Source organism: Perca fluviatilis, chromosome 2, assembly GCF_010015445.1.
Source record: "Perca fluviatilis chromosome 2, GENO_Pfluv_1.0, whole genome shotgun sequence".
NCBI lineage: Eukaryota > Metazoa > Chordata > Actinopteri > Perciformes > Percidae > Perca > Perca fluviatilis.
The window spans coordinates 32,353,789-32,466,111 of record NC_053113.1 but is presented as its reverse complement, the minus strand read 5'-3'; the positions used below and the strand labels follow the sequence as shown (position 1 = coordinate 32,466,111).

The window sequence follows — 112,323 nt, the reverse complement described above, 5'->3', positions numbered from 1 at the left end:
TTGACATGCTATACTAAGACTTTTTATCACTTTTGTCCTCATACTGTACTATGACATTTTATCACTTTTGTCCTCATACTGTACTATGACTTTTTTATCACTTTTTTTCGACATACCTTTTTTAATCACTTTTTTTTTACATGCTATACTACTATGACTATGTTATCACTTTTTTCGACATGCTATACTATTACTTTTTCGTCATATTTTGCTATGACTTTTTTTATCACTTTTCGACATACTATACTATGACTTTATTGTCACTTTTTTCTACATATTATACTATGACTATTTAATCACTTCTTTTGACATACTATACTATGACTTTTCATCACCTTTTTCAACATACTTTACTATGACTTTTTTTCCGACATACTATACTGTGACTTATTTATCACTCTTTTCGACATGCTATACTAAGACTTTTTATCACTTTTTTCCTCATACTGTACAATGACTTTTTTCAACATAATATACTATGACTTTTTTCGACATACTCTACTATGACTTTTTAAAAACTTTTTCGACATACTTGTATTAGGACTGTTTTATCACTTTTCTTTGCATATTATGACTGTTTCATCACTTCTTTTTCCATCATACTATTCTATGATTATTTAATCACTCTTTTGACATACTGTACTATGACTTTTATCACCTTTTCAACATAACTTTACTATGCCTTTTTCCATACCTTACTATGATCTATCACTCTTTCGACACATACACTTTGACTCTTATACTATCACTTTTTCAAAATACTATACCTATGTCATTTCTCAACATACTCCATACCATGACTCTTTATCACCTTTTTTCAACATACTTTACTATGACTCTTTTCGCACATACTCATACTCATGACTTTTTATCACTCTCTTCAACAACTATACTCATCACTTTATCACTTTTTGACATGCTATACTTATTATTTTTGTTGACATGCTATACCATGACTTTTTTATCAATTTTCGACATTTCATACTGTGACTTTAATCGACATACATATACATGACTTTTTATCACTTTTTGACATGCTATACTATGACTTTTATCACTTTTTTCCTCATACTTGTACTCATGACTTTTTATCACTTTTTTTTCCAACACCATACTGACATTTTTATCACCTTTTCAACATACTTTACTATGACTTTTTTTTATCACTTTTTTCCTCATACTATACTATGACTTTATTGTTACTTTTTTCGACATATTATACTATGACTATTTAATCACTTCTTTTGACATACTCTACTATGACGTTTTTATCACTTTTTTCAACATGCTATACTATGACTTTTTATCACTTTTTTCCTCAAACTGTAGTATGGATTTTTTATCACTTTTTTCGACATACTTTACTATGACTTATTTATCACTTTTTTCGACATACTATACAATGACTTTTTATCACTTTTTTCGACATACTGTACTATGACTTTTTTATCACTTTTTTCCCCATAATTGTACTCATGACTTTTTATCACTTTTTCGACAATTATACTATGACATTTTTATCAAGCTTTCAACTTACTTTACTGACTTTTTTTATACTAACTATGATTTTTATCACTTTTTTCGACATAACTATACTATGACTTTTCAACATATTACTATGACTTTTTTATCACTTTCATCAATAACTATACTATCACTTTTATCAATTTTTTTGACATGCTATACTATTATTTTTGTTGACATGCTATACTATGACTTTTTTTATCAGTTTTCGACATTTTATACTGTGACTTTTTTCGACATGCTATAGGATGACTATTTAATCACTTCTTTTGACGTTTTTATCACTTTTCGACATACTATACTATGACTTTATTGTTACTTTTTTCGACATATACTATGACTATTTAATCACTTCTTTTCAACATATTATACTATGACTTTTTATCACTTTTTTCCTTATACTGTACTATGACTTTTTTATCCCTTTTTTCTACATACTATACTATGACTTTTTATCACTTTTTTCCTCATACTGTACTATGACTTTTTTATCACTTTTTTCTACATACTATACTATGACTTTTTATCACTTTTTTCCTCATACTGTACTATGACTTTTTTATCACTTTTTTCTACATACTATACTATGACTTTTTATCACTTTTTTCCTCATACTGTACTATGACTTTTTTATCACTTTTTTCGACATACTATACTATGACATTTTTATCACGTTTTTTAACTTACTTTACTATGACTTTTTTTCTTCATACTATACTATGATTTTTTGATTACTTTTTTCGACATACTATACTATGACTTTTTCGACATATTACTATGACTTTTTTATCACTTTCTTCAATAACTATACTATCACTTTTATCAATTTTTTTGACATGCTATACTATTATTTTTTTGACATGCTATACTATGACTTTTTTTATCAGTTTTCGACATTTTATACTGTGACTTTTTTCGACATGCTATAGTATGACCTTTTCCACTCTTTTTTTTCGCACATACTATACTATGACTTTTTATCACATTTTTGACATACTATACCATGAGTTTTTTATCACCTTTTTAGACATACCTGTATTAGGACTGTTTTATCACTTTTTGGCATGTTATGACTCTTTTATCACTCCTACATACTCATATACTCATGACTTTTCATCACCTTTTTCAACATAATTTAATTTATGACTTTTTCCGCACATACTCTACTATGACTTAATTATCACTTTTTTTCAACATACTATACTGTGACTTATTTATCACTCTTTTTCGACATGCTATACTAAGACTTTTATCACTTTTTCTTTGCATATTATGACTGTTTTATCACTTTTCCTACTATACTATGACTTCATTATCACTTTTTTCGACATACTATACTCATATGATTATTTAATCACTTTTGACATACTGTACAATGACTTATTATCACCTTTTCGACATACTCATACCATGACTTTTTATCACTTTCTTCAATAACTATACTCATCACTTTTATCACTTTTTGACATGCTATACTATTATTTTTTGACATGCTATACTATGACTTTTTATCAGTTTTCGAGATTTTATACTGTGGACTTTTTTCGCACATGCTATAGTATGACCTTTCTCACTTTTTTCGCACATACTATAATCATGACTTTTTATCACATTTTTGACATACTATACCATGAGTTTTTTATCACCTTTTTAGACATACTTGTATTAGGACTGTTTTATCACTTTTTGGTATGTATGCGACTTTTTATCACTTTCGACATATTCATATACTATGACTTTTTCATCACCTTTTTCAACATAATCTTTTACTACTGACTTTTTCCGACATACTCTACTATGACTTAATTATCACTTTTTTTCAACATACCATACTGTGACTTATTTATCACTTTTTTCGACATGCTATACTAAGACTTTTATCACTCTTTTTCTTTGGCATATTATGACTGTTTTATCACTTTTCCACATACTATTCTATGACTCTATTATCACTTCTTTTTTCGACATACCATACTCATGATTATTTAATCACTCTTTTGACACACTGTACAATGACTTTATTATCACCTTTTCGACATACTATACTATGACTTTTTATCACTTCTTCAATAACTATACTATCACTTTATCACTTTTTTTGACATGCTATACTATTATTTTTGTTGACATGCTGTACTATGACATTTTTTTATCAGTTTTCGACATTTTATATTGTGACTTTTTTCGACATGCTATAGTATGACTATTTAATCACTTCTTTTGACATATTATACTATGACTTTTTTATCACTTTTTTCCTCAAACTGTACTATGACTTTTTTTATCACTTTTTTCGATATACTATACTATGACTTTTTTTCGGCATACTTTACTATGACTTTTTCATCATACTATACTATCACTTTTTTCGACATACTATACTATGACTTTTTTATCACTTTTCGGACATAATACTATGACTTTTTATCACTTTTTCGACATGCTATACTACTATTACTATATTATCACTTTTTCGGACACATGCTATACATGACTATGTAATCACTTTTTCCATATTATACTTTGACTTTTATCACCTTTTTCAACATACTTTACGATGCCTTTTTTCCGACATACTCTACTATGGCTTATTTATCACTTTTTTCGACATACTATACTTTGACTTTTTCAACATATTATACTATGAGTTTTTTATCACTTTTCGACATGCTATACTAAGACTTTTTATCACTTTTATCCTCATACTGTACAATGACTTTTTTATCACTTTTTTTTGACATACTATACTATGACATTTTTCAACATACTATACTATGACTTTTTTTCGACATACTCTACTATGACTTTTTTATCACTTTTTTCGACATACTGTATTAGGACTGTTTTATCACTTTTTCCGTCATACTATTCTATGATTATTTAATCACTTCTTTTGACATACTGTACTATGACTTATTATCACCTTTTTCAACATACTTTACTATGACTTTTTTTGGACATACTATACTATGACTTTTTTATCACTTTCTTCAATAACTATACTATCACTTTTATCACTTTTTTTGACATGCTATACTATTATTTTTGTTGACATGCTATACTATGACTTTTTTTTATCAATTTTCGACATTTTATACTGTGACTTTTTTCGACATACTATACTATGACTTTTTTATCACTTTTTTTGACATGCTATACTATGACTTTTTATCACTTTTTTCCTCAAACTGTAGTATGAATTTTTTATCACTTTTTTCGACATACTATACTGACATTTTTATCACCTTTTTCAACATACTTTACTATGACTTTTTATTTTATCACTTTTCAACATACTATACTATGACTTTATTGTTACTTTTTTCGACATATTATACTATGACTATTTAATCACTTCTTTTGACATACTCTACTATGACTTTTTTATCACTTTTTTCAACATATTATACTATGACTTTTTTATCACTTTTTGACATGCTATACTATGACTTTTTATCACTTTTTTCCTCATACTGTACTATGACTTTTTTATCACTTTTTTCGACATACTATACTGACATTTTTATCACCTTTTTCAACATACTTTACTATGACTTTTTTTTATCACTTTTCAATATATTATACTACTATGACTTTTATTGTTACTTTTTCGACATATTATACGGACTATTTAATCACTCTTTTGACATACTATACTATGACTTTTTTATCACTTTTTGACATGCTATACTATGACTTTTTATCACTTTTTTCCTCAAACTGTACTATGAATTTTTTATCACTTTTTTCGACATACTATACTATGACTTTTTATCACCTTTTTCGACATACTTTACTATGACTTATTTATCACTTTTTTCGACATACTATACTATGACTTTTTATCACTTTTTTCGACATACTGTACTATGACTTATTTTATCACTTTTTTCGACATACTATACTTGCTACTACTTACTAACTTTAACATACTGTACTTCATGACTTTTACACTCTTCTAATAACTATACGATCACTTTTATCAATAAGTGACTGACATGTATACTATTACTCACGATGCTATGCTTTCATCACTATACCATGATTTTTGATTACTTTCCACATACTATACTTATGATCTTTGTCACATACTCTATGACTTTTTACACTTCTTCAACTAACTATACCACTTTATCAATTTTTGACATGCTATACCATATTTTGTTGACACATACCATGACTTTTTACTGCTTTACACTGTGACTTTTTCACAGGTATCTATACCACTTTTGACACTTTTTTCACAATTACCATACTATGACTTTATTGTTACTTTTTTACATACCATGACTTTTAATCACTTCTTCAACATATTATACTATGACTTTTATCACTCTTTGAACCAAACTATGACATTTCTTTTTCCTCATAATTGTACTATGACTTTTATCACTTTTCACATACCATACTACACGTTTTCTAACCTACTTTACTATGACTTTTCATACTATACTCATGATTTATCACTCTTCTACATACTATTACTTTTCAACATATACTATGACTTTTTACTTTCACTCATACCTATGACTTTTATTGTCACTTTTCTCCATTATACTCATGACTATTCTATCACTCTTTTGACATACACTATACCATGACTTCTTTTCCACCACATACTTTACTATGCCTTTCACTCCCATTCACCAAGACTTTTATCAATCTTTCACATACTATACTTTGACTCTTTCCATCATATATACTATCACTTTTTCAAAATACTATACTCATGTCATTTTCACATACTCATACCACATGACTTTTATCACCTTTTTCAACATAACTTTACTTACGACTCTTTTCATCATAATTATACTATAACCTTTTCACTTTTTTCCACATGCTACTCACACTTTTTGACATACTATAGTATGACTTTATTGTCACTTTTTGACATATTATACTATATTTATCACTTCTTTGACATACCTATACTATGACTTTTATCACTTTCAACACCTTTGCCACCTTTTTTAACCAATTCTTTTTCAATAACTATACTATCATTTTTTTTACATACTATACTATGATTTTCATTTTTCAACATACTTACTAGGACGTTTTATCACTTGTTCCAAACTATGACTTTTGACATACTATACTATAACTTTATCACTTTATCCCAACACTATGACTTTTATCCTTTTGACATACTATACTATGACTTTTATCACTTTTCATACTGTACTTATGACTTTTTATCACTCTTTTTCGACATACCATACTATGACATTTTATCACTTTTTGACATACTATACCATGACTTTTATCACTTTTTCCCCCATACTTTTACTATGACTTTTTCATCATAATATACTATGATTTTTATCACTTTTTCCACACATACTCATACTCTTTTTCAACATATTACTCATGACTTTTTATTATTTCACTCATACCTAATACCTTTATTGTCACTTTTTTGACATATATACTCATGACTATTTAATCACTTCTTTTGACATACCATACCATGACTTTTTATCACCTTTTTCAACATACTTTACTATGCCTTTCTGACTACCTACTATGACTTTATTTATCACTTTTTTCGACATACCTATACTTTTGACTTCTTCATCATATTATACTCATGACTTTTTCCAAAATACTATACTATGTCTTTTTCGACATACCATACCATGACTTTTACACTTCTTTTAACATAATCTTTCATGACTTTTTCATCATACTCATACTATAATCTTTAATCACTCTTTTACATGCTAACAATTCATTTTGACATACCTATAGTATGACTTTATTGTCACTTCTACATATTATACTCATGACTATTTAATCACTTCTTTGACATACCATACTATGACTTTTATCACCTTTTTAACATACTTTAATTATGCCTTTTTTCTGACATACTCTACTATGATTTTTTTGACACTTTTTTACACGCGCTATAATCTTTTACTCACTTTTTTAATAACTATATCATCACTCTTTTATCACTCTTTTTCAACATACTATACTCATGACTTTTATCACCTCTTCTCAACATACCGATATGAATGTTTTACAATTTGTTTCGATATTATGACTTTTATGACTTTTGACATACTATACTCATGACTTTATTGTCACTTTATCGACATACTATACTTATGACTCTTTTATCACTTTTTGACATACCATACTATGACTTTTTATCACTTTTTCCTCATACTGTACTCGACTTTTATCACTTTTTTCGGCATACCAACCATGACATTTTATCACTTTTGACATACTCATACTTATAACTTTTATCACTCTTTTTCCCTCATAATTTTTACTAATGACTTTTTCATCATACTATACTCATGATTTTTATCACTTTTTTCACATACCATACTATTACTTTTTCAACATATTACTATGACTTTTTATTACTTTTCACTATACTATGACTTTTATTGCACTTTTTTCGCACATATTATACTATGACTATTTAATCACTCTTTTGACATACCTATACCTATGACTTTTATCACCTTTTTTCAACATACTTTACGATGCCTTTTTCCCCATACCTACTATGGTTTATTTATCACTCTTTTTCTCACATACCATACTTTGACTTTTTCAACATATTATACTCATGAGTTTTTATCACTTTTCGACATGCTATACCTTAAGACTTTTTATCACTCTTTTATCCCTCATACCGTGTACAATGACTTTTATCACTCTTTTTTGACATACCATACTATGACATTTTTCAACATACTATACTATGACTTTTTTTCGACATACTCTACTATGACTTTTATCACTTTTTTCACACAATGTATTAGGACTGTTTTTTATTCACTTTTTCCGTCATACTATTCTATGATTATTTAATCACTTTTTTTGACATACTGTACTATGACTTATTATCACCTTTTTCAACATACTTTTACTCATGACTTTTTTGGACATACCTATACTATGACTTTTTTATCACTTCTTCAATAACTATACTATCACTTTTATCACTTTTTTGACATGCTATACTATTATTTTTGTTGACCCATGACTTTTATCAATTTCATTTTATACTGTGACTTTTTCGACATACTCATACCATGACCTTTATTCACTCTTTTGACATGCTATACTATGACTTTTATCACTTTTTCCTTCAACCAGTATTTAATTTTTCACTCTTTTCGACATACTCATACTGATTTTATCACCTTTTAACATAACTCTTTATGACTTTTATCACTTTCAACATACTATACTATGACTCTTTGTTACTTTTTCGACATATTATACTCATGACTATTTAACCACTTTTGACATAACTCTACTATGACTTTTATCACTTTCAACATATTATACTATGACTTTATCACTTTTGACATGCTATACTTTCATGACTTTTTACCTCATAATTGTACTCATGACTTTTATCACTCTTTTTCAACATACTATACTTGACATTTTTATCACCTTTTTCAACATACTTTACTTATGACTTTTTATCACTTTTCAATATACTATACCTATGACTTTATTGTTACTTCCTACATATATTATAATCATGACTATTTAATCACTTTTGATATACCTCTTATGACTTTTTATCACTTTTTTTCAACATATTATACTATGACTCTTTTATCACTTTTGACATGCTATACTATGGACTTTTATCACTCTTTTCCCTCAAACTGTATCTTTAAATTTTTATCACTTTTTTCGACATACTATACTTATGACTTTTATCAATCTTTTTCGCATACAATTTTACTATGACTTATTTAACACTTTTCGCACATACTATACTCATGACTTTTATCACTTTTCACATACTGTACTATGACTTTATTTACACTTTCGGAAACATACTATACTATGACTTTTTATCACTTTTTCAACATAATTGTACCTATGACTTTTTATCACTTCAATAACTATACTATCACTTTATCACTTTTTGAATGCTATAATTTATTATTTTTGTTGACATGCTATACTTATGACTTTTTAAGCTTTATCTTACTCTTTACTTTATGACTTTTTTCATCATACTATACTATGATTTTGACGATACCTTATAATTCATGACTATTACTATGACTTTATTACTTTCAATAATATTATACTTTATCAATTTTTGATATGCTATACTATTTTGTTGCGATACGTATACTATGACTTTTTATCGCTTGACATTTTATACCGTGACTTTTGGACATGCTTTACGTACTATTTAACCCCTTTTTGACGCTTTATCACTTTTTCGACATACTCATACTATGACTTTATTGTACTTTTCGACATACCCACTATTTATCACTCTTCAACATACTATACCATGACTTTTTATCACTTTTTACATACTATACTTATGACTTTTTATCACTTTTTCCCTCATACTAAATTTCATGACTTTTATCACTTTTTCAACATAACTATACTCATGACATTTTATCACTGCTTTTCACCTTACTTTTACTATGACTTTTTTCATCATACTATACCTATGATTTTTTTATCACTTTTCCCACATACTCATACTATTACTTTTTCAACATATTACTATGACTTTTTATTACTTTTCACTATACTCAGACTTTATTGTCACTTTTACATACATTATACCATGACTATTTCATCACTTTGACATACTATACCATGACTCTTTTATCACCTTTTTCACACATACTTTTTACGCTTTTGTCCGATAATTCTACTATGATCTTATTTATCACTTTTATACGATATACTTTTGACTTTTTCACATATTATACTATCACTTTTTCAAAATACTATACTATGTCATTTTTCGCACATAACATATACCATGACTTTTATCACCTTTTTTCAACATACTTTTTACTCATGACTTTTTCTTCATACTATACTATACCTATAATCTTTCACCTTTTTTCGGACATGCTATACAATTACTTTTTGACATACTATAGTATACCTTTATTGTCACTTTTTGACATATTATACTATGACTATTTAATCACTCTTTTGACATACTATACTATGACTTTTATCACCTTTTTCAACATACTCTTTATGATGCCTTTTTCAGACATACTCTACTATGACTTTTTATCACTTTTTCGACATCGCTATGCTATACCTTTTTTACCACTTTTTTCAATAACTATACTATCACTTTTTATCACTTTTTTCAACATACTATACTATGACTTTTTTTATCACTTTTTTCAACATACTGTATTAGGACTGTTTTATCACTTGTTTCGGTATATTATGACTTTTTATGACTTTTTGACATACTATACTATAACTTTATTGTTCACTTTTATCGACATACTATACTATGACTTTTTATCACTTTTTGACATACTATACTATGACTTTTTATCACTTTTTTCCTCATACTGTACTATGACTTTTTTATCACTTTTTTCGACATACTATACTATGACATTTTATCACTTTTTGACATACTATACTATAACTTTTTATCACTTTTTTCCTCATACTTTACTATGACTTTTTTTCATCATACTATACTATGATTTTTTTATCACTTTTTTCGACATACTATACTATTACTTTTTCAACATATTACTATGACTTTTTTTATTACTTTTCACTATACTATGACTTTATTGTCACTTTTTTCGACATATTATACTATGACTATTTAATCACTTCTTTTGACATACTATACTATGACTTTTTATCACCTTTTTCAACATACTTTACTATGCCTTTTTTTCCGATATACTCTACTATGACTTATTTATCACTTTTTTCGACATACTATACTTTGACTTTTTCATCATATTATACTATCACTTTTTTCAAAATACTATACTATGTCATTTTTCGACATACTATACCATGACTTTTTATCACCTTTTTCAACATACTTTACTATGACTTTTTTTCATCATACTATACTATACCTTTTTTAATCACTTTTTTCGACATGCTATACTATTACTTTTTTGACATACTATAGTATGACTTTATTGTCACTTTTTTCGACATATTATACTATGACTATTTAATCACTTCTTTTGACATACTATACAATGACTTTTTATCACCTTTTTCAACATACTTTACGATGCCTTTTTTTCAGACATACTCTACTATGACTTTTTTATCACTTTTTTCGACACGCTATGCTATACCTTTTTTACCACTTTTTTCAATAACTATACTATCACTTTTTATCACTTTTTTCAACATACTATACTATGACTTTTTTATCACTTTTTTCAACATACTGTATTAGGACTGTTTTATCACTTGTTTCGGTATATTATGACTTTTTATGACTTTTTCGACATACTATACTATAACTTTATCACTTTTATCGACATACTATACTATGACTTTTTTTCAGTTTTTTCAACATGCTATAGTGTTATTTTTGTCGACATGCTATACTATGACTTTTTTTAATCAGTTTTCAACATTTTATACTGTGACCTTTTTCGACATGCTATAGTATGACCTTTCTCACTTTTTTCGTCATACTATACTATGACTTTTTTATCACATTTTTGACATACTATACCATGAGTTTTTTATCACCTTTTTAGACATACTGTATTAGGACTGTTTTATCACTTTTTTTGGCATGTTATGACTTTTTATCACTTTCGACTTACTATACTATGACTTTTTCAACATACTATACTATGACTTTTTTATCACTTTTTTCAACATACTGTATTAGGACTGTTTTATCACTTGTTTCGGTATATTATGACTTTTTATGACTTTTTCGACATACTATACTATAACTTTATCACTTTTATCGACATACTATACTATGACTTTTTTTCAGTTTTTCCAACATGCTATAGTGTTATTTTTGTCGACATGCTATACTATGACTTTTTTAATCAGTTTTCAACATTTTATACTGTGACCTTTTTTCGGACATGCTATAGTATGACCTTTCTCACTTTTTTCCATCATACCATACTCATGACTTTTTATCACATTTTTGACATACTATACCATGAGTTTTTTCACCTTTTTAGACATACTGTATTAGGACTGTTTTATCACTTTTTTTGGCATGTTATGACTTTTTATCACTTTCGACTTACTATACTATGACTTTTTCAACATACTATACTATGACTTTTTTATCACTTTTTTCAACATACTATACTGTCACTTTTTTATCACGTTTTTCAACATACTATACTATCACTTTTTATCACTTTTTTCGACATACTATATTATAACTTTTTCTACATGCTATACTATGACTATGTTATTACTTTTTTCGACCTGCTACACTATGACTTATTAATCACTTTTTTCGACATGCTATACTATGAGTGATTTATCACTTTTTTCGTCATACTATTCCATGACTTTGTCACTTTTTTCGACATGCTATACTATTACTATTTAATCACTTCTTTTGACATACTGTTAGGACTTTTTTATCACTTTTTTCGACATACTATACTATTACTTTTTCTACATGCTATACTATGACTATGTTCTTACTTTTTTTCGACATGCTATACTATGACTCATTTATCACTTTTTTCGACATACCACACTGAGTTTTTATCACTTTTTTCGACATTCTATACTGACTTTATTATCACTTTTTTCGACATATTATACTATGACTATTTAATCACTTCTTTTGACATACTATACTATGACTTTTCATCACCTTTTTCAATATACTTTACTATGAATATTTATCACTTTTTTCGACATACTATAGTTTGACTTTTTTCAATATACTATTCTATGACTTTTTTTTATCACTTTTTTCGACATACTATACTATGACTTTATCACCTTTTTTGACATGCTATACTATGACTATGTTATCACTTTTTTGACATGCTATACTATGACTATTTTCGAAATTTAAACATGCAACATCAAAGTCAGTTATCACATTTGCTATTTTATTAAATATAATTTGTGACAGTTTAGTATGAATCACCACACTTGTTACATACAAATTATCACTTCTGTAGCATTTAAAAAAAATAAAACATTAATGCTGTCACATTTTTAAACATATCATGCCACATTTTGTACTAATTACACATCTGTAACATTTTTGAACAAATCATGGCCTCTGCCACATATTAGTACAAATTATCACTTCTGTAACATGAAGAAATCATCAACTCTGTTACATTTTTAAACAAATCATGTCACATGTACTTATTACACACCTGTAACACAAATCATCACATCTGTCAACTTTCTGAACAAATCATTTTTCACATTTTTGTTAAACAACAATATTAGAGTTTAGAGTCGTCATGATGTTTGAAAAGAAAATCTGTAAACCCCTTATTGGTTTGGAAAGGTCTGTTAGTGGAAAGTCACAAGCGTACTGTAATCTGGGGTATAACTTGACACTGCAACTCTGATTGAGTATTGTAATGCATCAATAAGGCGCGTTCTGTGTTTGTTCTTGATAATGTTCATGTCAGAAACGGTTGATTCACCGAGATAGGTTGAGCCACACAAGGCAAGATGATATATTATGACTTTTTAACGATTTTTTTTTTTTTTTTTTTACATACTACACAATTACCTTGTAATTAAAAAAAGGTATGGCATGCTATTATCTTTTTTATGATGTACTATACCATGAGGGTTTTTAATGACATTTTTATGACATACTGAACCATGACTCTTTTATGAATTTTTATGACATACTATATACTATGACTTTTTAATTAACTTTTTTTGTGACATACTATAGTATGACAATAACAATACAAAAAAAACCAACTGTATATATATTGTTATTGCGTACTATACTTTGGCCTTTGATTAACTTTTTTATGACATACCATACTATGATTTTCTATGGCGTAATATACTAGACTTTTTACAACATACTATGGCTTTTTTAGGATTTTTTATGACATATTATACTATGACTTTTTTATTATTCTTTATTTTTACTATAAGTTTTTATGTATGATTTTATGACATACTATAATTTTTTTATGATATATACTATTCTATGACTTTTTAATGACTATATTGTTTTTTCAGCACTCCCACACACCTGTTTTTACAGAGCAGTAAACAAACAATGGAATGGTTTAAATATTTAACATTCATCCATCTGTGAAACTGGCGACCTCGTGTGTTGCTGTTGGCAGGTGTGCTACATTTTCTGGCTTTGGCTGTCACTGTTGACCTGACCTGAACACACATGGTTCACAGGCGCTGGGAAACTCCACACTTGATGGGTTTCCAAGGCATCTGATCTTGTGAAAAGAGAGATACACATTACTTCCTGTAAAATGGTGCCACCATACCCTGCTGCTGTGACTTGTCAGGACATATCCACTCTATTAGTTGTAACATGAGGCCATCTGAAAAAGTGGTTGTTTAACAAAGACTTTAATTAAAACAGCACGGTTGTAATGGCTACAGGAAGTGTTAGCATACATACTCCATGATTTACTTTCAGGTTTATTTAGAAGAAGAAGGTATACTTTATTTATCCTTTAAGGGGAAAAAAGTGTTTAATTCTGTTGTTTATATACAGGATAGCACCATGAGCCGTGTGCCTTGCTCAAGGGCACATTGGCAGTAACCAGGAGGTGAACTGACACTTCTCCAGCTACCAGTCCACACTCCGTACTTGGTACTTGAACCGGGACCCTCTGGTTCCCGAGCCAATCTTATGAAGACACACATACAAAGATCCTTATAAAATATGATGTTTTCTTATAAATTAAACTACCCAACAGTAAATACAAGTACAGCTGAAACAATAAGTCGATTGGATGGATCAACAGAAAATTAATTGGCAACTATTTTGATGGTCAGCCAGAAAAAGTCCTTTTTCATGCAAAAACATGTCATGGTTCCATCTTCACGATAGCTACTTTACTTTATGAAGTTTGGATTAGCCTATTGGTTAGACAAAACAAGCATTGTGAAGATGTTACTGTGGGCTCGGGGTAATTGTGACAGCATTTCTCACCATTTGAAAGAGAAAATAATCACCAGACTAATCCTTAATAATAATAATAATAATAATAATAATAATAATTAGTTGCAGTTTTATACAAACAGTTAAAAATTAATTCAACCTCAACCAATATAACAGTAAAATCCAGCTTTTACATTAATGCATGAGTGATATAATATATAATAATGTATAATACTATAACAGTCACAGGGGACATTGTTCTTCCTTTTTACTTTTAATACTTTCAAGTACATTTTCCTGATATGCTTACATACTTTTAGTAATATTTTCATTGTGGTATTAGGACCTTTATTGTAGGATCTGAATATTTCCTCGACCACTGATACCCGTTACAAACTGCAGGCATTCACCTCAACTTTCAACTGTGTGATGAGCAGAGATGTCTGTTGGTTTGTGGAGACTCTGGGGAAAACTGAGCAGACAGGATGAGTCATGTGTGGTGGAAATGATCAAATATAGAAATAATGATGTAAAGAGATTTAATCAGGGAGCTTGTTTGATTTTTAAGCTCAAACGTATGAAGGTGGAGGCTTAATTTTCCGTTGCATCACTCAGATGAAGTCACTAAAAAAGAAGCTTTCACTGGAGTCCCACCCACTCTCTGTCAGGTGAGCACAACTGTTTATCAAGCACTTATTGCTTAGTCGCACACATTATGGTAAATAATCCGAGGTGGAAGCAGTATTCAGCTCTTGTACTTTAGTAAAAGTAGCATTACCATGGTGTAGAAATACTCCTTTTAAGTAAAAATACTGCACTCAAATTTTAACTTACGTAAAATTACAAAAGTATTAGCATCAAAATATACTTAAAGTATCAAAAAGTAAAAAAAGTATGCACAATGCTCCATTCCAGAATAATGTATATTATATTATTGGATCATAATAACTGATTAATTAATATGCACATCACTTTAATGTTGCAGTTGGTAAAGGCAGGGCTACTTTTATTTAATTTAGCCTATATACTGCTGGGTAGCTTTTGAATTCCCCGCAGGGATCAATAAAGTCTCATCATATCATAATCTATAATAATACATCCTAATATATCAAATATATGTAGTGGAGTAAAGTAGAGTATTTGCCTCTGTCATTTAGAGGCAAATACTTCCAATAGTTTAGACATTTCTCTCAAATGCACAAATGTCAACCTCATGGTGGCGCTAGAGGAAAATTCAGGGAATCATCAAAGTAATTTGGTCTCATCGTTTGGGAACAATGAATGCCTGCACCAAATAACATGACAATCAATCCAGTAGTTGTTGAGATATTTTAGTCTAGACCAAAGTGCTGGAATTACCTACATTGCTATCCCTAAAGTTAAACGATAACTTAGTTTGATACACCTATAAAAAAAGAAAAATCAATATCTGGCCAAAGGTGGACAGTACAGGGGATTGGTAAGAAGGCAACTACCATGATAAATATTTACACAAGTAAAGATAACATCAGAGAGAAATGATCTGCAACAGGAGACAGCAGATTGAAGTTATTGGCTAATGATTGTTACCATCAGGTAAATTTACCTGATGAAGGCCTGGGACCGAAACGTTGTATTTTTCTAAATAAATTATTGCTTGCATAATGGTCAGTGTGCGGGATTTTCTCTCAACAATTTTTGATCTGTTACCTTTGATCATATCCTACGCACCTGCCCGACTAAAGAGGTGTGCAAAAAAAGTTTTCTCGCATTGGCTAATGATTAAAAAAAATTTAAAAATGTGACACAGACAGCTCATACATGGGCCATAGTTCATGGATGGCACTTTCAGACAAACTAATCTTTGCGACCCGATTTAAAATGAAAAGAATTTGGTCAAACAAGCCTTATTTATCTCAGGGGTATAAGGACGAAGCAGCCAGATGTTCGTCTTAAATTTGTCTTCTGGCAGAGAAAAATTACCAGACGTGGCACTTGGTTTGTTTTGGATGATTTGCTAATTGTTTGCACTACGTATAGGAAGGGGGTAATTCCACAAAGAGGTTGTATCTATATATGGAGTAAATATTTCTGTTTACAGGTGCAAGGTATCATTTTTTTTCTTCTTGTTGCCAGGTTACAACACCCACGGGAGTCCCCACACCCATAGGGACTCCCCATCTTACCATAATAGCTGCAACCACAAAGCCACAACATCAATACAACTGTCCCAGATCGGACTACAAGTGTTGAAAGCGAAACCAGGCAAGAAACGGTTGTTTTTATGTTTTCGTAAACCTCTTCTCAGTCTTTTTTTTTTTCTTCTTTCCATTTTGCAACTCAAGCACCATATAAGGAGCTTAGCTGCATCAGTGTGTCTTCATGGACAGACGTGTGGTTTATTACAACACTTGTTATGCTGTTCTTGGCCAGGTCGCTGTTGCAAATGAGAACCTGTTCTCAACGGCCTACTGGTTAAATAACGGTGAACTAAAAAAAAATACAAAATAGTTTTGATGACAGTACTACTTATCATGTTTAACAAGGAAATGCTAAGAAAAGAAATAAAACATAGTATTTTCATAGTTGTAACATATTTAACTGCAGTTTTATGGGCTTGATTGATTTCTGGAGTTCTTAAGTTGTAACTTGATTTGAATAAAACAAAGTAGGCTTCATAAATCAAACAATGTCTCACTCTATTAAATGTTTCAACTTTACTCATTTAAAGCATTCTGGTTCCATCTACTGGTGACAAACAAGCATAACATGTCCTGGGTTTACAGTAGGAACTGTTTACATTCTTGCAGAGAGCGCATGAAAAGTACCAATACCACTTATTAAGAGTCCATAGAATATGGGTGTATCATTTTAAAATGTAAAGTATCACCTTAGCCACACACTTCCTGATTTGAAAGGTTTCTGGGTGGGTTATTTTACTATTATGTCCTCTGTTCTAGGGGTAAATCTCCAACCTTGCCCTCTGATTGCTATATTTGGGATTCCTGACCCCTCACTTGCACTTAACCCTACACAAAAGGACATTATAGCTTTCACATCCTTACTAGCAAGACGTCCCTTTTTGTTACATTGGAAGTCTGCTAAATATCCTTCTATCTCCCAGTGGCTCAAAGATATCATGTATTTTTTCCGTTTTTGAACGGATTAAACAGCTCCAGCTTCGTATTTACCGTACAAACGTAAGAAGATCAATCTTCTTATCTAACTCTCAGCTAACAAGCAAAATAAGCATATTACTCAAAATGTCAATATTACTAAAAAAGACCTAAAATGATGTAGTGAATTATATAATTATTTAATAATTACTGGAGAACAGATGAGCAGAAACAAGGTTTAGGAAAAAAGGGGAATCTTTTATTTTTTTTAGACATCCTGTACAAGGGCCTGATATCACAGCTGGTCGGGGAGTATTTACACCGACGGAGGCTTTTTTCCTTCATTCTTAAAATGCCGTCAATTTTTGGATCTTAAATGCAAGGGGGGAAATAAATAAGAATTACTCCAACATGACCTCGTCCCTTGTGGTCTTTTATCTTTGTTTCCCTCCCAGAAGGAAATACAAGTTGAAACTACAGGAAGTTCTCCCGGGTGAAATAGTTTAAGAAACTTTGTGATTTCCACCACAATCTGCAGAAGCTTGACAGTTCAACCTACGTCTGAAAAGCTGCCTCTGTTGTCACTTATTCTCTATGAGGTGTGGCTCCGAGAGCTTTTGGACGTGCAGCTCCTTCACCAGCTCCTCCACACAGGCCTTAAACAGAGGCTCCGGCTCCTGAGAGACAAGAGGAAGAACGAAACAGGGTCAGAACCAAGTGATAACCAAACCTAATGATTACTGATTTGTAATGAAAGTCTTTTAATTGAAAATTGAATATATTTGCACTCTGTCTTTCCCATTTCCTATAAACCTTGCGGCCTGCAATAGAGGTGCATTAGCTCTACTACTTTGTTTCTGTGAGGTAAAGTGGCTGAAACAAGGGCTGAATGAGGGGCGAGCTTCAGGCAGGTGTGTTTGAGGATTTTGTTACCTTGTGCTCCAGCTGCCTCTGTTTCTCCACGGCCTCCTCCAGACTCAGACCCAACCACTCTGCCTCCTCCTCTGGGATCTCAAACTGCTGCTTTGACAGAAGGAAGCATAAAATGTCATTTGTTATTAATGACAACTCTTTCTCTTGTACAGTAGCTGGTAAAAATCAGGGTTAGTTTTAATCACTCAGTGGACTTGAACACATCCCATCTACCTTGTATTTGTTGTAGACCTTCTCTCTCTTGACAGGGTCGGAGGGGTAAAGCTCTGTGTTTCTGTGTGCCAGGCGAAGCAACATGGCCCTCTTCAGGTCCATCCCCAGCTTGGAGTTCAGGTCTTCCTTTGATGTCTGATAGAGTTGGATAATTACAAATCATAAAAAAAGCCAGACGGAATTTTTTTTTTATTTTATCACACAGGAGGTAGCGCTCTCTTACGCTGAGAATATAGGAGTCGAAACCAAAGGCAGCATCGATGAGGTCCAGAGTGCGTGCTGTGACTGTGATGGTGAACTTGTGATCGAGGATCTCGCTATACAACTCTCTCTTGAACAGCTGTGGTTTCCATGTCTTCTTCAGACGAGTCGACATCTATGTAAAAAGACAATTTAGAAATGTACACAGCTAATGTATCCAGCTACGTCTCTAACATTTTGCAATTAATTAAAAAAAAACTTGAGCTACATATTTACATTCAGTACAGCTGGATTTTGTAAACACACAACTTATAATGTACTTTAAGTGATTTCTATGACAGGGCTGTTGAGTGTGTCCACTCGACAATCCCATTTAGTCCAATGAAAAATACAAAAGTGTAATAAACAGAGTGGAAACTTATTTAACCTTGTAATGTATTTTTTATGAATGAATTATAATGTTCTTAATGTGAAGAGAGGGGAGTTGACAGCAAGCAAAGGGTGACATGCTAACAAAGCCCAAGCTGGATATTAATCTACAGCAGCTGGAAGCTTATACTGTGTGTATTATGGTATAATCAAGTAATGTCAACACACTGTACTAGAACTAAAAAAAGACAATGATCTTCCTGGAGACTCACTTTGTCATTATTGGCGTATCGGAAGCCTGATATCCAGCCCTCTCCTCCCCAAAGGCCGTCCTGGGAGCTTGGAGGGTAGTAGATGGGTATCGGGACATCCTGCACTCGTTCCTTCTGCCTGGTCGTTGGGTTGGCTCGGTACTGGACTCCCAGAGGTCTCCAATGGACAGGTCTGGGATCTTTCTGCTCAAGGGATTTAATGTAGTGTTTGGGGAGACGAGCGTAGATGCCCTGCTTCAGTTTTAGAGCCTCCCAGATTTTGGGGGAGTATTTGTGTAAAGGCATAACGGACTATCTTTAAAAGTTAAATCTGAAAGATAGAATAAGGAAAATGTCAGGTTGAAACATGTTACTTAGTGAAACCAATAAGAAAACCAATAGTTCCCTGCACAGCATTATAAATGTTGAAGGCAAAGCAATCAAATAAAATAATAAGAGAAGACTTGCTGCAAGTGAATAACTGACTTAGTTGACAGAACATAATCAATTTCAAGGTACGGTTTATAGTCACAGATTTACAAATAATAATGGTTTTCTGATTTTCTCAGTTCCTACAGTTTGTCCTAGTAAGTAATGAGTTCTAGGTATGTAGGTAACAATTACATTCATCATTGATAATCTGTCTATTTCTTTTTTGACAACATAAGCGTTTGGTCTATAAAGTGTCAGGCAGTAAAAAAATACCCCACATGTGCCCAGTGACATCTTCAATGGCTTGTTTTGTCTTTCTTAAAAGGTGGAAGCACTGAGTGTTTTGGATTTTACTTGATAAACTTAAATGATTATTATTCAACATAAAATGTTACCCTATTGAACACCCCACAAACAAAAAATCCCCTGCCCATTTTGCCCAGATTCCCAGTAACCAACCAGTGTTTCTACACTGGAATACTGCTCTGCTGCAGAGACTGTTAAAGACCCAATGTAAGCGTCATATGATATCTGATGAAATACTAAAAGGGGTTTAAAACTAAATTTTGACACAGGTCCTCAAGGTGAAAATTAAGGAGCAACCTCAGGGATCTTACCATGTCAGGTTTTATTGTGAGGCATTTAAATTAATTCCTAATTAATCAAATCACCACAAAGTAATTGCCACACACATGACCTGGGGCACCTGATGGTCTTATGACAATAATACAGCCTAAAAAAATCACTCTGAACTTGTGTTTTGGTATTTGTCAATATATCTTAAAGTGAAGATATAAACAGACAAAGAAATTTAAAAAATTAATAATTAACGTTAATTGAAATAGAAACGTTAGTTAATTACAGCCATGCTACAGTTTGGGACAATTAAAAGCTACTCTGACATGATAAGTGACAAGTTACTTTTAGAACTAAATAAATAGCGTTGCTAACGTTAGTTAGCAGGACGCTAACTGGCACAGACCAACAACACAGTTATACATCGAAACAAGGCCTCTACTAGTCTAATATACCGTCGAGAGCTCGTTCATATGTCTGTCTTACCGGGTAAAAAGAAAACAATTAACTCCACCAAGTAGAATGTGAGTTTTTAATCTAGGTTAGCCCAAAACTAGGCAGGCAAGGACATCATGCACAATCTCCACCGCACAAGCAGATTTCCGCATTGGTTGGCCCGCCTACACCAAAAAGGAGAATGATTGGATAGCGGCCGGGAATTTTCGGAGATTATTGGCTTGCACAAGCTGTCAATCGGTGTTGTTTTCCGGGCAAAGCGGATGTAGAAAATAAATTCACAATAAATTCTCCTTGCACAGTAACCACCACAGTGGTTATAGATTGAACACATATGTATATGGATTGAACATGTATTATCAATATCATATATATACTTTATATACATTTTGCAAATTGTTCTATCATTCATTTTGTGTATTTATTTTCGTGACTACTATGTTTAATTTTATCACATTATATTATAATATATTAACTAGACACTAACTATTTTTTTCTCTTTTTGAAAAAAACCAAATTCCCTGCTCTATGTTCACAGTAAGAAATTATTTAAAATAAAGATATTAAGGAAAAATTTTGATTTATTTAATTTCCTATTAATATTCTTATTTCCTATTAATGTGTTCATCATATTCATCACTTATTCATTTCTCATTTTGGAGGATGCATTATGTGAGCAGCATTTTAAAGTTGTCGAGGTAAAGATGATTACACAACTTTAGTTAGTTTAACATGTAGCCTACTAATTATGCTTTTTTTTTTTATAAGAAAATCATGTTTGGATATACAATCTCAAATGAACCTATGAGCCTACTATAAATGAAAAAGAGCGAATACAAAATGTGATGCTGTTCCTTTTAACAATTTTGAACTTTTATTGTCAAACAAGGATAGAGCTTGAGAGGAAGTAGGTTCGTGAGGTAGTAAGGGAATTTTTACGGTTTGTAAATTGTGTAAAACGTAAAAATGGAAAACGACTGGTGTTCAGAATGTGACACTTCAGCCAAATGTTAACATATCACTCCTTAGGAAGTCTACAGCTCACGTCATGTACGCTTAAATCATGTGAGATAATAAGTCAATATTTGCTTCACCAAAGGGATTTCAAAGACGGGAACTCACGGTTCCTCGCCCGAAAGGTGGAATTGAACCACTCTGCAGTTATGCAGCTACAGGTTTGAAGCCTGCACCCCGGACCACCGAGGATCATCCGGGCACTTCAAATATGTCTGTCAGATGTATATAAAGCTCATACCAGCGAGAGTCTCCTGAGTCAGGGTGTCACCATAATAACTCTAACGTTGGTTTGTATTTCTTACAACGAGCTTGTGTACACAAAGTATAATCAGGTCCCGGATGCCCTAAAACATGTTTACGTCAAATAAACACACAAACAAGGGAAACATTTGTCTGTGCTGTGCTGTGTTATGCAAAGCAGGCGCATTGTGATTGGCTGTCTGAAAATAAAAAGGTGGAGCCACATGGTGTCGTCACAGGTAATAAATAGAGGAAATATACACAAACAGAAATCCATTTTTGACATTTCATAGCAGGAAAGATACAGATGTAACTGTGTCTATAATAATAATGAACATTATTAATGGCTGCAGTCCATTTAAGGTGTGCCAGTTGTTATGCTGAGCCTTCTGCCTTTGGTGCTTTTCCTGCCGTGCCATGAAAAAGCCCTCTGTGTGATCTCTCAGCCTCACATTGCCTATATATACTGCTATATGTAGACACAAGACACTTTTATGAACACTACACATTACACACTTGCATGTCAAATTTAAATATGCAAAGTAGGTAGGAACTATAGCTGTCAGATAAATGTAGTGGTGTAGAAAGTACAATATTAGTGGAGTAGAAGTAACATAGCAAAGTAGCATAAAACACAAACACTTCAGTAAAGCATAAGTACCTTTAACTTGCATTTAAGTACAGTACATGAATGTACCACCACTGGGTGTATTACTTTTTGTATATGCACATGCATACAGTATTAAATGACTCATCTATTTGCATTTGTTCTTGTAATTGTGTTGCTGTGACACAATAATCAATACATTTTATATATAATCTTGAAATGAAAATAGACACATTTTAGTATAATTATTTGTTTTATTTCAATACATACAAAAGGTTCAGGTACAAATGAAGCAACACAAAAAAATGCCTTTATTTTGACAGAATTTCACTTGATATTGCTTAAAATTCTTTGGTGCAGCACCATATTAATGTCACAAAACTAACAGAACATTTACATATAATGTGCAGGCAATGTTTTGGAGATTACACATTCAAATCTGTTCATTCACCTCTACCTTTACATTCATTAATTACTTTTTCTCCAGGGTTTTCAGTCAGAGGAAGGTGTTCTCAATGACCAGTGTCTGGGGCTCTTCCTTTGTTTCCTCAGCTGGTGGTGCCAGCATGCTCCTGGTCTCCTCCTCTAACCGAGAGCAGCACATATTCCTAGCGCAGGCCTTTCCACAAGCGAGGCTGCAGGTCAGAAAAGGAGGCAGGGAGGGGTCCACTCTGTGCACGACAGGTGAGGCGTCCCCCTCACTGCCTGCAGAGGACCCAGAACAGGAGGCAAACTCTGGCTGAACGGTGCAGCAGCTCACTCCTACACTCTGCAGCACCTTCGTGACCCCCGACATCAGATCAGCACACCTGGACATGTGTGAAATGATATAGAGTTTTTAATCTGGACAAAAACACATTTATGATAACCAGCCAGAAACAGCCCCTAGAATATATAAAATTAATTTGAGTATGATTGGATTGGACCCCCTATCGCCTGATGTGAGCTGGGACTGGCTCCAACCCCCTTGTGATAATGCTCAGGATGAGAGGCTATATATACATAAAGTAATGGATGAATTTGCTGTGTCTCATCCCAACTGTCATTTTTTTAAACCGATACTTATTACAGATAACCCTAGCTCCATGAGCTTTAGCTAACGTTGAGCTTTACCCACAGTAACAGTACACTAATTTAGAACGGCAAACAAATACGTTTCATAGGTGTCCAATTATACTGTTTGATTACAAAAATTAAATCCATACCTTCCAGCCAATCAGAATTGAGAATTCCTCAATGGCCATGGTATAAACAGTTAGAACCACCAGGTACAAAAATCTAACTTTTCCACTTCACCTGTGCACTGGAAACCCAGCATGGCAGTGTACATGTACAGAGGCCACCATGAATGATTCAGTTAACTGCCAGACGTGGAGGTCGTGCACAGCCTGCACCCCAGGGACACTCATAATCCTCCGCCCGAGGTCTGACACACAAATGTGTGGAGGTGTGGCCTGTAGCAGCAGCAAGCCGTACCTGTGCACCTGAAGAGATTTACCAGTAAAACGACATGTCAGTAAGGGGTTTGGATGTTTTTATGCTTCATGCCTGCTGTGACACAAATTGCCCTCTGGGACAAATAATAAATTGATTGATTGATCGATACAGCTGCAGCAAATTGTTGTTATGAGTGGGTTGAACTCTTAATGTGGTCTTCATTAGAACTTCAGCTAAATGCTCAAAAGCAAAATTGTAACTAAATGGTATGACATAAACACACAGAGCCTGACCTGTGGCGCAGCTGTGGAAATCAGCGTAATCACAGCCAGCAGGGAGAGGCCAGGATCCAGGTAAACCAGGAGGCCACAGGTTCCAGAGCTGTGCAGGCATTGCGGGCTGACCAGCAGCATCACCAGGCCGATGATCAGAGCCAGAAAGGAGGTACAAAGGCCCTGAATGACGAGGACGAACGACAGGAGACTGACTGGACACTTGCTGCTTGGTACCGTCCTCTCAATGTGATGTGATGACTTGCAGACTGGGGAGGCACTAGATGCATTTTGACTGTCTGAAGAGGGAGAAAACATGATCTTCAGGTATGTGATTAAATCAAAAATTTCAACTTTGTTAACGTTTTTAACGACAATCATTGAACGTTGATGAGCAAAACAATACAAACACCAACAATATATGTAAAAATTGTAATTTCCCCTGCAAAAAAACACCTCACCCATACCAAATAGGCAATTTCATTTAGTCACATATGGCAAAACAAAATATTTACATATGTTCGTTGAATTCAAATGTTTTTTTTCTTCATGTGACTCTTTCTTTTACGGGACACTAAAGTGAGAAAGGTGACAGTCCAAAAAGCTAAACTTTCTTACCAAGATGTCCCATGCAGGTGTTGTCTTTGGAACTCTCCGTGATGTCATGTGAACAACTCTCACACTTGCAAGCCTTCACAACTGCAACACCGCTGGCTACGTCACAGTCCCTGCTGTCCTGTGTAGCTGCTGCATGCAGGTGGACTCCTGGCTGCTGTCGTGGTGTTTGAGAGTCAGGGACGCTGGAGGTTCCTGGGTTACAGAGGACAAGCGCCCCATTGTGGAGTGAGTCATCCATGGCCGATTGGACATGGCTAACGTCATCCAGGACTCGCCCCGGCTCAGCCTGGCCTTTGGTTTTCTCTGCAGCCAAGACTGTGGGAGTCGAACAGAGGAATGAAAAACAAACATGGACACTGTTTGATGTTCCTTACTTGGCAGCTACTTCAAAGTAAAAATCTGTCAGAACAATATAATCACCTGGACAGGCACACTAATTCTTCTGTAGTAAAAGATTATGATTACATAATGCCAGTGTAAGTATGTGCTTTCAAATGACATGACTAACTTGGTGAGACAGAGAGTGGGGCTCTGCAGTTGTACTTTATGCTTCATGCATCATTGTGAGCTGCCACAAATTCCACATTCTCCTAAATGCAAACATTTTAGCCACCAGAATTGCAGTAACTAGTCTTACACGACATTAGACTTTAAGGTCCTTAAGTACAGTGGAAAGTGTGGTCAACAATTTATTATTGTATCTCAGATTAGATTGATCACATTTATATTGTTAACCAGTTGAAACTGGATGTCATGCGATCAGACTCCAGTTGTAAAAATCCCATTAGGATCTATACCACTCCCATGTAGCCTATATGGTAAATGTGAAACTACAGCTAGCATCCTGTTAGCTTCGCATCAAGAGTAGAAACTGGAGGGAGGATAAACACAAGCCACAACCTGGCAACCCAAATGTTCTCATGAATGGCTTATAACTAATCTAAAAAGCATTTGTAAGTGATTTATTGACTATTAATAAAACTATTAGTTACAGCATTTATAAAGAGCCCTTATTAGAAAATGACAACACACATATTGTTATACTTTATATGCATGCATCAGTTCTCAAAGTGAACATGTGATCTGTAAGTAGGCCTAATGTTACCTTTGTGGTTTTCTTCAAAGTGAGATTCAGGCTCTGTCTGCCCGCTTGCCCCAGCTCTCTCATCCTGCAGCTGAACCCAGTTCAGCCAGACCACCAGCATCTTATGGAGCACGCTGAAAGCTCCAACCACCACAAGCAGCAGGGGGCGCTGCACTGGCTGTGGTTCCAGGGAAAAATTGCTGATTTCCATGAAGTAGGAGAGACACAGAGAGGTCAGGAGGAGAGTGGAGATGAAAGCCCCCACAGGCTGTATCCTGCTGCGGGTGTAGGACACACCACAGTCTGAAGACCCACCAGTCTGGGTCCCAGGTTGAGATTTGATGGATGACACTGCAGGCAGGGTGGAGGGAAGTGCTGCTGAGGAGGAGGAGGAAGCATGTGGAGGAGATGCAGAGGAGTCCAAAGTAGAGATTGGAGGTTTTATGATGCTTGCTGCTTGAGGAGGACGAAGAGCCATGCGCAAGAGGATGAAGAGTGTGTGGAAACCATCCACCAGGGTGATAAGGGATTTGCACAGCTGACTGATGGTGACCTCGCACACCAGCAGCAAGATGGTCACTCCCAGCATGCACCCATGTAGCACCCTCATATCTGCAACTGAGAGCGCACACTAGAACTCTTCGTACATTCAAACACAAGCGCGCACGCACACACACGCGCACACACACACACACACAAACACACACACACACACACTCACTCACTCACTCACTCACTCACTCACTCACTCACTCACTCACTCACTCACTCACTCACTCACTCACTCACTCACTCACTCACTCACTTCTTCTAACAACCTCCATGCTCTACATTAAGCTCATTATTTATTTTATTTAAAAAAACATGGATGTAAATGAGATTTAAACACAAATTTCCATTTTCTCCCCTCTTGTCACTTTCTAGTTCTGTTATTAACCACACCAGCATGCCACAGCATGACTCATAATTCACTACTGTACAATTTTGAGGTACTTGTATTTTACTTAAGTATTTCCATTTCCTGCAACTTTATACATCAAGTCTGCATCAATTCAGAGGCAAATACTGTACTTTTTACTCTTACATTCATGTGATGACTTCAGCTAAAAGTTAGTTTGCAGATGACATGATGTATTATAGGTGAAGATAAAGCTTTATTGATCTTGGGGAAATTCACAAAGTACCCAGCAATTTAGAAAGTAATTCAAATTAGCCTCCTCTTATCAGCTGCAACATTAAACCGATGTACAAATTAATGCATCAATAATTATAATCCAGCAATGATATATATTATTCTGAAATGAACCATAATGAATACTTTTATTTAAATTTGAATGCATGGCTTTTACTTGTAAAAGACTATTTCTTCACCGTGGTATTACTACTTTTACTTAAACAAAAGATCTGAGTACTTCTTCCACCAGTGACTGTAAGTCATGAATAAACCAGCATGTACATGTAACACACAGCAATCTATTTGCACAAGCGACACTTAGAAATCAAAGTTAAAGACAAATGCAACAAATGTAGACAATCTACGCATTTTCTTTTCAGTCTAAAGTTGAATTACCCCGGAAAAGTGGACGACCCTCGGCCAGCAATCAAAGACAAGTTGAGTTCTTGGATGTGATCTGTGTGCCGCAATCAGAAAAATGTCATTCATCGTGCTCACCATCTCTCCCTGACTGTGTCCCACCACACTCCTCCTTTGCTGTAATCACAGTCATGTGAGCTGGGGAGGAGGGGGTGGTGGGATATCTTCCTTTCCTCAGTCATCCCTGTTTGCATTCCCTCCTCAGCTCGTTGGTGGGAGAATACCTTGAGTGGACGAATACACAGCCCACCCACCCTTCACACACTCTGAGCAGATCCAGTGAAGCTAATTTGCACTAATTCAGTGTGCCGCTGCACTGCATGCAGCATTGGCACAAATGTTTTTTGAGTTTTTTTTGTCAAGGAGGGCAGGCGATGCAGCACCCAGTATGTTACAGTGAGAATTATACACCCTCTGATTAAAAAAAAGGTAAAAAAAACAATTATTACAATTATTAAAAACAAAGCAAAAATGAAGTGTGTTATGAGTTATGAGCTCTTCTGTCTGTGGGAGGTTTCCAGTCACCTTCCATGTTAGAGATTATTTTCCTACAGTCTGTGTTATTTTCATAGCTACTGTGATGCCTGTTGTTGCATCCAGTCTTCCGAGAGCAAGAGAGAAGTAAAGGCTGCCTGTCTTTTTTGGATCTACTAAGGTAGTAGAAGGTAGAAGTTTAGTCAGTAAAATATCGACATAATTACCAATCTGCTGCTTTCATCTCAGTTTTTGGCATTTTATTTAGGATTTATTTTAGTCTGGTTTATTTGCAGCAGTTTCTAACTGCCCTCCAAACTAAGAAATGGTTACCAATGAGTTGTTATATTTTGGCATGCTGGTTTTGGTTGATTGTAAAATTGTTGCAAATATTAAGGGTAAAATTCACGATTACAATTCATGTATTCCTTGTCTATTATTGAGATAACATTCAATGAATTGCAAGATAATTGCGTTGGCATATTCCCTTGTCTTAGAAGCAGTGTGTAGTTTTACCTTTATCTAGTAAAGATATTTAAAAATCATTAAAATAAAACGTATAATAACCATAATAAATCAAACAAGAAAATATTATTTGATGGTGTATTAGCACAAACACTGGATACAAGAAGAACCAGATAGCCTGGCTCTGTCCAAAGGTAACAAGCACCTCTAAAGTGCGTTAATTAAAACTTATCACATCTAGTTTAGTTTAGTGAGCTTTAGAGGTGCTGGTAGGTGGATTTTGGAAGAAGCTGTTTCTCCCCGTCTCCATCTTTTATGCTAAGCTGTAGCTTTATATTTATCGTACAAACAAGATGGTGTCAATTTTCTCATCTAACTCTCGGCAAAAAAGCAAATAGGCATATTTCCCCATAAATTCCCAAAAATGGTTCATTTAAAAGCTATTGGGTTTTGTCTATTTTTGCATTTGTTAGCTCTTTCAAGCTCTGTCGAAGGTGGTGCACCCTCTTTGTCCCCCTCTTAGCACTCATGAACCCACAGATGATGCTGCAGTCCCATCAGCCCCTGCTCATGTGTGCCCATGTGCAGGGGTCTGTTGCAGTCCACTGGACTGCGAATCAACAGGCCAGATATGGGCTGACACCACGGATAAATCCCTACTGTTCTATCAGCATGCCAGCACATTCCTGAGGCACGGCTAAGCCCAAGGAGAGACCCAGCGAGGAAGCATTTGATCACTTGCCACTGTCCCCTAACAGAGAGAGAGAGGCCACAGCAGTTTGGCAAAACCTTTAAGCACCCTCAAAGCTGAAACAAAGTTTTTAGTTATGAAGCTCTGCCTGCTTCTTTATCTTTGGAGAATTTCTTTAAAGCTATCATGATTGTTTTTTTGTGGGCACTCGGAGGCAGCGGAACAATCTGAAAACACAACATTGACATATCATAACCTTATAAAGTTATGTCAAACATGTTAGCAAACACTTGCTTATTCACACATCCAACAGACATGGAGCCACTTCTGATGTTGCTTTGAGAGCGTTTTATGTATATTTACTATTATTGGATTATTATTCATGCATTATCATTTTATCAGTATGTTATCTTGCTTGAGCTTCTTAAAGTGCAGACACTTTGCTGCTTGCTCCTGCCTCTGCTTGCATATTTCTTTTTTTTATTGAACACTGACAGATTTACATTTCATGACAGTTTCAAATGAAGGTACAATAATCCATCATACAATACAAAGCAGGAATGCACATACATAGACATACAGTTAGACAATAAAGATCTATTCTCCCCAAGCCAACCCATAGAGCCCTACTGTTATTGTACTCAGACAATCAGACCCCAAGTCAGTTGTAAATGGACCCCAGACTTTATGAAACTGAAACGGTTCCTCTCTCAGATAGAAGCTAAGGGCTTCGAGGGGCATAAACTCCAGTACACTGCATATCCACTGGGCAACGCTAGGGGGTTCCTCTGACACCCATTTCAATAAAATACATCTTCTAGCACAGAAGAGCAGCATTTTAAGACGTTTTAGCTGATTAGAAGGAATATCTGGAGGATGGTCTATACCAAGAATAGAGAATAAGGGAGAGATGTTCAGTGCCTGTCCTATTATGTCATTAATTTCTTTACGAACAGCTTCCCAAAATTTGTGAATATGTACACAGTCCAATACACAGTGGACATATGAACTTTCCTCAATCTTACACTTAACGCAAAACTTTGATAAGTCCGGGTTCATTCTGTTCCTCTTGAGTGGAGTGATATGTAGTCTGTGATTAATCCGAAATTGCAGTTCCTTGGCCTTATGAGTGGTGAGACACTAGCTGCGGGCTGAGCGCAGCATATCAGTCATCTCATGAACAGCCCAGGCAATATAATGATGTAGGCTAGTTTCTACAGACACAGACTGCTGCGTGATAAACATACAAAGTATTTCCGCAGGCTATGGCAACACACATTGACATATATAAAATGGACCAACAGATCCCGTTGCCCTGGACGGAGACCAGTGAAGGATATTAGAAGCAATTTTCCGGTGAGCGCTGAGCGTTACTGCGCAGCCTCCAAATGAGCTTGAAAACGTAGATGTGAGGTGAGCAACCTGTCTGAAAGTTGTAAGTCTTCTGGTAGCTGTGCCAAGAGAAATCTCAATCATTCCCAATCTTGCAGAGACTGAGAGCGTAGGTATATGTAAGGAGATAACATAGGCACAGGCTAATTATTGCTAACTAAAATGCTAGTTAACATTACTAATTAAACTTAAACAGCTAAGTGAGTCGAAACTGCAAGCTTCTCCTGTACTATACGGTAATTTCTCTACTGTGCGACAGTAAGTCGCTTGGTTATGACACAATCGTTTCATATTTTTACAAAAACGCCTCCTACGGAGCCATAATGTGAAGTACAAGGTAATGGAGAATTTTATACAGTGTTGTTGTTGTGAACAATGGACAAATAGAGTCTTTAAACGCTTCAGATGTAAACTTATTCGCTGTCAAAGTGGCGCCAAAATGAATGGCAGTCAATGGAATGCTAACGGGAGGTGATGGCTTGTTAGCATCAAAATGGCGCCATAGAAGGTACGGGTTCCGAGGAGAAGCTTACCCCCTTGGCAACACACAGCAACACAGTATCCCAAGCAGGGCCTGAAGTTAACTTTTTTTGACCACCAGCCACGGTGGCCAATGACTTTTTACCAGCCAGTATTTTTTCTAGGAACCTTACCAAAAAAGCTCAGGATGCTGCAAATGTTGGTATAATATGAAAATGGCTGGTGGGTTTAAGACAAAAAATAATTTATTGAATGAATCGAATATGAGCATATCTGTCACTGTCAGTGGCTTGTTTATCTTGACATTGTTAGTTAATTTCCTATCCTGGCCTGACACACACACACACACACACACACACACACACACACACACACACACACACACACACACACACACACACACACACACACACATCTGAATCTGAATCACGTCTGAATCACTCAATTCTCATTGGCTACCTGCCAATCAGGTAGATTGACAGGGTTACCCGCCAATTGCAAAATTCACCCGCATTTGGCTGGTGGTCGGGTGTTAATTTCATGCCCTGATCCCAAGCCACTTCTACATCAATAAGCAACAATTAGAAACATATTGGGAATAGCATTATCAATAGCATTAATCACATCGAGTATCAATGTCACTGCCGTGCTCTCTCCTAGTTTCTGCATCGTTTGTCGTTGTGGCTTTCAGCAGCGGAGCGATTGTTTGGGCAAAGAAAGTCTCTACGTCTTCAGGCATGTCAAAACCTTCTCGCTTACCTTGAAAAGTCACCTGTAGCTTTGCAGTGGGTAGCAGGCCATACCGTACACCAGGGAGATCCTTCATCTTCGCTTTAAAGGAATACGCCACTGTTTGTTGAAATAGGGTTATTCACCGTCTCCTCTATATTTATATAGGTGGGCAAATGAATGGTTCTGCGGCCAGCGCAAAGTCAGTGTTCCTGGGTTGCTGGACAACCAAATGCTGCTGCCCTGACTGAGCTCCGCGGGGCTCGGCGGGCCGTGACTTTACGCCGGCCGCAGAGCCCCGCGGGCTGCCGATATCTCTGTGCCCGAGTAGCAGTGCTTCGGCTGTAGCCTACTTCCACCCAATATAGTCCCAAGTAAATATCTACCTAGGAAATCGTCTAGTCTTAATCTGTGTTGTATCTGCATTGCTATTTTTACTCGTTGTGAATACGCAGGCCACAAGAAGTAATTAGGTTTTGATTTTGTTGTTGTTGGGTCACTTTTACTCACGACATGCTAACGGCAACAAAGGATTCCATTCGTTACGCTAAGCTAAGCTAGTGGTGGCGGCGCCGGACTAAGACAATGCATGCACTGAGACAAAAATGCGTTTGCAAACCTACGGCGAATAATCCTATTTCAACAAACGGTGGCGTATTCCTTTAACATCCTTGAAAGCAGCCCTCTGACGAGCAACGTCTGGAGGTCAATCCTGAAAAATATGCACCCTGTGCTTGCGAAAATACAGCTTGCCCTTCTCCCGTGATAGTTGAAGTATTTCACGTCTGACCTGGTTGTGATGCACCCGCACGATGATCGGCCGGGGGGGTCACTTGGGGTTTAGGCACCAGGCTTCTACGAGCCTGATCACAGATGGGCAGTTGATTTGGCTGGATGGGCATTCCCAGGGTCTCGCTGAAAAAGTCCTCCATAAATGCTGTCACCTGTGGTCCCTCAGTATCCTCCGGGATGCCTATCACTCGTAGGTTTTGGCGGCGGCCCAGATCCTCTAGCCTCTCATATAGGGTAGCATTGTGCTTAGCCAGTTTGGCACAGAGGCTTTCCAAAATCAACATCTCTCTGCGAGGTTTCAACATCTTCCAGGCGGCCCCCAATTGATAGTACAGTTGATTGCAGAGTGTTAATAGAAGTGTGAGTTTCTTCTCTGAACTTTTCAATTAGGCTAATCACGTAGGTTCAGGATAGTCATCCTTGTTAGCGCTCCCTACATTGCCACCGTTGCTTTTACTCGGAGTTCCACGGTCAGGGGTGTTTCTCTTTGACTTAGGCATTTCACAAGAAATATGCAATGTTATAATAAGCCTATTATGACGAATCTGCAGTCACAAAATATAAAGTTTGCATAAAATTATTGTCGAAAGTTTGAGGCGCAGGTCTGGGACACGTCTACTCTCTATCCATGCTCAGCAGCGCCCCCTTGCTTGCATATTTCTGCTGATAATCTTGCTTTTCCTCTGTGAGAAACTATAAGCAGCGGCTCCTGGTGAAACGGAGCCCACACACAATAAGGGGCACACCCTGGACTTGATTATCTCCAAGGGTCTGAACATTTCCAAGGTTGTGGTGACTGATGTTGCTCTCTCTCTGCTTTTTTTGATAGCGCTGCAAACCCTTGGTGTTCTCTCAATGAGCTTCATGAGGTAGTCACCTGAAATGGTTTTCACTTCACAGGTGTGCTTTGTCAGGGTTAATTAGTGGAATTTTTTCCCTTATTAATAAAAAAGCAAAGGGTGGCTACTTTGAGGAATCTAAAATATAAGACATGTTTTCAGTTATTTCACACTTTTTTGTTAAGTACATCATTCCATATGTGTTCATTCATAGTTTTGATGCCTTCAGTGAGAATCTACAATGTAAATAGTCATGAAAATAAAAAAGGAAACGCATTGGAGGAGAAGGTGTGTCCAAACTTTTGGCCTGTACTGTACATGCTTCCACTCACTCAGATTATGGAAAACAACAAAATAAGTTACCATAGTTATGCGGACGACACACAAATTTACATAACCTTATCGCCAGGGGACTATAGTCCAAAACGAAAACTGACTAAGTGCATTGAACAAATTAACGACTGGATGTGCCAGAACTTTCTTGAATTAAATGAAGAAATACTGAGGTGGGTGTTTTTGGAGTAAAAGAGGAATGATTAAAAGTCAGCGCTCAGCTTCAAACGACAATGTTAAAAACAACAGACAAAGCCAGAAATCTTGGTGTAGTCATGGACTCAGACCTGAATTTCAACAGCCACACTAAGACAATTACAAAGTCAGCCTATTATCACCTTAAGAATATATCAAGGGTTAAAGGACTTATGTCTCAGCAGGATTTGGAAAAACTTGTCCATGCTTTTATCTTCAGTAGACTTGACTACTGTAACGGTGTCTTTACAGGTCTCCCTAAAAAAAATCAATCAGACAGCTGCAGCTGATTCAGAACGCTGCTGCTCGAGTCCTCACTAAGACCAAGAAAGTGGATCACTTCTTCATCAAATGTACATACAATACACATAACACAACATACAAATATATAGTATACAGTACAATTTACAATAGTGCAAAAGGGCAGGTAGCAGCGCATACGTTGTAGTTGTATTAACCTCTTTGAAACTACCATAAGCCGCTGAGAGGCTGGGAGCAATCAACACCTGTATGACGCACCGTTTGAATAATCCAGTTCAACTCTGGGATATGCGCTTAGTGTCCAGTCCAAAACAAGAATAAGCAAAAATGACAAAATCCAGTTACACATGAAAATGAACGTGTGAAAGTAAACGTGGATGCGGTGAAATTTGCGTTTGCGGTCAACAGAAATTGTAAGAACCCAAACTCACCTCCTCTCTATCTTCCGTCATGCAGGTGCACCGTTGTAGAGTATTTAGACAATGATTATTGTCAGACCAACCCCTGTTGTTTGTGCAATATTTGTATTCTTCTCTAAATGTTTTTATAGTAAGTGCTTTTTTGCACTTCGTCTTTTTTATTATTTGTATTTTGTTTTATATATTTGTATATAATTCCTTTCTCCCTGTTGTTTCTTGTGAGTAGTAACTGTTGTAGGCTTGTCCCAAGAGTTTCATTTGTCTAGTTCCTGTGCAGATTTAAAATAAATTACTTTGAACCTTTGAAACCAGGACACAATGTTGTGTATAACTAGTTAATGTTTATTGAAATACCTTATCCTGGTCCAGTTTGACTCCCTGCTGAGAACAAGCATGAATTATGAAATAAAGTCCAGTTTCTTCTTACCTTAGTCTGTTGATATAACAAAATAATTCACAGAAAAAAAACTTTACATTGACCGATTCTTCAACCAGTGAGGTGCTTAATCACGTTTTATATTAATGTTGACAGAGACAGTGCCTCAGGAGTTTCTCTGAAAGTTTGATGAGTCATGAAAAACAGAGAACAGGAGGCCAACAGAACATTATGAAATATTTAATTTCAACCAGAATTTTACAATAACTCCAACCAATACAACCCAAACCCTGTGGTGCTCCTGGTGGAGTTTAAGAACCCAGACGCTCAACAGTGTCACAAAGTTTCTGTGCACTGAACAGAAAAACTACAAAAAACACACAACAGCAAACTACAATCACTGTATGGCAGGTTTGTGTGTGTGTGTGTGTGTGTGTGTGTGTGTGTGTGTGTGTGTGTGTGTGTGTGTGTGTGAATAGACCTTGATTCAACTCACTGTGATACAAGACCCTTTTCTTTTGCAGTATGGATATTTTGAGAGTTTATAAATTTCTCCAGGATTGCACAACATTCTTGTACGGCTCACACTAACCAATAATGTCAAGAGGAAGGAAAAAAAAGAGTCAATTTTCACTTTAAAGAGAGGGGGTAAGACAATCTGAGTAGAAAATAAAGGTCCCTTTATAAATTACATTTTCTGTGGTGGTGATACTGTATGTTACAGATAGGTTTGGACTGGGGAACTTTAACACATATCTGTGATAAATGGGGTTGAAATGTATTAAAGAAAACTTAACAGTTACACAGCATGAATATATACAATGTTTAAAAATCTATTCAACAAAAGGGTTGCATGCATTTAGACCAGTGGTTCCCAACTACTGGTCTAAATGCATGCAAGTTGGATCCTTTAGCCATGAAATGATTAAAGGAATAGTTTAACATTTTGGGAGATACAAATTTGCTGTCTTATAGAGACTTGAGATGAGAAGATCAACACCGCTCTCATATCTGTACACTAAATATGAAGCTACCTTGGACAGTTAGCTCAACATGAAGACTGGAAACAGCTAGCCTGGCCTAGTTTTACCCGGTAGGCAATTTGTTAATGTTTAACCGGGGACCGGGTCCGGCTTTGGGATTTATCAGTGCACAGCACAGTTAGGCTACGGATATTACAGAGCCATGGTCGAGGTCATAGATTCTAATTTGCACCAACCTCAGTCAGATGAAGGATTAATGTGTCAGGCAGATTAGACTAACATATTCAACTAAACAACCCCTCCACTCTCTCTGCAACTAGGCGATGGCAGGTCAAAGGGGCTTGTTTTTTGGTCATTTTTGTAACAAGGGTGATGGCATCCCCCCTCACATCACGTACTTGTTTTACCATGTCTGGCCTCCGGGACTATGTTTTTTTATCAACATAATGACGAAACATTAATAAACGAATGGGATGCATTGGTTTTCCTCGGTTTATACATTTCTCTTCAAAAAGTAATTGGCAAAAGAAATTAGTAGTATAGTAATGTAGTTTCTAGGAGACAGGGTTGCCTGAGTAGACTGCTTCATTCTAAGGGGTCAAAACACAAAAAGGCTACTGGTAGAGATACAAGACAAAGGACGCTGTGTTAAGTTAGAGCCATTTGACTTACTGGGGCTGTGTGTAAGCGTTAAAGGGTAATTAAAACCATATTTATTAACTTCTGAATGTCTCACAATCTCCTGTATTATGGGGAGCATTACTGGCGAGAGTGGATTAGTGGAGTCTGGAATTCCTCACATACAGAGCAGAGCTCCCACCCTGCCCTCGACCCCCTGCCCACCGCTACACACCCTCACTCCAGGGTGTGAGGGAGTGAAGGTTTTGTTGGAAACATGTGCTTTCTGCTTTATTTCGAATCCTGTAAATCTACTTTTTGGAAAGAGATGTTGCTTTTGAATATTTCCGATGTAGTCTTTTACCCCTGCTAGCAGCGTGGCTCTATGTCCAGACTGAAATATCTCAACAACTATAGGAGGGAATGCCATGTTAATGACATTCCCATTAGTCTCGTACTTTGTTGAGTGAATTATCATGTTTTATCAAACATGTTACGGTCATTAACCTCGGTCACTGTGCTCGCACTCACTACAGACAAGCAGCATCCCTTCTTCTCGGTTGAATTTCAATCTTACTGTGCCATGAGGGTAAAGACCCACTGAAATGGTGGTGGAGCAAAGTTAATATTGTATTAAACACTTTGCAAGGCATTGTGGAATTCCCGGCAACGTAGGACTGACCAGCAATACAAAAAAGGAGTTTCAAAAGTTGAACATTTCAAACTTTAAAGAAAATTAGGGTGAACTTTGCCTGCTGGTTACACAGTATTTTGCCAAAAAACTGACATCAAGCAATGCAGTAGTGGGTCAGGAAGTCAACAAGCTACTCACTGCCACATTCTTTGGAAATGTGAACAAAGGTTTTGCCAGCTGAAATCCATCATCTCTCACTAGGATATTGCTCTGCTAGCTACCCACACTAACGCTAAACCAAAATCACATTTGATTGGAAACATTTATGTTACTGCACAGAGTTCAAGATGGGTCATCAAACATATTTTTTTGTTTTACAGAAAGAGGAATTTTGATAAAAGATAAGATAAGATAAAAATTTTCAACACATATAGCATGTAACAAGAGAAACATGAACAATTAACACAGGGAGTGGATTAGAACTTGGAAAATGTATTTGTCATTTTACGGACTTCAGTCATTGCGGTGTCTAATGACACGTTCATGTCATATCGGAGTTGTCGTAATTACGAGTATCCGACTGGTAAACAGTGTTCACGTCAATATCAAAGTGGTAATTTCGACTGAGAAACTCCGGCCTCCGGGACTTGACACTAGGGCTGGGCAATATGTAGAAAATCAAATATCACATTTTTTGGACCAAAGAAACCAAAGCAAACATTGGGGGAATGTCTGAAATTTTTAATTTTGAGTTGCAGAAACATGTTTTTTTTTTTGCTTTTCTATGCAGAGGTTGCAGTGCGAGGGGTTGTGCATTAGTGCCAAACACACAAACCACCCACCTGATGTCTAACTATATCAAAACATGATTGTCATTCTACACTGACAGCCCCTCGGTCACTCACAGTGAGGTTTCCAACCTCCCTGGACTGAACCACAGCAATGTATTTATTTTTTTGTTAGGTACTGACCAACAGAAAGTCAAAAAAAAAAAAGAACACTTATAGGGACTGTACTTTTTAATATTGTATTAAATAATTAATTGTTTTGTATACAAGTGATGTATTGACTCCATTTCCTGCAAAACATCTCTGTAGGTTTCAAAATTCACTAGATGTGTCCAAAAATCCCAACCAAACTTGATCCAAACACATTTTTCCATCTGCAGAGTTCAGGCATTGAAACATTCAGTCATATCATTTAGTCATTACATGCATTTATTTGAGAGGAACAAATTTCGCCATACATATCTTTGTGATTACCAGCACATTTCAATTAAGTTAACAAATTATTATTAAAAATTTCTAAAAATTAAAGCATAACAAACAGCGGGGGCAAACTATCGCTTGGGTGAAGAGGAGCAGGAGGGTTGAATGCTGCTCCTTTTAAGAAGGAAAAAAAAATAAAAAATACAACACACCTGCCCGTATCTGCTTCAGGAAATAATCAAAGCAGCTCTCTTCACGAACATACATGAAGTTGACATTTCGTGTGAAGTTTCTTCCTAAATCCTTGCTTGGGAAAATTCAGGACAGAAGTTGTATTTGAGCAGAGACATCAGCGCCTGCAGTGTGTTGTATACGATGTTGTTTAGACTGTGGTATCCTTTCACTTCTGTCTCCTCTGTGAGAAAACAACACAACCACCACTGCCACCTTGTGGCCACAGCCTCACCCAGCACAGTAGTGTTGAAACAACCAGGACTTTGATGAGAACCAATGTTTGCTGAATTCGTGCGTTTGCTTTCATTACTGCACCCCGACTGCTATAGTCAACCATTCAACCATATTTACCTTTTCTTCCAACACAGATTACCTTTCCCTCCCCCTAAAAAACAAAACTAAATATTTGCTCTAGTTTGAATCTGAAATATACATCAACAAAATGGGGTTCATCTTTAAAAGCAACCCCCAAAATGGAAAAGAAAAAAGATAAAATGAGGATGGAGGTGAAGAAAAAAAAAGGGGGAAAAGTAAATCAGAAAAGGCTCATATAGCTATAAAATAAATAGAAAATAAGTGATTTCTCAAAGCAGCCCAAAAGAAAAAACAAAGACTGAACCTGAAGTGGTGAGTTTTGAAGGCAACATGAATGATGAGCTGGAGCGGGGAGATGGCAGAAAGTATCAGTGAAAGACTGAGGGACAGGAGGAAGGAGGGGGGAAATGTCGACAGAGACCGAGCTGCTTTTCTTGAAAGAGTTTGACACAACAATGACTGGTCGAACAAAGCAAAAATAGTGTCTGAGCGTTGTAGAGAATCAAGGAAAAAAAAAAGATGTAAATAACTCAACCAAAAGCAGACATCTTGCTTTCTGACATTCGCAGACATTCTGGTTTTTTTTCCCCAGCTGGGAGCAAAATTACCGACTTCAAAAAGCTTTCTTTTTTTTTGTTGCAGCGGAGGCAGGCGGAGAGACAGTTGCAGCTCCTCCACATCAGATCTGAGAAGACTGACCGGAGGGGGACGCTGATTCCTGAGGGGCCAAAGTGAGCAGAGGAGGAGAAAACACAGAGAGGGAAGTCACTTTGGCAGAGGTCCCTTAAAAGTTCTTCTTTCCCAGAAGGGAGAGAAATGGTCAGGAGTTGGGAACTGACATAAAACGTTGACATTTTAACAGACACGTTAACATCTTCAGCTTCCTCGGATATAAAAGCCTTTGATAGTGACCTACATCCACCTCTAGAACAAGTGTTTAAAGCCAGCAGGTCCGCTCAGTAGGGCCCGTCAATGCTATTTTGTCTTGTGAATGTGCCATCAACCCCACTTTTCTCATTATCACTGTTATGTCTTTGTGTATGTGTTATGACAAAAAAAAAAAAAAATAATATATATATATATAGAATTGCTAGTTATTCCTCCAACTACAGTGGAAATCTACACAAGAGAGCAACAGGAGGGCTGTGAGAAAGGTCTGTGTTCCGTCTTTGGTTAGTGTTTAACCCCCCAGCTCTCTTCTGTCTCACTCACAGGCGTCTGCTTGTCTATAAAGATTGCAGATTGACGAAATGTAGTGATAACAGAGTGATTTTATTTCTCTTTTTTTTTTCCTCTCTCTCTTCTGCATAATATGCATATGTAACTGTTTCTGTGGTTGACGTAGTGTGGATGTAGAGGGCATCTTTTTTGTCACAGCAAAGCTCCAGAAGTCGATTTTGTATTTATTTGTTTCTTTCTCTAATTTGCTTGTATTTTCAGAGCTTTGACTGTTAATACCGGGTCTTTTGTCCTTTATGGAAAGGTTGTGTGGATGGTAAAGTCAAAGAAAAGACAAAAACATTGCAGGGCAACTTGTCATGTAGTAGAGCCAGACAAACTATCGACGGTGCCGTTTTCTCCCGTTCTCGCCGTCCCTCTGAAAGTAGAAGACATGAGATTCATCAATCCTGAATTTAGCAGAGAACATTTGTAAAACCAAACTCAAAGCTAACCTAATGATCAATGATCCTCAAGAATCTCCTTCTCAATCTGTGCACACTGTTGTGTCTGAAGGAAGCCATTTCAGTGCTTTTTTGCAGCAGGTTTTGCCATTAAAATGCTACTTTGGCTGCACAAATACATTCAAAACTCAATTACCTTCTGAGGATGCTGCCGGCCTTACACCTCGTCTATACTGGCCACAGAGCAGCAGCAGCACTCGCAGTCCTCCGTCAGAGTCTATACTAGCTGTGTTCACTGCGGTGCAATTACAAGTGTTTGCAACTCTATTTTGATTTTATTATTTTATAATAATATTTAATTTAAAAACACCAGAGCATTTCTTTCAGGGACATTTGGCAGGTTTACTACAAGTCTAAAGTAGCTTAAGACTTTAAGGAAAGATGCGTTTATTTAGTGTCCCAGAGCCTTTCAAACACAGCTGCAATTCAAAGTTTTATGGAGAGGAAATGCATTAGAATATTTGGGAACACAATGAAGAGTAAAATATAATCTCTACAAACAAGGTTATAGGGATACACTGGTTATTGTCTTGTTGTCAAGAATGTACAAAAATATCCATTAAAAAAATGTCTTTGAGTCGCATCAGCTTCAAACTTGAACTATTTGGTAAAATCTTTCCCCAGTTTTCTTTTCTTTACCGATTACAAGTTAATTTATGTTTATGAATAACCAATAAATCCTATGATTTCAATACCGTTTTGTTTTAATGATATAACAAATTTCAGCTTGACATTCAGAATCAAATTAGAAAACACATTTGAAGTAAAATAAAAAAAACAAAGCTATCAATATTTTAGGAAGTTTCCTAACTTCTTTTTTTTCTCAACTCTCATAAGTTATTAAGTGGTAAGGATTGAACCATGGTTTCACAGTGGAGTCTTAACTGTAAAGCCCAATATTAGAGCGGGTTTGTTCAACTGCAGCGATGTTCCATTAACTTGTCATATTTTTTACTTGCTAGGGGCCTTTAAGAAACTCACCTGGTTAATTTTCAAAACCATTCCACACCGGCTACCTGTACGATTGTCAGCCTCGGTGTATACAGCGCATTCGGAATGTGTGTCTCAGTCAGGGTTATTACTGCAGTTTACGGCCTTCTTGCCTGTTTACGGCTTACAGTCAGCTTTGTGCGTTAGCTAGCCAACAGTTTGCAAGGCTGCGGTAGAGATGCATGCCCAAAAGAAAAGCCCATATCTCTGGTCGAAAGGAGAAACACACCTACTTTGAAACATTATGTTACACTTGGATATCAACAGGTTTTTGGATATGCGCAAACATCGCAATGTCAACGTTTTACAAGAAGGTGGTTGAAGGAATGAAAGAGGGAGGCTGTGTTTGTACGGTCGAACAAGTCTGCCACCGGTGGAAAACTTTGCATGGCTGCATGTAAACATGAATATTACTGAAATATTCACTTTCATTAGACATGTAAAAAGCTTAGTGTGAATATTGTCTTTTTCGTTATAAGCAGAAAAACCAGAATAATATGTGCATGTAAACAGTCTGTGAGTGATCATTGTGATATTGTTTCAGGAAAGAAAGGTAGTTTCATTATAGAAGGGAAGAAGTGGCTTGAATTGTTGAAATTAGTTTTTATTTGATGGAGTTTTATATTCAGACCTAGTTGTTCAGCATGAAGAAGACAAAGTGCTTTCGAAGAAGTAGCTTCTGCAAGTTGACGTCAACAATATGATGATGAATCTATTTCTGCTTGTGATTTGTGTTCATCTATTGTGTGTGTGTGTGTGTGTGTGTGTACACACACACACACACACATATATATAAAAACAAATGGTTTACCTCAAAACCTCATGGTGCACCTCATGGTGCGTCTCTCCCCGTCTCCAAACTGGCTTCTAGCAGCAGCTCCTCCAGGTCTTGTCCACAGCTGACACTCACTACACAATGGACACATCACACACATTACCAAACAGGATTTTCACACCTAAAACCAACTTAATATATAAAAAAAAAATCAGCAGAGATCAGTGGTTACAGTGACTCACCGTGCTCCATCACACAGCTGCCGGGCTTGGGGCTTTCGGCGTCCAGAAGATGGAGGGAGAACTCAGGCTTCAGGCCGTTGGGTAAAGCTGAACCGACTATCTCCTCCTCCGGATCCTCGGCAAAACACTCGTCTTCATCTGCAGAGCTCTCATCGGGTGAATCCTCGTCTTTGACTGGGGAGACAGACTCGGTCGAGGCTGGTTCGGGACTCTTTGAGGCTTCTCCTGCTGGAGGATTTAACTCCTGAGCTCCACCTTGAGTGACAGATGGTTCCTGTTGATCAGTCTGGATAGAGAGAACAGGCTCTGTTGCCTGTTCATCTGCCTCCGTTTGCTTTGGACACGGTTCCTCTTGGGTTGGCTGGCTGTCCTCTTTCTCTGTTAAACTGGGTTTTTCATTTTCTGACAAGTCGGCTGGCGCTTCCTGCTTCTCCTCTTTTGGAAGGGCCTCCTCTTCTTCTGTTTGGTTTGGTAACTGGCTCTCCTCTGATGCAGTTGATAGCTCATCCTGTAGCTGTTCAAGAGCAATTGTTAACGGCTGCTGCGATTGTTCTGCAGGGATACTAGTCTGGGTTTGACTAAAATCTTCTATAAGACCTTCCTCCTCCTCTCCTTCCTTCTTTTCCTCAACACAAGTGGGCTTGGGTTGGGGGCTTTTAATGCTCTCCATTACCTCCTTAGTGAGCTGAAATGCTACAGCCTGCGCAGATGAGGAGTTTGATGGCAGGACTAGTGCTTGTTGACTTGGATCTGTCAATTCTGGGTCTAAAGTGCTAGCTGTCGCATCCTCTGTGGGTTGACTTGTAGACTGTGGCTCTAGTGTAGTATTTACTGCGGACTCTAAGTGTGCTACAGGACTCTGATCTTTGAGTTTACAGTCTGTTGACGGAGCAGCTGAGCTCTCCTTCAAGTCCGCCTGTGTCAGTTGTGTTTGTGTAGGTGTTTGAGATGAGGGCGGTGGCCACGTCGGCTGTGTCGTGGGTGCGCTCCCGTCTACCGGCTTCTTTGAGGCCTCTTTAGCCTGGCTGGGAGCTGCCGGTGCACTCATCTGGAATTGTAGCTGCTCAGGGGGGCTCTCCACCCGAGTTACCATGAAGATCTTGTGACCCCTCCCTGGACTAGAGACAGATATACAGCGACCAGGAGATGGAGGGGTGCCACGAGGAACTGCAGATTCTGTGACGGTGATGCCGGAAATGACACTCGGGCTGCCAGTAGGTGAGGCAGACAGGGTTGAGGATGTACACGAGGCACTGAGGAAGGGCTGTGCAACCCCTGTCTGGATTTGAGGAGCAGTCTGATTTAAGCGAGGGGAGGAGTTTGACGTGGAAGAGGACTTTGTTACCACCTCCTCATCCTCCTCATCCTCAGTGTCTGAGTCCGACTCCAGGATCATTTCAGGAATGGTAGTCTCATTGCTGTCTCCTGACTCGCTGCTTGTTTGTCCTTCATTTCCTGGCGTTTCACATTTTTCTTCTACCTCTTTCCCCCCTTTGTCCCCTCTCTCCTCTGCTGCTGGTTCTTCCTCCTCTTCTTCTGTGGTCCCATCCTCTGTGGCGATTTCAGCCATGGATGCTGACTGCCTCATCTTCTGCTCTGTTTCCTCCTTCTCCTTAGCCAGGATGAAGTTCCTCTTGCAGCCATTCTGGATCTCAGCCAGCAGGGCGCGCTGGGTCTCAATGAAGCTCTTTACCTGAAAGACAAAAAAGCACGTCCCAAACATGGATATAAACCCCAAGAATTTCAGAATAAACACAACTAAATTAAAGCAATCCCTACAATCTCTTTTGAGTCAGTACTTTTCTTCAGGCTGCTGTTTCTCTCTCTCCTCTCATTTCCTGTCATCTCTCCACTGTTAGCTATTTAATAAAGGCATGATTCAATGCTCCGAAGAATCATAAAAAAAGGCTAAAGCTAGTGTTATTCTGTATTTTAATAATGGTCAACAAAGCCAATGAAAAATGTAATTAGTTGCATTAGTCCATCTCTCTGTAGCACTCAGAACGAAGGCCATTCATTCCTGAAAAAACAGGTCATATAAAATAAATAGTTTCATTAAAAAAAAAATTCTAAAAATTCCTAAAAACAGCTGGGCACTGTTGTTCTAAGCAAAAGTTACTCAAACAGGAGTAAATTGTGCATCTTATGGGGATAATTTTAATTGTTATGGTGCTCTCTTGAGTATTTGCAACAGCAGGACAGTGTATTGGGGATTTACTCAGCCCTGAACCATCTGCCTTACGGACACAAAGAATGAATGCATACATGAAGATTTTGTGTACTGGTTGTGAAAACAAATATCCCTCGGGACAATAAATTTAAATCTACTCAATCTAAACTAGTGTTGATTATCAGTGGTGCGCGGATGTGTTTTTAACAGTCTTGGGACAACAATAGAGCACAGCGGAATAAGATATGTCAGGCTTTGATTAAAGAGGTCAAGTTTTGGTATTTTTCCATGGGATTTGACAAAAAAAAAAAAAAAAAAAAAAGATATCACCAGACTTATTCTTTTGTAATCTGCCCATTTCTGCGAGGATCAGGTCAGTGGACAGCCAAGAATGTATGATTGCGTCAACCATACATGCATCACAAGCGCATATGCAGGCACCAAATGTAGGGTAAAGAGAAATCCATGCATTATTAGTCTCTTTACTTCCTCTCCTCTATCCCCTTCCCCATGCCTCGTCTCCATGCTCACAGTTTCTTTCTTGGGCTCCCGGTCAAGGTCGAGACGCAGCAGAGACGTGTTGACTTTTAGGGCGAGTGAAAGGGCCATCAGTCCACCTGTCTTGATCTCATTCTCTCGAAGGTCCAGGCGCAGCAGTCTGGGGCTCTCAGCGATGAATTCAGCCACAGCCACAGCTCCTATAGCACAGATAAAAAAGAAACAGGAGTCTAAAAAAGACAGCAAGACAGCAAAAATCCTCCAAAAAAAAAAAAAAGTTATAGTTCCCACCTTCACAGGACAGTTTGGTGGAAGCGAGGCCCAGTCTGAGCACAGAGCGGTTCCCAATCAGTCCGTCTTTCAGCTTGTGGACTCCTTCGTTACCCACAGAGTTATGGCCGAGGTTCAGAGTCTCCAGACTCTGGGTGCATGGCTGAGGGAGGCAGAGAAACAACAGAGATATTATGTTTAATAGTTTTTTTTAGTTTTTTATTAAATACAACTGAGTGTTTCTTTTAGCAATGGGAGAGTGCAGTTAAGTCTTAATAGCTGGCGTGCCAAAGCTGTGCTTGGGGTGGTTTGAGACCTAAAACATGCAGTTTTATTTATGTTAACATCTTTTTCATTATGTAAGAAATCTCTATTTCTTTTGTTATTTTGTCAGTGTACAGGCATTTTTCCTCTCTCTTTTTCTGGCAATGGCGATCAAGTAGACTGTGGTTATATCTGGGGTTATGAATCAGGCAGTCATGGGATGTCTTTTTATCTGCATGAGGGTTTTAGGACATTAGATGAACAATACAGACATATTGCAGACTGAACCAGTAAATAATATCAGTAACTGTTTATCCACAAACATATGCATCACTGATAAATGGAATGAAAGTTGTGTGTTACAGTGACATATGTTAAAACCACAACAGCACAATTTGTTCATAAATCTTCACTTAATCACACCACTGTTTTTTTATTTAAGGACAACTCTTTTCTGTGAAAAATATGATTAAAATTAAAGCTAAATTCAGGGTTATCAGCTCGTCAAACATGAGCAACATGCAAGCTTCACTATAACACTGCTCATATTGAACAAAAAGGAGTTATGGTCATTACAGTAGTAAAAATAATAATCTCATAAAACAGTAATGTGAGCAAGAAACAGCCTGCAGATTATATATTATAGTAACTCAATAATAGTATTTATGCTTTTTTTGTAAACAATTTTATGTAGTCACAAAACTAAAATTTCCACCTCACGGTTGTATGCTTCGGCCAATCAGTCAGGTTGCAGTTTACATCCATGTCTGTCCAGACTCATATAATATATGTAGGGATGACTTTGAAGGAATTTATTAAAAAGGTATTAAGATAATGTTTTGGCGAAACATGGAGGCTTCATACACACATCTTTAACCAGGCAGCACAGAAGATATATACAATCGCCACAGTTTCAAGATTAGTTTCACCAATTCAGTATCCAACCAACCAACCAAATAAATAAATAAATAAATAAATAAATAAATAAATATAATATATATATATATATATATATATATATATATATATAATCTCCCTTTCTGTTCCTGAGTTATGGCCTTGAATAATGGCCAGAAAAGTGCCTTTGCACATCATTATGATGTCACAGTAAATTTGACCTTTGACCTTTTAGATATAAAATGTCATCACTTCATAATTGTATCCTACTAGACATTTGTGTGAAATGAAAATTAAAATAGAATGCCTCTGGCCACGGCTGTCGCCGGCGCAGAGGCATTAAAAAACAGCAGAAAAAAGGTTTATCTTCCTCTGACAAGACTGAGGCCGTAATGACTAAAACATTGAGTGAACAATTAGTGTGAAGATAATGTCTTGATAGATACGTCTTGAGCTCACATCTGTTCACAGAGCGAAATATGACTGCACAAAATGTAGGCTGCATTTACGAGGTGCCTACGTGGAAATCCAGTCAAACCAGACGTCATTACACCAATTTACGCATTTCAATAATCTCTCACCTACACACCTGTCACATGCAAGTTCCCACAAAGAAATCGGACAGCGATTTCTCAAGTGAAATGCAAATATGAGTCATTCATCTAACAATGAAACAGTTGTTAATCTTATTTGTTTTAGGTCCTTCAGACACTAAAGTGGTTGAAAAGCTTCATGAATAAATCATTTGTTCAAATATTGTCTTTAGCAGATCATCCTTACCCTCTCTCGGTTTTACTGGGTCAACTGTAGCCATTAAATAAACAAAAGTCATACCAGGTGTAGACGAGACTGAGCTACAGTACAACATGTACATGTGGAAGTAAGCTGAGGGCCAGCTGACGAACATGACCAGATAGGAGGAGCAAAGAGGCAAAACAAACAGCAGAGGTCCATTTTGATTGATAATTTGAATTATCCCTGCCTAAGCTGTTATTGACACACTGCCACTGTTTTTCTCTTAAAACCTCTGATAAGTGTGTGTGAGTGTATGTACCAGTGCAGCAGCGAGGTAGCCCATGCCATTGTGTGTGAGCTGGTTGTTCCATAGCACCAAAGTGACGAGACCTTTCCTCTGCTCTTTTAGTCCTTCGCACACGTAGGCCAGACCTGTGATGACAAACAGAGAGACAGAGTTAGTACATTTGTATTTAACTTTAAAATATCCCAGTTTCAACAAAACATAAACATAAAATGTCTAATTCAAGGCGGTCTGATGCATTAGCAACAGCGTGTTTGCATTGCATTTTACAAGCTGTCCTAAAAGCAAAAAACAACCTAATTTACTGTAACAAGTATTATTCTGAAGAAGAGGAAAACAATATATTTAGATGAATTTATCCCTGACCCTGTGTATTTGCATCTGGAAGTGCTCAGTGCTAAAATGAGTTTTGTGTTGTGTGTGCATCTATTAATCAAGTATAGATGGAAAAAATACTGTATGAAACGCAAAGCAAGAAACACATTTTTTTTCAAGACTTGGTTATTTTTAGCTCATTAGTCAGTCTGTTATGCAGACCTCTAAACAGGGATATTTGTTTGGCCACGTAATGCTGTTTAATCCAAATGAATGGCACTATACTGTATTCAGTGGTGACAATTATATAAATATGATAATCTGTCATAAACAAAACAAAAAGGGTAAAATGTAATTCTTTACTGTTCGAGCTGGGAACCAAACAAGTCAGTTAATCATATTCTGAATTTAAATGAAAACCAAATGATCAAACATATGACTGTGGTTGAGCTTAAAACAGCCAACAAGCCTATCATGTTCAACACAGCTAGCAGATGATCTAACTCAATTCATTACCGTCTCTTTGTAAACACAACAACTCTGTGCTGCAGCTGGTAAATTACACCTTCTGAAAATATGAGATTAGGGCCCAGTTGCTTTACTGGTTTGTACTAGTCAGCATGCCACAATACTTTTTGAACACATGCTCATATGCAGACTATTTAATGAGTATTTAATATACCTTGGCACAATATGTGCATTGCTTTTATTCTATTTCTCTTTGTAGTACTTTTGCTGCGATGACCTAATTTCCCCACATTGATCAATAAACTCATCTTATTGGAGTTTGTGAAAGGTACTGAGGGTTTTCTTCAACAAAACAGCCCAACCTTGAGAAAACATACTATAATGAATATAATACAATAATGCTGCAGTCAGTATGTGTGTAGTGTGTGCACTCTATCACTGCTGTGTACCAGAGTCTAGGATGTGGTTGTTGCGCAGGTCCAGGATCTGAATGTTGTAGTTGAACTTCAGCAAGTTTCCAAGTTGGGCCGAGTCCTGCAGGCCATTGAGCTTGTTGTCTGCCAGGTACAACTCCCGCAGGTTCATATTCATCTTCAGAGCTGTAGCTGTCCAGGAAAACAAATTATAATGGAAGGTGGGGGAAGAAGAAAAACAAAATGTTATGAATAGAGGGCTTAACTCTTGGAATAGGAATCTCCAACACTGAAGGCGGGGCTGAAAAGAGAAACCGCTCTGCCCATCTTACCCAGTAACATGAGCGGTCTGCCAGACAGACCAGCGTTCTCCAGGTGGAGGACTGCCAGGCTGCCACTGATTCTGAGTGCTCGTGCAACGAAGGGAGCCGAGTGGTCCAGCAGGGGAGTGTTACGTGCATCGAGATACTGCAGGGAGCTCGTCTGACAGGGAAACACCAACAGAGATACAATTAATTTGGTATGCAGGGAAAACAGTGTGTGCAATGATGTCCTCATTATGTGATAAAAACAATCTTTGTGTTCCTAAGGCCAATAAAATAACACATTTATAAAGGACAGGGAGTATAGTCAAACAAGGTAAAAATGGCCTTTTGAGATGAGATTGTCTTGTGGACTTTATGAAAGTAGATGACCTATAACATCTGGCTAACACACATATAAACAAACATTCTGCTTTGATCTTTAGTCCTAATCCTATAACCTCTTGTTAGATAGATAGATACTTTATTCATCCCGAGGGAAATTTTAGCTGTGATTACACAGTACAGGCCAAAAGTTTGGACACACCTTCTCATTCAATGCGTTTTCTTTATTTTCATGACTATTTACATTGTAGATTCTCACTGAAGGCATCATAACTATGAATGAACACATATGGAATTATGTACTTAACAAAAAAGTGTGAAATAACTGAAAACATGTCTTATATTTTAGATTCCTCAAAGTAGCCACCCTTTGCTTTTTTGATAGCGCTGCAAACCCTTGGTGTTCTCTCAATGAGCTTCATGAGGTAGTCACCTGAAATGGTTTTCACTTCACAGGTGTGCCTTGTCAGGGTTAATTAGTGGAATTTTTTCCCTTATTAATGGGGTTGGGACCATCAGTTGTGTTATGCACAAGTAAGGTTGATACACAGCCGACAGCCCTATTGGACAACTGTTAGAATTCATATTATGGCAAGAACCAATCAGCTAAGTAAAGAGAAACGAGTGGCCATCATTACTTTAACAAATGAAGGTCAGTCAGTCCAGAAAATTGCGCAAAAACTTTGAATGTGTCCCCAAGTGCAGTCGCAAAAACTATCAAGCGCTACAACGAAACTGGCTCACATGAGGACCGCCCCAGGAAAGGAAGACCAAGAGTCACCTCTGCTGCTGAGGATAAGTTCATCCGAGTCACCAGCCTCAGAAATCGCAAGTTAATAGCAGCTCAGATTAGAGACCAGATGAATGCCACACCGAGTTCTAGCAGCAGACACATTTCTAGAACAACTGTTAAGAGGAGACTGCACGAATCCGGCCTTCATGGTCAAATAGCTGCTAAGAAACCACTGCTAAGGAGAGGCAACAAGCAGAAGAGATTTTGTTTGGGCCAAGAAACACAAGGAATGGACATCAGACCAGTGGAAATCTGTGCTTCGGTCTGAGGAGTCCAAATTTGAGATCTTTGGTTCCAACCGCCGTGTCTTTGTGCGACGCAGAAAAGGTGAACGGATGGATTCTACATGCCTGGTTCCCACTGTGAAGCATGGAGAGGAGGTGTGATGGTGTGGGTGTGCTTTGCTGTTGGGAATTTATTTAAAATTGAAGGCATACTGAACCAGCATGGCTACCACAGCATCCTGCAGCAACATGCCATCCCATCCGGTTTGCGTTTAGTTGGACCATCGTTTATTTTTCAACAGGACAATGACCCCAAACACACCTCCAGGCTGTGTAAGGGTGAGCTGGACCGCAGAGTGAAGGCAAAAGGGCCAACAAGTGCTAAGCATCTCTGGGAACTCCTTCAAGACTGTTGGAAAACCATTTCAGGTGACTACCTCTTGAAGCTCATCAAGAGAAGGCCAAGAGTGTGCAAAGCAGTAATAAGAGCAAAGGGTGGCTACTTTGAAGAAACTAGAATATAAGACATGTTTTCAGTTATTTCACACTTTTTTGTTAAGTACATAATTCCACGTGTTCATTCATAGTTTTGATGCCTTCAGTGAGAATCTACAATGTAAATAGTCATGAAAATAAAGGAAACGCATTGAATGAAAAGGTGTGTCCAAACTTTTGGCCTGTACTGTACATGTAGCTACTGTCGTAAACCGATGAACACCAGCTAAGAGCTTCATCAGACTCCATACATAAAACATGATCCTCAAATAAACAAATGTGAATGACAAAGATGACGTGTATGGACACTGTCACCCAGACAAATGCACTTCAATATTGGTTTTCATCTGCTTTATCCCAGGCCTCACCTCAGGGATTCAGGGACAAACACTTGTCAAAGAGTTAGTGTGATAAGATCTTTTGGGCTTTGCTGAAATTAGCTACTGCGACTTTTTATTGACAAGCTACGACACAAACAATCTACAAGCTGGTGTCTCCAGACAGCTCTTTTTTGATCATCAGACACCGGAGGCTTGTAGAAAAGGGAAAGCCTTTTACAAACACTGATCCAAAGAGGAATAAGCTGCTCTCACAGTAACAGTTGTGATTACAAGACAACTGCAGTGCTCATAAATATTTGTAAAAACAGTAATTATATCATTAGTGATTAAGAATTTGTTGTTTTTCCCTCTAGGTGTAGTAATAAAGCAAATCTTAAAAAAAAAAAAAATTTAAATAAATAAATACGCCACAATATTAATAACAAAGGCTGCAAAGTAATTTGTGGTTTGGCAAACATTCCCAGTAGAGACTGAAGTCAAAGATCACCGTAAAGGGCACATGCAAGACTTTGGATGAGCAAGTGAGGAAAAGTCCACCACTATGTCGGAGCGCTGACAGAAGACAGCAGCGCTGCACGACACAAGTTCAGCCAGACATAAAAAAACAAACAGTGGATAGATCAATCTTTGCCCCTGGGCACAAAGCTACAATTACAGAAGTAGAGGAAAATACATGTCAGTGGTATTTGAGACCAAACACCCTATTTGTTGGGCAAACATCACGCATAACATGAAATACTGCACACAGTTTAGTCTTAAGGCTGAAGAACTTTCTCACTTAAGACAACAAACACTCAGATCAGTGTAGTCCACCACACCCTTTTTTATTTTAAAAATAATTACTTTTATTGTTCATCTCTCTCTCAAAACTGCCATCATCCTGTTTATTCTGTCAGAATTCAGCCTGTAATCTTCTTAATACTCCATTATTTATATACTTGTGCTGGAACAGCCTGCTATCAAATATCAAGTTGACAAAAACAAAAAGGACTTTTAAAATGGCATGCCTCTAATGCCATTTTCCTGTTGCGAAGGCACGAGGCACATCTTTACATGCATGAAGGCAATTTTAATTCATTGGACTTTACTCATGTTTCTACTACTTGCACTTTATGGTCTTTGTACTTTTTTAGTTTTTATTATCATATCTATTCTTTTTGTGACACCTAATGCACTGAAGTAACACAAATATGACTTATTTATGTTATTAATGACATTTTCATTTGGCGTTTTTGTTGTATTTAGGTGTATTATGTGGAATCTTAAATTATGGTTTAGTTTGCAGTAATGTAGTTTAGGACTATTGTTTAATTTTGTGTTAACTATTTTAATGTACATGTTAATGTCTTTTACAATGTTGGGAAAAAAAGTGATCATACTTTAAAATGTTGCTCTTTGGAGTGTTTTGTTGATCTATTAATAAATCCTTTCCTATTCCCATCTTGTCCTTTTTCCCTGTACACAATGTTTTCCACTGTAGGGGAGGATGATCTCTCACCTTTCTCATCATGTGAGCTGCAGCCTGCCATCCCCGTGTGCCAATGTGCTTGTTGAAGGAGATGTTGAGATGTGTGGCTGACTCATAGTACTCGATCATGTCAAACAGAGCTGATGCACCCTGAGAAGCACAGACAGAGAATATGAGAGATATATTAACCATTCTGGTATTTCAGATTAAACTCCAACTGTTTCAAACAAATCTCACAGTCGTCACAGTGCCAAAACCCTGAAAGAGAGGTTACATGATATAGTCTGCAGCTACTGTAGTTGCCATGGTAACAGTCCTTCAGAATAGGTGAGACCGGCTGAGGTGTTTAAGCTGCCTCAGGTAGGGGTAAAGAGACATCTGTCTGGGCTACTGTCCACAGCAAATAAAAAGTCAGTGAACATTAAAGTAGTGAACATGTGAAAATGAACCGTGTAACAGCTCTTATCTTCTAGATGTAACAACACTGAATGAAGTCAATTTTAGAGTAGGGCTGCAACTTACAATTATCATTTCAACTATCGATTCATCAATATCAGAAAAGAGTTGAAAATGGGGTAATACATTTCTTTCTTTGTCAGATCAACAGTCCAAAATCCAAAGATATTTAGTTTACGGTCACTTATGACACTGAAAAGCTTTTTAATTCCTCACATACGACAAAGCGAAGCTTGAAAAGCAAATGTTTGCCATTTTTGCTTCAAACGACAAAATAGTTGTCAATGAATTTTCTGTTGCCTGACCCATCAATCATTGTAGCTCTAGATTAATTTCTTCATTAAAAGTGATCTGCAGATTATTTTCATAAATCAGCCAAAAAGAAAATTGGGAAAAATGCCCATCATGATTTCCCAGAGCCTAAAGCTTGATTTATACTATACTATATACTATACTATACCCTCGCTCTATCACCCACTCCCCACACACACACACACGCCGGCTCGACGCACACACCAACGCACGAGTATAAACATCAGGCCACTTATGTAAGCTACGGCGAAAGCTCTGCGTGGAGACTCCGTAGAACCATAAATCAAGCTTAAATCTTTTTGTCTAACCAACAGTTTAAACCCCAAAATAGTCACTTCACTATTATATAAATATATACATTTGAAATATAAGTATAAAAACAGTTAATATATTTTATGTTGAACAAGTAATTAGGTAATTGTCGTTTCAGCTAGGTTCTTGTAGTTATAAATGTGAAGAACAGCATTAATTACAGGCGGAACAATTGTGGCGCATAAAACCCTGTTTGGTAAAGGAGCAGATACAGTAAAGGACTAAAGTGAAATGTCAGGTGATGCAGCCAAAGTACACTCATGTGATCAGAGTGTTATAATCTCATTTTGGTTTTGGTAGTGCTGTGGAGTGCATCCCTTTCATATATTACTAATATACTGACTATGTAAAAGGAGTTGATGAAACTGAGTGGTGAATGTCTGGTTATTCTGCATTTTTAGCTCCGCCAAGGAAGTTATGTTTTCGGTTTGATTTGTCCCTTTGTATGTTAGTTGGTTTGTTGGTTTGTCAGCAGGGTTACGGAAATCTACTGGCCTGATTTTCATGAAACTAAGTGAAAGGGTGTAGCATGGGCCAAGGAAGAACCCATTACATTTTGGAGCAGATCCAAATCACAGGGCGAATACACAAATTATTTTTCATTTTTGTGAACATAGCGAAATAGGGCATTTTTGCTACCTTTATGTGGTGTTGGAATATTCTGAAAAGTTAGTTCCAGACTGGGAACATTCACACTGCATTAACATTGTGAAATAGGGCATGCCTTGGCAGAGGTCTGCGCTCTCTAAATGCTAGTTTCAACAAGTTCCAAGCATTATTTTAACAGCAAAATGAGTTACTGGGTCCTTAGCTTTAAATGTGTGGATTCCGGGTCTTTCACTCAGCTCCTGTGTGCAGCCAATTTCAGGATGTGACTAGCAGATTAAAATGGGAGTATGTGCGTATGAGTTTATCCTCCACTGAGGCTGATGAGTAACAAAATCAGACAGGCTGCTGCATCTCGTGTCTCATAGCCTTTTCTCCTTAGTGTGTGTGTGTGCGTGTGTGTGTGTATACTGGGAAACATTACTGAGTAAACACAAGTGTGTTTATATACAGTGTGGGGAAAGAGGAGTCACATCCAGCCCAATAATAGCCAGGCTGTCAGTGCTCCCCATTGCTGCTCCTCCCGACACTTCCTAAAACATCTTTTTAAAACAATTTATTCTCTTTTCATTTTCCCATATCATTCCCAACAAGAGGGTCACTTCATTGGCTCTGCCAAATTTAGCCATCTACTGTATGTATTTCACTTTCATCTTCAATTCCTTTTCCATCCCACCTTCCTCTGTTCTCCCGACTTCCTTTTCTCATTTCAACACATGCTTTTCTCCGTTCAGCGTATCATTTAATCTAAACCCAAGGCGGGACACTTGTCTTAGACGGAGACACTGCTCTCTGGTGACTCAGTCACTGAATCATTCAACCACTTAATACTTCTGGGGCAGTGCTCCCTGTTGGGTGAAAAAAGTGCTTACGTCACTCTGCATTCAGGTGTGTGCATGTGTGTAAGCTGTGTGTGTATTTTCTAAAACGAAGATCTGTTAAAAAAGAATTATTTACAATATTGTTCTATGTATAAAAAAAACTAAACAATACTAAAAACTAAATCAGAGTTGCAATTTTTGCGATTAGCTGCAGGTGAAGTAAAATTACACAATAAAATTTTCCTGCGTACAACTGGGTAAAATTGAGAGTTCCAGAGTGAGAGTGAAATTTGTGAGTTCGACGTAGTGACGCATTTTTCTATGCCATCTTGTGAGGCTGGACCTATACCATATAAGCCATATACACAGAATGCCCAGGTAGACAACTCCTGGTAAATAACCTGATCTGTCTCTAGCTACATCATCTGGATAATGACATCCAATCCATGGGTCTTTGCTTTACACCTGGTATTTAAATGTGTTCTTATTATCATTAAGTTGTTGGGTGAATTGTATTAGTTTAGAACATTGGAGGAACTCAGAGTAAACAAAGGAAAGCCTTTACAAACACAAGGAGAAGATGCACCCTCTACACAAATAGGGCTGGGACCACTTATTTATAATACTGATCTCCATCAAGACACTGTTACGGGCACTGTTACTGCCTGATAATCATTCGAAGCAGTTTGTAGCATGACGTTGTCCCACTATGTTATAGTCTATCTAAAAAGGTACCATGTGGAGTTTTTAGGTTATGTTTTTAAATTCACTATTTTCTACCAAACTAGACAGTGTATCTTTGAGGCCTAACAAATGTGCTGAAAGCATTTCCTTCCACATATAACAATTGCAGAGCAGATTTTTGAAAGAATTTGAAACCAATATGATAGGGCTGTCAAAAGATAAAAAAATTTAAATCGCGATTAATCACTGAATTTCTATAGTTAATCGCAATTAATCGCATATTTTATCACATGATTAAAATTCTATTATTTTGCAGTTCAGAACTGTTTTTAAGTACATATTAACAATGGAAAGCAATTCTTACCAGTGTATCTTGATTGGGAATCAAATGAATGCAAAGAAAGTTACTTTATGAACTTGACTTTAAGATTTGTATTTGTTTATTATTTACTGTAAACAAAAGAAAAATGTGTGAATCTGTCATTATTGCACAATTCCTCCAAGTACCTAACTAAAAAACTCTATCCTTACCAGAGTCAATATAGTGTTTAGTAACTCTTAAATAATTTTGATTACTCACTGACGTCCAGTGATCACCGGTTAATGAGACAGTGTTTGCACGTTCCAGTTGGGCTGCTTTCTCCGTGTCGTACAGGCTGTGTATGCGTGAAACTACTGTCCCCCTCGACGGCAATGAGACGGGTTAGAACATGCCAACCGTAGTAAGTCTTTAACACACGAGTCCTCTACGATGCTGACAGGTCTGCAGTTAGTTGCCACCCATTTCGCAAGAGCTGTAGTAATTTTTGGGGATTTGGTTTCATCCACAGGTCGGCAAGTAGCACTCGTAGCACTCTCCAAAATACTGCTTTGCCTGAGTGGGTAGCATGCTAGTGGGTAGCATCAACCTGAGTCACGTTAATTAGCTCGTAGGTGGTAGCTCAAACTTGACGTGCTTCAGTGATATTTTAATTTGGCTTTACACAATGTGCATATGGCTTTTGACTTGTCTACGAGCCGTCCGGGAGTTTTGGAAAATAAAAAGCAACATTCAGAATTGTGTTGCTTTTTTCTCCATCATGCCTGCAGCAGGAAGAAGTATGGCAGCTTGATGATAAGTAACGGTGCAGCGAAGTGTAAAATAAATTAATAAATGCTGGCATGCGATTAAACAAAATGAATGCGTTACGCTCGTCCCTTAATCACATCGCGATTAACCCGTTAATGCTGACAGCCCTACTATATTGTTGACATCCATGCTTACTTGTTAGCAGTATTCTTCTTCCTTGGCTTTGTTGATGAATTTCTATGTATTTTTTGGCATGAAACAGTATAAAGTATAAAACCACCAACGGCGTGTATCCTGGTTGTCCTTGTGTGCATCCACATGATACAAACAAAATGGGGACTTAAAGACATTGCTCGTAGCACTAATAGTGGTCAAAAACTTCACAGGATACCTTTATTTCATATTCACTTTCATGGAAATAAAATCAAACTGCACACTTATAAAAATGTGACAGCAACCCAAAATTATCCTCAAGTCCGAATAGGTCTCTAAAGACAGGACTATAATTATCACACCATCTACAAGTGTCGTGTAATACAGCAGGAGAGTGGGGGCTAAATCAATTCTGCGGTTGGGTGAAAAGGGTGAAAGTACTGACATGGCTTTGCCGGACAGGAATAAAATAATGAGCAGTAATTAAAGTGACCCTTTGTACCCTAAAGAAACGTGTCCTATGTGACTCAAGCAGAGCTTGTGTGTGTGTAGTATATTTGGAGTTCTGTGTGAAAGGAAGTGGTCAAGGCCTGCGTCCCTCTGCTCCACACTGCAGCACTGTCTCTGTGCGTGTCTACAGCCCAAACGTCACTAATGGTGTTTACACAAGTGGACATCTGGAGTAATCAGAAAACCCATGACACTCCACATCCTGCCAGTACAGTGAAAGTGAAAAAGTGGATCAGTGTGACTTGACGGCAGAAAGAAACAAGTGAAAGAGTAAGAGAGACAGGCATGAATTACGGATGAAAGATGGAAGTATGCTAGCTGCACTGAGAGAAATGAAGGATGGGAGTGAGAGAGAGACAGATTTTAAAGGCAGGATCTTCTTACATCTTCATCCAGGTTGGTCTGCTCCAGGTCTATCACTTTAAACTGGACCCTCTTCAAAATCTCTTCCAGAGACTCACATGCTTTGTAGTCCAGCTTCTCACCTAAAGACATACGTTGATAAATAATAAATTTGTAAAAAACGAATCGCCCAATGTAAAAAAAGCATGGTATCTGTTGATTCCCACAAGTTGAATTTATAGTATGACTTTCAGGCTGTTATTTTGGTGCTTACCTTTTAGATCTAAGCATTCATTTCGCTGAGTCAGGTCTTTCAGTTCCTACAGGAACAAAAAGAAGCAGTGTCAGTAAAAGTTGAGTTTGTATATTACCCCATGGAAGCAAACTTTGCTTTTCACATGTTGAAGCTCACACATCACACAGGAGGCAATTCAATACATTGGTACTGGAGATAAAACACAGATCGTGTGCAAACTAAGATAAACTTGCTTTTGGGAAAAGCATCTGCAGGACACGTTTGCTCAACTCACCTCTGGTGCGTGTCACTGTATTTTGAGTTCTGGCCCCATTGGTAAGTACTTAAGTACTTTTTTACTGCATGTGAATACTGTCCCAATGATGACAACTTTGATAGGAACAGTGTATTAGATAAAGAAGGGCTCTGCCATTCCTGATGCCGTTTTTCAAATGTGTTGTTCGATTGTGGATACTTGCAGCAAGCTGAGCCATGACTAACTGTGACCATTCAAGCCTAGCTGGCATGGTTTCCCACAGGACAGCATAGCAAGGTAAAAGATGTTTCCCTTGACGACCGCACGACACATTGCATTTCCTACAGCTGCTTCACAATAAAAGTCTCCCTGTGGTTCGCTTGTGAAAAAAACTGAAGCAGCAGGAAATATTTGGTGTACATCAGCACTTAACACAGCTCTGATACTGCTGAAAGCATTCAGTAAATTGAAAAATAGGGCTTATGAACAGGCATGTAAGGGTGACACTAAACTCCAAACCACAGAGATTCAGTTAAAAGCTGAAAAAGTACTTAAAGCCAAACGCAGTAAAAGTTTGAAAACTTTCGTTTTTTAAAATTTTTTTTTTTGACAGCAGTAGAAACGACACGTGTTCACGACTCGGTGCACCCCAGCACCATAAATGCGGGCTAACCCTGTCTGATGGAAACATGGCCGAAACGTGCCTCCACTCGACTATTTCATGTTCCATCTGTACCGCTGTCCGTCTCTGTGTTCAACTTGACCATGTAATTTATCCTGTGATGTAGTCCCGACAACACAGCATCACAGATCAAAAGGTGGAAAGATATTTAACCTCTTGTCCTGGTAAAACACCCAACCACCCGTACAAACATGAAAACATAAGAGTGCTGCCCTCGAAACTATTTACCAGCAAATCCCTCTCTCTCTAGTCGACTGCCCAGCCCATTCAGCATGAACTCAATAACCTCTGCCCCCGTACCACACTACCATCACTTATCTGTGTGTCTGAACATACTGATGATGGTTTAGTTGTACAGAGGGTTCATGGCCTCATGCATGACTCAAAAAAAACATGAGGTTATGGGATAAATGCCACATCTAAAAATCTGTATTGTCATAATACAATCAGCAGGAAACACTTTGACACAAAAAACACACTGTAGTAGAAGATAATTAAAAAACTCTAGATGTTCTTTATTAACCAGATGGTGTTGACTATGTAAACACAACCAGACACACAGTTTGGGCAATTTAACAGCAAGACCATCTTCACTTACAATTAAAAGTGCACCTGTCAGAATGACTTTATCAATGTAAATACCTTCCTGATAGAACCCAAAATAGTGCTTGATGCATAGTGTGCCTCAGCACGAGTGGTGGTATGAGTGTGTGTGTGTTTTGTGGGTGGACTATATTGAGCTACTGGTTCTCTTTCTTTGTTCATACAATTCTGTGGTGACTTTTGCTAAACTGTGCCTCTGTTATGTATTTGCACTGTTTTCATTGCGTTTTATTCAAAGAACCTTCAACAAGCCAATTTCCTATTAATTGAGGTCAATAAAGAAATAGGACAAGTCTAAGTCCAAATCCATGGGCTGGATCTTCGATAAGAAAGCGTCCTTTAGAGGACCTGTTGACCAGGATAAACCTGCATCTTCTCCCTAAATGAAATATGTGATGTAAATAACACTCTCCTTGCCCCCTCCCCTCAAACCCCTCAACAGTGACAGAATTAAAATGTAAAACTGAAAAAAAAGTTTAAAAAAAAAATGAAACCAGAGACCATCCATCCATATTCGTCCGCTTATCCGGGGAACGAGTGACATGAAGATAAAAACAGACTAATTCTGTAGGAAACACTGGCTAACCTGGCTTTGTCTGAAGGTACAATATCAATCTACCAGCACCTCTTATGCCTTTGGCCAGTATTTGTGCTAAGCTAAGCTAAACAAATGGTACAACCACTGACCTAGGATCCAGCCTGCATGACCTTTAAACTTCATCCCTAATGAGAATGATACGTCTGTGCTTAAAAGGCATTATAGAAGCAGGTGTGTCTTAGTGTGAGACATTGCATAACAGAGAAAACCACTTGTCCCTGAGGGAATTGCTGCAGCAGAAATGTGACAGAAGGCTACCAAGTGTCCAGGTCTCAAGACTCTGTTGGGAGTTACTGCAGAGCAGGCATTCAACATGCAGCTTCTAAATGGTGACCCTTATAAAACACACAGACACAACTTTCACAGAAATGTACATGACCTGTAGGACTCCTGGCAAGCTGCCATGTGTGCAGTGCAGTTGGACTTAATAAAGAAAGCATTTAGAGTGAAAGAGGGAAAATAATGTAAAAGGCTGACCCTCTCATGCAAACCCCCCTCTCATCGGTCAGCCATTAGGTCTGACTGGCTTGTTTATGTGCCTGGTTACTGCAAGGATGACTAAGCAGAAATGAGAGGGGGCGGTAGTGGACCAGAAGACTACATTGGCAGGGAGGGATGGAGAGAAGCCAGGCATGAGCAAACGAGCAATCGCAAAAAAGCAGAATATGTTAGGAGGGAAAAAGGGAACACCTCTGTGATGACCATCCCTGGTCTGGTAAGTCCCAGTGGAAATGTACCCAGACTGTAGGATTAAATGAAGTTCACAGCTGCAGCTTAGCACAGGGATGTGCATTTCCACAAGTAGCTGAGATGTTAACCCAACTTCTTTCTCTCAGCTGACCAGAGGCCTGTACTACGAATCCAGATCAACATGCCCTGGATTTATTTCAGTTGCCCGGCTTCACCTAACCTAACAACCGCGGTCCTGCATAAACTGTGTCACGACGGTGGTTAACAACTACTTCAATCAACCCAGGGTTTCCCAATCCGGCGACGCGCGTACACATAACAGACACGGTTTAGGAGGCAAAACGCAATACAGTCGCTGCTTCCTACAACAGGAAGGAAAGATGGCAAAAAAAATAGCCGACGCTGGAAATGCGTGAATCTAGGGCTGCACGATTATGGCCAAAATGATAATCACGATTATTTTGATCAATATTGAGATCACGATTAATTATCACGATTATTTCTTGTTTTATTGTCACATAATTATATAATTATAACTGCGTTTGCATCCATATTGTGCTACATTCCTACTAATACATCCATATTGTGCTACATTCCTCCTTTATTGAAGGATACTGTGAAGGAGTATGCCATTTCAGCTGTTGTGCGATCGCTTTCACACATGCATGTTTGCCGTGAAAGATACAGGCAACGCGCCAATTTTCTGTTCGACTGCTAACGGCGCATGTGGTGCCTGGTATCTACCGGACGAAATAGCTACACGGATTTCTGTGGCTCATTACACTGCCACTTACATGTCTGCGTTGCGCTCTGATGCTCCGAAACCCACGTTAGAGGCAACATAAACATTGCTGAATGTCACGCTAGTAAACACTAATAACACGTTACACAGCAGGTAACGTTAGCCTACCGTTACCCACAGTAGTAACTGGATTAAAACACGGCTAAAATGCTGACTGCTAAACAGTGTAGTGTGTCTGTATTTCATTGTAGGATTCCAACAGCGGGACGTCCAACAGTCCGCTGCTAAAGCTATGAGCTAAAAGACACAAACTAGCACTGGTCACTGCTGTTGTCTGAAAAACAACACAGACGGGACAAAACGTTGCGTTTACTGGTAAACTGGTAAACATTGTGTCCGGCTTATGATGACCGACTGCTACCTGTTGTGGAATTTTCCTCACGTTACTCTGTCCTCTGTGACTGTCTACATCTAGAAACTAGGCAGGGAACAGCTCTGATTGGCTCATGGAGACATGTGATCAGACAGTGGTTTATGGAGCGCTCGATTGGCTTTGCAAAAACTGTTCTATGAAGAGAATGACGCATTTTAAATATCGCTCGATCACGCAAATTTGATCGTGGAAAGCCAAAATCGTGATCGTGATTAAAATTCGATTAATTGTGCAGCCCTACGTGAATCACAACGCTTATCAATAGCACTTCCCCATCAGTCAGGCACAAGATCCGACCATAATTACACTTGTGCTTTCCATAAACTGTTGTTGCTTTAGCCTTTTATTTCAGTTGCAACCTGCAGTGGTAAGCGATCTTGAGAGCAAATCAAAAATATAAAAAACATAATTCAAACCGATGTGCGCATTGGCAACACGCGGCTCAAGAAGCTGACAAATAGAACTCCCTCTGCTGAAAATCTATATCTTTCATAAAAATACCCATTGGGGAATGTTAACAGGGGTGTCAGTCTCTAAATGTTTTAACTTTTATGAGTGCACCTCTCGCTCTCTCTCCGCGCACAGAGCTCCAGATCTTCTAAGAACGGTGACGCCGTTATCAATCGAGTATTGATTGGTCAGTAGGAGGTGCTTTTACACCAGTTGATCTCTAATCTCCCAACCAGGTTAGGTGTTCAGCATAAGTTACCATAGCGATTTAACCCGGAAACAAGTGATCCACCGTCGTGATACACAAAACCCTGGGTTGAACCTGAAGTTACCTCGTTAATGCCAAATCTTGCTCCGCAGTACAGGCCTCAGGCCTGTGGGGATTTCTTTGCAGTCTCTCGAATCACAAATGTGTTTCCATCTGGGGCTCACTTTGCTTCAACATCATCACTCTTAAAATGGAGACACACTTGCAGGTACAACTGTGCAAAGCTCCAGTGGAGAGGCCCGGTTAAGAGTTTTATGAGTGTGTGCTACAGTTACTGTGACAGAACAAACCGGAGTAAGTGCTAACGTGCTGCAAACGCTAGAACTGCCAAATCCTTCGTTTGACTAGAGGGGAATTGGTTTGGTGACAGGATGTTCCCACAAAAATACAAGTAGAGAGAAAGGCACATACCCGGTTGCATTTACATGTTTTTTTAAGTATCAGTTATATCAGATCAACATTAAAATTCCCAGTAATGGCTGGGAAAGAGAGCTCCTTGTCTTTATTAGACAGAGGCTCTCATTTTAACAGACTGTTATTCTTTTGATACAATCACATGAAACGTATTGCTTTATTATGCATTATCATATTGCATGCAGCGATTTTAGGACAGTGTACCTGGGAGTGTTGCCACCACAGGCAGTGGAAATATTGCCTGTCTGTGCTAAAAGATGACAATTACATGGTCACTATTATTGTCCAGAGGCAGGACAAATGCAGCTCATCTCCCTCTAGACACAAAGAAACCAGGCAGAAATCTGCTCATATTGCTTCATGGAAACTCTGCAAAAAAGGCCTCTTTTTGGTCCTTCACAGCGTTTCCTCTATGTTGATAGCATAGTGGTGGTGCGCCACGGTAAAATTTCCAGCGCCATGGTATCAGAAATAGGGCAGACGCACAACAGGGATTCCGCTATGTACACCACGCACCACCGTTCCTTCGGCTGTTTATGAAAAGTGATAAAGTCGTAGAGCTGTCTGCTCTACTGAACTCAAGCAAACTGTCATCTGCTACTTCACTCAATAAGTGATAAACCGACAAGCGGCGACATGAAATCCGCAATTACGCGGGTCCCGTGAAATTTGACAGCTACAGTTTATTGGAAAATAGTGTTGGGCGCACTGACATTGATGAATTTACTGTTTATCAGACCCCCGATGAGACAAGAAGCTAATGTTAGCGAACGCTGCGGTGGCGGCCCCTCTAATTCTGACTCCCGTAGCAGGAGAACGCTGTATTCCCCCGACACGCTGTATTAATGTTACTGTTTTAAAACCGTTTTCCAGGTTAGTGGGAGTGCATACCGCTCAAAAACCAACATGAAAAACGTAGCTAGTAATGTTCACTCAGCGTTTAGTTTTGTTAGTTGTAAACTGTGTGTAAAATGAGCGGTGACGTTAAATCACCCTACGGTACCGTCTATTTGCTGGATGGTTTCAAGGTAACGGTCGGCAGCAGTGGCGGCTGCTGGTCATTCAAAGAGGGGAAGCTCATTTTTGGCCTACATCATAAAAATTGTCCATTTATTTATATTAATATTATAATAATATATATATATATAATAATGTAATAATTAAATATTATAATACTAATTTATAATATCTGTGAGAAGGTTTCATCAAGAGGCATGGCCAGCAGTTCATTTTCTTTGTCACGGTACTAAGTGTTGATCTAACCCTGCTGTTTAATTCTAAGTTTCTCCTCGTAAGGAAGAGTTTCAAATGGCTTTGCCAAAATCAGGTTGACAATATTAGCATTGTCTGCAATCATGTGCAGTTTGCTAGCTGGCTAGTTCACCCCTACAACACTAGCCTAGCCTACTGTATGAATGAATGATCGAACAAACGATGTAACAAAACAATATTAAACTCATAGGAGGAAATGTGGGAATTAGGTTAAACTGAAACAAGGAATGTGGTGTATAATTGTATGAAATGTATGATGAAAATTGGCTAGCAATTTCGCCAAGCAAATACCAAGAAATAGGTTGCAGCAGTTCGTCTTTCAACTACACTTGCAAAATCCGCGATGGGACTGAGATGAGCTCTGCTTGAAGTTGAACAGCTTCGGCGACTTTTTATAGTACAAAATCGCTGTCAATCAAAACTTCGACAGACCCTCCAATCATCACGCAGAAGCCCAGCGTCCAGGCCAGTCTACTGCTCCATTGACCCCCAGAGATGCTGAGCGTCCGTGGGCGGGACATAATCGCAGCATTTATCCAATGACCGTCCAGTTTCGAATCACTGAAAAAAAACTGCTCAAAGCAGTCCCATTGAAGTCAACGGACGCTAGGCTTCAACAGGGAAATGCACTGAGACGCTACGGGAATGTATGAGAAGGACATCGAGTCAGCTAATTCTGAACCAACTCGTCTTCGAGATTAATGTATTCTAACGCATTTTAGTCAATAAAATGTTAACACAATAGTACATATTTGACCATTACATTTTAGAGATTTTGGGGGAAGCTGAGCTTCCCTTGCAGTCTTAAAGAAATCGCCACTGGTCGGCAGCTAACATTAGCAAATACAAATAATAATTCCCATATGAATAATAAACTTCATTGATAAAGCACGTTTCAAAACAAAATAAGTTTTGCAAAGTGATTTATACGATGTCATTGATTCGGCAAGTCTCAGACTTTCAGGCAGGGAGCTCGGACCACCTTTAGTCCTGAGCTGGCACAAAGGCACGAGGTCCGCAGAAATATAAAAACAAACAGCCCTGAGGCTTCCCCCACTGGATTTGAAGAACTGCTTATGCAGAGGGATTATGAGACACATGACTGTGCTGGCTAACCCACAAGAGAAGGCAGAAAAAAGACATGAAACACAAAAAAGGCATGTTGGGAGTAACAACCACCCTTGCTGAAAAAAGGAAAATGGCCTTTCTCTACTGGATACTATCATATCATTGTCCAGAGTCATGCCATTCTGCATCATGCCGTGCCCTAAAACCACATTAAAAGGCTTTTGAAATGTTTTCATCACCAGAAGAAAAGGTTTAGGATGTAATTCTTAGAACAAAATTTTGTTCAACCTCACAAATGGGAACCTTCACAACTACAAACAACTTTTGGGTGGATCTACCAGAACTTCCTAAATGTTTCCAGCCTTCTTGTTCAGCTCCTGGCTGCACAGCACAGCCCAGTGCTGCCTTAAGTGGACTAGTTTCTATTATTATATAAAGCCTTGTGGTAAACGTAGTTATTTGTACCCCAGTGGTTTTGAACTTACACAGCATGTATGTACACTCCTGCAGTCTTGTTATGGCCTCTGCTGGCCTCTGCAGCAATTTCGCCATTACAAACTACACATAAGTTGTCAGTCACTGCGCTAGATGTCGCTTGATGTGAGTAGCACGCAACTGTGTTGTAAGCTCCGCCAGTACAAGATAAGTGTTGATTCTGTGTATTGGCTTTTGTATTGTGAAGACTAAGGCACTTGCCTAACTACCTGGGGAGTAGGCCAGGTCAAGTTTTCAGGAAAATGTACATCTACACACACACACATTCAAAACTCTTTTTTGTTTAGAAACACTAGGGACAGGGGTGTTGGTTCAAATGTTTTGAAAAGGTAAGAGCAGGACAGGTTATATAGTTGAGGTTTTATTTTTAGTTTCTTTGTTCAGAGACAAGTTTAGTGTTGATAAAATATATATATATTTTTTATCAAAACTACACTTACTATTCAGACCTGTTCTTATAATTACTGTAATGTGATAAGGCCAATTAAAGAATACTAAATGTTAAGGCTAAAACAACCTTTAAGGACACCAATTTTCTTTGTGAATGAATAAGGTATTGTAAATAAATAAATGTTCTTCCTTAAAATACAGGGGGCATAAGTATACACAACCCTATGTTAAATTCCCATAGAGGCAAGCAGATTTTTATTTTTAAAGGCCAGTTATTCCAAGATACTATGCATCCGGATAAAGTTCCCTTGGCCTTTGGAATTCAAATCCCCACATCATCACATACTCTTCATCATACCTAGAGATTGGCATGGTTTTATTTCAGTTAGCCTAATAGCTGGTTTGATTTGCACTGAGAGATGATCTTATGGAAAGTATCCCATGCCAATTTCTAGGTGTGTGTATACTTATGCCCCCTGTATTTTAAGGAAGAACATTTATTTATTTACGATACATTATTTATTCACAAAGAGTGTCCTTAAAGGTTGGATATTTTTAAATAAGGCATTAAGATCAATTTCCAAAATGTTTTTTTATTCCTCTTTTTAGTCAACTTTAGCATGGGTGTGTAAACTTATGCAAGCCACTGTACACTGTGTCTTCATTAATTCAGAGGTGTGTTTTGGGCGTACCATGCAATAAACCAATCAGTGTCATCTCCCATTTCCCTTTAAAAGCCAGGCGCGTTTGAACCTTGGCGCATTGCTATTATGATCGCAGATATGTACCGTAATATTTTTATTTGTATGTTTGTGTGCTGCTGCACTTCCCTGTGTGTGTGTAACAAACATAGTGTGCGTGCGTTGTGTATAAGCCTAGGCACATTTTACTAATTCGCTGTTAAAATAACGATGAATGAAATGCTGCGCTGTTGACTTTAGACCAGGTTTTTGATGGTCAATGGCGCGATCACTTCCCGCCACCTCAAGATAGCAATACGCCAAGAATTCACCTGAACACACCTCCCTGTAAGACTAGCACGCCCATGGGCGCAGGTGCATTTACTATTTAAACGACGTGGACGCTGGACGGTCTTAAAATAGCAAAGACACTTGTGTTGGGTTTTGCGCCGCGCTACAAGATAGGGCCCTATCAGCTCCAAAACTCTCTGTATTTCTCAGCATGGCTGCGTTTAGAAATTGGTGTCGTCCGGCGACAGAAGATTGAGCGAAGATAATGACCTCTTCTGAAGAGTCCATTATGTATTTTTTAATCCTCAGTATCCTCCTTGGCTGCGGGGGAGGGGTGGGGGTGGTGCGCGATCACGGAAGGCTTGTATCATGTGGACGCCCCGACAGTGTTGTTGCCTCATGGGAAAGACAGAAACTATGCACTATAGCTTTAATGAACAGTCTATAAAATATCAGAAAATGTCCATCAATTTTCTGAAGCCCAAATTTATTATCATTATGTCTTTAAATTGCTTGTTTTTCTGACCACAAATTCTAAAACCCACATAACATAAAATCACCAAATATCAACATTTAAGGAGCTAGAACACCTGAATTTTTTATTAACAATTTCTTTTTTGGTGGGAAACTACTATGGGATCCTGCCCTTGTGACTGCACTTGCGGTCTGTGGGGTTAGCAAAACAATTTGAGCAAGTTGCGCTCTCCTGTTGAAGCTTTTGCCATCAAAAAGCAGCGGTTGGCAGCTTCACGACAGCAGTGTTTGCGGGGATAAGGACTGCCGTACAGGGGGAAAAGCAGGAGCTCAGCAGGCTGGGGTTGTGATGGCTTTCCATACTGCCAATGGATTTAAGAGGAGATAATGACGTTTCACTAGAGGTGGCAAATAACATAATTTCAAGTAGGAACTACCCTTTTTATTCACCACCTTTTCTGGCATGGTTTTCAGCATTTCAGCACTTCCTCATTGGCTGAAATGATTATTATAATTTATTAATTTATTTATAATTACCAGCAACGACGAATCAAGTTACAAAACAGCCGAAACTATGTAAGGGAAAAAAGGACAAATATCTAGAGAGACTACACTCAGTTGCCAGTTTAATAAGGACACCTAGCTTAAACTAATGTAGCTTAACATAACAGAACTACAACAAGACCTACCTGTATGAAGGTTATAATGTTTAGTTTGTGTTAAAAAAGGTTTAAGTCTGTGTTCTTGCGCTGATATGTCCGTTCACCTGTGTTTAGTGTCACGTTGAACCTCACCTGTATCTGTTTGAGCACTTTGGGTATGGGTTTACAGTTGAGTTTCTGACAAGCTTGTTTGTAGGAAGAGAGGATCTCCTCCACCGTCACATTCTGAGCTGCAAAACACAAAAAATTAAGGTTAGGTTTGCGTTTATTGCTTTGTTTGTTTCTCTCTCACACACACACACACACACATATATGACATATGACACAACACTGCCATATCATTCGGTTAACTGACGCTTATTTATTTTGTGTGCTTTGCGGTCCACACACTTCTTACACCTGTGCAAACAATACAAGAAATTGCAATGGTGGATTGGGCTTCAGCTGGATTTGCCCTGATAACAGATCATGCATATCAAGCAGGGATGTCCAACATGACTTGAGGAAATTATCAACATAATGAAGTCTAGGACTGGGACACACTTGGAAATGGTCTTTTTTTTTTTTTTTTAAGTAGCCCGTTTGTGTGTTTGCCTTGGGAGCACTCTCTTAACAGAGAGGATCAGAAATCGTGACCCCCTTTAAGGGCTCCCTTACTTAAGTCAGCAAAAAGGAGGTATTGTTCTTGGTGTGTGCGTGTGGGTCAGCCGCTGCTGCCTTCCCAGACTGTAGTAGGGGCCAACTCCAGTCAGATGACTGGGCAACATTCAGACCCACTGTTCTGGCTGAGAGACTCTGCTGAGAGATGAAGTCAGGCACTCGAGGAATGAAATGAAAAAAGAATGAAAAAATGGTGCATGTATGGAGGAATTCAGAAAGATCAGGACATAAAAAAAATCTTAGACTGTGTAACAGATAAATACATTCAGAGTAAGCAGTGCATGCTGATACAGACAGAAACTGTCCCTATGCTTCTACTGTACTAACAGTACTGTACACATAGGGCTAGTGTGTGTGAATCCGACTGTGCTGCAGTCAGCATTTTTGATTTCTCTCGCCAAGGTGACAACTTGTCCGCTTTATTTTTCAGTCGCCTCCATCTCCTCTCCCCTTTGCAGGGATCCAGACTAACTCTTTGCCTTGATTGCACTGGTGCACCTAACTTTTTTATTTAGGTGCACCAGCACAAAATTTAGGTACACCCAAATTTTTCCTCGCGTCGCCATTAGCGCTGAATGGCGATACACGATATATAGCTCTGTATTTTTTTTTACAAAAAAAACTGTCGTTCTATACAAATAGATTCAGCACGTAGATTTAGATGGTTGAATCTGTAATTTTTGTACAAGCACAGGTCAGAATGAATAACCTGCTGGTGGTACAAATAGGCAGGTCAAAAACCTGCATGAGCAGCTGTGCAAGTCTGACCAACTGTGTTATTCACCGTCTAAATGAATCGGAACAAACGTCCGGTCGTGGGTTAAGTACTACAAGAGACAATACTGCAGTGAGTCTGAGATAATGGTGTGAGAGACTAAATTAAAGGGTGAATTAGTGTCTCATAAATACAAGGAGAACGGCCACAACATATCTTTTGCTTGTTTTGAGACCCAGACCAGCCACCCAAACAGCCACTCAAATCTTGACTATATATATATATATATATATATATATATATATATATATATATAATTATAATGAATTTACGTGTATGCACATGAAAATGGTTAGATGACGATGTGCTGACTGCTACGTTCAGTGACAAGATACATACAACACTATATAGGTGCAAGCCTCAAATATGCACTCTGCATCAGATTTGATAACTTTTAATCATTGTTAAAATTGCACACTGCGCACAAGCCTAACTTTTCCTCAGACAGTTAACCATAAGTAGTCACAGACTGACCCTTAATCAACTGTTTATATAAATACATCTGACTGCTCCACAAGTCTTTAGACGTTTTCAAGTGAGATAAAAATGCTTGTTGGGTGTTGAGCTTTTTTCAAAATCCTATAGCTCCTTTTACACTGCATCCAAAGTGTAAACTCATCATTTAATTAATAAAAGGATGTAAATAACTTGCCTTGGTGGCTTAAGTTGAGGCTCTCCAATATTCATGCTAGCTTCCAAGGTATTGTTGGAAGCTAATGTAGTTATTATATCCTGAAATGCCATTGTAATTAAGGTCTACTCAATTAATCTGAATTTGGGCTCTATCTACAAAACGTATCTGGACACAGAACTACGAATTTAACCTAAATGCCTCTGTTGCCAGTTTATGAAAGCGCAGTCTTGTAAACAGCAGAGTGTGTGCGTTCCAGTGAACACTGTGTCCTTGGAAAAGTGTTATTGTGCAGAGTGCTGTGGAGCAAGTGTGTGTGTGTGTGTGTGTCAACACTTCCTGAGGGAAGGGTGGGAGGTAGAGGTGGGAAAGGGTCCCATGCTTACTACACAGTATTTTCACACATAGCTCATTAGATAGAGAAAGAGAAGGGGAGGGAAGCAAGATGAGACTGAATTAAAAAAAAAAAAAAAAGGTCTAATTTAGCACTATTGTGCTCAAAATCAAATAAAGCAGTGTAAGGAAGCTTATATTAAACACCTCAACAAAAAATAAACTACTCGTATGTGAAAGTAGGAAATAGTGAAAATGGACAAAGAAAAAAAAGAAAAAAACAGTAACAAAGAGCAACTCAGGAGTCAAATGTTTGGTGTTAAACAGAAGATGTGAGCTTCGGCCCTGCAAGATCATTAAGAGCTGAGCTACAGCTGTTGCCTGCATTTCTTTGTTTTATTGCACTCCCCCCAGTGCTGCTGGTACGTGTATGAAGGGAGTAGTGATGAGGAGATACGCAGAAGGGGGAGAGAGGGAGGAGAAACGACTGCTCCAAACAACATCTTTGAAAACCAGGTTAAGAGGAAGTAGAGGTAAAGTCTGATTACAGTAAGTGTGCAAAGGAGAATCTGTAAATAGACCTCTTTCTTTGAGAGACAAGACATTTAGCTACAAAGATAAACCACTTATCGCTGAATATATCACTGCCAACCGGTTAAAGAGCAGAGTTCAAAATAGAGGTCGACCGATAGTGGATTTTATCGATACCGATAGCTAGGTTGGGCCCTATTTGACGATAACCGATTAATCGACCGATAGTATTTAGAATTGATACTGGATAAAACAGTTGACAAAATACATAAATTTTTTTCAAAAAAAGTCCAGACACTTTTGCCAATAATCAAAATAATAATTTCATATTTATTGATATTACACCCACAGCAATGCTACACAAGCATGTATGTAGGAGAACTGTTTTAGACAACACACATTGTGTGTTGTCTAAAACAGTTCTCCTACATATTTGGAGTCATCCAGTGCAAAAATAAACATAATGAGCATTATAATTCATATAAAAGGACAAACTATTTACATTTCTTCAAAAAAGGCCCAAATGTATGCCAAATCTCAAAACAGTGACGCCATTATTCTCTGTAGAATGGGCCTTTTTTGAAGAACTGTAAATAGTTTGTCCTTTATATGAATTATAATGCTCATTCACTGGATAGACCTACAACCAATCAGAGCAACGGAACTCAACGCAACTGTCAACAGAACTCCATAGCAACCACTCTTTGCACAATGCATTCGTTCTAACTTCCGACTTTTAGACTTTTTTGAAGCTGGATATATCATTTTTGCGTGTAAATATAAACGTGGATAACGTTAGTGATAGTGACATGCTTGCTACAGTCGCATTTCTAGAGATGAATCGGCGAAAACACGTTTTATTTCAATGAGACACGCCACGGCTTTGTTCAAAAGTCGCTGGGCGCTCCCTCTCTTCACTCACTATCTCGCTCCACCATATAACGCTACCGTGCTTTCGGGCAGTTGTTGATGCTCCTCCACTGAGGATTTGAAAATGAATGCGCTGTCGATTCTACACATCTCAATTCTCCGGCGGCAGCCACTAGACGGATCGTGGACGATTTGGGTCGGACTTGCGTTTATTTTTGTCAGTGTTTAACCGCTTGAGGTAAGTTAGCCTACTACTAATGTTTAGCGTCATCTCAGCCTCGAAAGCAAACAAACATACTGTTGTGCTGTTCTTTCTCTACTAATGCAGCATCTATTCAATAAATTAATAACTTTATAATGATATGACAAATTGTACTGTATACATACCTTTTTGCTGTCGATGCTTTAAACGCGCATCTGAGGTCAGCCTTCTCCGCACAGCATGTGCTCTCCGTGCAGCGCGCAGTAACACGTGTCGAAAATAAACAACACGAGGCATCAGTGATAGTTTTTATTTCGCCTCTAGAGGCCGCTATTGTAATGCATGATGCCAGCAGACCCTTCTCAGCTCTCGTGTACTGTGTAATGAATGACAGCGCGCTTCTCAGCGCCAGCAACGGACGCAACCAGGAAAACTATCGGGTAATATTTGTTGCGTTAACGTTAGCCCCGAACAATTCGTCCCGCAACCAACGTTAACATTGGTGCCGTTACCGTAGTTCGCGCAGCAAATAATCACACTTTTCATAAATCCAATTTGCCCCGACCATCCCTTCAATAAACAAAACCTGCCGTTCAAGTTGTACAGGAGAAAGAAAGCATAAAGGGAAGGGCAGCTGCTTTAAAAACACAGTGGATTAGGCATGAAGACGAGAAAGAGACAAATAGTACAGGGGACTTGTCCATCTCTGCTCTGACTCAGTGAATCTGCTAAATGACACAAACCAGCAGCACACCCACTTTCCACTTGTTATTGTTGTTGGCCACCGTCCACTGTGCAACTACACACACAAAATCACCTGCTGCTTCCAGAGCTGAGCTTGTAAGCAAAATATAATAAGAAAGCAGGACCCTGACACAACAGCATCTAGCTTCCGGACTCAGATCAACAGAGGTCAACGAAGCACTTTGGACTTCATGGTTAAGAATGATAATGAGCTTTTGACTACTTTCTTGCTGGTGCAGATTTAGCCTTTATTGGAGCAAACAAGTTGAACAATGGGATCAACAACAGGCTGGAGTTACGCAAGACAGTCACCCAACTAACATGTTGAAACAATACTGTACTGAAATTATTTGTAATAATTATTCATACAAGTGCTAACAAGTCAATTAAACTGATCAATATCATACGACAACAATAGATCTCTAAATTGTTTTCCTCAGCTCTAACCATCACATACTTCCCCCTCATGATGTAGATGGTGTTGAAGGTAGAAAAAAGGAAATCAATGCAATCAAATGTAGGTGGTCCCGTCATGACAGGGCATCTGGAAATCAATTTGGTATAATCTGGTTTCTTGGGGTATGCCCCTCTAAAAGGCTGGTGCATTGTGAATACACCAAATATAGGAAACCATATTTACCTTTCCTAAGCTCTTTAATAAACCATGCCCGTTTAAACTCTATCCTAACAAATTAAGGTTCCGTTGCATCTGTGCTTCAGTACACAGCTATGCCATTGTATCGGTATCTTGGGGAGAGGAAAAACTAAAGACAACAAGGGAGGTATACCTGCCATACATTATAAATTGATTACTTAAGATAACAAGTACATAAAAGTACACAACAACACATATACGAGGAGCGAGCTGTAGTTACAGTATGTCAAACTGCTTTTGTTGGATTTTTTTACAGCTAGGCATTGCAAATGAGCAGATGTTCAGTCACCTGGAACCTGCTACTTCACTTACACACCTTAATGACACTGAAGCTATAAAGCACAAGGTGAGGTCAGGATTTTCAGTGAAAAATGAATACGTCATTTTACTTCAACAATGAAGAGAAGGCAGGCATCAGTAACTTCAAATAACATACGTGAGGTTCGAGTTAATCTCAGTATGAAGACATTAGGTACTTAGAAGCTACAGTATGTGCAGTGTTTTCCCTAGGTTTGTGGAAGACTTAAGTGAACATATTTGGCAGGGGGTTTAGGGGTCCTACCTCAAGAAAAAAAAAAGAAAATGCAATTTCACATCATTTTGGACTTTTATTATCATATCTGTTTAGAAGTTCGCTGGGGACCAACTACAATCATTAGATCTGAGAAAAGTAATTTAGTTAGTTTTGATGGCCACATTGATTTATATATTGGATTTCTGCTTAGGTGGTGCCCAAAATGGCTCGGGTGCTGCGCCTAATGTTCACACCAAAGGCGACGCGAATAATCACGTCGCGCCATTCGTGTAAGTTTGATCGCGGGATCTTATTGGGACCATTTGTATTTATTTGCGTTACTTCACATCTATGCATTGACTTTGTAGGTTGTTGCGTAGCTGGAATTGTGCGAAACGCGTGCCATAAGCCTTATAATGGTAGGGTAAACCCTGGTATTTTTCACATAACTAGTAATTGTATTAATTGCTTTCACCAAAAAACTGCTCCACATTTGAGCTGAGCGACTAGGTTTTTGGTCAAGACATGCGGTCAGGTCTGAATTTCTAACAGACACAGGCTGCAATCACATTATTTGGATTCTGTTACCAACTGATGTGAATTTTCCTCATGTAAACATATCTAGTAGACAATTGTAAAACAGAAGAACTAGCTGTGAACTAATTTAATGAAATTGTTCATTTAAATTATTTTCAATAATGCTACCTAAATAAATGCTGTAAATTCTTCATATCCACTTATCAACCCAATGTAACATAGTGTCATTATTTTTTTTTTTTTTTCAATTAATGCTGCCTAAAAGGCCTCTTGCCATGGAAGTATGACAACTCATCAAAAAAGATATAACATTAGTAAATGCAGCAGCTAAAAATACAATACATCTCCACTCCTTTGTAGCTGCACACCATAATAACCCTTTTGCAGTCAAAGCCTCTTGTGGCGCCCACAAAAGGTCAGACCAGATCAACCCACAGAGTGCCCACAGTGGGAGAGTGTGCTTTAGCACTCAACTTAGTTTTTTTGGTAGTCTTAATGGTAAACTGGTGTATGAATGCTTCCTATACTATCACCATATAGGGCTAATTATGAAATATGAATTAGAACCTTTTATTTCTTGCTCCACTTTAACTGATTGTCGGACAGGCTAGCTTTCAAGGCAGGACAAGAAGCTACTCATTGCACAATAAAGCAGCATAAACTAAGGCTAAGACTAAGGCTACCGAACATAAAAGATTGAATGTAAAGGTGGTGCACAAGTTGTGGCATATCCTAGTTTGTGTATAATGGTTTAATTAAAAATAATAAGGGGGAGGAAGTCGGAAGTATTTTGTTTAAACCAATTTACACTGGGCAGATTCTGCAAAAAGCAGCATGACCTTTAGATTGCTAGTTTTGTAAAGTTACAAAGAAATAGGTTGATATGGACAGCCCCCCTTCTCCAAACTTCTGAGAAGAGCTTTCCACTGCTTAGACTTTTTGAAAGGCATCCAAAAGGAACATGTAAGGGCCTCAACTATTTATGTATGAAATTCTTTGAAAGCACTTGATGTTGAAGCCAAACCTTTAGGGCCTGTAAAAACATGTGATTATTATCTTCCAAGGTGCAAAAAAAGAGCTAGCACCTCACATCCCTAGAAGCTGTGGTCATATGAAGGCGCTGAATAAATGTAGACAACCATCATCTTAGCACAGAATCATCCAATGCTAGCACTTGCTCCACATTTCTACAGCCAATGATCATTTTTAGAAAGCTGTTTACTGTACTCACGGATAAGTAATTGTTGAGAAGGTATACGAGTGAAGTCTGACCCAATTTCTATACATCCTCCTCAGTTTTACTGTCTTTGTGCCTTTATCTCTTTGTCTAGCTGACAAGAAACAAAGTGCAAACACATAGCGCATCTTGCACTTTTTCCCCTCACTCCCAACAACAAGGAGGAAACAAGCAAACTGTTTGCATGTGAGGAAGACGCAACACAATTTGCAGAGACAGACAACTATGAGACTTGGCACAAAGAAAAGATTTGTTTGAAAATGTAAAACTTGCATGATATCTTGAATTTTTTCTTTTTGCACAATCTGGTTTCACTAGTTTTGAATGATACAGCATACTCTGTATGCTGAGAGCTTAAGAAAAATGTTGTCAGTGCCTGGAAATTTGGTAAGGACGGTACCAGCCTCAGTCAAGCTACTGCAGTAAACACCTGGCCTGCTGTCTGCACACATCTGCTGCATGCATAATGTTAAGTTACATAACTATGAGAGAAGACTGATTGGAATAGGTACTGAGCCTGTTGACTGACCTAGTTTATTCTTGGACAAATTGTTGTGTTGCAGGCAGCTAATGTTACCCTACAACAACTGACAGCCCTCTAATACCCCTTTCACACTAATGGCTCAATCAGGGTTATACCCAGGTCGACTGTGTGTTTGAATGGGGTAACCCTCCTCGATCAACTCGGCTCTGCTAGGGTCGATTTCAATGTCAATTGCGCACGACCTGGGTCGCTAACAGCCGGGGCGGGACAAATTATGGGATTGGTTGGAAATGACAGTCGGGTAGTCGTCACAGGTCCCCGCACACTTTGAAAAATGTTTTTTGGCTCACGCGTCACGCTGAGTTTTCACCATAGACTGTATAAAACTAGGATTTTCACAGACAGCTTCAACAACAGCAGAACAGAACGGTTCAATTCAATTCTGAACAGTCTGCTGGCAGTGGGTGCCCGGATGTTCACTGGTCTGCCTTTTGCAGAGCGGTAGCAGAGTTTTTACAGGCAAAACTGCCTGTAAAAACCCAGCGTTAGAACGTAAACGTATGAAAATAAGTTTAAGTTTAATTCTCTCGGCACCGCCGCTCAACTCCCTCTCTCGACACCCGTCTCTAGCCTGCAGTTCAGTGCGGCTGCTGCAGTAGTGCGAATCTCTCTCTTTTTTTTCTCTGACTTTTTAAAAAGGAGTCGTGAAACCAACAGCAAAGCCCAACTTTTAATGAAATCAAATAAAGACAAATGTTCTCCCCTTGTCTTAAAATAGTCAAATATCAATAACAGAGTAACCTACTTCCTTGTCCAGCGAAGCACAAAATCATCCGAGAAGTGTTTGATGATTTATTTGTGCATTAGAACGTAATCACTGCGTAACAATCATGAAGTAAGCTTTATTTCCCTCTCTGGACAATGACAGATTCAAGTAGCTACAAAACATTACTTCTACTGGTGTACAGATGGACTGGAGTATGTGATGTTAGCTGTTAGCTGTATTCTAGCACTTAAGGTAATTGTTATGCATTGCTCCCGGGTTGACCCAGGTGATCTCTGAATTGTCATGACCAGGGATATGTAGACTGGCTTGGTTTGAATTTCCAAAAGGAGGGTTGAACCCTGATCAGACAACCCTAGCACAACCCTGGTAGGTGGTGTGAAAGAGGTATAAAAGGATTGGCACACTGAGGAGGAAAAGCTAAATTCTTAAATGATAGAAAGTCTGAGGTCTCTGGAAAGTGACCTTGAATTAATAATTTAGACAGCATGTACCAAGTTGAAATGTCTGTAATAAAAAGCTTATAAACAGAGAAACCAGTGTTGACAGGTTACATGCTTCAAAAGGAGCCAACCGTTTAAAAAAAAAAAAAGTCGCTCCAATATAAAAGATTGGACACTCAGCAACACATGGAGGCCAGGTGTCCAATAATCCACTGTTTTTCTGCTGAAGGCCAACAATCACAGCATTGGATGTAATTTGCTGCCCTGTGTACTAAAACCTTTTAAGTCTAAGGGTGGCTCTGCTGGGACAGCATATTGTTGCTGTCAGATGAAAATCCTGCATATTTAAAATGTCAAATTATGCTTATGTATTAGTTTGACATTCATTATGAGCTCAATTAATCTTTTAGAGGGTTTCAAAAAGGTTCCATAAGCATAGGAATGGACAAAATTCAAATCATGTAGCCTAGTCCTTCATATTAAATTGGCTACATTTGATGTATCCTTTCCTCTTTTTTGGCCTTAGGTCAACAATAAAAGCCTGTATTACAAACCCCAAAATGTTGCTTTTTGTATGGATTAATGGAGTGGATAAATGTGAAAACACCGTTAAAACACTTTGAGCTCGGAAAGGGAACACTGAATTTTAGGAAAACAATGCAAGATACACTCAGCTGCCTTTTTATTAAACTTAGCTTAAACTAATGCAGTCTAATACAGTAGTCCTGCTCTAAAGACTGCCTTCACGAAGGTTATAATGTTCAATGGTTGCTGAAACCGTTTGGTGTTGATTCAACTTTATGGTTATTTTGGAGGTCGTTTGTGGCAATGTTTAACTGTACTGGGTTATACAGAGAGGGGTTACTGTTATTAAGCCTATCTTGGCTCATTGATATAAATGGGGTGGACAACGAAATAGAAACACCTGTCTGTATAATGCAAAACAATTCAACAGCACCACAAACTGCAGTTAGGCTGTATTTAAACTCAGCGCACGAGGGAGAACAGAGGATAAAGAAGAAGGTTTAGTCATTTTCCTAATGTTGAAGCATTTCAGTGGGCATGAAAACCCACAAATAAACATAATTTTACAATTTAGCTGGCATAGTATTAGTGCTGACCGATAAATCATATTTTCATTGTCATGGCGATATGAACATGCGCGATAAACACATCGCAAAAGACTACCTGAAACACGATGAATAAGGTAAATCATTTAATTTAGGATTGGGTACCGAAACGGGGTATTGAATGGGCCCCGGAGCTAAAATTGTAGTATTTACCATCACACTGCAGCCTCTCCTCTGTACCGCTCTGTGTCAAGGCAGAGTTCCTCCAAACACATACACAAACAATACACACACGAAGAGCAAAGTCAGCGGACAGCAGATCAGAGAGGCCGCGGTGGAGACTTATTGTAAGCAACTGTAATAAAACCTTTGAGTAAAACGCCAATAGAGCACGCTAGCTCGGCTAACAGCAAATTGTGCCAAGCTGAAACAAAAGCTGTCTGTATGAAGTCTAACCGTTTATCTTAGTTTCCCACATATCTTAAAATGTGCAAATTCTTGTAAACTTAGTTGCTGGTTGAGCCAAACCAGCCCCTCTACTCTTTTCAGCAGTAAATCTACACAGCTAATTATTATGCACGTCAATGACGTAATCGGGCATCAGCAGTGAGAGGACAGAATGAATGACTGATACTTACTAATGTCTGTGACAAATTCATGAAATCGTTCTAAACTTAGTATTTTGATGTCAGGAACATTATTTTATAGACATTTTGGATTGTTTCCAGTGAGATATTAATGAGTTTATATAGTGACTTTGCTGTTGTTAACACTACTGTTGCCGCTTTAAAAACATTTAGCCTAGTTATATTTAAAATGTCGTGATAATCCGGTTCTGAATTTAAAGACATAGGAAATGTATAGCTCATATGCACACTTCAATATTTATTATTTATTGCAAGTCATATCGCCATAGTAATATTGAACAATGTTATTGCACATCGCAGATTTTCCTTATGTGGTGCAGGCCTATATACAGTAGTATGAATGTAGACTAAACGGAAAACATGAAAATCACTTACATTTTGAGGTGACTGGGTTTTCACGACAACAATGTATGACAACAATGTATGAAATAACATGCCAAGCCTTTGGGCAAACTTCCAGGGATAGATGTGAGTCTGTTGTGGCTGGAACACCGATGTGTTGCCAGCTCCTACTTAACATGAAAGTGCAAGTGTTCAAAATAGCCCCCCTCTCCCAGTCTTCAGTCCCGTTCCCTGCCATTTCACACTGCTGTGATGTGCACGGTGACAGCAGCGTCACTCACACATGACAGTTGGCTGCCTGACTGGTCAGAGGTGGGGCAGAAAGGAAGGGATTTTGCTGCTGCTGCAGTGTGCCTCTACCAGTCTGGATGACAAGGCGGCAGCAGTGGGTAAACACAAAGAGAGAAAAGTAAAGATTTTAGAAGGGTGCTGCCTTCTACTTAAAACAAATGAGCCCAAAAGGTTTAAACTACCACCTAAACCCCTTTACTTAATCTAAATCACACTGTATTAGCACTAGTGGTGGCATGAAAATCGATGGAAATGAGCTTTCGATTTTGAAAGCAAAAGCAGGATCTGCGATTCCCTGGGTATAGGGCTGGGTACCGAACGTCGATACTTTTATGTAGAGCTGGGCAATATGTCGATATTATATCGAAATCGTGATATGAGAATAGATATCGTCTTAGATTTTGGATATCGTAATATGACATAAGTGTTGTCTTTTCCTGGTTTTAAAGGCTGCATTACAGTAAAGCGATGTCATTTTCTGAACTTACCAGACTGTTCTACTTGTTCTATTATTTGCCTTTACCCACTTAGTCATTATATCTACATTACTGCTGATTATTTATCAAAAATCTCATTGTTTAAATATTTTGTGAAAGCACCAATAGACAACACTACAATATTGTTGCGGTATCGAGGTATATGGTCAAAGATATCGTGAAATTTGATTTTCTCCATCTCGCCCAGCACTACTTCTATGGCACCGGAAAAAATCTTCCAATCCTATTAGTATCGAAAAATTATTTATCTTTCGGTGCCAAATTTCGGTTCCGTAAGCGCAAGCTTATCTGTCCTCTCTGCATATTGACACAGAGCGGCGCTCCGACCAACCGACCGACTTGCGCACGTTCGAAGGAAAAAACAACAGACACAGCGTAGCTTACCAACCGGTAGCATGCAGCTAAAGAAAATGTTTAAATCGATAATTTAATCCAATCGTGAGCTTAAAAGCAAAAGCTCAACCAAATTGTGGAATCTCTAATAATGTCGCTAAAGAAACTTGCAGATTTTGCAGGAATATAAACATGCAAAAGCTCTGGAATTGATTCCAAGTAGTTGTGTGCAGAATCTGCAGATAAATATTTAACATACAGCACCCGGGTTAGACTGAAGCAGAATCTGAAAAAATGACAACACCTGCAGTCTCCAGGCTTCACACACATCCCACCAGTCCTGAAATTTCATATCAATGTACTCATACAACATAGACCTCCAGTATTTTAGGTTTGTTTGCACAACACTGCAGACACAACTACAGCTGGACAGCAAATAACATCACAACGCGTCTATGTTGACTTCATGCCTTTAGCGATGTAAGACATACCTATGCATCAACAGCAGCCTCACTCATGGCATGATAAACTATGATGATGGTTATAAAAACCAAAAGACAAAAACCCAGCCATTTTAAATCTCCCACATGAAACCAGGCCTGCGTCTGAGAAGAGAAAGCTGCCAGACCAGATGGAGAGTGACAGTATGATCGAACAACTGTTGTATTCTCGATTTTTAAGTGAGGGGGCATTTTGTGCAATGTGTAGGTGATAGTTGTCACTTCAAGCCTCCTCAGGAGGAGTGATAAGAGAGCAAGGAATTCCTGTTTGATTAAAGCAGAAAGTAGTACGCAGGAATTTGGACAGGATAAGAAATCATCACTAGACGCTAGCCAAAAGCTGATAGATTTCACTGAGATTGGTACGTTCTATGTCTATTCTACCATGTACTATCAATCCCCAGCTCTGTTGGTAAAACGGACTGTATCATGGCTAATAGTGCGTTCCATTTACCTCGGAAGCCGAAGCTGGGAATGACGTCACATCCGAGTTGAATGAGTTCCATTTACAAGTCGGATTTTTCAGTGTGGGGTAGCTCTAGCCAGGTTAGCCATTGTTAGCAATACCAGTTGTTTACAATGCATTACGTTGTTTTTGTGCATACAGACAGCGTAACAACATGTCCACAGATAGAAGATGGACAGCACTGTGTGTACGACCGATTTCGTGAGACAAAAATAAGACCGAAGTGCTAATAACTGTATGTTACTACAGCTTTCACAACTGTTGATGCAGTGGGCAGCCCATGTTGGATTTTGAACTCGCGGTACTGCAAGGTTGTCCAAGGTCCGAGCTTGGAAATCCGAGGTCAGGGGGCAGTTTTCCGACTACACCTCGGAAAATCCGACTTCCAAGTACAGATGGAACGCACTATTAAAGCTACAGTGCAGACAGTCACAAGGTTAAAGGGCAGGGTTAACAAAACAAACACCCAACTTATGCACACTTCTTTCTCAAATTTATAAGACAAACAAAAAGGTGCACATGTAGCATAAACCGGCAGAAATGCATAATAGAGTAATGCACAAACTAGATCCATCCCACAGGGATGATATTATCCGCAGGTATTATCGTATCACAGACATATCGGCCTCAGCGTGCATTGTTGGTTAGCAAAACAAATATCCACAGAAAAATACAGTATGGAAACAGTGTCTTCATTACATAATTTATCTAACAGACACCCATGTCTACAATACTTTGCAAGAACTGAGTAGCTGTAGCTGCCGGTAATAGGTACTTTTACTTGGTTTGAATAACAAGTTCTGATCAAGTATTTATGCGGTCATAGATTATATATAGCTGCACTAATAGCTCTGCAACTAAACGTTCCTACGATATTCATTTATTTAAAAAATTGAACCAAGGTCCTCAGCTCTAAAACTACCACAAATATTACACCAGACCACCGATAAAGAATAGGAATGACATGCACAATGATACACATTTTTAACTTCCATTGACTTTTTGCCTTGTTAATGTGTGAACTTTATTTCTTCGCTCGCATTTTTTGACATCAACTGATATTTGACAACTCATCTGATTTAAAGAGCATTTAGATTTTTTTTGGATTTTTCCTGTCATTTAGTGGGTTATATAGTTTTTGGTGTATGTCACAAATGTATAAAGTACAAAAGCCAGCCCAGTATTTCACATGGGCTTCCCATAGGTGCTGCCTGAGCAAGCACAGCCCACCCAGTGGCTTGTTTGAATTTGGTTGACCAATCAGAGCAGACTGGGCTCTTCAGGAAGGCGGGCTAAAAGCTTAAACAGTAGGCTCGTTCAAGATGAACTGCGCATTGCCTGTAAATTGGACGAGAGCAGGCTGCGGCAGCAGCAGGGGGCAGTAACAAAAATCCGCTGTCAAGTCGGACGGTTTCCAGCCATTTCCAGCAGCCTTCAGGCTGAACAGGAAGTCACAGAAACACTCACATCCTGTTAGGTCCGATTCCAATTTATTAAAATGTTACCAGACCCATATATCAGCTTTTACACAGTCTCCAGTTGTTTTTATTAACACAGAGTAGTTGTTAAAATGTGCTACATGCGATCTGTTGCTGATGTTAATAAACAAAAGACTGTAGATGATCCATAATCTGAACGGATTTAGTCTCTCTGACTTCTACGTCACTATCAGCCACACAACATGTGTTCTGTAGAGAATTAGCCTTTCATCAGACAAATAGCAATTAAAATCCCTCCAATTAAAAAACAATAAAAAGCTTCATGTTGAGTCGATTCTGAACCTATCAGCTGTTAGATCAGCTGAGAGCCAGGCGTTTCCCATCATGCCCTGGGTCCGCCTGGGTCTTACAGTCGTTGGAAAGCAACTGCGCTGCCTGCCTCTCAAACCTGCGGCCCCCTTGATCTCGTGAGGTTATCGTTGCCTACGTGTGCATGACGTCAGAGCAAGTCGGACACAAATCTAACCGGCATGCATTGGGCGCCGATCGCCTCATCTCGACCGAGCCTAGTGTTTCAGACAAAGAGGCGGCAGCAATGTAGCCTGACAAGCCAGACCCACATCAAGATGTTGGGTCTGGGAACTCACCATTGACAGGGCTCAATCCGAGGGGCGGGATAAATGGTTGTCTTTCAAATTCCCTCTGCACGGATAGTGTTTCAACCAGGCAGAGCAACGAAGAAGGAAGAGAAGCTATAGTTGATAGATCAAACTTTTGCGTATCCGGTCGGCAAAACTCCGAACATCTTTTTTTAAAGATTTTTTTATTTTAATTTTTTTAAGATTTCTGTGCCGTTCTTTGTTCTTTTCTCAAAGAGAAGCTTAACCCCAAGTCTTCCAGAAGACCGCTGTTCCCAGCAGCAGCAGCCATAAGCCCGCCTACCGACTCTATACATGATGTGATTGGCCTAAGTGTCAAAACAGAGTTTGATTTTTCCAGCTCGCAATTCAACTGAGGGGCCATCCACACGGAAACGTTTTTTTGTGCAAACGCACATGTTTTGCATCGTTTGGGCCGACCGTCCAGACGAATCCTGCAAACGCACTGCCTGAAAACGCACTTTTTTGAAACCTGGTCTCAGGGTGAAAAAATCCGAAAACGGCTCTCGTTTGGCTTCGTATGGATGGTGAATACGAATCCGTATTGATGAGGTCATCGCCACACCCCTCTTTTACACACTCTCCCACGGCCGCTGACGCACACAACTGTGGTGAAGCTAAGCGAGCATGTCCCATCTCCATGGTCAAACCAGCTCACTTCATCTAAATACTGTTTCTCTGCTCCCTGACCCTTCCCTCTGGATTCTACACAAAATATATTGCTAACGTTATGTAGCCAACGTTAAACATCGCTAAAGCAGCTGACCGCTCCAGCAGCGAAGTAACGTTAACGTTAGCTGCTATGGCTATCTGTTTATAAAGTGGAAGTAGACAACTTATCAACTAGCTAGCTAATCTGTCTGCTTATCAACTCCTTGAACGGATTATAGTAACTTTTACCACGGCTTATTGTAGAAAGGCTACTACAAGAAAAACGTATAGATTATTAAAAAGACATGATTCATGGATCATTGATATTTGTTTGACTGTTAGAGCTAGCCAACGTTAGCGCGCGACTAGCGCGCTGCAATCATGCAAAATAAAAAGCAATCCAACAGCACATTATACAACGTAAACAAAGACACGTTTTCTTGAGGCAGCCTTTATAAAATGAGCAGTGGTGAAAGTTATTATAGTCCACGGATGTATTAAGAGAAAGTTATAATCTAGCTAGTCATGTTATGATGGGAAGTGGAAGTGACTATGCTCTTCTCCTCCGTTTTTTGGTGAATTTCTGTAGCAGAAACAGCACCGCCTATAGGCCTGAAATATGAAGTAGCGTGTTGAGTCATTTACAAGTGGATTCGTTTGGACGCAACTATTCTTGAAACGAATCCAGGGAAGACGGGTAAAAAAAAAGATCGTTTTGGTACGTGTGGACGTGGCCTGAGAGTGCCTAGACCCCCCTGGCTGCAAAATAATTTTGCTGCCGCTAGGGTGCGTCTAGATTTCTAGGCAAGCAGCAATGGGCAGTATGGGAAACATAATATTTTTTTAACATCAAAGAATGTCAACCTATTCTAGTAGACCCAAAAATGATGCTGAAAAGGAGTATAATAGGGGCTCTTTAACACTCAAATATTTGCTGTCATGTCGTTCCAATTAGGATGAAAAGGTGCGTCAGAGGAAAACACTACGCACTTACGGTCCATTTATCGATTAATTAAAAAAAGTTTTTTGGGCTTTGGCACAGAAAACTCAGTTCTGGTCTGCCTCTAGTGCAAACAGAACTAACCTCTAGGCTTGCAAAGCCTTTGTCCATTCTCTACACTGAAAGCTTTGCTTATCAGAATGTAATTTGGTCCACAGCCACAACACATAACATGTCATGGGTCATAGTGCCTCTAATAACTTGATGCTGGGTAGGCCTTGGGTCTGATGACATGAGACGGAGCTGCACGTACTCAAAAGCGTTTGGCCCCCGCAGAAGAAACAGTCATTACTGTGAAGGAACTGTCTGCACTGCAAGTAGTAGGCTTTAACTTATTTGTACACACAGCTGTATTACAATGAAGTTATAGTACTCTGTTAGAGATGTCTACGGTTAACCATCGAGAATATTTTTGACCAGTCAAGCATCTCGGCCTATTGGTTAATTAGCAAACAAGGTCCCACTTCGCTAAAGGCTTCACTAGCTCACAATCTGAGGTACTTAAAAAGATGCTGAGCAAACATTTAGATGAGCGGCTTGTCACTTGGCTACTGTGTCAAAGTTGTTGCCAACCGCAATTTTTGCAAGTTCCCGCAATTTCATCGCATAAAATTGCATAAATATCCCGCATATTCCATCACATCTTTTAATAAAACGTGCCGCATAATAAAGGATTTTTGCCCGCAACAATCACAAAAAAACTGGAAGGACTGATTTATTCATCAACAAAAACGTTAACATTACACACACTACGTTCACAACTATACCGTTTCTTTACCGCACGCACACACATCTCACTGCATTTAAGTGTATTTCAGTGACTTGATAAGTCTAATAAAATAAATGACTCAGCACATGCTTTCAGTATGATCCAGTGCTTTTATAATGACATGCTTTGCTGATATAAGCCCAAGCTGTATCTAGACTGAATTGGCTGGCCAGAGAGGAGGAAAAATAGGGGAGGAGAAGCGTTGCGAGCAGGGGAAGCAACGCAGCATGTTGGGAAGTTAAGGAATCTCAGGATATGACGTAGTTATTGCCCAGGCCTGAAGGGGAAAAAAAAACAAAAAACAGGCATCCCTCAAGTCTCGACAGGGAAAGAAGAAAAAAAAAAATAAAAAAAAATAAATGAGAGCTTGAGGAAAGATATGATCTACCTCAATACAAAATTACATTGACATACTTTACCACTGTCTACAAAACTAAACTCTTGAGTACAATATGATAAAAGATAGTTACCAGAAGCACTACTTGTCTGTAGTCTTTTTAGTGTAATTTCTAGCCTCACACATTGTTTGGTCCGCTAGTCACAGTTCGGGGCATGTATGTAGAGGACCATGAAAATAGAATGAAGAGTGCAGTGTTGTTCTGAAAACAGTGTAAGTTTGGGTTATGTTGCACTTGATGTGTTTTATCTTTACCTTTTTTCAGTGGTACTTTTCCTTTTTATAAAAGATCCAGCCATTTCGTTGCACTTTGATTTCAATGTTGATGACCTTAGTCTAGGCTATAATGTGGCCACTTTCGCATTTTTTGTTTTTACTATGGACAACTTATATTTTTTATGAAGATTTGACCATGAAGAAGTGTTTGTTTCTTATGTTCTTAGCAAGAATATTGTCAACTGTTCCACCCCTATTTAATACCGATCTAAAACATTCTTCCCTCTGCTCTTACAGCAGTAGCTCCAGGCTCTGTGAGCTCAGGCTCACGTCACTGTTATGTTTCTGACAGATGACATAAGACGGGGACCCAGAAACCTGACACGAGATCCGCAGACTGTAAAATCTTGGTAATATAAACCGTTGTGCAGTGTTTTGGTGTCTGAAAAGCTTTTAAAAGCATTAATCTGCTACTTTCCTCTTGATCAGATTTCATCTCTCACCAGTATCTAATCTCCACGCTGCCAACCAATGCAGCCCTCTTTATTGTTTTAATGCATGGCTGTTTTTGGTCTGAATGTCCTCTGGAAGGGGATCCTGATGGATGTGTCCCCTATTCAAATTGACCCATTTTCAATTTTTGTTTTATATCAGAAAATATGGGATGTAGAAATAAGCGCTGAAAATGTGTAGAAGAAAAATTTTACAATTTAAAAAGTTCGAAAAAGCAAAAACAAAAAAGGCATCAAAAAAAATAAGTGTTTTTTTCAAGGTTAACGGGAAGACAACACAAGGGTTAGATTGCTGGTCTGGAAGCACTTACTGAACACAATTCACCGAAAACAACATAAAGATGATAAATAAACTGACTTCAATCTGATCTCAATACAACCATACTTGGATGGAAAATCAACTAAGCTAATTGTATAAAAGTTTGAGAGGTAAAATTATTCTATTCAACCGATCCATTGGACTTTAAATTGTTCATATAAATGTACCATATCTCATAACACACACACACAATAAATAAATAAATAAATAAAATATATATATATAAACAGCAGAACACATCGTATCATGTGATTAACCAACTGTCTGTCTGCCAATGGCACAATCCTGTTGGACCTTTGGAACTTAAATAAGATACACGAAAAATGTGCTGTGGTAATTAATCTGAGCCACAGATCATTACATTAAGGTCATCTTGATACTTGACTGTTCCCAGCGTCAAGTATTTCATGAGGTCCCAGAAATCAGAAAGGGTTGGACTTTGCCCCTGCAGAGTTTGGCAAAAAATATTTCATTTCCAATTTACTATCAGACTGGCTGCCTGGCATGTGCACCACAAATTGATACAGAAACATTTGGAAAAGCAACAGGGTTATGTGAAAAACAGTGAGGGTCATGGACACAACAAACATGTAAATTGTTTTAAGTGGGTAGAATATAGATTATAGTAACATGGAGCTAAATGTGCACAGATAAATGGGGAAAGACATAAGTATCTTTCTATGTGGCTGTCTGACCAATTGCTGGGGTGTTAATAGAACATTTATATTCAGCTGAACGTGAAGGAGTATTGTATGGAATGCCATTTTATTCAATATTATATAAATGAATAAATCCATAAATAAATATGCCTATGAAATACATCCTGATATAAATGTTAATATCAATATATAAATGAGTCAATATAGTTCTATAAATAAATAAATAAATGTTTTCCTTTTTTATTTCAGGGGACTTATTTCATAATGTCACATTTATTTATTTCCCTCTATATGTATTCCCACTTCATATATTCAAATGAAGGGGTGTTCCCCTCTGAACTTACTTTATTTCACAGCGAATAACGTTATCTCACATCCCGTTCACTGTTCAGGTCGCTACTTCAGGCTGCGGCCGACAGTACACATGGCGGATAATTGTTTGTGAACATTTTTATATTGTTTTGGGGACAGTGACATGGCTGGATAGCTAGCTTGTCTTGTTGTTAACGTACTGTCAAATTATAGTTATTGATTGCCAACTGTACACAACGTTATTGACTTAAAATCTGGCTAGCATAGCGTTAGCTTTCTGGCTCGTAACTCACTGAGCTGAAGGATTCTATTCTATAAGTTGAGCGGACTACATAAATATCTCCTGTTGCTAAGGTCCGTCCTATTTACTGGAGCAGTGAACAAAGTGAGAACCTTATGGGATGGGAATGATTGTTCCAAGTATTAGTCAAACCCTCCATTACCAGGGAAACAGAGTTATTATACTGGATGCGTTTCCCAACGCCATCCAAGTCCTCCTCCTCACCCACAAAGCCCTCCATAACCAGGCTCCTTCCTACCTCACAGACCCCCGTAACCTCGCTCCTCTGACGCAAACCTCCTCTCCCCACCACTCAGGACCACGCACCGTACCTGGGGTGACCGAGCTTTCACCATTGCAGCGCCCTCCCTCTGGAACTCCTTACCCATACTAATCCGTAACTGTACTGACCTGAACACATTCAAAACACTAATCAAAACACACCTCTTCAGATTAGCTTTCCACATACAAGTCTTACATTACTCACCTGAGAGCTACTGGTTTTATTGTTTTTAATTGCTTTTAATATGCTTGTTTTATGTGTTGGTTTTATTGCTTATCTGTTTTTAATGTGATATATGTTCTGGTTTTTACTGTAAAGTGTCTTTGAGTACCATGAAAAGCGGTATGTAAATAAAATATATTATTATTAGGAAAAACTTTAGATTTTCAGTGTAAAACGCATTAAAATATAAATTAATGGTTTAAAAAAAAAACTCATCGTATTAATGGACGTGAATGACTTGAATCAGGACTGGGAAAAAAAAAAATGTTCAAAGAAATGGTAATTGAGACTCTTCTACAATTTTTGCTTTTACTAGTACACAACGACTAATAAAAATGCACAGCTAATGAAAATCTATTTGTCATGACGTTTTTAAATTAAAGCTGATTGGGTAACAGTAAGGGTCGTGCCATATATCCTGCATGAGCCTCCTTTTGACAGGTTTGAACAAACAGGAACCTGCAGTGGTAAAATGGCACACCTCAAGGAGTGGTGAGAGCCACCCACAATATGGCATACAGCACAGGCCTGGGCCTATATTTAGATATATAGGTGTACTTTGGCTGTTGGGGAAAAAGCCAGACTAAACTGTTATGTTATTTATTTCACTTTGTAAAGTTATAAATTAACTTCTGATTGAAAAAGGGGCAGGGTACATGTGCTGCCTGAGGACTAAATACACTGTAGTGTGATCTGCAAGAGATGGCGAGCTCAAACAAAGCCAACATTCCTAAAAAAAAAGAAAAAAAAGAAAAGACAACTCTCATGCATTGGTGTCAACATACATCCACCAATCCTGTTTTTACTCGACTACCATGACAGGGCTTATTTTAAACCCAATCTTAATAGAGTGAACAGCTTTTTATAGAACCTGAGAAAAAGGCTGTTAAAAGTCTTGATAATTAATCCTCACAAACCATGTTGGACTTTCATGTTTACACAGGCACAATAGACAAGTAGAATAAATAGAAAGTCATTCACACGTACAGGCCTGCAGTAACAAACACACTGTATTACCATGTCTCCAGGGGTCCTTGGGCTCCACAGCTCCAGAGATTATATCCTCATCTGAGGGAAAAGTCACCCTTTTGCCACTTGGTTTGTGTTTATCGCCAACCTCCTCCACCGAAGGGTACAGTCCAGCCTGGTCTGTGGCAGAAGCTACTATGCTGCTTGTCTGGCTTGCGTCTGACGGGCTCTCTGCCGTGCTGCCAGCTGGGACATCCTGAGACGTGGTGGACTCTGATTCTAAAGTTTTGTCTGAGAATGATCTGACATTTGTTGATTCAGCCTCCAACACCCCACTCTCATCAAGACTTAGATCCACACCTATGTCCATGTCCCCACCATCATCCCCTTCTTCCACAACAAACGTTGCAGGATCAGTATCCTTCATGTTCTCCACCCCAATATCGTCCTTGCGCTGCTCATCATTAGAAAAGATCAAGTCAGTGGGATTCACTACTGCAGGGGTGTCTTGAGCACTGCTCTTTCTGTTTCCATTGACCTCATCAATTTCCAGTGTGTCTTGTGCCTGGTGGTTGTCCTCCTCAGCTGCCTGAAGGTTGTCAGCGAGATGAGGCATCAGGTACGTTTCGGAGGCCTCTGTGGGAACAATGTTTTGTTTTTCTGTGTTACTGTCCGTCATCAGTTCAGAGATCCTGGGGGTGATACCTTCTGTGTTGTTGGCAGTGTTGTGATCATCGTCCAGATTGCTTTTTGTCTTGACATTGCACAAATCTAGACACTGCTCTTCGATATTCATGTTTTCATTTCCAGTGAAACTTGCGTCTTTAACTGTGCCAGACAGCCTAGATATTGGGTTAAACAGTAACTAGGAACCAACTGACATGGATAAGCCTGTCTCTGGCCTTTGCCTCACAACAATATATGTAAATGTGCACCTATGCTTTATTGGCCAAATTATATTCAAGTGCATTCAGAAAGTTATACGTATAGTTTAACTAGTTTGTTGTACTTGGGGTTAAATGAATTATAGTTTTTACAATCCCAAAATCACAGGTTACTTTGGTGCATCCTTAAACATGTGATAAATAAAGTGCAATTTCAAACCAATATCAATACAAGAAATATGTGATGTCTACATGTATGTGAAATAGATACTGTTTCAGTAATTATTTATATGTCAAACCAGGCAACTTTGCTCAACTATCAGCTAGGCAGGCAACCACCACTTAATAATGTCTGCCAACCGTGTCCTATTGCTCCAAGTGGGAACCGACGAAATGCTCCCTGGTCGTCAGCACATTGCCAGCAGTATTTGAGAGGACCAGGACAGTCAATTGAAATGTACAAGTCACTCAGGGTGCCTCCATTACGCTAGCAAAGTGAGCTTACTGCCCGACACCAAACCAATTCATTTGCATGGATTTGAGCGAGCTAATGTTAGCTAGCTTGCTAAAGTTGTTGCCCAACAATGACATCCAGGCCCGTGTACGGTCGCATACCCGCTTCTATACGTGAGGTCGTCTGTTTCTCGCCGAGAAAGTCCATTCTTCTGTTTCAAGACAAATGTTTTCCGGCTGTAGCTCTAGTCTCACCCTCTGTCGTGCTGCAACTCGGCTCACATCACAACCCTCGACCAGCGGCAGACAGGAAAAAAACAGGCGTCACACTCCGAGCAATGAGCAGGTTTAGGTGGCTAACGTTAGCGCTAGGAAACCGTGCCGAAGCTACACCTGCCGGTACTGATGCGCTAATTATTACGAAATTATAAAGATGTTCCGATCGCATGGGTTCCGTAGGCGCCTCTCTATCCGGGAGAAGTACGTTGGACCTGTTTTTGTCTAGCGTTACCATTCGCTAGCTTGTTGAAGTCCAACAACTGTTTGTTGTTCACACGTCTAACGTCAGCACGTCGTTACCCTGCACGTTCAATAGACGCAGTGTTACAGACGGTTGCAGAAAAACAAACAAAAAGGGCAAAATGTTCAGCTGCATATTTAGGTTACAGCATTAGCTAGGTCACAGCATACAGTTAACAAAGCAATGTGTCGCTTGCTTTTATTGTAATTTTTCCACCCCCAAAAATATAATTGATTTGACTGTATATTTTTGGGAAAAATCCACATACATAGGCTACACAATCTTTTTTTCCTTGTAAAAGAGGTCAAGAAATGTCAAACACACAGGAATCATACTGCCTAATGACGTCACATTCTTTTCTGTAGCATTTAGTTTAATTATTTCCATTATCATACCTGCTCAAGATGTGATCTGTAAGTGTTGCACATTTCTTTTTTCCAGTAAATCTGCTGGTTTCTCAATTTCAGGTTTGCTTTTCAAAGTTGTAGTGCAAAATAAGCTTGAGCTACATATACCTTTATATAGCACCTTCAACCTATATACAATGCAGACGTACATGTTGGCATGCTCTATACAATGTGATGACTTACATAGCAACTGAATTTGAGCATTTTTAGCAGATGAGAAATGTCAGGTGTAGATTTAATACTTGGAATTATAGTTATACACATCTACGACAATCCTTCCTTTAGACCGTTTCATTAAAACCAAAAACATGGGGCAACCCTTTAGTGGAATAACTGCACTACTAGATCAACTTCATGCTGACCTCGTGTCAGGTTTAAATATAAAAGTATTGTGCTGCTTTCTGTAAAACTAGCCTTAAGTCAGAGAGAAATCTACCTGCTTTGGTCTCATTCTAAATGAAATGAACAACCTGAACACAAATCTTCCAACAGTTTAACAACCGTCACTTCTTAGTGCAAACAGGGGTTGACGTAGGCTACTCAAACCTTGGAGCAATTACAGCATGACAAGGCAAAATTAACAACCTTGGGTCACAGGCGCAAGTAGTTAGGGTCAAAAAGCATGACATTTCCTTTGCTTACTAGTCAGAGAAATTTGCCCAGCTCCTGGGTACTGTAGAGCATCTTCCCCAGAAAGACTGCTTCCTGTGCCACATTCAAGTGTGAAGTAATAAAGGCAAGCATATGTTAAAAACTTTAATTTGTAAAACATTTACATTAACAAAAAACCTTTGATAAGTGTACGTTAAAATTCTTGAGACTGAACATCTTCAGCTGAACGGTCATCCTTGGGCATCTTTGACTTCTTGGGGAGAAGGATTGCCTGGATATTTGGGATAACACCACCCTCTGAGATCGTGACCCCTGCAAGCAGTTTGTTGAGCTCTTCATCATTTTTCACTGCCAACAAGATGTGGCGAGGAGCGATGCGGCGCTTCTTGTTGTCACTGCTGGCGTTTCCCGCCAGCTCCAGGATTTCAGCGCAGAGATACTCAAGGACAGCTGTGAAGTACACTGCAGCGCCGTTGCCAACTCGGTTAGCATAATGACCTCTCTTCAGCAGCCTGTGGATGCGGCCCACTGGGAAAGTGAGCCCTGCTCTGGAAGACCGGGACACTGAAGACTTTGGTTTAGGCACAGCTTTCTTCCCACGGCCAGACATCTTAATCTAGAGTTAAAACATTTTTAGGGTAATTTCAAATAAACGTAATATTTTCACCTCTGAAAAGCAAGTCATTAAAGAATCTTGTGTTTGAAGGTCATAAGGCTAAATGACTAAGAGCAGCCTCTTGGAACATGAATAAACACAATCCTGTAACATAATGCACAACACATTATAAAGTCATTCCTCTTTAGGTAGGCCCACTCAAACTTGACTGCCCACTTACCAGTATTCTGCACCTCCTTCCTGTTGAGACAGCAACCACAAACTGAATCACAGAACATCGCTTTTATATGAATCAGGCAGCAATTTGTTGATTGCTGACACCTGGCTCCTCTGCTACATGGAGTTACCTTGATTACCTACATTTGACAATGTTATAGACTGTTTGATATCTCTCACATACATTGTACTGAGTAGCACTGCAAGTGGAGACTTTTGTTTCTTGATGCAAAAGAGTAAGTTGTGCTTTTCTGCACAAGCGCACATTTTCCCATGGAGAGGTCCAAACACCAAACACCTGTGTGAACTAGATCACAATAACTGCACAACAAGTACCACTTGTAGCCCTAATATTTGTACACACTGAGCGGCAGCGGGATTACCTGAACATGTGTTCAGGTAATGTTTGAACTTTAATAAAAAAGTGGAGAAGTGAGAGAGAGAAGTTTCAATGGCAGCAAATGAGATTTTAACAGCGCAGCATCCCAATCAGTCACAGATTCGGTTAGATTGAAAAGACTTGAGGGGGATTTGTATGTTTTGCTTCATGAGTCCACTCCACAACCTTTCAGTGGTAAATATCAAATAATAAAATATGTTTTAATAGGATGTTACAGGGGCCTCCTGCTGCGTATTGAGCCCTTTCCCTTTTAATAATATTTTCTGTTTCTTTACTTACTGACAAATGTGTATTTAAGGTAGCCTATATATACATTTTAGTAATGGTGTCTACTTCTGTCGACAAGCGTTTCCTCCTGAACTTACCGTCCTCACTGTTAACCTTAAATAAAATATTTGTTTATGCTCTCTTATTCCCCTTTGAGAAGCATACGTCTGGACAATACTGCTCATAAAACATAAAATATGAAACAGACCAATGACAATGTAGCATGTCATCTGTTCCACCCGTTATAGTGCATTTCATCTCCTAATGTGCTGAAAAATAACAGCAGTACAGACCTCAGATCATGTGGCCTGTTGCAGTTTGTCTTTGTTTTTTTAAACTCACATTCTAAATGAAGGAACATTTATAAAACCACACTTATTGCTGTTGTGATCATTCACTTTATGATTAGGTGTTTGACTGTGTCTGTCTCCTTGAGCGCCTGATGTGCTTACTAACAAACTGCTTGAAGGAGTGATGACTCAACTCCTACCACTGTTTGCAACTCAGTATCAAGGGTTTCACCGTTACGCTCAACAGACCGAGATAAACAGGGATTTATTCATGTCTAAAGGTCTTGAAGGCAACTCATGACTAATAACCCAAACTTGGTAACCCGTGTTTTTATACCAGAATTGTTTGGTTAAATTTGTATGTGGGGGAAACACTGCTTAAACTAAGCAGTGAAGTGAATTGACCTTGGAAATAGTAGTTTGACCAAACAATCCTAAAATCAAGGTCCTTTTCTTACTAGCTTTTTCCAACTCTATCACATAATCTAACTCAGTAGCGGTTATATTTAATCTATAACTTTTATTTAGCACAGCCACATAATGCAAATCACCCTTTTCAGCAACTAAACTCGCATTTCAATCTATCCATCCCCATGACAACTGAATGATCTCTACCTGCTGATGAAGTTAGTTAACTGCTGATCAAACAATTTCATTGAATGAACAGAGGGGGTTGATGTTCAGTAAAGGTTTGTGCATGGGTATGCATTATGATTTGAGAACACAGATTATTAAAGAGTGTAATATTTCATGTGAAACTTTGATTTAAGATACACGGTCGTCACGCATGTATGTTTGTAAAGGCCAAGAGCAGCTTAACTCTGCGCCAAACTAGGATTTAAATTGCCAGTGGCACACATGAACAGAGCAGAATGGGCATAGGACACCTCCCGTGGCTGGGCTAAAAGTATATATTTTAACATCACATTGGAAGCACACCAATCCACATTTTTTCTTATAAAAACATGTTCTGTTTTTTTGTTGTTGCTTTGATGCCATGACTGGTGGCTCTGTCATTATCAATAACCTCATTGTCAAATTTGATGCCAACCAGCTTCATCCTTTGTACCATATGCCTTCTCTCTGTCTGTCTCTCTCTTTTTTCCCCCCAATGTACTGACAGTGAGAGATTGGAGAGACAGACAATTTGACGGTTCAGTTTCACTTTAGAAACATGGCAGAGAGCCAATCGCAGAGCAGCGGGAAGAAAAATTAAACGGGGACCTTCCCAGCAGGTCGTCCTTGGGAGAATGGATGGATGGGTTTCTGTTCAACCTCAACAGGAGGACATACTTTACAAACAACTTTAATTTAATACATTTTGCAAAACTTGTACATTAAAACTCTTGAGACTGAACATCTTCAGCTGAACCCTTGGGCATCTTTGACTTCTTGGGGAGAAGGATTGCCTGGATATTTGGGATAACACCACCCTCTGAGATCGTGACCCCTGCAAGCAGTTTGTTGAGCTCTTCATCATTTTTCACTGCCAACAAGATGTGGCGAGGATTAATGCGGTGCTTCTTGTTGTCACGGCAAGCGTTTCCCGCCAGCTCCAGGATTTCAGCGCAGAGATACTCAAGGACACCTGTGAAGTACACTGCAGCACCGTTGCCAACTCTGTTAGCATAATGACCTTTCTTCAGCAGCCTATGGATGCGGCCCACTGGGAAAGTGAGCCCTGCTCTGGAAGACCGGGACACTGAAGACTTTGGTTTGGGCACAGCTTTCTTCCCACGGCCAGACATCTTAATCTAGAGTTAAACATTTTTAGGGTAATTCAAATAAATATAATACATTTTCACCTCGGAAAGGCACATCTTCTGTGTTTGAGGGTCATAAGGCTAAATGACTAAGAGCAGCCTCTTGGAACATAATTTAACACAATCCTGTACCGTATGCACAACACAACAAATTACAAACTCATTCCTCTTTAGGTAGGACCACTCAAACTTGAATGCCCACTTACCAGTATTCTGCACTTCCTTCCTGTTGAGACAGCAACTACAAACTAAACCACAGAACGTTGCATTTATATGAATCAGGCAGCAATATGTTGATTGCTGACACCTGGCTCCTCTGCTACATGGAGTTACCTTGATTACCTACATTTGACAACGTTATAGACTATTTGATATCTTTCACATACATTGTACTGTGTAGCACTGCAAGTGGAGTTTCTTGATGCAAAAGAGTAAGTTGTGCTTTTCTGCACAAGCACACATTTTCCTGTGGAGAGGTCCAAACACCTGTGTGAACTAGATCACAATAACTGCACAAGTACCACTTGTAGCTCTAACATGGGGGGGGGGTTTAGTGAGAAGTTTCAATTTTCAATGGCAGTGAATGAGATTTTAACAGTGCAGCCTCCCAATCAGTCACAGATTCGGTTAGATTGAAAAGACTTGAAGACGATTTGTATGTTTTGCTTCATGAGTCCACTCCACAACCTTTCAGAGGCAAATATCAAATTATAAAATATAATGTTTTAATACGATGCTAAAGGGGCCTCCTGCTGCGTACTGAGCACTTTTCCTTTTAATATTATATTTTCTGTTCCTTTATTTAAGTATAATATGTGTGAAGAAAAGAAAACTATTAGACTGACAGCATTTACATTTTTTTGTCACTCTGTTTTATTAGTTTATTGCTGAAGTGGACACATCAATTAAGATCTAAAATAGTAACTATATAAAAAAAGAAAAGAAACATATAGTCTTACTTTCTGGTGCAAAACTGTTTGTATTTAAGGTAGCCTATATATACATTTTAGTAATGGTGTCTACTTCTGTCGACAAGCGTTTACTCCTGAACTTACCGTCCTCACTGTGTAAACACCTTAAATAAAATATTTGTTTATGCTCTCTTATTCCCCTTTGAGAAACACATGCATCTGGACAACGCTGCTCATAAAACATAAGACAAACCATTGACACTATATAGCATCTCATCTTTTCCACCCATTTTAGTGCATTTCATCTCCTAATGTGCTGAAAAGAATCAACAGCAGATGGCAGTACAGACCTCAGATTTAACATGTGGCCTGTTGCAGTTTGTCTTTATTTTTTTTTTAAACTCACATTACATATTCTTAATGAAGGAGCATTTATAAAACCACACTTAATGCTGTTGTGCTCATTCACTTTATGATTAGGTGTTTGACTGTGTCTGTCTCCTTGAGCGCCTGATGTGCTTACTAACAAACTGCTTGAAGGAGTGATGACTCAACTCCTACCACTGTTTACAACTCAGTATCAAGGGTTTCACCGTTACGCTCAACAGACCGAGATAAACATGGATTTATTCATGTCTAAAGGTCTCGAAGGCAACTCATGACTAATAACCCAAAGTTGGTAGCCCGTGTTTTTTTTTTTACCAGAATTGTTTGGTGGAATGTTTCCTGGTAAAACACTTCTTAAACTAAGAAGAAACATTTTTGACCTTGGAAATCCCAATCCTGAATCAAGGTCCACTTCTTACTAGCTTTTTCAACCGTATCACATTATCTTCTAACTCATTGGCTGTTTACATTTCATCCATAACTTTTATTTAGCACATCCACATAATGCACATCACCCTTTTCAGCAACTGAACTCCATCCCAATGACAACTGAGTGATCTCCATCTGCTGATGAAGTAAGTTGACACTAAGTTGATTACTGATTAAACAGTTTCATTGAATGGACAGAGAGGGTTGATGTTGTTCAGTAAAGGTAAGTGCGTGGGTATAAATTAATTCTGACTGGAGAACACACAGATTGTTAAAACGAGTGTGATATTTTATATGAAACTTGATTGATTAAAGATACACAGCCATCTATCTTACTTGTTACAGTATGCATGTGTTTGTAAAGGCCACTAAAGCAGCTTAAAGCAACATTATGTAACTTTTAGCTGCAGCTGTAGTTCCAATGAGACAACCTGTAGGAGGACCGAAGTGGGAAAAGTTACATAGTGTTGCTTTAACTCTGCATCAAACTCAGATTTAAATTGCCAGTGGTGCACATGAACAGAGCAGAATGGACAAAGGACACCTCCAGTGGCTGTGCTAAAAGTAAATATTTTAACATCACATTGGAAGTAAACCAAGCCACATGTTTTTTTCAACATGTTCTCTCAGTTTCTTTTTGCTTCAATGCCATGACTGGTGGCTCTGTCATCAATAACCTCATTGCCAAATTTGAAATCAACCAGCTTCGTCCTTGCCTTCTCCCCCATGTACTGACAGTGAGAGATGGAAGAGACACAGAGGGACATTTTGACTGTTTGGATTCACTTTAAAACATGGCAGAGAGCCAATCTCAGAGCAGCGGGAAGACAAATTAAGCGGGGACCTTCCCAGCAGGTCGTCCTTGGGCAGATTGAATGCGATTCTGTTCAACCTCTCAACATCCTCCCAACACGAGGAGGACAGGACGGGACTCACAAGCTGTCACGGAACAGTTCCCAATGCATATATCTACAGCCTGACTTTCAAGTATGTAAAGTATAAAGCCAGTGCACACATTGAGGTGGTTCCAAACACAATTTATTTGCACTTAGTGGAGACTAGATCAGTGTGTACGCTAAAGTTTTTCATCATGTGAGTTGTCATCATTGAAACAAGCCATTTGTTTTTCGAGCAGCTCCTCTGAGAGTCTTCGTCTGGATAAAGGCTGAAGGCCCTCTCTATTTATTAGCAACAGTAGCTACTAACACTGAAGTCTGCAGTCGGATGCCGAGTGAGGAGAGGAGATGAAAAGGAGAGCGGAGAAAGGAGAGCCGCGAAATGATCCAAACATAAGATTAAACTCAGAAATTGAAGGCAAAACCAGACACCGAAGCCCCTAACAAGATTTCTTTGATGACCCATGATCATTTCAATAAGATAGTTTATCTCTCCCTTATATGCCATTTTTCACAAAATTGACTGCTGAATTTGCATGTAGGTCTTTTTCTCTGTCTTTGCACCAGACAGGTTGACAGGTAAACAGTTAGCTGACACGTGGAGGACTCTCTCTTTTTTCCCTGAGCAGCAATAAATCTGTAGATGTGGCTTTTAGGAGGATTGTGCTATTACTTTGACTTTGCAGACTGGCTTTTCCCCTTTTCTCAGCTTTATAGAGATGTCAGCGGCGGACTACAGAAGATTGGGCCTGATCTTCGGAAAGTAATTGATCTTCTACATAAAACAAACTCAAGGACAATGACTTATTGCGCACATGCAGACACACTCATTATAGACATGCTTTCACATAGAAAACGGGGTGTTCATATTTGAATTTCTGACAACTTTCAAAGGGCAATAACCCTACTGAAAATGACCAAATCTCTAGAAATTACTAATTGAAACTGTTCACCTCTTTCAACATATACTAGCCTATTCATCATCAACCATTTTTTCCTCATAATTTCCCAGAAGACAGCGATTGAGTCTCATAAGGTGCCTTGAGAGCAGAAAAAATTTGTTAAATACGGCTGGCCACTCTTGTAATTTATAGTCAATAAAGAGACAATTAATGTGAGGTGTTCACACAGCAAGTAAGTTAGAGGGTGAGTCATTCTCTGAGTGCATCTACTTTAATTATGAAACCTTCTGGACACCCACAGCGTAGCAGGGTGTCCAATGGTCCCAGGATTCTTAAAGGTGCAATATGTAATATTGTGTGTAATACTGGCAGCTAGCGGTTAAAATAGTTACTGCACTACCAATTCAAAATACTGGAGAGTCGTTTCCCCCGCCCCCTCCTGCCCAGACTCGAAGTTCACGGGGGTTGCCAGGCTGAGACCGCAGCATTCACAACAACGTTGCTAGACACTTTTCTCACATAGCCAGACATTACTCCACAGCACAGCGGAGTAGCTAACGGTAGATGCTGGCTATATTGACAGACCGATAAAGTCCGCGGCGGAGCTCTGTAACCAACTGACAGACACACTTTTTCGGCTTAAAATTACAGTATGAACCGCTAAAAACACAACAACCTCACTGTCCTCTCCACACGCCAGTCAGGCACACTTCCTCGGCTTAGAATTACAATACGAAACGCTAAAAATACCACTACCTTACCGACGGAACACACTTCATTGGCTTAGAATTATGGCAAAAATCGCTAAACACACTGCAAACTCACAGTCCTCTCTTCCCGATTTACAGCCCCCCTCTCGTGGCTTAAAATAACTCACCGTTGTCGGCTCCAGCCGCTGACGAGGCTACACGCTGTAAACAGCCGTGGGCTGCTTGCCTGGTTCTCCGGTAACGTTAACAGGTAGCAGGGTTAGCATGGCGGCGTTAGCCAGGACCAGTCGGGATCACTTTACTGGCTGTGTCTCAATTGTTTTTGCGAGTAACCAACTCGGGTACTCTAGCTATATAATTCAATGTGAGAACACAAATGTTGAAATGACAAAAAATGCCCGTCCCTAGTAGCTGTGATAAATTAGCCTGAAGCTAATGCTTACCGGTTCAGGAGAAAATAAGCCAACTCTGCGTCCTTTTGGGCTCTAAGCTGTCTCCATCTTTCAAATACATCTCCATTATTTACCAGGGGGTTGTTATGTCTCTGGTCACGCAACTGTTAGAAACATGCTGTTTTCTTCTTTCTATCTCCATTGATCCTGTTTGTTTGTTTGCTGCTTTCATGGCTGTACTAACGTTACAGCTGTAGCGCGCTGGGTTTACGTTTTTACAGGTATATCTGGCAACCCGGCCTGGCTGTCAAACTGGGCCGTTGATAACAACACACAGATCAAAACATAAACATAAATTCCGTCACGGAATGTAAATTTCAAAAAGAAAAAATACTGAAATTAGCATTGTTGTCAGAAAAGATAGTATTTCAGTTTAACATGTTTCCTTAATATCTGATGAGGCATTGGTGTCATTTTTGGATTTATTACAGTACAAATATTACATATTGGACCTTTAAGTGCTTAAAGTCTGTCACCTCCTGAAAAAAAAATACCTGCAAGACTGTGATTGTTTTTAAATGACTTGTCATGCAACAGCCTGGGCTCAGCCCCATTAAATAAAGGAGTAACTACTTTGAGAGGCAGTATCTCAAAGTTATTTCCTTAGTGAAATCTTAGACCTTCTGTGTTTATGCTTCATGTGTGTAGGTTTGTCCGTGTACATTTTGGTAAAACACTCTTGCTTTCTTGCCGAGAGTTGAACACAAAGATTGATGCCATTCTCATATTTGTCTGTTCAATATGCTACGACCAGCAGCTGGTTAGCTTAGCACAAAGACTTGAAACAGGGGGAAACAGCTAGCCTGTCCAAAGGTGCTGGTAGATGGATTTTGGTACCTTCCAACTGAGCCAAGAAGAAACCAATTAAATTCAATTCAATTTTATTTATAGTATCAAATCATAACAAGCGTTATCTCGAGACACTTTACAGATAGAGTAGGTCTAGACCACACTCTATAATTTACAAAGCCCCAACAATTCCAATAATTCCCCCAAGAGCAAGCATTAGCAGTGGCTATTGCGACAGTGGCGAGGAGAAACTCCCTTTTAGGAAGAAACCTCGGCAGACCCAGACTCTTGGTAGGCGGTGTCTGACGGTGCCGGTTGGGGGTGTGATGAACAGTGGCGTAATAGTCACAATAGAGATAATGGAACAGTGACTACTGTAAGAAAAACACTAAAAGACGTGATCGTTCTGATTTCTGAGGAGGAAGGAGAGGCCTGGGTCGAATTGAAAGTTAAGCAAAAGGTTTAATAAAACAACACGGTGAAAACGACAGTCAAAACACAATCAAACATAAAACATATAACACTGCCAGCAGCAGACTGCAGACATGCTTCCCCTTGTGGGGACACAGTTAGCAGCCATGCAACATGACAAAACAATACACTGTAAACAGCGGTCTTCAAATGCTTCCCCCTGCGGGGTCACAGATTGAAGCCCCGAATCTCTCTCCAGATCCGAATTATATGTCCCTCAGGTTAAGGACACACCTCTGATTTCCAGTTTGCTCCAGTTCACAGACAAATGTCATTTATCATGGTAGTGCTGATTATATTCAAGTTTACAGAGATACACATTTTCTTTGTTCTAAACAAGTCTGGCCCAACAGGGGGTGGCTCCCCAAAAACAGATACAAAAGATCTCCATGAGTGGAGACAAGAGGCTTTCTCCTGTATGCTAAATGACTGATGATTCTCTAGAAGCTAGAGAAGGTGTGAGCCAGACAAATGCTGATTAGGTGTGGTGTGATGCAATCGGTTGATTCAGTGCTTCCTCCAGCTACAGTGTTCATTCAACTAAAAGTACATTTTTATCAGACATCACCAATGGTTTAACTTTTTACAACCTAACACTACAATGGTAGTCGTAGTAGTTCATGTCATAGCCGGGTACAGCAGGGCGTTACGGGATGTAGCGTGGCACAGCAGAGCATGGGTGGACGCAGTGGACGCGGCAGGGCGCAGCAGGACGTAGTCGGACATTGCAGGGAATAGCAGAGCGTAGCAGGGTGTAGCCGGTCCACAGCGACAGCTGCACCAGGTGACACCAGACACCACTAGTTTGCTTTTTGGGGGGATACGTCACTGTGTGTTACAGCGTAATGATTTGGATAATGTCAGTGCTACTGTATACAAGAAAAACCTCAGTTAAAGGCAATTGTGTGGGTGCAAAAGTGGTTTTGGAGAGGCTGTTTAGTTGCCTAATGACCTTGTTGCTTTTGGCTTATTCAAGCCTCTTACTTACTTGAGGACCTGGCATCTTCACTGTGGATTCCTTCAGTGTCCATGAGGGGCAGTTTAGTTTACACAAGAGTATTCCAATGAAAAGTAAATATAGAAATATCTTCTGTCTTTGAATAATATTCACATGTCCATACATATTGAAAGAGTTTGGATGTTGCAGTAATTGCTGCTCCTGTTCATTCTGTCCATTTAGAGATTCCTCCCTGACGTGGTTAGTTATATAAGTGATAGGTCAACAGTCCTTGTTTTGTTCAAAAATTACTTTTAATTCTCAGCTGAAGCTAATATGAGGCTTTGGCAGTCCGCGTTAGAAAATTCAAATGGGTATACACCAAAGTTACAGTCTTTTTTAGTATGAAATTCTCTCTTGTGTTTCCTCAGGCAGCATTTCCTTGCTGAGCTGCAGTGGAGGGATAGTAAGAAAAAGAAATGGTAGCCTACTAAAGGACCATAACTTTGATAGATTTGTGTAGTAAATCTGTGTAGTCTAACTTAGACTGCTGAGGCCTCATATTAGCTTGGTCATCCTGCAATGGTAAGGTTATAACATTAGGCTCTGTTTCCAAAAGTAGTCCCTCCCGTGCTTACTATTTCTAGAAATTGTGAATTTCTTTATCCTTTCCGGCTCTTCCTCTCTTGTACCATCCTCCTCTCCTCTCAATCTTCCTCATCTTTTGCATCATCCTACGCATCTTTTATCCTCCTCAGGTCCTAAGCCAGCTGTAATGGCTACCATATGTCCATACCACATGTCACCAGTTTCCCAATAAAAAACATTTCCCTTTTTAAACACTATGAAAACAGAGGGTGGACCTTGGGAGATATAAAATCATGGTAGGATTTGATCTGGCACCGAACACCTGTGTGTGGGGACTGACCAGAAGAAGACAGGCATCGCAAATCCACTGCCACGTCATTAGAGGAAGAACGAAGGACAAAGAGATTTTCCATCATCCACCCAGTCACCCAGCCGTCCATCCCACCTGTGCAAAACTCCCATTCCTCCCTGATTTTAATTCCTCCATCTGTTTTTCTCTCTTTCCTTTCGGTCTCTCTTTCTTTTCAGCCATAACTTGTTTTGGCTACTGTCCACTGTATAACTCTTATTTTTTTTAATGTAATTCTCTTCCTGTTCTCTCTCTCTCTCTCTCTCTCTCTCTCTCTCTCCTCCTTACACCCTTGGTACCTCATCATCCAACACACACACACACACACACACACACACACACACACACACACACACACACACACACACACACACACACACACACACACACACACACACACACACATACACACACTTCATTTCTTTACATATTCATTTCCGCCTGTCTGTAATGTGTTTTGGGGAGTTTCCTGTTCCCAGCCCTGCTGCTTCCCTGAGAACCGCCATGTAGGAAGTGGCAGTCCTGGCACTAGTTCCCTTCTCCCCCTCCGACTGGTCACATCCCCACCTAGAGGCCGACAGAGATCGAAAGAGAGGGAAAGAAAGAGATGGAGCTCTGCCAATCGAGGTTACTGTCCATTTAACATTACTGGTTTCTGGATTCTGTTACAAAAATTGTTGTTGCAGGAGCGTTTTCCCAGACAATATCACCCTCTTTACTGGACAACCTGCACACCCCTGCTCGCTAATAAACTCAGCATATTACTCTATTTCACAGCTGGAGGTTTCTTAGAATTTCTCTAATTCTTTTGACAGAAACAATTCCCAGGTTGTCACTCAGGAAGCTATGGCATGTTTTCCCCAACATAAACATGTGAACTTGAATCTGTGCATTTTATTTCAGATTGGAAAATATCTACTTTTTTCATCTGACATGAAGAATACTTACTTTTGATTCTAAGCTCAAGGGAACTGTAAAGTGTCAGGTAATGAATATCTCTGGTGGTCTGAGTCTAAGGGGGGGTCAATGAGGTAAAACATAGCGACATCATGAATGTTTGTGCAGCTGATGTGGCTATTCATTCAGTTTTAAGGCATGGTCACACCAGAAGGCGACACAGTGAAATTCATCTGTTTCTTTACGAAATATTTTGTTTTAAGAGCTTGGCGACATACTTGCTGGGCTAGTCGGTGAACTACTGTAGCTGTCGAGCTAACACACTAGCTAACTGAGATTTTGACTGAAGAGGGAAAAAAGCTCATCATGCTAATGAGAGTGATAGAAGCGATTGCGCCATCAGGTGGTCCTGCCTGCACGTTCCCGCTTGTCCAATAGTCCAAAATTCATTATACAAAGTAATAACTGACCTTGTTTGTACTTGCTGGTGTTGTGTCAACAGTTTTACAGATTCTTTTAAAATAGTGGTCTAGGGGGGAAACCCTTTTGCAATGCTGCAAGTTGGGCTCAATGGTGTTTTAAGCCCTCAACATCGACTTCAAGGCAACGCTGCGACTGTCGACTTCAAGGCACAGGCATCATTTGGCTGTTTCCATATACAGTTGTGTTCAAAATAATAGCAGTGTGATTTTTTTTTTTTAAACATTATTTTTTTGGGTTTTCCCTTTATTTGAAAGTGGATAGACACGAAAGGGGGAGCGAGAGATGGGGGATGACACGCAGCAAAGGGCAGCAGGTCAGATTTGAACGCTGCAGGACTCATGGGGCAAACGCTCTTACTGAGTGAGCTAGAGGTCGCCCCAGAATAGCTTTTAATTCCATAATATCAATGCATTGCACATTCAATTCCAAATAAAAACATGACCAAAATTGATCAAGTTTGTGTTATACCTTACAGAAAGTGAAGAAAAAGGGATATTAGGCTGTTCAAAAAAATAGCAGTATTTGCATTTTTCTTTACAAACTCAAACATTTACTTTATAAACTGAAAAATGTCTCAAGGGTTTGCTTTACTTTGAATTACTGCACTAATATTTAGTTGCATAACCATTATTTCTGAGAACGGCTTCATATCTGTGTTGCATGGAGTTGACCAACTTCTGGCACCTGTGAACAGGTATTCCAGCCCAGGACCATTGCACTGGAATGTCCACAATTCCTCTGCATTACTGGGTTTTGCCTCAGAAACATTTTTGATGTCACCTATGGGACTGAGGTCTGGGGATTGGGCTGGCCACTCCATAACATCAATCTTGTTCATCTGGAACCAAGACTTTGCTCACTTTCTGGTGTGTTTTGGTTCATTGTCTTGTTGAAAGACACATTTCAAAGGCATTTCCTCTTAAGCATAAGGCAACATGACCTCTTCAAGTATTTTGATGTATTGAAACTGATCCATGATCCCTGGTATGCGATAAATAGGCCAAACACCACAGTATGAGAAACATCCCCATAACATGATTTTTGCACCACCATGCTTTACTGTCTTCACAGTACTTTGGCTTGAATTCAGTGCATGGGGGTCGTCGGACAAACTGTCTGCGGCTCCTAGACCCAAAAAGAACAATTTTGCTTTCATCAGTCCACAGAATTCTCCTTTGGCCAGTCAATGTGTCTTTTGGCAAATTTCACCCTATTTAGTACATGTCTTTTTTTCAGCAATGGAACTTTGCGTGGGCTTCTAGCTGATAGCTTTGCTTCACATAGCCTTCTTCTGATTGTAACAGTACTCACAGGTAACTTTAAGTCTTCTTTGATTTTCCTGGAGCTGATCATTGGTTGAGCCTTTGCCATTTTGGCTATTCTTCGATCCATTCAAATGGTAGTTGAACGTTTTTTCGCCCGTTTCACAGACATTTTAATTGTATTTTGTGTCTGTTAAGAGGCACAAAGGCACTCTTTATCTCATGCCCCCAAAACTGCCGTTTTAGCTCACTGGGAGCTCTGGGCATTAGCTGCAGCAACTCCAGTTTGCTAGGACCAATTCGGCTCGCTTTTTTTTGCTATCGACAGTACTAACATAGTTATAGCGATCAAGATTAACGTAAAAATTGGCCGGAGTTCTCCTTTAACCCTAACCCTAACCATTGCCTAATCGTAGTGCCTTCCAGGCAGCACTGCCTGGAAGACGACGTTGGGGGCTTAAAACACCAAACACCGCAAATTGGCAGCAAGGCTAAATGGCGGTGTTGTATCCAGCTCTCATCTATGGTCTCGACTCTCGCTCCCTGGTGTATGCGCTCTGACAAATGGCAAACCTGGAACTGTGACACTTGCAAGGTTGCTAATAGGACAGTAAGCCTACACAGTTTATTCAAAGGACCTATTTTGTACTATCAACTCATGTCAACAACCCATTTCTCTTTAGTGGAACAGTTTATGCTCAAACAAAGGTTAAGAGGTTAAATAAAAGTGGATGGTGCAACACAGTTTATAAGCTGCGATACAGTAGCTTCATCCATTTTGAAATCTCTGGCTCTCTGTTCCCTCAGAGGTCAGCACTGTCGAGACGACTCGCTGGTCTTTAGACTGGTATCTGCTACACTCTACTCGAGATCATGAATCTGCTTTTTGGAATATCTCCCTCCTTTATCATAACGGCCTGTTTGCTCTTTTCTGCATCTTTTGTTTCCTGTTCTTTCTCATATTTTGCCACATATTCCTCCTTTTCCTCCTCCTCCCATCTGGACCACACGAGGCCTCAGGTCTGTCCCTCCCTGCCTGTCAATATACATGTATATAAAAATAACCTGTTACAGGATTCAGACCCTTGTGCTGACAGCTCAAGGCTGTTCTCATGCTTGTGTTTGTTTGCATGCATGTCTGTGTATATTTGTGTGTTTTAGAGGGAAGAACAGATGCTCTCGTAGCCTCGGGCTTGGTTTTCTCATTCTGGCTACAAACAGACCTGTGATTTATGTTATTCTGCTGTTGCTTTGGCCAAAACAAGACTGGAAGAGGGCTGAGGGTACAGAGGGACAGACTAAATGGCCACTGGACTGAGCAAAGTGTTGAATGCTCAATTGCAGCTTGGCAAGACCCTGGGATGTCAGCAGTAGTTCTAAGCTTGGTCACTACAGGGGCACACTACCAATGTAAATGTGGTATTACTACAGTGTCGGAATGAATAACTTACTAAAAAGTGCAATCTGAAAATCAAGCAATGTGTTTTTTTTATCCCAAAATAAAGTCAAGAAAAATATGTCACTCTACTGGTTAAAAAAAAGGCGAAAGAATCACCTAATGTCTTTATCATTTTGGCGAATTTGACTGACGAGTAAAAGACATAACATACAACACATAATAATACAGTCTAGCCTCTGAGCCTTTGGTTCCTGAACTGCTTCCTGTATACATTAATTCAAAGTGTGTGCGTGTGTGTGTGTTTTGTGTGTGTTTATATAAAATGTTTTTGGTGTTTCCATGCTGTGACCAAACCACAAATGGTGGAATGTCTCTCTCCCTCTCTCTTCCAATAAAACATAATAGTATTTCATATTAAGGAAAAATGTTGTAACGATTTTTGCCAGGCATCTTCAAAACAAGTATAATACGGACACCTGCTATAGTGCTCATTGTTATTACAACAGACCTTGTTGATGTCCCGTAAGCGCTCAGATGGAAATGCTCCATAGCCTCTTGCTGGCTTCACTTCTCTTCCTTCCTACTAGCCGTTGTCACAATCTGCCAAATGTGAGGTACATAGCATCCCCACACACTCATAGACCACACACACAACACACACACACACACACACACACACACACACACACACACACACACACACACACACACACACACACACACACACACACACACACACACACACACACACACACACACACACACACACACACACATCTTGACTCAGACCAAGTTTTGGGAATCTACAAGAGCATGTGGCGGCTTGTTTTTATTTAAAGAGGGTACATGCTTCCAGTAAACCCTGATCTCGGCTGGACATCTGGTTAATGGTGAAATTGTCTGTAAGAGCTGGATTTTGAATTAAAGTTTGTGTTTTAGCACAGCCAGAAAAAAAGGTAGAGAGGGGTAATCTGTTACGTATAGAAATGAGAGAAGCTTTACACAGACCATGATGAATATTGTGTTGTAACAAAAACATAATTTTTTAGAGCATCCAGCAAGAAATAGCCAGTTGTACTTGGAAACTTACTGTTGCTGTGCCTGTCACGCTTCCTGTTTTAGCATAGCACGTATGCAGTTTGCAATCATAACAGTGGCAGATTTACATCACAAAATTCTTTGTTATTTAAAAAAATGGGTTGCTTGATTTCAGACAGAGGTAAACTAAAGCATGTTACAGTGATCAACGGCTTATATGGATCAAAAAGCTTGGGACAGAATCCTTCCTATACAAATGCTATTTACAGTAAATAATTAGTTATAGTCAGTAGTCCACTTACAGTGTTTATTTTGGGTCTTTTCATACATAACTACGGTAATGCTATTGTTTCCTAGCCTGACAAGCCAGATCCACATCAAGATGTTGGGTCTGGGAACTCACCATTAACAGGGCTCAATGCGAGGGGCGGGATAAATGGTTGTCTTTCAAATTCCCTCTGCATGCAATAGGATAGCGCTACAACCAACCAGAACAACGAAGAAGGTAGCGAAGCTAGTTGATAGATTAAACTTTTGCTGTATCTGGTCGGCAAAACTCAGACCACA

The 112,323-nt window shown here is 38.8% G+C and overlaps 5 protein-coding genes and 1 non-coding gene across 11 annotated transcripts; all 6 read right to left on the bottom strand.

Moving 5' to 3' along the window:
* Nucleotides 1-18,735: 18,735 nt before the first annotated feature.
* mrpl28 (mitochondrial ribosomal protein L28) lies at nucleotides 18,736-22,103 on the bottom strand. 3 transcript variants are annotated; one of them, XM_039792236.1, is made up of 7 exons: nucleotides 21,960-22,103; nucleotides 20,487-20,796; nucleotides 19,868-20,020; nucleotides 19,645-19,779; nucleotides 19,432-19,521; nucleotides 19,058-19,175; nucleotides 18,736-18,869 (listed from the first exon to the last, which is right to left on the bottom strand). In XM_039792236.1, the coding sequence occupies exons 2-6, from the start codon at nucleotides 20,769-20,771 to the stop codon at nucleotides 19,080-19,082; spliced, it is 759 nt and encodes a 252-aa protein (XP_039648170.1). In that variant the 5' UTR covers nucleotides 20,772-20,796; nucleotides 21,960-22,103; the 3' UTR covers nucleotides 18,736-18,869; nucleotides 19,058-19,079. The 3 variants fall into 3 exon arrangements, with proteins under 3 accessions (XP_039648170.1, XP_039648161.1, XP_039648179.1); XM_039792227.1 differs by having other exon boundaries at nucleotides 18,736-19,175; XM_039792245.1 differs by having other exon boundaries at nucleotides 18,736-19,175; nucleotides 19,432-19,518.
* A 955-nt stretch (nucleotides 22,104-23,058) lies between these two features.
* On the bottom strand, nucleotides 23,059-23,145 carry trnastop-uca. Its single transcript has one exon. It is a non-coding gene; the product is annotated as a tRNA-Sec (tRNA).
* An 888-nt stretch (nucleotides 23,146-24,033) lies between these two features.
* Nucleotides 24,034-36,031, bottom strand: LOC120554092 (zinc transporter 1). 4 transcript variants are annotated; one of them, XM_039792713.1, is made up of 6 exons: nucleotides 35,881-36,031; nucleotides 27,226-27,822; nucleotides 26,121-26,435; nucleotides 25,524-25,801; nucleotides 25,090-25,277; nucleotides 24,034-24,602 (listed from the first exon to the last, which is right to left on the bottom strand). In XM_039792713.1, the coding sequence occupies exons 2-6, from the start codon at nucleotides 27,812-27,814 to the stop codon at nucleotides 24,290-24,292; spliced, it is 1,683 nt and encodes a 560-aa protein (XP_039648647.1). In that variant the 5' UTR covers nucleotides 27,815-27,822; nucleotides 35,881-36,031; the 3' UTR covers nucleotides 24,034-24,289. The 4 variants fall into 4 exon arrangements, with proteins under 4 accessions (XP_039648647.1, XP_039648662.1, XP_039648656.1 ...); XM_039792728.1 differs by having other exon boundaries at nucleotides 27,226-27,816; XM_039792722.1 differs by lacking the exon at nucleotides 35,881-36,031 and adding an exon at nucleotides 28,775-29,814 and having other exon boundaries at nucleotides 27,226-27,816.
* Nucleotides 36,032-38,558: 2,527 nt separating this feature from the next.
* ppp1r37 (protein phosphatase 1, regulatory subunit 37) lies at nucleotides 38,559-94,339 on the bottom strand. The gene is made up of 13 exons (XM_039823641.1): nucleotides 92,477-94,339; nucleotides 70,328-70,425; nucleotides 59,767-59,812; nucleotides 59,535-59,635; nucleotides 54,258-54,377; nucleotides 50,592-50,742; nucleotides 50,296-50,451; nucleotides 49,079-49,191; nucleotides 46,885-47,026; nucleotides 46,627-46,793; nucleotides 43,926-45,618; nucleotides 43,720-43,817; nucleotides 38,559-41,833 (listed from the first exon to the last, which is right to left on the bottom strand). Exons 1-12 carry the CDS (start codon nucleotides 93,222-93,224, stop codon nucleotides 43,741-43,743), a joined length of 3,612 nt encoding a protein of 1,203 aa, XP_039679575.1. The 5' UTR covers nucleotides 93,225-94,339; the 3' UTR covers nucleotides 38,559-41,833; nucleotides 43,720-43,740.
* Nucleotides 94,340-95,434: 1,095 nt separating this feature from the next.
* Nucleotides 95,435-96,270, bottom strand: LOC120573807 (late histone H2A.2.2-like). Its single transcript, XM_039823652.1, has 2 exons — nucleotides 96,141-96,270; nucleotides 95,435-95,920 (listed from the first exon to the last, which is right to left on the bottom strand). The coding sequence occupies exon 2, from the start codon at nucleotides 95,912-95,914 to the stop codon at nucleotides 95,498-95,500; it is 417 nt and encodes a 138-aa protein (XP_039679586.1). The 5' UTR covers nucleotides 95,915-95,920; nucleotides 96,141-96,270; the 3' UTR covers nucleotides 95,435-95,497.
* A 2,113-nt stretch (nucleotides 96,271-98,383) lies between these two features.
* Nucleotides 98,384-99,186, bottom strand: LOC120573782 (late histone H2A.2.2-like). The gene is made up of 2 exons (XM_039823635.1): nucleotides 99,063-99,186; nucleotides 98,384-98,847 (listed from the first exon to the last, which is right to left on the bottom strand). The coding sequence occupies exon 2, from the start codon at nucleotides 98,839-98,841 to the stop codon at nucleotides 98,431-98,433; it is 411 nt and encodes a 136-aa protein (XP_039679569.1). The 5' UTR covers nucleotides 98,842-98,847; nucleotides 99,063-99,186; the 3' UTR covers nucleotides 98,384-98,430.
* Nucleotides 99,187-112,323: the final 13,137 nt, after the last annotated feature.

Bases quoted from the DNA above. Each gene is read 5' to 3' on its own strand.
- mrpl28 (XM_039792227.1), bottom strand. From the start codon at position 20,771: ATGCCTTTACACAAATACTCCCCCAAAATCTGGGAGGCTCTAAAACTG. The intron at 19,522-19,644 runs GTAGATGGGATG...CTTCTGTCAAAG, and splicing joins AGGTCTACAACAAATACAAG to CAGCAGTTTGAGATCCCAGA. The intron at 19,176-19,431 runs GTAACAAAATCC...CTTGTCTCTCAG, and splicing joins AGAGGCAGCTGGAGCACAAG to GAGCCGGAGCCTCTGTTTAA.
- LOC120554092 (XM_039792713.1), bottom strand. From the start codon at position 27,814: ATGAGGGTGCTACATGGGTGCATGCTGGGAGTGACCATCTTGCTGCTG. The intron at 25,802-26,120 runs GTAAGAAAGTTT...CTCCCTCTTCAG, and splicing joins CACCTGCATGGGACATCTTG to ACAGTCAAAATGCATCTAGT. The intron at 24,603-25,089 runs GTGAAGTGGAAA...ACACATGTCCAG, and splicing joins GCTGGGTTTCCAGTGCACAG to GTGTGCTGATCTGATGTCGG.
- ppp1r37 (XM_039823641.1), bottom strand. From the start codon at position 93,224: ATGAATATCGAAGAGCAGTGTCTAGATTTGTGCAATGTCAAGACAAAA. The intron at 70,426-92,476 runs GTAATACAGTGT...TGTGTTTTGCAG, and splicing joins CAAGGACCCCTGGAGACATG to CTCAGAATGTGACGGTGGAG. The intron at 46,794-46,884 runs GTGGGAACTATA...TCTGTGCTATAG, and splicing joins CACCAAACTGTCCTGTGAAG to GAGCTGTGGCTGTGGCTGAA.
- LOC120573807 (XM_039823652.1), bottom strand. From the start codon at position 95,914: ATGTCTGGCCGTGGGAAGAAAGCTGTGCCTAAACCAAAGTCTTCAGTG.
- LOC120573782 (XM_039823635.1), bottom strand. From the start codon at position 98,841: ATGTCTGGCCGTGGGAAGAAAGCTGTGCCCAAACCAAAGTCTTCAGTG.